At 37.5% G+C, this 143,395-nt stretch overlaps 9 protein-coding genes, 1 long non-coding RNA gene, 1 other non-coding gene and 2 pseudogenes across 28 annotated transcripts; 7 read left to right on the top strand and 6 right to left on the bottom strand.

Moving 5' to 3' along the window:
• Positions 1-474: 474 nt before the first annotated feature.
• On the top strand, positions 475-29,975 carry LOC111796722 (protein GIGANTEA). Of its 5 annotated transcripts, none has more exons than XM_087124885.1 (15): positions 475-636; positions 936-1,360; positions 9,009-9,080; positions 9,296-9,350; positions 9,438-9,580; positions 13,207-13,478; positions 22,635-22,690; positions 24,542-24,782; positions 24,869-25,019; positions 25,583-25,792; positions 25,934-27,469; positions 27,910-27,978; positions 28,099-28,317; positions 28,408-28,500; positions 29,482-29,975. In XM_087124885.1, the coding sequence occupies exons 2-15, from the start codon at positions 1,274-1,276 to the stop codon at positions 29,776-29,778; spliced, it is 3,501 nt and encodes a 1,166-aa protein (XP_086981011.1). In that variant the 5' UTR covers positions 475-636; positions 936-1,273; the 3' UTR covers positions 29,779-29,975. The 5 variants fall into 5 exon arrangements, with proteins under 5 accessions (XP_086981011.1, XP_086981010.1, XP_086981009.1 ...); XM_087124884.1 differs by having other exon boundaries at positions 9,281-9,350; XM_087124883.1 differs by having other exon boundaries at positions 27,910-28,317.
• On the bottom strand, positions 2,033-5,340 carry LOC147792205 (ubiquitin carboxyl-terminal hydrolase 2-like; annotated as a pseudogene).
• A 1,414-nt stretch (positions 29,976-31,389) lies between the features above and the next one.
• Positions 31,390-33,933, bottom strand: LOC111797631 (small ribosomal subunit protein uS13z/uS13y/uS13x). Its single transcript, XM_023680690.2, has 4 exons — positions 33,806-33,933; positions 33,492-33,652; positions 32,140-32,328; positions 31,390-31,763 (listed from the first exon to the last, which is right to left on the bottom strand). Exons 1-4 carry the CDS (start codon positions 33,806-33,808, stop codon positions 31,658-31,660), a joined length of 459 nt encoding a protein of 152 aa, XP_023536458.1. The 5' UTR covers positions 33,809-33,933; the 3' UTR covers positions 31,390-31,657.
• Positions 33,934-42,878: 8,945 nt separating this feature from the next.
• Positions 42,879-51,808, top strand: LOC111797455 (nuclear receptor family 2 group C protein). Its single transcript, XM_023680450.2, has 3 exons — positions 42,879-43,202; positions 47,787-47,867; positions 51,089-51,808. The coding sequence occupies exons 1-3, from the start codon at positions 43,044-43,046 to the stop codon at positions 51,503-51,505; spliced, it is 657 nt and encodes a 218-aa protein (XP_023536218.1). The 5' UTR covers positions 42,879-43,043; the 3' UTR covers positions 51,506-51,808.
• A 21,215-nt stretch (positions 51,809-73,023) lies between these two features.
• Positions 73,024-79,329, top strand: LOC111797467 (protein BYPASS1-LIKE). Of its 4 annotated transcripts, none has more exons than XR_015421459.1 (3): positions 73,024-74,420; positions 74,840-75,748; positions 79,050-79,329. It is a non-coding gene; the product is annotated as a protein BYPASS1-LIKE (transcript). The 4 variants fall into 4 exon arrangements; XR_015421458.1 differs by having other exon boundaries at positions 79,029-79,329; XR_015421457.1 differs by having other exon boundaries at positions 77,939-79,329.
• A 2,799-nt stretch (positions 79,330-82,128) lies between these two features.
• On the bottom strand, positions 82,129-85,439 carry LOC111796511 (putative F-box protein At2g02030). The gene is made up of 2 exons (XM_023679164.2): positions 85,252-85,439; positions 82,129-83,593 (listed from the first exon to the last, which is right to left on the bottom strand). The coding sequence occupies exon 2, from the start codon at positions 83,561-83,563 to the stop codon at positions 82,343-82,345; it is 1,221 nt and encodes a 406-aa protein (XP_023534932.1). The 5' UTR covers positions 83,564-83,593; positions 85,252-85,439; the 3' UTR covers positions 82,129-82,342.
• Positions 85,440-86,993: 1,554 nt separating this feature from the next.
• Positions 86,994-90,491, bottom strand: LOC111797034 (putative U6 snRNA-associated Sm-like protein LSm4). Of its 3 annotated transcripts, none has more exons than XM_023679900.2 (8): positions 90,387-90,491; positions 90,156-90,197; positions 89,278-89,376; positions 89,102-89,179; positions 88,434-88,473; positions 88,085-88,249; positions 87,670-87,736; positions 86,994-87,570 (listed from the first exon to the last, which is right to left on the bottom strand). In XM_023679900.2, exons 1-7 carry the CDS (start codon positions 90,474-90,476, stop codon positions 87,714-87,716), a joined length of 537 nt encoding a protein of 178 aa, XP_023535668.2. In that variant the 5' UTR covers positions 90,477-90,491; the 3' UTR covers positions 86,994-87,570; positions 87,670-87,713. The 3 variants fall into 3 exon arrangements, with proteins under 3 accessions (XP_023535668.2, XP_023535669.2, XP_023535667.2); XM_023679901.2 differs by having other exon boundaries at positions 86,994-87,192; XM_023679899.2 differs by having other exon boundaries at positions 86,994-87,736.
• Positions 90,492-91,097: 606 nt separating this feature from the next.
• On the bottom strand, positions 91,098-96,756 carry LOC111797033 (stromal 70 kDa heat shock-related protein, chloroplastic). Of its 8 annotated transcripts, none has more exons than XR_015421434.1 (8): positions 96,073-96,756; positions 94,079-94,331; positions 93,920-93,999; positions 93,692-93,834; positions 93,510-93,608; positions 92,410-93,417; positions 91,873-92,035; positions 91,098-91,754 (listed from the first exon to the last, which is right to left on the bottom strand). XR_015421434.1 is itself a non-coding variant. In XM_023679897.2 (7 exons), the coding sequence occupies exons 1-6, from the start codon at positions 96,547-96,549 to the stop codon at positions 92,436-92,438; spliced, it is 2,034 nt and encodes a 677-aa protein (XP_023535665.1). In that variant the 5' UTR covers positions 96,550-96,756; the 3' UTR covers positions 91,098-91,754; positions 92,410-92,435. The 8 variants fall into 8 exon arrangements, 5 of the variants coding, with proteins under 5 accessions (XP_023535665.1, XP_023535666.1, XP_086980892.1 ...); XR_015421435.1 differs by having other exon boundaries at positions 91,098-91,740; XR_015421436.1 differs by having other exon boundaries at positions 92,414-93,417.
• Positions 96,757-99,352: 2,596 nt separating this feature from the next.
• Positions 99,353-103,374, top strand: LOC111796973 (Acyl-CoA N-acyltransferases (NAT) superfamily protein). The gene is made up of 4 exons (XM_023679807.2): positions 99,353-99,757; positions 100,755-100,807; positions 102,396-102,566; positions 103,125-103,374. The coding sequence occupies exons 1-4, from the start codon at positions 99,383-99,385 to the stop codon at positions 103,336-103,338; spliced, it is 813 nt and encodes a 270-aa protein (XP_023535575.1). The 5' UTR covers positions 99,353-99,382; the 3' UTR covers positions 103,339-103,374.
• A 1,206-nt stretch (positions 103,375-104,580) lies between these two features.
• On the top strand, positions 104,581-113,353 carry LOC147792204 (uncharacterized; annotated as a pseudogene).
• A 2,036-nt stretch (positions 113,354-115,389) lies between these two features.
• Positions 115,390-118,242, top strand: LOC111796971 (uncharacterized). The gene is made up of 3 exons (XR_015421508.1): positions 115,390-115,575; positions 115,658-115,765; positions 117,992-118,242. It is a non-coding gene; the product is annotated as an uncharacterized LOC111796971 (long non-coding RNA).
• An 11,420-nt stretch (positions 118,243-129,662) lies between these two features.
• LOC111796970 (putative alkaline/neutral invertase D) lies at positions 129,663-139,047 on the top strand. Of its 2 annotated transcripts, XM_023679803.2 has the most exons (6): positions 129,663-130,083; positions 130,980-131,369; positions 131,793-132,224; positions 133,651-134,209; positions 137,291-137,611; positions 138,563-139,047. In XM_023679803.2, the coding sequence occupies exons 2-5, from the start codon at positions 130,992-130,994 to the stop codon at positions 137,584-137,586; spliced, it is 1,665 nt and encodes a 554-aa protein (XP_023535571.1). In that variant the 5' UTR covers positions 129,663-130,083; positions 130,980-130,991; the 3' UTR covers positions 137,587-137,611; positions 138,563-139,047. The 2 variants fall into 2 exon arrangements, with proteins under 2 accessions (XP_023535571.1, XP_023535570.1); XM_023679802.2 differs by lacking the exon at positions 138,563-139,047 and having other exon boundaries at positions 129,664-130,083; positions 137,291-137,941.
• An 835-nt stretch (positions 139,048-139,882) lies between these two features.
• LOC147792203 (uncharacterized) lies at positions 139,883-140,722 on the bottom strand. Its single transcript, XM_087124789.1, has one exon. It carries the CDS (start codon positions 140,720-140,722, stop codon positions 139,883-139,885), a length of 840 nt encoding a protein of 279 aa, XP_086980915.1.
• Positions 140,723-143,395: the final 2,673 nt, after the last annotated feature.

Here is a 143,395-nt window from a genome sequence, read left to right as displayed (position 1 = left end):
AATTATTCAATTGATTTAAGCGTATATCATAAATAAATTTAAAAAAAAAATTATTAAAAAAAAAGAGAAAAAAGTAGACACATTCAACCCACTAAACTTTGGAAGATTATTTAATTAGAAAAACACATTTTGCATTATATATATTCCAACCAATCAAAATTGGAGAGAGAACCAGCAGCACACGAAAACAAAATTCTCATCCATCGGATCATTCCAATACGAAAATCAACGGCCAAGAAGCGAGATGAACAGTACAGCCGCGTTGCACCATAGCATAGCTCCAAGGAAAATATCTCATCATGGTCGGTTTGTCTTTGCCTTCGAACTATAATTATTTTTTACGCACTCAGCTTTGTTTTTATAATTATAATATTCGCACCAGCCGAGGGTATTTTGGTACTTTCACATACATGCCACGTATGCAGTAATGTTGAGCTCTCACAGCGCTTCTAAAGATCTCGTATCTTTCTCTCTCTAAACTGACGGCCCTTGAAAAGATTCCCCTCTCTCTCTATCTCTCTCTCTACACTGAAAATTACTTGGCATAAAAACAAAGGAATATACCTTCTAGAGAGAGAGAAAGGGAGAGAATTACAGTTTGTGGAATTTCTTGGCTGAAGCGGAATCGATTTTCAGGTACTTCGTTTTCTTTTACCGTTTATTTTGATGTGAATCGGTGACATTTGGAAAAGAAGTTGCGAAATCTGAATTGAAGCTTGGATCATCTGGTTGTTATTTATTTATTTTTTTTTTAAATTTGATTTGTTGTATTCGTTTTGAAAGCTGTTGTTTACCTTGTTGTTTCTGATTTGAGTTTTGTTGTTTGTGATTTTGTATGATTTGTTCGTTTTTGGTTTAATTTTGACTTCATTTTGTTGTTTATGGTTTATTGATTTACGTTATTTTATTTTTTTTCTTTGTATTTTATCTTGCAGTGGATTGGTTTTATTGTTGTTATGGAAATTGTAAGTATGGAGTTGTGAACTTGGGAGCTTCTCAGGAACTGGAACTTGAAAAATCTATAGCGGTACAAGGGGTTGGGTTTTGGTGAATTTCTTAAGGGGACGTGAAGCTAGATTTTGGATATTGAATACATTTCTTCAAGCCTTTTTTTAGAATTCGTGGCTAATCGAAATTGGTTGTGGTTTTGGGATGCTGAATTACGACATTTGGATTCTTGATTGGTAGCAAATGAAGATGGAGTTTGCGCAATTGCCTAGTTGATTTGTTGGCCATTGAAGAGGTAGCTTTAAGGGAAATTTATTGAAAATATATGGCAACGTCGAGTGAGAGATGGATCGATAGACTTCAATTGTCCTCCTTGTTTTGGCCTCCCCCAGATGATGATCAGCAAAGAAAGGTACAGAGGCATTCATGTTTTATATATGATTGATTTTTAGGATGGTACTTTCTCTCAGTATATGACATTGTTTTTTAATATAGTCCATGTTGATTAGTCTGTTTTAATAGCTCGTCAGTAAACTCGAAGTTGTATTTATCATTCTTCATAAAGTTGCTGGGTCCTTGTTCTTGAATAATATTCCATTGTTTTCCTTGATCTTTTCCTTGTTATGGTTTTCTTCTAGGCACGATAATGTTTTATGATGTGTTTTCATTTTTTTTTAATTCTTTATCATGTGGACATTTACTCGAATAGCTCTTAGAATTAGAATATGGTTCAAAGTTGTCAAATGGGCGTGGAACAGTGAACTGACACTCTATCTGCTTTTCTAATTGTAGCGGATTTTCCATTAGCTCATAGATAGACTTTAATTAATGAAATGTTATAGGTTATTTCCTTTGGGGGGGGGGGGGGGGGTGGAGAAAAGGAAAATGAAAGAAGAAGAGTAGTAAGCAATCCATCTGCTTTTAGTTAGCTACTGTCAAAACTATGACTTGATTCATGGCTTCCTCGGCTGACGCCATCAGCTGTACATGGGGGCTTTGCCTTTACTTGAAAAAATGTTAAACATGGTTTGAGTATTTAAAAGTACTCAATAAATGACCTCATTGTTGGGGTCAGAAAATGCAATCACATGCAAACATGGTTTGTGCTTGCTTCTCTCGTGCTCACTTCTCTGGGAGCACTTCCACGAGCATTGCTCGTCTCTCTTGTGCTCACTCCTCTTGGAGCTCTTTCACGGGTGTTGCTCACCACTCTTGTGCTCACTCCTAGGAAGTGGCGTTCCTCGCCTCCCTTGTATGCAACATAATGGCCTCCTCTCATAGATACAAATTGCTCCATGACTCTGACAAACTGATAATTACACTTGTTCCTATCTGCACACCTAGTATCATATATGGTTTAAGATCAAGTGTTTCCTTGAATCTGATGTGGCCATCCAATTTACTATAATGACCCGAACATTAGGACTGAACCTCTTTATATGAATTGTCAAGATAGGAGGGGCCCTGTGAATGAGAAACCTCTTTGTTGCATCACTTTTCACATTCACAATTGTTGAATCAGAATTCATCTCACAATCCTCACCTCTCTGATTGGTTCTCGGCAGATATTTGTGAACTCTAGGGCTCAATATTAGTTTTTGCAAGTCCACTTCCTTCAGGATCATCGTTGGAAAGATAACACCTGGATTTATCTTTATTGCTGGTGTTATTACAACCTGAAGAATATGCTAGGCCAGGATTCATTATTTTTAGAATCCTGAGTAGTGGAAATATCACCATTTTTGGCTGTCAGTTCTGGTCCAAGGAACGTCAAATTAACTGAAGCACATTTTCCTCCCTTCTCAATCAAAACTTCTTTTTCAGGCTCTTTAACATACGAGGCATTCAGAGAACTTAAAGTCTTCATAATGGTAGTTGTGCTACTGGTGATGGCCTCTGATGCAAGGGAAAACTCATTATTAGATGATGGAAGAGGCAAATTGAACTGGTACAACATCTGATGTCTTGTCAGTTTTAGGAATCGTCTTTCCACTACTCTTAGGTGGCACTTTTATCTTCTTTGCCTGAGAGACTCGTTGGACCTTTTTGGCCAGAGGTTTCTTCATTCGAACGGGAAGAGAAAGATCAAGAAATGGTTCATAAACCATCGTTGTGTGGTCACATTCTTTGTAACATACAGCACTTGATATTTCCCCCCAAACATCTCATCAACAAATGGAGTGGATTTCCAGACATTCTCTCTTCCTTAGACTTCGTCATCTTCCTTGAAGTCAGCTCTTCAATAGACAATTCATCAAGCAGGGCATGAAGCAATTCATGACTGTCATGTTGCTCATATCTTTTGAACTGACGAGCTTTGGAAGAGATGCAGCCAAAAACTGATCTTGGATTTATTGAGCCTTTCATTCTGCCTTCCGTTCTTGCTTCTCTAAAGATTTTCTTTATGGCTATAGTTAGAGGTCCAACACATTCTTCCAATTTCATAAAATGATCACTCAACATATCAGTGTCCAAGAGATTTTGATGGATTGAATGGAAAACCTAGATTAATCAATCCTTTTACAACATAATGATTTCTTCCGTCCAGGTATTGGAGTCCAGCTTTGGAGATCTTAGTTTTGTCGCCTCATTTTCTTCCTTCGACACCCTTGACTCCCTCCATTATTGGATACTTCAATTTTGAATCTCGGACTTTGATGACTTGTGATGATGATTGAAACAAGAGTTAGTCTGAAACACGAGTTATCCAAGTCACCTACGCAAACATCCTTTTCTGCTCGAAAGCGGCGGGCTTGTGGAATGGCGATGGTTGAAGGGATGGAAAAGGGCTTAGGATGGAACAGTGACCATGGGCTTTTGAAGAGTTTAAGTTTAATATTGGGCTTAGGATTTGAAAAATAATGGGTTTGGAAACTGAAGCGAAAAGCCACAGTGGGTTAGGATTTCAAGACAACAGGATTTGAAAGAACAGAGGTGAGTGGCTTAGGATTTGAAAGCAGAAGTGAGTGACTTAGGATTTGAAAGCAGAGGTGAGTGACTTAGGATTTCAAAATAGAGGATTTTAAAGCAGAGGTGGCTATTGGATATTGCGGCTGGGCTATTGATGAAGTGGAAAAAAGAACACATGTAAATGCTTGCGGAACTATTGCAGTGATGGAAGGCTAAATATTATTGCGATGATGGCTTTGTATATGCTGGTAGATATGAGGTAGTTTGTAGTCAGAATATACAAATCTGAGGCTGCTCCTCTTTTATTTTTATTTTTCACAATCCAAATGAAAATTGGTCACGGTGAATGGAGGCTCCGATTGAACTTGACGACAGTTAGGAAGGCTCCGAACTGAACTTGAGATGACCGGCAGCCGATTGAGTTAAGATTTTGGTTCTAATCAGATTCTCCAAATATCTCCTAACTTAAGGCTAATCCTTTGACAATAGATTTAACCTAAGTTAGTACCCAATAGGAATCAATTGTTTGTTGATGGTTATTTGTGAGGGCTTCTATCGGGCAAACATCCTCTACTGATACCACTCCTTGCTCATTCTATAAATTAGAGTTCGATGTACATAAAGCCTAAACTAGGAATAGTAAATTACAATAAAAGACAAAAACTAATAAACTCGTATATTCACATATGTACACTATAACACTCCATCTCAGGCTAGAGCATATATGCTAATCATGCTTAAATTTTTTTACAAAGGTAATCTTTTTGAACTCCACTTAAAGCATTCGTGAAAATGTCTCTTAATTGCTCTCTGATCTTGACATATCCACTAGACACCAAACCTTGTATTTTCTCATGAACAAAATGAGAATCAATTTCAATATGTTTAGTTCACTTATGAAATATTGAGTTGAATGCAATAGAAAGGGCATCTTGGTTGTCACAACAACTTGGTTGAGACTGTAATATTAAGGCCTAACTCATTCAAAAGTTGATATACCCACATTATACTGATTGTACTATAGCTCTATTCTTTGATTTAGCACTTGATCATGATACTACAGCCCAATGATTCACTATGGGTGAAGTCATAAATTGACTACCAATGCTTACTAAGCTAGATATGTCTAGTCATGTAATTATAAGATAATTCAACTTTCCAACTAATCTTCTATATCTTTCAGGATCTTTTAATGGTACTCTATCTTTTGTAAGTTCTAGACCAGGCATCAACAGAGTATTGCATGGCTTGGCTCCAAATTTTCCTGTCTCATATTACAAATCAAGCACATATTTTCTCTGTTACATAAAGATACCCTTCTTGCTTCTCAGTACTTCAATTCCCAAGAAGTACTTCAACATTCCCAAGTCTTTAATATAAAACTGACTTTGGAGGAAGATTTGGGATATAATATACCTTCGTATCACTTCCAATAATGATACTATCGTCAACATATACAACAAGTAGAATAACACCATTCATAGATCGTCAGTAGAAGGCAGAGTGATTCAATTTGCTTTTTTCCATTCAAAACTTCTCAAGTGTTTGATTGGATTTTTCAAACCATGCTCGTGGACTCTATTTCAACCCATACAAAAATTTGCAAAGGCAACAAACTAAATCACTCTCATCCTAAGCAACAAACCTAGGTGGTTGCTTCATATATACTTTCTCTCTAAAGATCACCATGAAGAAATGCATTTTTAATGTCAATTGATGGAAAGGCCAACCTTTAGAAGTTGCAATAGAAATGAATAACCTGACAGAAGTTGGCTTTGCTACATGAGAAAATGTTTCAAAATAATAAATCCCATACGTATGAACATAGCCTTGCAAAGAGAAATAGGAAGTTCATCACTTGGTCTTGGATCTAATGTCATAGAATATTTTGGGACAGAACATTCACATGTAGGTTGTTGCTGTCTAGAATAGGCTTGGGTAATAGGTGGATGGGTAGGGTCATATTTCTAAAGGGATAGATCTAAGGAGGGTGTGGGAGACACAAGTGTATAAATAAAAAGGATCATCATCTTCCTCTTAACTTGTATTAGACAAAGATGGATGAGTGGTTTGTTCTCAAAGAAAGTAACATCATGAGATATGAGATATGAGATACCAGTTCAAACTAGGGAAATTAAATTTGTATTCTTTTTGTACATGACAATTGCCTTAGAAAATACACTTCAAAGATTTGGGGTTTAATTTTTTCAGATCATGACAAACATCAATAACAAAACAAGTACAACCAAAGATTTTTTTGTTCAATAGCTGGCGAAGGGTTTGTTGGTAAGAGAACATGATAGTGAATCTTACCTTGAAGAACAGATTTTTTTGTTGAATAGCTGGAAAAGGGTCTGGTATTCTTGGAATTTATCAACCTCTAAGGAATTAGCAAATGGCTTCTTAGATGAACCATGGATGGATGGAGTCCTCAATTAAACCATATTAGATATTATTGTGACCTTCTGTTCAACTATAGATCAATGACGAATATAGAAGCACAATGTAATCAAAATAACGAATTTAGACGGCCGCACGTAATCAAGGTGGATTCTTATTTGCCTACTTTTGGGAGGTGTGTTATGAAGTCCAGTGGCACTTTCCCAATGTCTTGTCGGCACTGGTACGGGTTTAAGGAGTTTCGAGACCTTGGCCTTCTCGACTTTATCCTAGCACGTCTTTGTATACTGTATTATGTCATCACGCATGTTTGACCAAAAGTACCATTTCTTGATCAAGGCATAAGCTCGTTGCCACCGTAGGTGTCCGACCCATAAAGTATCATGACATTCCTGGATGAGCTTCTTCCTTAGTTCTCCCTTTCTTGGGACGTATAATATATTTCCTTTGTCAGTAGAAGGTCTTCCTCGACCCAAAACTGTCTAGTCTTCTCGGCTTTGGCTAGATTAACAACAGTTTTGGCCGAAGGGTCTTTATACAAGTGTTCCTTTATGATGTCGCGCATCGACCTATTGATCTTACTTGAATGAATATGGGGCTAATATGCATAGGGCCGCATGTTCCCCCTTCCGACTCAGCGCGTCGACTGCTTGATTACTCTTTCCTGTTTTATGTTCGAACCTAAAGTCAAACTCAGCTAATGATTCTTGCCACCGAGCTTGTTTTGCCGTCAACTTCGATTGGTAAAAAAAGTGACAATGACACTATTATTTGTCTTTACCATGAAGTGAGATCCCAAAAGATATTTTCTTTAGACTCTAAGGCAATGGACGACAACGTTTATTTCCTTTTCGGAGACAATGTATCTTCTTTCTGCATCATTGAGCTTCCGACTTTCATAGGCAATAAGGTGGCCTTCCTGAATAAGGACTCCCCCAAGAGCAAAGTCAGATGCATCTCTCTATTTCAAAAGGTTTAGAGACGTCTACCAAGCCGAGGGCAGGGCCCCTCGTCATGGTTGCCTTTAGATCTTCGAAGGCCTCTTGACATTCATTTGACCACGACCAAGGTGGTCTTTCTTCAGAAGTTTTGTTAATGGGGCGGCTCGTCGTGAAAACCCTTCGACGAACTGCCTATAGTAGTTTGCTAGTCTTACAGAGGATTGTACATCGGACACCGAAGTGGGGATTTTCCAATCCTTGATAGCTTTTATCTTATCGCTATCCATGTTGATTTGTCCACACCTGATGGTGTGCCTGAGGAAGGTGATGCATGTTTGTGCGGAGGAGATGTATCTTGTTATCACCTTCTAGTTGCGTTAAATAACTTGTCCAGAATATCCTGTTATCTCCTGTCCACGCACTCTACTAGTTACGCTTCCTCAAACTGTCTCCATGTATGTTTTTGTGACCAATTATCCGCATCTGCCTTTTCTACTGACCCAAACAAAAATTAATTGTGTAATGAGATTGATAAGATAAGGAATCAATACAAGGGGAATAAGATTCGGATTACCTTGTTGATCGAATATCTCAAGGCAAGAACATTGTTTGAGATTCGAATCACTCCACAAGCAAGATCGATCATGTCTAGCTTGAATGATTCTTGTTGATCAAATATCTCAAGACAAGAACACTTGCTTGAGATTCGAATCACTCCACAAGCAAGATTGATCATGTCGAGCTTGAATGATTCTACATGCAATCTAAACTACATAGAATTGCAAAGAAACTTAGCCATCGGCTAAAGAAAAGCACAAATGCTTCTTTACTATATTTTCCAAGTCTACCGTACAAATACAACATACATGGCTTTATATAGCCTCAAAATGAAACTATTAAAGGCATTCCAAAAGTGGTAACATTCATACTTTGGCCATAATTAGCCATTATGTAAATGTAACCTAAAGTAAATAAAATGTCTTAAAATACAATAACTCTAAATTACTCTAAATTGTAACCCACCCAAAATTTATAACCATCAAACTTCATTCCTCTTCAATGTGACATGAATTGCAACCTCTTTTGATAATTTTGACAACATTTTCTTCACATCTTCATTGAAGTATATTGTATGAATGATGTCTCTTGGTTCATATCAGAGATTATCATATTTTTAGCAGCAACTACCTCAGAATGGACTTGCGTACATGTTAAATTACAACCATAGCCTAATTTATTGCAAATGCAAGTTTAAAACAAGAGAATGAAGAACATACAACATTTGCTTCAATAAACCTATTGAAGTATTGATTCAATTAAATTTATCATAACCCATCAACTTAAGTTCTTGGGTTGATTGGTGATTTAACAATACCTTTTCTTTTATTAACCTGAAACAAAACTTCAATTGATTAACGAAAAGAAAGAGCTGTTGATCTAGTATGTTTGTTGGGTGCTTTCTTGTATTTCTTGGGAGGTTTCTTGGTGCATTGTATTTTTTTCTTGGCTGTTCTTTGATAATTACTTTTGGCTTGGTTAAATGTTGCTATGGCAAGGTGAAGTCTAAATTTTAGGATTTACCCTATTGGCTTGTTATTTTGGCTGATTTGTTGGTCTGGCTTTGTAAAGTGCTGCTGTCCAGCCAATAAATAATTGTTAACACAAGCTGTTTTGGCTAATCGCAAATTCAATTGAGAAGTTTCTTTGAGGTCTTACTTGAGCTATTTTTTAATATTGTTTGAAATTGTCGATGCTTGAGATACGATACATTTGTTTGTTTCTTAGTGCACTTGCTCTTTCTATTTACAGGCTCAGTGTTCTGCATATGTTGAGTACTTGGGTCAGTTTACATCAGAACGATTCTCAGAGGACATTGCTGAGGTATGCAATGTGTTATTGAGCAGAAATTCTATTGTTCCCAAATTAGAAAGAGATATTATTCAAATTATTTCGATCATTTGATTCATTAGGGAAATTGTTTTATTTGTATGCTAGCAAAAAGAAGATATTTGAGAGCCTTGAAACTTTTTTTCTTATTTTTTTTAGTACAAGGCTTTAGTAGTTGATATATGCATACTCAGTTATTCAATGAACAGCTGATTCGGAGCCGTTTCCAATCAAAGGAAAAGCGCCTCTTCGATGATGTTTTAGGTATGAACTCTTCAGTTCATGACACTTCAATCTTTAATGATGTTATCATCTCTTGATGAGTAATCTATCTCATATGTCTATTTCCAGCTGTGTTTGTCTTTCATCATCCCGAGCATGGGCATGCTATTATTCTTCCAATCATTTCTTGTATAATTGATGGCACCCTGGAATATAACAGAAATGACCCTCCATTTGCCTCTTTCATATCCTTATTCTGCCCGGGAACAGAGGTACGATTTCTGATTGAATGTATTTTGCACTTCAATTTTTTTTGAGAAACCAAATTTCTTTTAATAAATGAGATGAATTCATGATGCAATCAGCTTGCTAGAAAAATTCTTTATTGTGGAAAAACTACTTTTTCTTTTCTTTCTTTTCTTTTTTTTTTTTTTTTTTTTTTTTTCATTAAGAAAACAACAAAAACCTAAAAACTAATAGAAGAAAGGATTAGGTGATGTCTGATGATTTGGATAATTTTTTTAATTTTTTTTTTCTAAGAACACAATAATCAAGGTTGCCATAAAAAACTTTCCATTCCTCTATTTTTCCTCTCACCGGAATGTCCCCACAAAAATTTTCCTGTTTTCCTAAAGAGAGGATTAAGAAGGAATTCCTCTATCATCTCTTAGTAGCCATGTCTAGCCAGATCAAAACCAAAAATCAAATAAGCAAGTTCACTTGGTATAATCAAAATCACAACTCCAAAGCGTATGATCAAGGTTCTTTGTTGCTCTCTTGCAAATAATACAGCACCATGACCCCATCAAATTAGCAATCTTCCCCCAACGCCCTATCCTAAGTATTAACCTTTCCGTGAAGAATTTGCCTAACAAAAAACTTGACTTTCTTGGAGATTTTTGTCCTCCACATCGAGGCGAACACCAAGTCACACAAGGGAGAGCAATTGACCAGACAAAGAAAGATGGATTTACACGAAAAACCCTTCGAAGGGTTGGGACACTGATATGATCCAAGTCATCTCAATCATGCAATATGAACTTCAAGGAAGATGTGAAAAATGTTGTTCAAATCACCACAAGATAAACTTAAGTTTCAATTAATGTCACATTAAAGAAAATCAAGTTTCATTTATTCTTAGATGTTCACAGATCTTAGGTGAATGATAATTTAGAGTTATTGTGTTTTATTAATGTACTTTAAGATTACATTTACATAGTGACTAATTAGGGTCATAAACAATGAAGGTTACCACTCTTGAAATGCCTCATGAATGGTCAAAGGTTTTATTTTGAGGCTATATAAACCCATGTACATTGTCTTTGTAAAATGGACTTGGAAAATGTAGTAAAAAGAGTATTTGTACTTTCTTATAGCCAAGGGCTAAGTTTCTTTGCAACTCTATGTAGTTTAGGTTGCATGCTTAGAATCATTCATAAGCTTAACATGATCAATCTTACTTTTGGAGTGATTCCAATCTCAAAGAAGTTTTCTTGCATTGAGATATTTGATCAACAAGGTAATATGGATGTTACTTTCCCTTGAGGTAGTTCCTTATCATTTTGAGGTTGGATATCTTAGTTCTAAAGGTCATATTCTTCAATAAGATTTTTGAGGTTGGATATTTTAGTTCTAAAGATCATATTCTTCAATAAGATTGTTAGATCGAATTCTTAAGAGTTCCAATCATTTGGAATGAAATCAACTTGCCTTGGGAGTTTACGAGGGTTATTAGATCCAATTGGCTAGAGTTTTCATATCAGGCACCATAAGCAAAAGTTCTTATCCTAGAAGAATACATAAACTTTTCCAACAAAGAAAAAAGAGCAACAATATCCCATGTTTTCCTTTCAGACAACGAACGATGGAACCCCAGTGTGGGGAGCTAGACGTTAGCCACTAGGACATTCTTCATCGAAGATAAATGGTTTAAATGAGGAAAATAAGAGCATAGGTGACTATCTCCCATCACCAGTCTTCATCCAAGCAATGAACAAGCTCTGTCTCCAACCAAGCAATGAACAAGCTCCATCTCCAACCAAGCAATGAACAAGCTGCGACATGAAAAGAAGCTCTCCTAGAATGCCTCTCCAAGGAGACCTGGAAGTGCCACTAACCAATCATTCAAGCTTGACATGATCAATTTTACTTGTGGAGGGATTCAAATCTCAAAGAAGATTTCTTGTCTTGAGAAATATGTTACTTTCCCTTGGGATGATTCCTTATCATTTTGTAGTTCTTGGATATTTTAGATCTAAATGTCATATCCTTCAATAATGTTGTTAGATCGAATTCATAAGAGTTCCAATCATTTGGAATGAACTTAACTTGTTTGAGAGTTTTAGCATATGTGATCTAGGGGTTTCATATCGGGGGGGGGGGGGGGGGGGGGGGGGGGGCGGGTGGGGTGGGGTATGAGGGTTCTTATATTCAACTGGCTAGGGTTTTCATATTCGGCACAATAAGCAAAAGTCCCTATCCCAGAAAGAGCTGATAAACTTCCCCAACAAAGAAAAGAGAGAAACAATACCCATGTATTTCTTTCAGACAAAAAAACAACGGAACCACAATGTGGGGGTTGGCTGAGCTAGAACGTCAGCCACTGAGAAATTTTCATCGAAGATAATGGTATAAATGAGGAAAACAAAGGTAGAGGTGACTATCTCCTATCACCAGTCTTCCCAGAAAAAATGTATCCCTCCCATCCCAACCAAGCAATAAACAAAACTGTGACGTGAAAAGAAGCTCTCCTACAATGCCTCTTCAAGGAGACCTAGAAGTGCCACTGACCCCATTTAGGGTTCATTTAAAAGGGGACAGACCATATTTACTCACAATAACCTTATGTCACAAAGTATTGGGTTCATGGTGAAAATATCGTAGCCATTTAGCTAAATCTACCTTGTTGTAGGTGATTGTAAATGTTCCCTGATCTTTTATTGGCAGTAAGCTCACCCCCCATAATGTTAAGCTTTTGATTTTGATAATCTTTAGGCTTCATAATGGAAGAGCTTTGTGAATTCACTTCAGTTGAGGTTCTTTGTGTTTCACCACCAATCAAAATTTAAGAGCTACCTCTCTCCCACGTGATTCTTTTGTTGCCAAGATTAGCATTCTTGAATTTTTTTTTTTTTTTCCTTTTCCGCATCTCCACTATGTAGGATAAAGATATGGCATTGATCAAGTAATACATGGGTTGCAATCAATAAATGTTTCAAGGTCAAGCTTTCCATTAAACGCGGTTAAGTCTGTTTCATCTTGTAATCATTTTTTCCACTGGTATTTTGTTAATTGTGCGGGCCGCTTCAATTTTTGTTTGATCTGATAGGTTGGGTTTAGAGATTTCTTGTCTTCTTTGATGTTGTTAAAATTTATAAATGCCGTGCGATGAAGTTCATAAGCTGGTGGATATCATGTATATTCCATTTCATTTATTCCATGGAGTCATCGCACGGTTGGTCAATGTTCGTGGGATGGGACAGGGGTTGCTCCACCACCATTAGGTCCTTTCTTAGAAAGTAGTCTGATACCAAAACTAATGCAATCACCTTGCTGGAAAATTTCTTTATCAAGAAAAAACTGCTTTTTGTAACAAACAAGGCTCCGATTTAGAGGGTAGCCACACTGACCAAATAACAAACTAAGCAAACAGCCAAATAATAATAAAATAAAAACCAAGAAAACAATCGATGATAGCTAACCAAATTAACAGCTTAAAGAAGTTTATTTATTATTATTTTTTTTAAAAAGGCACAACCTGCAAACTACACCACTACAACGGTTTCACCAATTCACTGTATATCTTGTGTTTTATTTTGAGGTAGCTTTATTTTCTGATATATATTCTATAGTTATTAATAATGTCAAGATGCATTATAAATACTTCTTACCCCATCAGAACCATTATTCTGAACAATGGGCCCTTGCATGTGGGGAGATACTCCGGATCTTGACTCATTACAATCGTCCAATATACAAGATGGAACAAAAGAATGGTGAAACAGAAAGAAGCAATAGTGGCTGCGTTGCTACGACGCGTGACACCAATGATGGGGAATTTGTTCAAGTGCCTCTGCAACACGAGAGGAAACCTATAAGACCTTTGTCCCCATGGATTACTGACATATTGCTTGCTGCACCATTGGGCATCAGAAGCGACTATTTCCGCTGGTAAGTCATTGTTATGTCTAGCCTTAGGTGCTGTTTGGAATGATATATATGTGTATATTTCTTTTTGAAACAGAAACAGTTCCTTGTTGCATGAAAAAGACATACTGAAATAAAAAAGTTCAGAAGCTACTTCCATAGGAGAATAATAGAGAAAAACCTCAATCCTTCCAAATTATACAATTATTTGCAATTACATCCCAACCCATACAAGAAAGTCTCCCAATTTGAATGAATTACAATCGAACAATAATTTAAAAAATTGTTAAATCACCAATCAACCCAAAAGTAGCCAATGGGTTACGATATATTTAATATATTAATACTTTAACCATCTCCCTCACTTGTGGACTTAAAAATTTGTAGAAAACTCAACAAATGGAAATCAATATTAATGAGAGGAAATGAATGACATTACAAGAGATTTGTACATCAGACCTCCTACTTTGATACCATGTTAAATAACCACTCAATCCAAAAATTTTAGTTGATGGGTTACGATAAATTTAATTATATCAATACTTTTTAACAAAAAAGTGCTTGGACAGAAGACATCAAAAGGATACGGTGGCCTTTGCTAAATTTTTGTTGTCAAAGTAATGGCATTAGAGAGAGAACATATGAGTTGAAGATCCAATTTGTCTTGCAAGTTGCATATCCTTCCGATAGCCATCAACAAATCTTGGAATTTTGTTGTTCTCATTTTCTTCTAGATTGATATGAGTACTTAAACAATGGAATTTCTCCACATAATTTGTTAAATCACCGGTGAACCCAGAAGTATAAGGAGATAGTTTATGGTAAATTGAATACTGGAAATAATTGGACTTTCTGCATTGATACTAGGTTGATTGGTGATTTAACATGACTAGCAACATAACCGTTTACTTGGCAACATTGCTTGGCATCATTATTGGTTTGTGTAATAGTTGTTCAGAGTTGGTAGATTTTTGCTGATCATTCATTAATCGAAGTATTCTTGGAATTTTCTATTAGTCTCTTTCCCGCTTTTCTTCAATTAACTTGAAGCTACTTGCACCAAGATGAAGCCCCCCTCTAAACTTTAGTGCAACTAGTTTAACTTTCTTGCCGCCCAACTTTAGTGCTACTAGTTTAGCTTTCTTGTTCTCATGTGTATTCATGTGATCAAAAGTATTTTTGACATTCTTGATCCAATTAAAAAAAATGCCTCTAAATTCATTTTTCCATGAAATGAGGGAAGGTCAATGTTCATCTTAAACTCAGTGGCTGCTCCCTTGTTCCTGGATTAGATGTTTTCCATTTATTTGTTCTCCCTACAACAGTGGACAAAGTCTTCCTTTCCGTTCTTGAACTGCGTATGCTACTTTCAGCAGGTTACCCAAATGTCTGTGATTCTATACAAGATAACTAGGGGATTGTGGGACTGTGATAAACATATTTTTAAGCTAAGTATGCAAGCAATTTAGGTTACATTCCATCGAGTTAAAAAGAAAATTTTATACTAGGAGGATCTTAGATCCCTAGAATCAACAATTATAGTAGTTAGCCTAACTCTAAAAAATTAAAGTGAAATTCTTGCTACACAAGGGGAAAATGAAAACTTTAATTTATAGCGTGATTTTCTACCCTCCCCTCACGAAGGTTTTTTCGATGCAATGCCTTTGTCAATATGTTTGTAGCTTGCTGTTGGGCAGGAACATCCTTAATTTGGTTATATGTATTTTTTTTTTTTTTTTTCCGAGAGCTTTAGCAGACTGATTATCACTCATTTAACTCTATGCCACAAAAAGAAAAGAGGGTGGTTATGAAAGCTTGACATTGCAAAGGCCTTTGATTGTGTTGATTGGATTTTTTTGGATGAGGTGCTTCGATCCAAAACATTTGACAGTAAATGGATTAAGTTGCTTGAGGGTTGTGTTTGAAACCCCAAATTCTCAGTATTCATAAATGTTCGCCCTCGTGGAAGAATTTAGTCGCCCGTGTATTAAGACAAGGAGACCCATTTTCCCCTTTCTTATTTCTGCTGGTTAGTGTTTTGTGTTTCAAGAGTAATTATCTTGCTTGTTTTTATATTAATTTTAGAGAGAGAGATTTGCATTTTATAATAAATCTAACTAAATTATAAGATACTAGGCAACAATACAAATAATACAAATAATACAAATAAATTAGGGAGGTTGACTACTAACCTTATTTAATGAGATTACACAAATATCTCCTCATTTAGGACATACAAATATTCCTTAAATCAAGATTAATTTTTCAACCTCCCCTCTCAAGATGAGGAATAGATATCAACTTGGATACTAACTCATGATGAGGAATAGATATCAGCTTGGATACTAACTCACGAAACATTGAATTGTGAAGCCATTTTGTTAGTATATCTGCTAATTAAGGCTGTGAAGGCACAAAGCCTAATGCATACTATTTCCTTCTCTAATAAAATTTTGATCAATTTCAATGTGATTTGTCCTATCATGTTGGATAGGACTATGTGCAATATTGATAGCTGGTTTGTTATCGCAATACAACTTTATTGAATCCTCTGCCTTGATTTGTAAGTCATCAAGGATTATCTTCAACCATAAGAGTTCACATAATCCTCATGCAATAGCTTAGAATTCTGATTCGTAGATGATCTAGCCACCACATTTTTCTTTTTGCTTCTCCATGTTACCAAATTACCTCCAAGAAAAGTACAATACCCCTTAGTAAATCTTCTGTCTAATATTGATCCAGCATAGTTTGCGTTAGTGTAAGCTTCCAATGCAAGGGAATTGTTCTGTTCAAACAAAATTCCTTTTTTTGAAGTCCCTTTCAGGTAACGTAATACTCTATATGCTACCTGAAGGTGAGGCTCCTGCCGATCATGCATGAATTGGCGAACTACACTCTCTGAGTACGCTATATCTTGTCAAGTGTGAGCTAGATTCTCCCTACCAGCCTTTGGTACATTTATCTATTCATTGTAGGTTCTTTTGACTCTCCCAATTTCTGATGTGGATCTATTGGCGCTGTTGTAGGCTTTCATTTACTTTTTCTTGTTTCCATCCATAAATCCATCTCATATTTCTATTGTGATATGAAAATACCCCTGAGTTGAGTACACTACTTAGATATCGAGGAAGTACTATAGCCTTCCAAGTTCTTTGATCTCAAATTTCTTCATCAATTCTCTTCTTCATTATCTCCGGTGACTATGATGCCTCTACATACACTAGAAGCTCTATAACTCTCCTTGAGTCTGAATGCTTAATAAATAGAGTATGATCTCCTTGACTTTGCTTATATCCACAGTTTTTAGTATCTTTGTGAATCTTCCAAACCATACCTGTGATGATTGTTTTAGTCCTACACGGCCTTTCTCAATTTGCATACTTTACCTCTTGAGCTTTCGAATCCTAGAGGAATGCTCATCTGGATTGTTGTGAAGAAATGCCTTCTTTGCATCATGCCGTGAAAGCTGTCAATTTAGTATGGTGTATCATACCGTGAAAGCTGTCAATTTAATATGGTGTTCATCTTCGCAACAGAGGAAAATGTCTCTTGGTAATCTATCCCATAAGTTTGAGTGTATCCGCCATTAGCCTTGCCCTATGCCTCTCCAATGTTCCATCAACCTTGTATCTTACAATGAAAAACACCTACACCCAACTATATATTTTTTTTTTGGCCTATCCACAACTTCCCACATATTATTTGCTAAAGCATGCATTTCTTTTCTCATAACATCCTGGCATTCTCTCTTGCATAAAGTTTCAGAAACTGTGTTATGTAACAATTGAATGTTGACTCACAACGAAACTCTGTGGTGGGGATAGTCATTCAAGAGAGATATAGTTTTATAGGGGGATAAGGGTCGTTTTGTGCATTCTCTAGTGGATTTCCAGAGAGCTATGGGTCTATCATCTATTGATGTTTGTGTTACATCCTCAATTTGAGTAGAGTCTGATGTTTGGACTTATAATAGCTCTGAGATAACTTTCCTTCTAGCCTATACCTGAGAGAACAACGAATCCGACATTGGAGGTGGAACGTGTTAGGAATCACCGATCTCCACAATGGTATGATATTGTTCACTTTGAGCATAAGCTCTCATGGGTTTGCTTTGGGCTTCCCCAAAAGGCCTCATACCAATGGAGATAGTATTCCTTGATTATATACCCATGATCATTCCCTAAATTAGCCGATGTGGGACTTCCAACACCTCCCCTCAAACAAAGTACATCTCCCCTTAATCGAGGCTCGACTCATTTTTCTTTTGGAGTCTTAGTCATTTTTTACTATGCCTTCGAGGCTCACGATACTTTTGTTCGACATTTGAGGATTCTATTGACATGGCTAAGTTTAGGGCATGACTCTGATACCAAGTTAGAAATCACCGATCTCCACAATGGTATGATATTGTCCACTTTGAGCATAAGCTCTCATGGTTTTGCTTTGGGCTTCCCCAAAAAGCCTCATACCAATGGAGATAGTATTCCTGGATTATAAACCCATGATCATTCCCTAAATTAGCCGATGTGGGACTTCCACTCTATGTTCTCCCTCTGAAGAGAAGAATGGTTTATTCTCGGTAAATGTCACATCAATTGAAGTGTAGACTTCCTAGATGTAGGGTTGTAATGTTTGTACCCCTTGTGGTTGAAGAGTATCCTAAAAAGACACATTTTATTGCTCTCGGATCAAATTTACCTCTCTAAATGTTGTGAACATGAATAAAGGCAATGCACCCAAATATGCGGGGTGTGAGATCATTTGATGTTCGAAAGCGAGGATGAAATTAGTTGAGAACTTCTATTGGGCTTAGATTATTTAGGACATGAGATAGAGATGATTAATCATGTGAGTTGCAATAAGAAATGTCTCTCTCAATAAGTTTTTGGCATGTTTCTATGAAAAGAAATACTCGAGTTGTGTTTAAAAGGTGTCCATTTTCCCTTTCGGCCATTCCATTTTGTTGTGGTGTAATCACAGACAAAGAATTATGTATAGTGACTTGAGACCAAAAATAAATATGAGAGTGAGGTTTGATTAAAATATTCTCTAGCATTGTGAGTTCAAAATGTTTTGATTGACTCTAAATTGTGTCTAAATCCTTGAGTGGAAGACATTAATAATATTACTAACATCTTATTTTTGTTTGGGAAGGAATAGTCACGTAATCCGAGTACAATTATCAATCAATGTGAGAAAGCACGAGCACAAGAAATACTGAGAATAGATGAGGGTTCTCATATATCACTATGAATCAAATGAAAAGGGGTAGAGTTTTTATTTTGACTAATGAGAAAAGATACACGAGTATGTTAGGTTGATGGATGAATGGATTGATAGTTGGCTTGCTGTTGCACTTGTAGTGAATGAAGCTGGGAATGCTAATGCTAATGTTGTAGCCTTCCTGCTGTGAATACTCTTTTCATGTGATCATCGATGATTGGATGCTAATAGAATTCTAAAACATTATTTCAAAGGTGGATGGTAGCTATGAAGGCTCCGAATGAAATTTGTACAAGGTGGAAGATCAATAGCTATGAAGGATTCGAATAAATTTGGTCTAGGTGGAAGATCGATAGTTATGAAGGCTCTAAATAAATTTAGTCAAGGTAGAATATTGGTAACTATGAAGACTACGCTAATTAATCAAACCTCCTAAAAGAGAATGGTTGTGATGCCATGTTGTAAGTGTAAATTATCTTGCTTGGTTTTCATATTAATTTTTAGAGAGGTATATGTGTCTTTTATACTACAGAAAGGTCATTTGATAAGGATCGCGGTGTTTCAAATGTTTCAACTAGACCTATTACACGATCTAAGGCCAAGAAGATTCAACAAGCATTCAATTATACAATCTAAGGCCAAGAAGATTCAACAAGCATTCATTCTTCACTTATAAAATTAGATAGGCTCGATTTAACTATTATTTCATGTGTTACAAGCTAATTCGATTGAGGAAGGACCATTTGGAGCTTCGGAAGTGAATATTTACATAATTGAAGTAGCGGATGAAGTTGCTATAAATTGCACTTGATTGATAAGTTGTTAGAAAACTTTATTTATTATTTTAAATTTCATAATTTCTTGTAGTGGGAAAAGGGTGGGAAGTTACTTGTCAAAGTGACTTCTTTTTCTGTGGAGATTTAAAGGGAGTGGGAGTAAATTATGACCACTAACTTATTTAGTGGGCATTTGAATAGTTGAAAGTTTCTTTTGTGGAGAGACTATAAATACCCTCAAATTACTTTGTAAAAGACAGACCTTTTGGATGAATGAAATTTAGCTCTCAAATTGAGACTTTCACCCTTAGAAATTTGAGCATCATTTTTGGCATTTCTAAGTTTCATGCCATTCTGGTGGTAGATTGCATTTGAGTCATTCAATCAAGTCTTGATCAAGTTCAATTGTGGATTGCATCTGAGTCATTCAATCAAGTTCGATTGTGGAGTGACTCAATTTAGAACAAGGTTTCTAATCTTGATTCTAGATCTTTGATCTTAAGAAGTAATCTAATTCTAGCCTTATCTCTTGGTTGATCCAAATCTTTGATCAAGTTCGTTTTTCATTCCTTGTATTAAAGAACTCTTGAATCAAAGAAATTAACACGATCAAAGCTTTTGTTGAAGCAAGAACCCTTGAATTAATGAAATTAACACCTCCTTGTACAAAATTCGGACCAACCAAGAGACAAGGCTAGAATTAGATTATTTCTTAAGATCAAAGATCTAGAATTAAGATTTGGAACTTTGTTCTAAATTGAGTCACTCCACAATCGAACTTGATCAAGGTTTGATTGAATGACTTGGATGCAATCTACTACAAGAATAGCATGAAACTTAGAAATGACAAAAATGGTGCTCAAATTTCTAAGGGTGAAAGTCTCAATTTGAGAGCTAAATTTCATTCATCCAAAAATCTAGAAACTTTCAACTATTCAAATGCTCACTAAATAAGTTGGTGGCCATAATTTACTCCCACCCCCCTTTAAATCTCCACAAGAAAGAAGTCACTTTGTCGAGTAACTTCCCACCCTTTTCCCACTGCAAGAAATTATGTAATTAAAAATAATAAATAAAGTTTTCTAACAACTTATGAATCAAGTACAATTTATAGCAACTTCATCCGCTACTTCAACTATGCAAATATTCACTTCCGAAACTCCAAATGGTCCTTCCTCAATCGAATCAGCTTGTGATACATGAAATAATGGTTAAACCAAGCTTATCCAATTTTGTAGATGAAGAATGAATGCTTGTTGAATCTTCTTGGCCTTGGATCGTGTAATAGGTTCAGTTGGAACACCATGATCCTTATCATCATTTCTTCAATCGTCAATGAAGAGGTTTTCAAACCATTAATTGACAATGTTTACTCCAATGGGAGTCATGATGAGTTTCAAGTTGGCCGAGACGATATTAATGTTTTAGTTCTCCAATTTGCAAACGACACTTTTATTTTACAAGGATGACAATGGTGTGTTCAACAATTTAATTCAACTTGTTGAATTTTTTGAATGGTGTTCGGGTTTGGACATAAAATGGGGAAATCGGCTCTATATGGAATCATCAAGACTCAAAGGTATGCCAATTTGCCTCAAGGTTGAATTATGAAATTGAAGTTCTGCCAATTATTTATTTGGGTCTTCCCCTTGGTGGACATCCCAAAAAAGATTCCTTTTGGCAATCGATTAGTGACAAAGTTCAGAAGATTGATAGGTGGAAACGAAACTTATTATCTAGAGGTGGGGGCTTAACTCTTTGTTCTTCAATATTATCAAGCATTCCATTATATAATTTGTCATTATTTCTAATGCCTTCATCGATCACTGTGAAAATAAAGCACCTGATTAGATGGAGACTTGTTACAATGGCTCAGTTGGATGGTGGATATGGAATTGGAGCTTTGAAAAACAGAAACACTGCTTTTTTAGCAAAATGGGGTTGGCGGTTTATGAATGAACCCCATTCTTTTTGGAGAAAGATCATTATTAGTATTTATACCTCTTCTACTTTTGGTTGGAATTTGTGAATCCGAAAAGATCCTAGTCTTAGAAGCTCATGGATGAATATTCTGTGGCAGCAGTTCAATTCCTTCATGGTAGAAGGATACTTTCTGGGTAAGATGTATGTCTGAACAATTCCCCATTAAAATGTTTTCCTCGACGGTTTGCTATTTCTTCACCAAAAGGATCGGTTTCAGACCATTGGGATGCTCGAATAGGTGCGTGAAATGTTTCTTTTTGAAGGTCTCTTAGGGATGAGGAAGTTTCAGACCGTTGATGAGTTTCAGACACTTCATTTACTATTTCTGCTGCGAACATTGGCTCAAATGAAGATTCTTGTATATGGTCTCTTGATTCTTATGGTATTTTTTCAGTGAAATCATTATCTCAGCATTTCGGATCTTCATCGCCAATGCAGAAAGAACTTTTTCATATGGAAGTCCTAGAATTCAAAGAGAATAAACATTCGTTTATGGATTATGATTAATGGAAGCCTTAATACATCAAAAGTTTTGCTGAAGAAATCTCCATCCAAGTAATGCAGTCGATTTGCTCTCTTATGATTTTTCCCAATTTGTGTAAGTGTACACTTCCCAACTCGGTTTGCCGTGAAGATTTGCCCTTAAGTTTTGAAAAGATTAGCTCCAAGTTTTGTATTTACATCGATAGGTGCTCAAATGCCTTAGAACCATTCATTCTAGTTTCTCAATTCTCTTAAGAGATTTAACCTGTATTTTCCTTAGGTTGGGAGATAATAAACATGACTCTATTGGTGTGTTTCAGCTCTAGGTGAGGAGAAATTATTTGAGGCAGATAGGATAATAATGTGGTTGGTGGTTCTATATTGTTCGATGTAGGACAGAACGTTAAAAGTATGGTTTAACCATACATTCAAGGATTTAAGAAGATGACAACCACAATATGACGATCACATCGAACAATTTAGTTCAATGTTCCTAGGGTTGTCTTTTTTGCAATAAAGACAAAAACTCCATGCTTTATGGCTTTCTTGGTGTAACTTGTCTCTCTTTCAAGCAATTTTGGTATTGATTCTCTTATGAAGTTGGAAGAGCTTTTCGAAATCCCCTTTCGGTTAGGTGCTTGACTTTTCCGTTTGTAATTTATGTTATCTATGAAATTGTTTCTTATTGAAAAACATTTTTGCACATAAACAGGTGCAGTGGTGTTATGGGTAAATATGCTGCTGGAGAGCTCAGGCCACCCACATCAGGTTTGTGAACATCTTACTTAAATGTCGAACTATGAAGTGGTATTTCACTTTATGCAACGGATTTGCAACATATCTATGTTTTGAAAATAAATCGTAAAAGGTATACATAGTAAGTAGTAGGCAGGAAAGGAAGCACCATAAGCTACACGCTTACGAAATGTGTCTTAATTTAGAGGGAATAAAATATTTGTGCTCTGATCCTGATCCTAATGTAAGTAGTACATGTCTACATGGTTCTACATAGTTCCGTTGTATAGGAGAAAGAGAGAAAGAGCTACAACAAAAGGGGAAGAAGAATAAAAACAATGTGAATAATAAATCATTATGGTTAAAAAAGGTATCTGCAGCTAATATTTACAAAAAATAAAACAACTCTTCAACATGGTCTAAAAATATCTTCGTTTGCTAGCTTGTCAAAAGTATGTTTGTTAGATCACCCATCAACCCAAAAGCTTAAAGTTTAATTATATCAATATTTTAACACTTTCCCTCGCTTGTGGGCTTGAAAATTTGTCGAAGATCCAACAAATGAAAATCAATATTGATTAGGGAGGAAATGAGTTGTGAAGTTTTTTTTTTTTTTTTTTTTTGTTAGTATATCTACTAGTTGAAGCTGTGAGGGCACATAGCTAATGCATACTATCCCTTTCTCCAATTTTTCCTTGATAAAATGTCGATCAATTTTAATATGCCTTGTCGTATCATGTTGTATAAGATCATATACAATATTATAGTTGATTTGTTGTTGTAATACAATTTTATCGGACCTTCTCTCTTAATCTGTAAGTCATAAGGATTATCTTCAACCATAAGAGTTCACATAACCCTTATGTAATAGCTCGAAATTCTGATTTGGAAGATGATCTAGCCTCCATATTTTCCTTTCTACTCCTCCCTGTTAACAAATTACCTCTATGAAAAGTACTATACGCCATAGTAGATCTTCTATCCACTATTAGTCTAGTGTGGTCAGCATCGGTGTAAGCTTCCGATGTAATAAAATTGTTCCGTTTGAATAAAATTCCTTTTATGAAGTTTCTTTCCGATAATGCAGCATGCTGTATGTTGCTTGAAGGTGGGTCTCCCACGGATCATGCATGAATTAGCTAATTACACTCGCTGAGTATGCTATGTCTAGTCTAGTGTGAGCTAGATACATGAGTGTCCCCAGTAGTTTCTAGTACATTTTTCTGGTCACGGCAGGTTCTTCTTTTGTCTTTCCCATGTTCTGATGTAGATCCATTGGTGTTGGTGCAAGTTTACATCTGTTTTTCCTTGTTTCCATCAATAAATCCATTATATATTATGAAAATGCACTACGCTACTTCAATGCTGAAAAAGTACTTTAGCCTTTCAAGTTCTTTGATCTCACAGTCTTTCTTCAATTTTCTTCTATGTTCAATTTTTTCTTCTTCATTTTCTCCGGTGACTATCATGTCATCCACATACATTAGAAGTATTATAACTTTTCTTGATTGTGAGTGCTTGATAAAAAAGTGTGATCTCCTCATATGATGAGGTTTTCCAGCTGCTTTCGTGGCTCAATTCATTTTTTCAAGTGGTTTCCGAAGCTTTCGCTCTTATCTCCAGTTTTGCTGGTTGGATTTTCGGAAAGTTTAATTTTTTGGAAAGTATCTCGCCGCTTGTTTAACTGTTTCTTTTTTTATCCCTTTGTAATCTTTAATTGCAAGATAATGAGAAAATATTGTTCTCTCCAACAGTTACTTTTCTGATTTCTTTCTTGGTTTATTGTATAAGCCTTTTAACTGTGTTAATATTTTTTACTAGAAGATGTGTTTCATTTTCATCCTTAAAGCAAGGATATTACCGAGCAGGCTTTCTTGTTTATAGCTTCTTCTCGTGGATCTGGAAAACACCCTCAGCTTATACCATCAACTCCAAGATGGGCGGTTGCAAATGGTGCTGGAGTCATATTGAGTGTTTGTGATGAAGAAGTTGCTCGGTATGAGACTGCAACTCTAACAGCAGCTGCTGTTCCTGCACTTCTTCTTCCTCCCCCTACAACAGCTTTAGATGAACATTTAGTTGCTGGGCTACCAGCTCTTGAGCCATATGCACGCTTATTTCATAGGTTAGCTTGTCTAAACCTTCAAAGAGAAACAAATTTCAAATCCTTTATGCTGGTTCTTCTTATTCAAATTTTCCTCCCCAGCACAGATATTATGCCATTGCTACTCCCAGTGCTACCCAAAGGCTTCTTCTTGGACTCTTAGAAGCACCTCCATCTTGGGCTCCAGATGCACTTGATGCAGCTGTACAGCTTGTAGAGCTTCTTCGAGCTGCTGAAGAGTATGCAACTGGCATTAGGGTAAGTTTAGTTTGACTATATTTTTCTAATATTAGTTCATATCAGTAGAATGATCAGAAAAATGCTCCTTTGGTGCCTAACTAACAATTAAATAGCTATAATATATGATGTAATTGCATTGACTCATCAGCATACTGTTTAAGGCAAACAGTTATTTCTCATAGTCAATCTATTCCTCACTGATATGATACAACCCCATGCTTTCGTTGTCAGTTATTGCTTATATTCAATCTATACCTCACTATTGCACCTTTCCTGATGCACGGGTTTGACGCCTCTGCATTGTTCGTGGTTGTCATGGGTTTGAAATATTTTTGCTCGAATGTTTGTGGTTGTCATGTCCCCTTTCAAATTTAGTTTGGTTTTGTTTGGTTTGGTTTAGAGCTGGTTTGGTTTGGTTAAAGATGGGCTGATTTGGTTTGAGGTTTGGTTTGGTTTGGTTTAGTTCATTTAAAAGTTTCACCATTTGGTATTTCTTCTTCTATTCTAGGAATGGGACTATACTGTATCTCCCTACATTCTGTTCTTGGAAAGAATCAATTATTATTTTCCCATTAATGCAGCTTCCTAGAAACTGGATGCATTTACATTTCTTGCGTGCCATTGGCACTGCAATGTCCATGAGAGCTGGTATTGCTGCTGATGCTGCAGCAGCCTTGCTTTTCCGCGTACTGTCCCAACCCGCGTTGCTTTTTCCGCCACTACGACAAGTTGAGGGAAGTGATGTTCAATATGAATCTTTGGGTGGCTATGAATCATCATACAGGGAACAGGTAATGGACTTTATAGCACATAATACTCTCTGTATAAGCTATGCTTCTAGCTTCTTGAAAGAACTAATGAATTACGGTCTTCGAATGTCGTCTTGTTTTCGACTCTAACAACTCCAAATATCATCTGTATACTTGTATCAGATCGAAGTGCCTGCAGCGGAAGCTACAACTGAAGCTACTGCTCAAGGAATTGCATCGATGCTTTGTGCACATGGCCCTGAAGTTGAATGGAGAATTTGTACCATCTGGGAAGCTGCTTATGGCTTGATTCCGTTAAGTTCCGATGTAGTTGACCTCCCTGAAATCATAGTTGCAACGCCATTGCAACCTCCCATATTATCATGGAATTTATACATTCCTCTCCTTAAGGTTCTTGAATATCTTCCACGAGGTAGCCCATCCGAAGCATGTCTGATGAAGATATTTGTTGCTACTGTTGAATCAGTTCTTCAAAGAACATTTCCGTCCGAGTCTCCCAAAGAACAAACTAGAAAAACAAGATACTTTTCCAGCTTTGGTTCTGCTTCTAAAAATCTAGCTGTCACAGAGCTTCGAACCATGGTCCACTCGCTCTTCTTAGAATCATGTGCTTCTGTGGAGCTCGCTTCACGCCTACTTTTTGTCGTATTGACTGTTTGTGTTAGTCATGAAGCTCAATCCAATGGAAGCAAGAAATTCAGACGTGAACAAAGTATTGATGAAAGGATTGAGGACTTGCAAGCGGTACCCGAGAACCATACAGGAATAAGAAGGAGAAAGACTAAAAAGCAAGGTCCTGTTTCTGCATTCGATTCTTACGTCCTGGCTGCTGTTTGTGCTCTTGCTTGTGAGCTCCAGTTATTTCCCTTTGCTGCTAGGGGAAGTGATCATTTAAACACTACAAATTTACAGGATGTAATAAAACTGGTCAAAGTAAACGGCACTTCAACCGAGCTTCAGAATAGCGTTAGCTCAGCAGTATGCCACACACATCGAATTTTGGCCATCTTAGAAGCACTTTTTTCTTTAAAGCCATCTTCTGTGGGAACTTCATGGAGTTATAGTTCAAACGAGATAGTTGCTGCAGCCATGGTTGCAGCTCATGTTTCAGAACTCTTTAGACGATCAAAGGCTTGCATGCACGCTCTCTCTATCCTGATGCGATGCAAGTGGGACGACGAGATTTACACCAGGGCATCATCATTGTACAATCTGATAGATATACACAGCAAAGCAGTTGCTTCCATTGTTAACAAAGCTGAACCTTTAGAAGCAAATTTAATACAAGTACCGAAATGGAAGAAATCTCTCGTTGGTTTAAACGGAAAAAAACAAATTCAATGTGAAGACAGTACCTGCTTTCATCCTGGACAATCTGTTCAAAAGTGTGATAATTCGACCCGTTCGGAAACTAAACTTGTGTTCGAGAGAACATCAAATTCAAATGAAGAGTTGGGAAATACTTTAGGGAAAGGTTTAGCAAGCTTCTCGATTGATGCTTCTGATTTAGCTAACTTACTCACTATGGAGAGGCAGATAGGATTCAACTGTTGTGCACAAGTTCTCTTAAGATCAGTGCTTGCTGAGAAACAAGAATTATGTTTCTCTGTTATTTCTCTACTGTGGCACAAGTTGATTACAGCTCCTGAAACTCAACCGAGCGTGGAGAGCACTTCAGCCCAGCAAGGATGGAGACAGGTAAGTTCGTACAACGCTCTTCTCCTTTGGTTTTATCTTCTATATCCGAAGAATACAACTCCTATGTTAGGAACCACAACTCTCCACAATGGTACGATATTGTCCACTTTGAGCATAAGCTCTCATGGTTTTGTTTGGGCTTCCCCAAAAGGCCTCGTACCTATGGAGATGCATTCCTTACTTATAAACCCATGATCATTCCCTAAATTAGCCAACGTGGGACTCCCTCCCAACAATCCTCTCCTTGAACAAAGTATACTATAGAGCCTCCCCTGAGGCCTACGGTGGAGCCCTGGAACAGCCTCCCCTTAATCGAGGCTCAACTCCTTTGAAGGCTCAACAAGGAATACCAAATGGGGCTTAGCTGTTGAATGTTCAATATTTATTGGAGAAATACATTACTTTAATATTTATTGAATTGCACTGTTTCTATTAAATAGGTAGTTGATGCATTATGCAACGTGGTATCAGCTTCCCCAGCTAAAGCAGCTACAGCAATTGTCCTTCAGGTCTACATTTCTTTACCAGTTTTTTTTATTCCTGACCTCATTTGCTATCTTCTAGTGTTTTTGTTCATGATCATATACTTCATGTGTTTAGTCATTTTCATGGCCTTCTGTGCTTGTCAGGCGGAGAGGCAGTTGCAACCTTGGATTGCAAAAGATGATGATCAAGGTCAGAAGATGTGGAGAATCAACCAGCGGATCATCAAACTCATAGTTGAGCTAATGAGAAATCACGATACTCCAGAATCGCTGGTCGTATTGGCGAGTGCGTTAGATCTACTGTTGCGTGCCACAGATGGCATGCTTGTAGATGGTGAAGCCTGTACTTTGCCACAACTAGAGGTAACAATGCAGTTAAGTTTATATGAATGTTGTTTGTTTTCAAGCTTACTAATTATAAGCCAATGTTCTCTACTTCTTACGGAAGCACAGCTATTGGAAGCGACTGCTAGAGCAGTTAAGCCTGTACTGGAGTGGGGAGAATCTGGACTGTCAATTGCTGATGGCCTTTCCAATCTCTTAAAGGTAATAGACATGGTCCGAAGTAATCGAGTTATGCAATTTGTTTATGTACACTCTTATAAAGTTGGGTGTTTCGTTCTCCTCCATAATCGATGTGGGGTCTCACAATCCACGACCCTTCAGAGCCCAACATCCTCGTTGGCCCTTTCTCCAATCGATGTGGGACCCTCCACCAAATTCACCCCCTTTGGGGCCCAACGCCCTTGCTGGCACATTGCCTCATGTCCTTCCCCCTTCCGGACTCAGTCTCCTTGATGACATATCGCCTGGTGTCTAGCTTTGATACCATTTGTAATAGCCCAAGCCCACTGTTAGCAAATATTGTCCTCTTTGAGCTTCCCCTTTCAAGTTTTTCCTCAATGTTTTTAAAACGCGTCTATTAGGGAGAGGTTTCCACACTCTTATAAAGGGTGTTTTATTCTCCTCCCCAATCGATGTGCTCACAATCCATCTCCCCTTCAGGGCCTAGCGTCCTTGCTGGCACTCGTCCCTTTCTCCGATCAATGTGGGACCCCTTACCAAATCCACCCTCCTTTGGGGCCCAGCGTCCTTGCTGGCATTCCGCCTCATGTCCACCCCCTTCGGGGCTCCGCTTCCTCATTGGCACATCGCCCGGTGTCCGGCTCTAATACTATTTATAACAGCTCAAGCCCACTGCTAGCAGATATTGTCCTCTTTAGACTTTTCCTTTTGGGCTTTCCCTCAAAGTTTTTAAAACGCATCGGCTAGGGAGAGGTTTCCACACCCTTATAAAGGGTGTTTCGTTCTCCTCTCCAACCGATGTGGGATCTCACCTGAGTTTCTTTAGTAATCAAAATTAGTAAGGCTGGGCAAAGCTACTCTCTGAGATTAGTGTACAAGCTACTCCGGCCTCTGCTGAATATTAAAAAAAATTGTGATGCTCTGAAAAGAAGCAAACATGATCTTATTTTTCCCAATATCCGTGAAGTACCTTTTGCCAATGTATGTTGTTTGTGTTCGTAGTGTCGTCTACCAGCTACTGTTCGATGCCTTTCTCATCCAAGTGCACATGTCCGAGCCTTAAGCACATCGGTTCTTCGTGATATCCTGCACACCAGCTCGATAAATTCTAGTTCAAAATCGGGAAACATAAATGGCATTTATCCCTCTTATCAGTATTTCAGTTCAGGTTTCATTGACTGGAAAACAGATATTGAGAAGTGCTTGGGATGGGAAGTTCATAATCAACTTGCAACTGGACTATCAACTCAGTCGCTTCAAGCTGCTGCCGAGGAATTAGGCTGCTCTATTCCCCTATGACGTCGGTATAAGCTTAGGTTGTTCGTTATTGTAACAACGTTGAAGTATACGAGTTTGCAGAGACGATTTACGCTATGTTTCTTATCGGATACCATAGATTATTTTTATCTGGTCCTGTTTACATATCCTCTCACCAAGATGGTTGTGCATAGTGAGACAGTTAGACATCTTATAAGGCCTTATTGTGTGTTCAATTATTTTTAGGTGTTTGCTAGTTCTCATATTCTTCCCACAGCATCAACTCAATAAATTACATTACAGAAACTTTTCTATGGCCTTTGCCAGATTAGTAGCCTCCTGGACCTAGAAAAGTTCCTCTAATGTAATTTATTTTACCTCCCTGTTGTTTTGTTTCATTCCAAGTATTATTTATGGGTACATTCAGGTTTGGGTTTTTTCTTTTGGGCTTTTCCTTGAAGTTTTTAAAACACATCTACTAGGGAGAGGCTGTCACATCCTTGTAAAAAATGTTTTGTTCTCTTCTCCAACCAATATGGGATCTCACAATCTACCTCTTTAGGGTCCAACATCTTCGCTAACACTCGTTCTCTTCTCCAATCGATGTGGGAACTCCCAATTAAACCCCCTTCGGGCCCAAACGTCCTGGCTAGCACACCACCTCATGTCCCCACCCCTTTAGGGGCTCAATCTCCTTACTGGCACATCGTTTGGTGTCTAGCTCTGATATCATTTGTAACAGCCCAAGCCCACTGGTAACAAATACTATCTTCTTTAAGCTCTCTCTTTTGGACTTCATGGACTTCAGGGAGAAGTTTCCACACTATTATAAATAAGGTTTCATTCTCCCCTCCAACCGACGTGGGATAAAGAGAAAACTCAGAGAGGACAGTGGGCTTGACTAAATTGTCATCTAAATTAAATTTTTTATGTGCACGAGATTGTTTGCTATCTAAATTGCCGCTTGACTATCATACAAAAATCTTAAATGAATTTTTTTATGTTAGGAACCATGTGTGAAGGAGGCTAGCAAAGAGATGCCAACTAGCATTAACATATATGCTTGGTAAAACATTTTTACCTTAGCATTAACCATTCACACCTTGGTAAAACATTTTAACCTTAGCATTTTGGTAAAACATTTTAATTTAACCTTAGCATTAACCATTTACACCGTTGTATGCTTTGCTTTGTTCAAACTATCGTGAGATCTCACAATTCACTCCTCTTCAAGACCCAACGTCCTCAACGTGAGATCTCACAATTCACTCCTCTTCAAGACCCAACGTCCTCGCTAGCATCTGTTCCCCTATCTTTCGAAGATCAACGTCCTCGCTAGCATCTGTTTCCCTATCTTTCGAAGATCAACGTCCTCGCTAGCATCTGTTCCCCTATCTTTCGATCGACGTAAAATTATCAAGTGAATTCTGAATTCAAATAGTGCAATTTAACATCAAGTGCAGCCACATTAACTCAATGACCATTGAGAATCGTGCCAGGTGTCACGTGTCAAGTTATATGCACTGACACGTTGAAATTGTTAGAAAAAATTAGATTTGATTAAAACTTTAAAACTAACCATAGTAAATGATACCAAAAATTTAATGCACAATAATCCTGTATATTTTTTTAAAGAAAAAAAAAACTCTCATGCCAACTAAAATGCACACTGATTTCAAGCAAAATTTGATGGTAACAAACAAGAATTCTATAAATAAAAAAGTTTCGCCATTTGCCACTATTAACCTTCATTGTCTAGCCTAAAAGACAGAAGAAAAAGGGGGTAAAATTGAACAAAAATACCATATCCCAAATAAAAATTCCAAAAAGTACAACAGCTCAAATGTTCAACTAAAAGGCCAAAGAACTTGATTTGCCCAATAACCACATACTTAACTCAATCATAAAAACATGGATACGCTTAACGCTTCTTGGAGACACCAACAGTTTTCCCTCGGCGACCAGTGGTCTTAGTGTGCTGACCACGGACTCGGAGGCCCCAGTAGTGCCTTAGACCTCGGTGGTTTCTGCATTCGACGTACAAAAGATTAATCGTGAACTACAAATGTACATGATGCAAGGAGTAGGGCTTGATATCCCAGGATGAAACACTAACAAGAATATTGTTAAGAATCAACACAATGCATGGAGTGAGTATAGGGCTTCATGAGGACTACAAATTTCCGAAACAGATCTTTATCAGAATTTTATTGTACTTCAGGGGATTATTGGGGCATTTCTTTAACATTGTACCTAATAGCTGCTTAGTAGATCAAAACTTTATAATCGTTTTGAATCGAGTTCTGATAATAGTTTGCAGAGATATGTTCTGCCCTCATTTATCTTATTTATGTTAAATTAAAGAACTGTGCATGTTGATATGACAACAAAAACAGATGTTACCTGATCTTCTTCAACCGCTCCAAATCATCTCTCAACTTCATATCCAATGCATTTGAAACTACTTGAGAGTATTTCCCATCCTTGTAGTCCTTCTGCCGATTCAAAAACCAGTCAGGAATTTTAAATTGACGTGGATTGGCAACCACCACCATGAGATTGTCCAATTCAGCAGCAGTTAGTTCACCAGCCCTGTTAGCAAAAATAACAAACGACAACAAAGATGTATATTAGACAAGCCACTCGAGTTTTTCCCCAAACTCTAAATTGTAACACCCTCTATGGCATATAACAAACTTTGTATTCTCTCAATAATATTACAGTCGATGTCAAAGAGGAAGAACCGTGTTTGGCTTCAGTCATGAGTTCCTGATTATTGGCAATTTCCTTGAAATCGTCACTAAAATTTTGACCCCATTTTATTCAGTGAACTAAAGGCACTCAAGCTATAAGGCCATGCTGTATTTAGGTGCTTAGTCCCTATGGTCATTCACCGTGGGGTTGGTGAGATTGTATTCGTGTTGCTGCCAGTTTTATTATTAGAAGATATAGTTTTACTCTGATGAAAGCTACACATCAAAAGAGAATAGCAGCCATCTGTGCATGCATTGCTCTCTTATCAGACCCAGGTAAGCATGGTAAATATATGGTGTTAAATTATATCAAAGGAAGGAAGAAGCTGCAGCAGATAATTCCAGCAACTGAAAATCTAGTTGTAGCACATATTTCTTTTCTTTTTTCATCCTTTTATAAGTCAATTCAGAATGGAAATCCTTTTATCCGTCAACTAGGCTGCCAAAAAAGTACACTAGTATTTTGACATCCTAATTCTAGCAGAAGTTTTTTTCTGTAGAAGACTCAAGGATTCAAGGTCCTGTACTCCACCTTCTGTTTTCATTGTATTTTTTCTTGTTCTTCCAACAATAACTAAAGTACTACTTTCAGATTCCAGCTGCAGACATGAATGAACTACTAAAATACTACTTTTAGAATAATACTGCAGAAACATGTCATGTAGTGATTGACCTGATCATAAAGAAAAATACCATACAAGTTCACTGCAGAATTATTCTTTTGACAACTATAAGCTCCTTTAAATATTCCAATTCATTCAACGATTTAACCATAAACATTGCCCATGTTGAACTCCTGCTTTTTTCCCGAATATCTCACACCTTGAGTTTTTTTTTTAATGTAAAACTTAAAGCTTAAATTTCTTAAATTCATAGCAGGCAGAATTTAAAAACTAAGAACGAAACCCTTGTAATATTCCAAATTGTCGAATTCTTCCATCAAACTAGATAGACGACAAGCGGCAAAGAAGGGAAAATAAGGAGAGGTAAAGCATCGAATACCTCTTGTTCATGTCAACATCAGCCTTCTTGCAAACCATGTTAGCAAGACGCCTTCCAATACCTTTAATCGAAGTGAGAGCAAACATAATCTTCTGCTTCCCATCCACGTTAGTGTTCAGCACACGCAGAATGTGCTGAAAATCCTCGTTTGCAACCAGCGACTAGATACAAAAGCAACAAAATAAAAAAGGCCAAATCAATACAATCAATTATTCGGATAAGAACATAAAACCCTAACGAATAATCAAGGGAATTCAAGAACCGTAAACAGAAGAACAAGAGGGAAATTAGAGCAGAGAAGAAACTGGAATTACCATGGCGAATGTAGATAGAAGCAAGGAGTTCGTAGAATTCCCGGCGGCAGAAAAGGCACGAAAAAACCAGCGGAGAGGGGCTTTATATACTGTCTATCAGCAATCTAGGGCTCCCGACTAAACTGAATTGACCAATATACCCTCTTCAAACTTTATTTTTATTTTTGGGTTGAATTAATAAATTAAATTAATAAAAATAACTTTAAATTTTTGCATTTGTATAAAAATATTATCTGGTTTTTATATTATCTTAAATTTTTTTAAAATATTTTATTTTTAAAATAATTTTAAATTTTTAAAAGTTTTAATAATACTCTTATATTTTTTTTTTAAACTTTAAAAATATTTTTACCATTAAAAAATAATATTAAAAAATTTGAAGATAATGATGTGTTGATACGTGGATTTCGTTCATATATTGATTTAAAACTTTTTATTATTATTATTATAGAAATTTAAGAGTGTTAGTGTACTTTTAGAATTTCATTGGTATTTTTTAACATACAGTACTGACGGTAACGATATTTTTAAACTTGTTAAAGAATTTGAATCGACGTAAAAAAAAGGGTCGACGAGATTTTTTTTTTTTTTTTTTTTCGGTCTAGGTTTTCAACCCAAATATGAAATAAAAAAGAAGGGTCGGGAGAGGTCAGAAGAGGAGGTGAACTTTTTCGTTGAAGAGTGGAAGAAAGTGACGGTAAGTGGCGGATGGCGGGTGGGGATGGGTTTTTTGTTCGAAGAAGATGAAGAAAAAAAGTGGGTTTTTATTGGAATTTATATCTTAAAGTCTCGTAATTAATATTTTATTTTTAATATTAATTATAATTTATATTATTTTGTTTGCCATATGATCTACTGTAAAACAGATTAAGGTTATTAGTGTAATCTTGAACACATGTGTCTGATACATATTTAAATGATAATCTAAAGAGTTCAGAGTATATGGAAATATTTGAGTGAGGTATCCTATTGTAACGGTTACAAAAATAAATAATTGGTCACCGGAAAGGGCGTGAAAATTTCGGCAAGCCAGAATTTTCATACCCTCAACCTACCACGCACTCCCCCGATGCCCTCGATCTTCCAGACCACTAGACCCTCCTATCCTTTGAAAAATAAATAAAAGAGTACACGGCCTAGCTTCGCAACATGCGACCCACACTCCTATAATAGCCGATCCGATAACCCACGTCTCGATTCGAAACACTACCCGCTACGTTTTGTGTCTGAAACCAGTGACTCATTCGATTTAGTTGGCTTGACTTGGCTCCACGAGGCTTTTCGATTCAAAACTAAGCTATTTGGCTCGATATAAGGAAATTTTACCCATTTCCACCTTTTCGACCGTCTCGAATCTAAATTTGACTTTACCGAAGGTGATTAAGGTCAGAAGAATTCTAAATTTCTCAATTCAAGTTGAATTAGATTAGAAAATTATAGTTATTAACAGAATTTAGTAAATGTTCTATGGAATATTATTGGAAGGATGGGCTCAAGCAATTATTTTAGGGAGAACCTCAGCCAAGGTTAACCAAAAGTGGTCTTACTATTGGCTTAGTTAGAAGTTGTATTATGTAGGATGACACGTGCCCAGTGACTTCGCACGTGTCATATGTTTGTTATACATGATGTGATTATAATATGATATGTCTATGATATGATATATCTATGATATGATAAGTTTATGATATCATACGTGCGTGATATGATATGGTATGTTGGGAGACATGATATGTTTTCTGATGTGACACACGTATGATATGACACGATGTATGATATGAATAACATGCGATAAGATATTTTGACATGATGTACAACCCCGAGATATGCATTGAAAGCTATGATATGAAGGAAACACGAAATGAGTTGTTTTACATGTTTAATGAACGAAAATGTTGGGAACTCATGCATCATTGTGTGTTACATGCATCGGAAAATTTCTCCTTTTACTATGGTATGGACATGTACGTTATCAGGCAGAAAAACGATCATTATGTTTATCATAATGTTGCAGTGGTCACTATTCCTATTGGGTGCCTGACAACAGCACCAAAAAATGCTAGTCCGACCAGGAAAGGGGCCTAGGAGGTGTGCGAACCGACTAGTGGGTCATGTGTAGAATAGTAAATACAAATCCAATTACCCGCTTAGGATAGTCGTCTAAGAGAATACGGATTTAAAGTATAGGTTCCACTCATGATTGTATGGGTTTGCATCTAACCCCAATAGTAGGTTACTTACTGAATATTTCTTAAAATATTCAAGTCATGTGTTATTGTTATTTTTCAGATAAAGGCAAGGCTCTCGTATACGGCTGACAGTGGCATCGCAACTTAGAAGACCATGACACATGCACATGAGTCTATGACACTGTTTTATGATAATGTTTTAAACGATTATTTCCGCATAAAATCGCAGTAGTGACTTTAGGTTAAGAAGAAATCTAGGGTCGTTACACCTATTATGTAAATTTGTATAAGATTGATCTTAAGTTTTCAGTAAGTTATGAACTACTACTCCTAAAAGTTTGTCCGGTGAAAACGACTTTTGTAGTCTATTGAATATGTTTACCATTTTTGAAACATTGCTGAATAGAGAGCTAAAAACATAATCTTATGAGATAAATTCACTCCTTCTCATATAAGGTAAACATATGAATAGTTCCAATGAGTCTTGATTTCGAAACTTTAACGATGAAACTTCATTCTCTCTGAGAATGTTTGCTTAATCCACCGCACCTAAATGGTATGGAAAAGTTCTCTATTTATAATCAAATAAATTACAAGATATGGAAATAGTAATAAATGGAAAGAACAATATATGGAAAGATACCTACGGTAATAAGACAAATATCTACATATTTGTCTTTAATAAAATATCAAATATGATATATAGGGTAAACTATAATTTAGTATTAAATATCCTTAACACACCCCCGCAAGCTAAGCGTCGGATTTGAACGAACGTGAAGTTTGGATCTGAAAAATTCAAAGAGAGGTCGAGAAACACTTTTCGTGAAGATGTCAACAACCTGATTCGGAGGAGGTGTAGAGAAACACTTTCTTGCCCATCGAAAATTGTAGAGGGATCGACGCTTAGCGGCGATGCTGCCTTGGCTTCGGCGAGAATATGTCTATAACCCATGAAGAGGGATCGATGCTGAGCGACGATTCTGCCTTGGCTCTAGTGAGAATATGTCTAACCCATGAAGAGGGATCGTCGCTCAGCGACGATGTTGCCTTGGCTCCGGTGATAATATTTCTAACCCAAGAAGTAGGAGGAAACCTAGAGTAAGGGATAAAGACAATGTTGAAGCCGGAATAGTCGCCACAGTGTGCGAAGAAGCCAATTTTGGCGAGAAGAGAGGTGGTGACTTGGTTGGTAAAGAGGCCAGTGCGGCACTCAGATTTCGAAGGTAAATCTTTATAGAAGATCGATAGCCTTCTCGAGATTCTGTATATTTTCGATGAGAATGCTAATGAGGATCATGAGGTTAGGGTTTTTGTGAACGTTGAAGGGAAGATTGGGAAGAAAATGAAAGGGGCTATATTGTTCAAGGGAAAACCGATTGGGTTGGAAAATGTGAGGTTGTATGTACAGAGTATGGCGACAGGTGATTTAGAGGTCAATAGAGTGGAGTCGAAGAGCAATCAATCTGCTTCGCCTGCGGCAGCCATGGTGACTGCCCCTACGGCATCAAAGCCAACAGTGGCGGTGAAAAAGAATAGTAGAGGATTCAGAAGCCATTGAAAAGAAAGGATCAGGGTTGCTAAACCGAAGGGTTCTGATACAATGAGAATGTTTGTTTAATCCAGTACACCTAAATAGTGTGTGAAAATTCTCCATTTATAATCAAATAAATTACAAGAATATGGAGATAGTAATAAATGGAAAGAACAATATATGGAAAGATACATACGGTAATAAGGCAAATATCTAGATATTTATTTTTAATAAAATATCAAATATGATAGATATGGTAAACTATAATTTAGTATTAAATGTTCTAACACTCTCACTTGCTCGAGAAAAACTTAGTTTATGGTTGGATCATAAACAAATGGTTCATTAAAAGATTAGTGGTGTTTAAGGTAAAAGACCTAAGTACATAGGTAAAACGAACTTTTGACCCAACTATAATTACGAATAACTCACGAAGGATCAACTTGTATGTAGTAATTATATCCATGAATACAACTTATTCTACAATACATAAAAGTACAACTCTAAGCCTATAATGGAGTGTAACACCCGAGCCTTGACGAGAAATTAAATGCCTAATCTTTGCTTTTAAAGTTGAACTCGGTAGCATGAATTAAATGCCACTCGGTAGGCCAAGGAAAGAACACGTGTCGAAAGAGCAGTGGGATGCGTGTTAGATGTCACAATAGCACTCCTTAGGATGTTCACAAGCGATTGTGCGACACTTACTTTCAGCACTGAGTAGTCAACCAACTTGAATTCATGTCGCCTACGGTCAAACGACATATGCTCAAACCTCTGGTTCTACTTTGAGGAGGAGGTTTTAGAAAACAGGGCAAAGAGATTTTTGAAAGAGAGTTTGAAAGCAAGATTGAAAGAAAGGTTAAAAGCAATGTTATATGCTACTAAGCAAGAAAGACAATAATATAACTTATGAGTGTTAAGAATTGACGACTAGTCGCATCTCCTATAGTACATTTTGAGGCATTTTCAGTGTACTAGTGGTAGACACAATTTTACCAAATATCATATTCCTGTGAAATACAATAAGAAAGTTATACATCATGAAAACAATAAAGGAAAGCGATAAAGTAGTATAACATAAGGGGTTTGGCATGCAACAAGCATGCGACCTCAGGCAACACGCCTTGGATAAGCATGAACATGACACCCTCTCCCACTTAATTGATTGACGTCTTGTCAATCTTTATCTAATTCCCTCAAATTCAACGATTTGGCGTGCACTCACGTCCGATCATTAGCGCGTTCCCAACTGATTTCTTCATCCGGAAGCCCTTACCACTTGATTAGAAGTTCTTGAACGTTCTGTTGTGGGTTGCCGATGCGATGTGTTTGCTTGGCCAAAATCTCTTTTACTTATTTCCCACTTGTATCTTTCATAGTGACTGAGGGGCGTGTCACTTCATTGTGCCTATTGTCGTTGTTATTAGGATAATATGACAAGTTGCTGACAAGGGTGAGAGGGTGAATCTTCATCCATGCGAGTAGTTGAAGTCTATATATGATATCTTCCCTCCTTTCTCAATGACTTCGACTGGCCCTTCGTATTTGACACCAATCTTTGGTCCTTATTCCTCAAAATCGGAATTGTTTTTACCTCAGTTTGATAAGAACTTGGTTCTCAGCTTGGAATTCTAGTGGCCTTCACTTTAGGTCCGCTCACTTCTTCATCTCTCGGGAAGATTTCTCTAAAAGTTTGCTTCCATTCTTTGGCGAAGTTGTATACTTGTGGAATTTTCCCGATATAGGGGTAATAAATGACATGAGGCATATTGAACCCCGAGCTTAGTAGTTCGTCAAGTTATTTCCGCAATTTTGCAAGTTTAGGAGGTGTAATTTGGTATGCATTCTTGGTTGGTGGCTTGGCCCCTGGTAGTAGCTCGAGCTCATGATCTATACCTTTATGCGGAAGTAGTGTCTTCGGTAAGCTCTCTGGCTTGACGTTGTGGTACCTTTCTAGTATCTCTTGTATCTCAGTGGGTACTGGTTTCGATGAATTCTCCCCCCCTCCCCCCCCCCTCCCACTACGGGGTGGCTAGGAAGGTGGGCTCATTGTTGTATGTCGTGGAACCTAGGTTTGTCATTCTTGTATGTCGTGGAGGTCTACTAGATTCTTATGGGCGTCTAGACGGCTTAAAACTCATCTCTTGTTTCTAAGACGTCTAAGACCACTCCTCAAGCTAATCTACTCTCTAGGTACACATAGGTCTATACCTCTGATCGTTACTCACGATCCTGGGGTGCAGTGTCTATTAGAAATGTACTAGTCTGGGTCAACGTATAAACCACTCTAGTTGTAGCGCCCTAAACTTACCTTAATTCTCTAATGCATGCTTTACTAGGAAGGTTATTCTATCAATTATCTATGGTACGCATATTCTAAAAGTCATCTTGGTCATATACAAGAGCTGAGGAGGTTCATTGGGTTCCTAGGGCAGCTAGGTGACTTAACGTTGACTTCTGACTCCAAGGTACTTTGTACCAACTCCTTGAGTCTTTCTTAGTCTGGGAGCACTATGGTTTAGACCCTTTCACCGTCCCTCATGATCCTAAAGTGCTCAGTCTGCTAGAGGCATTCTGGTCTAAGTCACCGGCTAACCAACCTAACTCTAATGCCTTAGTTCTAGCTTTATGCAGATGAATTCATTGTACAGGAAAACACAAAATCAATAGCTTGAAGCTAAACATACTATATCATGCAAGCATACAAGGAAACAAGCTCAATAGAGAGATAACATCCATTAATCGCTTGAAGCATAAATCATAATAAATCATCTTTCTAACACAGTGAAAAACATATAAAAAAACTTTCATCTCAACTCTTATCGTAGGGCCATCTGGTAATTTCTTACGTCTTACGTAGTTTACTCATCCATATTGCCGAACTCATATTCTCTTCCTAATTTTGCATAGAACATAAAATACCATGCTTCTAAGAATTTTTAATCTAGGGGCATAACAGTAATTTTTCATAGCATACATATAGTACATACTTATCATAAAACATCCTTATGAAGTCTTTACCATGCATTTTATAACCACTTAAGGTAAGGAATGCTCGCATGCTAGCACGTTCTAGCGATCCCTCTAAGTTACATAAAGTTCATGTGGTTACTTACTTGGATAACGTGTGCCTTCCCAAGCTACCTTTTTTGTGTGTTAGGAGTACCAAAGTTTCAGAAATTTCTTTGGCAGATCCTAATTCAAGTAAAATTAGGGTTAGAATCAAAATCGAGATGAAAAACTAGCAAACAAAGGTCGAACGGGGTAAAAGGAGGTCACTCACGTGTGCAAGGAAGCTCCCCACGCACCTGAGGAGGGAGATGCGCAGCTTTGGCTTGACATGTATGACCCGCTTCTTACACACAGTAGTCACTCCTCAAAATGATACAGTTCATGCTGCTAGTGGCTTCATAAGTTCTCTTAAATTTTCTTCGGTGTTGTGGAGGTTTACTAGATTCTTAGAGGCGTCTAGGCAGTTTAAATCTCATCTAGCATTTTTAGGACACTCAGGGTTAGCTCCTCGAGGCTAATCCAATCTCTAGGTGCACTCAGGTCTAGACCTTTAACTGTCGCTCACGATCTTAGAATGTTGATCGCTTGTGGATGTATATAATAAGATGATGTAAAATTCACAAAAATAAGTGCAAGTATACACTATCACAACAAGTAGCAAGTAATAAGTAAATTATTGATTCCACAGAGAACCTATCTTTTTGGTTGCTGTAAATTAAATGAGTTTTTGGGTATCATTCGAATGAGTATTAGTGATTTTAAACTAATTAAACAAAATTATGAAATATACTTAAACTACAGACTACCATTAACAACAACTCTTTAATAAACTAAAATCATACCGTCAATGTACTTAAACTACATAAAACTCTCTTGCCTACCCTATAAAGTTTATCTGTCCATACAAATTGAATTAAACAGAGGAACCATCATCTTAATCATGTAAACTTAATCGTGCGCCTCCGAAATCAACCACATGCCCCCATTCCGAAAGCATCAACCAGTGCGCAACACGTGGCATGCCAAAGGCGCACTTATCCTTCCTCTGTGCATGAGCTACTTGCACAGGGTTTGCGCACGTGGGGAACCTCTTTTGCGTGTGAGAGTGAGTTTTTCGACCCATTCAACCATTTTTCATTTTGATTTCGATATTGACTTTAATTTTACTTAAAATAGGACCTACAAGTGAACTTTTAGGAAAATTGGAGTTTCCAACACGCAGAAAAGCATGCTTGGAAAGGGCACGTTTCACTCAAGTAAGTAGGCACTCAGTCTTTTTCAAGTAATACTTGTAAGGGTTGTTAGGACGTGCTAACATGTGAGTATATCTTGCCTTAGCTAGTTAGAATATGCATGTTTAGGACTCGATTAGGCAATTTAGATGAGAATGTTATGTATGTTTTGAAAAATTACTAAAATGCCCCTATGATGAGAATTTAAGTCATACCTATTTTTAATACCTTCCCCTCCTTAAGAATGGTGAACAAGATGTTCTGATTTGTGTTCACGGTGATTGACAGGAATATCTCCTTAATAAACATGTATGAATGAATAGATCATGTTTTCCGTGCTTTAGGTGATCAATAGGAATATCTCCTTAACAAACTTGTCTGGACGAATAGATTATGTTTTCCATTCTTGTGATTGATAAGAATATCTCCCTAACAAAGCATAAGTGAGTAAACCAAGCTAAACTTAGGGCGCTAGAGCTAGAGCAGTTTATATGGTTACACAGGTTAGTACGTTTCCAATAGGCCAAGTACCCTAGGAGCGTGAGTGGTGATTAGAGGTCTAGACCTGAGTGCACCTAGAGATTGGATTAGCCCCGAGTAGCTAATCTCGAGCGTCCTGAAAATGAGAAATGAGGACTAAACTACTTAGATGTCCCTAAGGATCTAGAAAACCTCCCGACATCTCAGTATGATTAAGGAAGCTTAACAAAACATCAATGCCACTTCAGTTACTACTGAATGTAGGATCGAGTCGAGGCTAAGGTCACGATTCTATAACCCGTCTTGAGGAGAGACTTGAGACTACACTAGTAGTTAGCTCTAGACGAGAACAACTCCTATTGAGTGTAAAAACGAGTCAAGGCAATGATTGCGATGCTGTAAACCGGTCTTGGACAAAACTGTATCCATATATTATAGACTCTTTAGACTATCCTTGAATATGATTTTCCCATCCGTTGATTATATACATTCAGTCGAAGATTATATTAATAATTTTAAATTTTAATATATCAACTTGAATATAGTTTAATGAATATAAAATCATATTTTCGACCTCCAGTTGAATTCCAATCATGGCAAGTTGAATTTTAAATAACGCATTAAAAAAACAAGGAATACAAGCGTCCTGAGTCCCTCACCAGTCGCCCTTCGGCCCTCCCCAAATCCCAATCCTCTCAAAATCTTCATCTTCACTGTGAGAAGGAATCCGCCATATCCGCCGGAATCAGAGCCTTCACTCACCGGAGAAGAAGATTAATCCCTCCGTTATGGCTAAGAAGAGGAAATCTATTGCTACCAGCCTCGACGAGGTAGATCGGACCATGTACACCTCTTTTTGCAGCGGGGCCAACTCTCTCTCGCAGCTTTACACCCAGGCTATGAACCACCAGAAGCTTTCTTTTCAAGCCGGAGAACGTCATGCGATGGTGTGGAATTTCATGTTTTCCTCTCCCCCTTTTTGGACTTTATCATGTTTTTCTGTTTCTCTTTTGTGTGCATGAAATTGATTTTGTTAGACGCGGTTTTTGGTTATTGTTTGTATCTTCTCTATTTGATATGAGTTCTTATTTTGAACGATTCCGGGTAGTTTAATGTATTCTGAGGATTAAGGTAGTATGAATCATGCTTATTTCTGCTTAAAAGTCTGAGCATTCGATTGTGAAATACGATGAAAGTATAATATTTTCCATCGTTATTTGTTCTGCCTTGAACCATTTGATTCTTGATTGGAAATTTATACCGTTCTTGCATTGTGATGAGGGGGTCTATTTATGGTTAACTTTTTCTAAGGCGATGACTGGAATTGAATGTTCTATGTTGTCCTTTTGCTTCAAATTTGAAGGTTTCGTATTTATCCTTCGTTCTTTAAGGATGTTTGATGGGTAGGCTAACATAATAGATGCTATTGTATTCACTATAAATGATGCAAGACATAGTTGAATGGATATATAATGTGAAATTAAACCAAGCCTTAATTTCATGGAAAGAAAAATCAAAGGTCTGTTTAGGAAACTTCTTGGGGTTAATCTCTACTACTGGTACATGTGTCGATTTCTCATGATCAACAAACATTTTTTAGTTTTTTTAAAGCCATATTCTCAACGTTCTCAGAAATCCTGCCAAAACTTGAACGAAGCATTTTGGTTCTTTTTTGCCTTTCTGAATTACACTGAATCAAGTACTTTAGGAAGATAAGTCAAACAACCAAAGACAATGGGGATTGGATATTAGAGGAATACCAAAAAAAATCAACATAGTTTATGATTTTGGTTATGAGGGGATCAAATTAAGAGAAGATAAATAGATTTTCTATGACATATTCGATTCCAGAAAAAATTAAGGAGATCAAATTATGATATTAGAGGAATACCAGAAAAAAAACAACATATTCGATTCCAAGTTTCTTCAGAACAATATTTTGAAGACTTTGGCTAATGGATAAAGAAGACATTGAATGAGAAGGAACAAGAGTAGAACAACAATATTCGAGTTGACTAAGCTTTATTACCCTTTTTGGTGTTCCCTTCCGATTCACTTTGCAATTATGCTCCTTTCATTAATATGAAGAAAAAAAAGGGTAATCTTCAATTATTCGTGAATGTAGAATGCAAAGAAACATCCTCTTTTGTTTCTCTCTCTTATTTTCATGATATTTGGAGTTTAGTCCATAGAATTTTGCAGCTCTAGATAGGCAGTAAGTTATTTTCAATTAGTTCATTTTTTGATTCTTACATCTCTGGATTTAAATTGGAGAAGAAGAGTAAGTTTCATTCTTTTGATAACAGCTTGCAATGGCTAATATTTTCTCTTGTTGAGCTTCTTCAAGTTCCTTTGTATATCAAATATGTTTAAGGCTGGTTTTGAAAAAGGTGTGTTGTTGTTAGAAGAACTTGTTAATCATTTCTAGAATGAATCTTTTTGATAACTGAATTGCAATGGTTGATGCTTCAAGGGATGAAATTGATGAGAATCGTACGCATAACCCATTCCATGTGGACAAATTCTGTTTTAGATGTAGACCAAAAATAATTATTTAGTTGTCGACCACATATCTTCATTTAGACGTAAAAATCAGAAGGAAGTTGATGGATTTTAAAATATGATGAAAGTCTTGAATGTTCATAGACATTTGTCTAAGTGGCTATATCTATAATGTTTTCCACCCTTATGGTTCTGCGTTATACCATTTGATTCCAAATCGAGAATATACATTGGTTTTACATTGTGATGAGGAACTTTTTCATCTTTAAGAACGTTAAAAAGTGATTCCTTGAAAACATTGTTTAAGGAATCACATAGTCAAATGTACTGCATTTCCCTTTTGTTTCTAATTTGAGTGATTCATGCATATGCTTTGTTCTGATGGGATGTCTTGGGATGTTTAGTGATTAGGCTAGCAGTACAGGAACTATATTATATTCACTATAAATGGATACAAGACATCGTTGAATGGATATGTAAGATAACATAATTTAAGCCATTATTTTTAAAAAAATAAAAATCAAGGTTGGTTTAAGAAACTTCTTAGGGCTTCATCTTAAAAAGCAATACTGAAACCTAAAACTTAGCAGATCAATTTCTTGGAAGTAAAAAATCAACGATTCTATAAATGCTCGGCTGCAATAAGCCAGTTATTCCTGTGGGAGCTTTTTCAATGCCCCTTGCTTCAAATTCTAAAGGTCTAAAGAATTGATAAGGTACACTTCCTAATTCATATTTGATTTGTAATCAGAATAAGACCAGACTTGGGAAATTAAGTACGGAAGCGGATTTGGGAAATTAAAAGGAGATGATGACTTGAAGGTTCTTGATTAACTTTGGAAATTTCTTAAGAGTGTCAAACATTTTATGCTTCTTTGAAGGAAGTTGGGAATGTTCTCAATTCAATTTAGCTTGATTAACTAAAATTGAACCACATTTTAAAAAGGAAATGAATGTTAAACTGAGCCAAATTCGAGATATCTTATAATCAAATCAAATTCAACTGTAAACCAATAGTTTGATTGGTTTGATTTGGTAGGACAATGGGGAAATGGGCTGGGGCAATTTGCAAAACCCTGAGTGATTTGGATGATGAAGGAGGTTCTTCAAATTGAAAAGTGTGTTTGTCTCATGAATGATTTTGCTGATGCAGCTCAATTATCGTTGGCTGAGGTGAAAGAAGCTAAGTTGATACAGGCTGAGAAGCCCTTGTAAAAGCCACTGTAAAATTATATTATCGAAGTTTCCTGTTTTCTCTCAGTTTATTACTTGTTCTATTGGTGAAGGCCCGAAGTTTTTACTTTTGGGAGGACTGCAGGGTGGAAGAGGAACCTCTTTGTGCTTTGTTTTTTGTTCTTATGTTGCCTTTTGAACAAAAGGCTACATCTTATGGCCTTCTGTTGCCTTCTTCAGATCCTTATTCCTTGATATCTTTGGGTTTCTGAAGGCCTTTGATTGATAGAGAGGTGGTAGATGTGGTGGGTCTTCTTCTTTTTTTTTCTTTTTTTTCAGATAAATTAATGGTCCCTGGGAGAAAAGGGATGTTAGGTTTTTGGTCACTTGATCCTTCTCTCGTTGGAAGGCTAAAATTCCAAAGAAGGTTAAGGTATTAATTGGAGGACAATGTCTTTGCCTCATCCAGTTGGCTTGGAGGTCTTGGGCCTTGGTGTTGCAAATATTGATACGAAGTACTGCTCCCTTCTAACTAAACAAATATGGAGATTCTCAAGCATAGATGATTCCCCTCAACACAATGCAGTTTCTAGAAAAATGGGGGTGTGAAGAGTTAGGTTGGTTCATTAGCTTCATAGCTAGATGCTGTTTAAGATGCCCTTGGGCTGCTTTTATTTAGTTAGATAGAGATTGAGAAGTTCCTTCCTGTAAAGTGGGGTGGATGGTAGAATGAGGTCTTGGGAAGTTCTAGTTTAATAGGTGCTCAAAGTCTGCACTGTTGACTGGGATACAAACCCCTTCGTCTTTTACTCCCCCATCTTTGTCATCTGTATATGATTGTGCATTCTTACCTTTGTTTTGCTGCCCTTAGCCAGTTCCTCTACATTTCTTTAGCGCTCTTTCATCCTGTAACAGATAAGGAGGTGTTGAAGGTCCCAGTCTTATATTTGTTGCATAAGGATGTTCCTATGAGCCACAGGAGAAGGTACATTTGGGTTTGGATCCAAGCCTATCGAAGGGTTTTCCTTGTAACTCTCTTTTCGATCATTTGAGTGTTACTTCTCTTCACCCTTATGCCCATTGTCCCCTTTGTTCTCACTTTGGAAGGTTAAAGTTACAAAGAAAATCATTTTTTTGTCCGACAACTTTTGCATGGAAATTTCAAAAACCTTAAGGTCACGTTTTAAGGTGGTCTACTTCTATTCGGGCCTCAATGGTTTGTTCTCTCAATGCATTAAGAGGATCTTGATCATTTTTTTTTTGGAAATGTTAGTTCATGTCATCTATTTGGTCTCTATCTGGAGTCCTTTCTTTGGCTTGGAACAAAAGATTGGATTGAGGAGGATGTGTTGTTCCCTCCCTTACAAGCTAAGGGAAAGTTATTTGGCATGCTTGTTATTGGTGGGCTGGTTTGTTGTTTTGTTAGTAGGGATTGCCTCTCGTCAAAGTTATTGCTTTGAGGCTCTTGGGGTTGATGATTTGGCAGTTGGGTTTGCGTAGGGAGGTGTTCCATTGGAGCTCTTTCTGTTGGTGGCTTTTCTTTTTTTGTTCTTATGCGTTTGTGGATACTGTTTTTTAGTTTTGTTTTATTTTATTTTGGGCCATGTCTTCTGGATTTATCAGGGATTTTTTATCTCCCTTATTTTGTTTGCTTTATTATTCTCTCTTCCTCTGGGAGGTTGTATCCATGAACATTTTGTTGTTGTTTTTTTTAATCTACGATGAAAAGGTTGTTTCTTGTTTAAAGAACAGCCAATTTTGGAATGTCTTCTTTAGTTCTAGTTTTGCTAGTGTGATACAATATGTTTACAAATTATGTCATTAAAATGTGTTACCTTATCTGATGCTGTTTTCAGGAAAAGCTTTATCAATGGATGTTTAGACAACAAGAAGGTGGATCTAGAGTGACAACAGCTGATGTACTTAATTACATACGGGTCAGTTTACATTTTTCTTTCATTTTCATCTTTGTTTGAAAATTTGAATTAGTTTGTCTTCCCTAGGCTGTTCCCGCTTTTGTGTTAATGCGTACTGGTTTCTCACAAAAAAAATTCACGTTTTCCCTTTTGAAGAAGCACAATAGAACCTGAATAGATAACTACTGAAAGGCACCTCAACTAGAATTGATAATGTAAATCGAACACAATCTAGCTTCTTAGAGAATGTAGACCCTGATTAGGAAATTAAGGCACCTCAACTAGTATTGACAACATAAGTCGAACGTAATCTAGCTTCTTTAGAGAATGTAGACCAACAGGTCACAAAATATTTGATGATCCGCTTTCCTCCCATGTTAGATGTTCTTTACTCAAATGAATTCTTCACAGCTTCAAAATGATGTCCACTTTGTAATTTGTGTATTCATCATTCTCCAAAATAATATTTGTATGGCTCAGGTTGCTTTTGTTTCCCTTCATTAGAGAGCTAGGTTTTCCTTTTATTTACTTTGCTTTATTTCACTCCTGTTTGGGATTTATTTGAACATTTGTGTTATTTTTTATTATATCAGTGAGAAGTTTGTATTTTCTAAATATATTTTTTCAAGGAAACTATAGAATATATCAACGAGGATAAATAAAAACAAAAACGAGGAGATGAGATATCCCCCTCAAGCTAAAGGGTTATAAAGAGGACTCCTAATTTGTCTAATATGAACAAGATCGTAGTTACATGTGGGTTAAGAAAGATAACACCTGATGCATTCAAGGTGGATTGCAACTATTTAGATGCTTCCTTTCGTGAAACAGGTTTTGGTTTGGCTTGGAAAATGGATGAAGGGGTTGTATTTCTAAATTAAATATGTCCTCGTCAACAACAAGTCTGGGGTTAAGATCCTTTCTCTGGGTACACTCGTATTTTTTAAATAAGAAACCAAACTTTTGTAGAAATATGAAGAATAAGAGCACTGCAAAAATGGCTCACACAAAAGGAGCCCAAGCCAACAAAAAGGCTACAATAAAAGGCTATGATATCACTGGAAGATCGTTTTGGTGGAATTTAGGTAAAAGGCTATAATATTCATTTATTGAATTCTTTTATATTGGACAAAATTATGCCCCTTTAATGCATCTTTGATGTTTTACACTTTGTTATTAGCAGCTTCCTTGTATATAGACAAAGTTTTGAATCTGCTTGGTTTGATTTGAACTTTTCGAAAAAGCATATGCAATAACAACTAGCTTCACTAAATGAGGCTTTAGGGGGTAACATTCATCAACATGTTTTGTTGGGCCTAGCTAGCTGTAAACTGGGAGCTTGGCTTGCTATATGGTACTTATGTTTGAGGGATTCCTGAGTAGTTTTGTATAATAATAAGACCTTTTGTTGAGAAGCTTATCCTATGTCTGGATTTGTACCTCATCCTTGGAGGTGATTAACTCTCGTCTCTTCCCCTTCTCGTCCCTCAACCTCAACCTAGTCGTCTCTGATGTAGCCACTGCTGTCCGTTCGCTGCCGCTTGTTCGCATCCTCCGTTTGTCCTCTCTCTCTTTCTGTCTTGCATCCTAATCCTTTGGCCTTTCAAGTCCCCAAACCCCAATCAACTTGAAACCTGACCTAACCTTCAGCCGTTAGCCATATTAATTGCCGTCATTGCCGTGTGTACTCTTAGCCACCATCGTCATCATCGTCACAATAGTCATTGCTGCCGTCAACACACGTTGCTTTGAGTCTCTGGTTCATCGCTTAAGTTTGGAACCTCGGATTTGTTCCTTGTCCATTTGGTCCCTTTGGCGTCCTTCATGGCATTGTGCCCTCAGTTCTCTTTTTAGCTTCCTGGGCTTCATTTACTGTCCACTCACGTTTGTGTTTTGGTTTTCATCACCTATTGGTTTTATGGTTATTGTAAAGCCCTTTGAAGTATGGCATTAAGTAGTTGTTCTGTGGGGAACAAGTTTTTTCCTACTTTTTGATTGGCAAGGAGCTTTTTTAGGTTGAAGAAAAGGCTGGTTCTTGCTTTTGCTCCATTTCTTTCCATTTCTGTCCGTTATATGCAAACTTCTTCGGTGGGAAGAAGTTTTAATTGACCTTATGCAGTACCCTTTGCAAGATTACTTTTTAGACAAGCTAATAGAGAACTTGGGATTTGTAAATTAGTGAAGAAGTGTTATTTGGTTGGTGTTTTTAATGTATTACCAGTAGTTCTTTGGGTGAGACAAACTTTTCAATGGTTCTAATTTGTACAAATAAGCGAGGATGGATTATATGTGTGATTTGTGATGCTTTGAATGTCCAGTTGAAGGGATTTATCATAAAATTATTATGGATTAGATTTTTACATTGATGTGGCAAAATAAAGGAAATAAAGGTGGTTCCTGGTATAAAAATGATATATATTTTTTAAAATGTATATTTTAATATGTGTCCCTACCGTGTTTGTGTCCTAGGTTTTTAAAAATGACGTGTCTCTCTGTCTGTGTCGTGTCGTATCCATATCTTGTATTTGTATCCGTGCTTCTTAGGTTAGCAATTTACTGTTCTTATGAACTTTAGAAGCCATTGATTCACCATTTTAAGAGGGAAAGATCTCTTAACTCAAGGTTTGTGTGTAAGTAGCTGGAAATGGTTCTCATGTGAGATTTTAGAATGATACGTGGTATCAGGTATGACAAGATACCTAGTAGAAGTTTCAGTCTTGTGGTTGCCTAAAATCCCCTTTAGTATGAAGGGACAGGGAGATCGGTAATAAAAAATGTGGAATTAAGCAGTGATTAACTCGGAAACAACCGTTATAATCTTTACCTGCTAAAGTTTCTGTAACGACCCAAGTCCACCGCTAGCAGATATTGTCCTCTTTGGGCTTTCCCTCAAGGTTTTTAAAACACATTGGTTAGGGAGAGGTTTCCACACCCTTATAAAGAATACTTCGTTCTCCTTCCCAACCAACGTGGCATCTCACAGTCTCACAATTTCAGTCAGGGTAACCTGATCCTTAAACACCCAATGAGGAAACGAATGACACATTCTTTTCTCTCCGGTAAGAAATTGTTGAATAAGATGTTAAAGTTGCATTTTTAAATTAGAGTTCAATGCACAGAGAAGGATAAAAAAGTATTAACAACTGTAACTTGCATTCGTGCTAGGGTTTAACGAGTTTAGCGTAGGTTTCGCTTGATTTCCTGTTTAGCTGTATGAGTTTTCTGAATTTCATACTCCGCAGAACGAGTTGGATTATTGTGGGGAGGAACCGTCAATGTCCCCTAGAGCAGCAGCAGTCCATCAACATCAACATGCTCAACCAACAATGCAGTTCACAAACTCAAGCTTTCCAGCTTCAGGTCTTTCTGCACAAGCAACCACCGGACAAGGGAGTCGAACCGAGCACTCTGATAACCATTCCAAAAGTTCAGTCTTCTCAAATGCTCTATCAAGCCCCATTCGCCGGAGTTTGCAGCAGTATCACATCGCTCAGGAAGCTCACTACCCAAACAGTGGGACGTCGGGAGGAAACGGAGCCACTCGAAACAATGAACCCAACTTCCTTCAGCATCAGAATGCTGACCCTAATTCAGTCAGCTCTAACGACTCATCGATGGACATGCATGCCGATAGTCCCGCACATGATTCACATTACTGATCTCGGGGATCGCCAATTGGTGCTAAAGCTTTATTAGCCAGGTGAGAACAAGCATAAGTTCCTGGCTACCAATGGCATTTACTTTCTTTGTTGGAAATTTCTTTAGGTCTTTTATCTTGTAAAGGGTTTCTTTTATAACAGAACCTGAAAGGAAAAAAAAAAAAAAAAAAAAAAAGAACTGGAAGTTGCTAATACCTTTGTTTTTGTCATTTATTATGCTGTTTAAAACAGTGATGCTTTGTTTCCCCCCTTTATTATTTAGAACTCAATACTATCTTAATGTAGATTGGGTAAGTTTGTGGATCTGGTGAATGAGAAATTATAGGATATGGCTTTCTAAGTTGGGTTCGTTCGGTTCATTAGTTAGATAACGGTGAACATTCGGGTCGACGCCCATCTGAAAAGCTCCTCTTTAGTTTAAACATAATTTTTCGTTGTTAAATTACAAGTTTAGTTTAGGAACTTTTTACGTGAGATGTCTAAAAGTCTTAACTTTTAGTTTTCTCACTTGTTTGTTAGCCTTGTTTTTATATATCTATAAACTTTTAATTTTGTGTTAACGTTTCTTTTAATTTTGTGTTAACGTTTCTTTTAATTTTGTGTTAACGTTTCTTTGACGAGTCTCTTTAAATTGTTTAATAATTGGTCCCTAATATATGGCACTTGATTTCATTGCCCATTGTTGACTTATTCCATTTGAATGAGTCAACTTTCAAGTTCTTGACGGGTACTAGGAGGAAAAACTACATCTAGTGTTAAAGGATAGCTGACCGTTCACTATAAGGCAAATATCTAGATATTTGCCTTACATTACGGGTTACCAGATATTTGCCTTACATTACGGGTTACCATATTTGCCCTCTTATTAAAGGCAAATATATTGCATTCATTTATTATTCTTTCCTTTTATTACTATTTCCATATTATTTGTAATTTACCATATTTCTGTATCCTGAAAATGATTATAAATAAGAGAACTCTCACCCCTATTTAAGGTGTGGTGATTCAGCAAACATTCACATAGTATCAGAGCCCTTTCGGTTTAACAACCCTGATCCTTTCTTCTCTATGGCTTCCGAATCTTCTTATCATCTTCTTCCTTTCAATACTCTAATCCATATGATCACCATCAAACTTTCTTCCTCCAATTATCTTCTTTGGAAAAGCCAACTTCTCCCTCTCCTTGAGAGTCAAGACATGCTGGGCTATGTTGATGGAACAAACCTCTTCAACACTCAACCCCAAATATTTGGCATGGAGAGCAGCCGATCAACGACTTCTCTGTCTCCTGCTCTCCTCTCTCACTGAGGAAGCCATGGCTGTTGTCGTTGGTCTCTCTACTGCACGTGATGTTTGGCTTGCGTTGGAAACTACGTTCAACCATCAGTCGAAACCTTGTGAACTGAGACTCAAGGATGACTTGCAGTTGATGAAACGTGGCACCAAACCTGTTGCTGAGAATGCCCGTGCCTTCAAAAAAATTTGTGACCAACTTCATGCCATTGGCAGACCGGTCGAGGACATTGATAAAGTGCACTGGTTCCTTCGTGGACTCGGCACCGAATTTTCAGCTTTTTCTACTGCTCAGATAGCTCTCACCTCTATCCCCTGTTTTGCAGATTTAGTCTCTAAAGCTGAAAGTTTTGAGTTGTTTCAGCTCTCCCTTGAGTCCTCTAACTCCACTCCTACAGCATTCACAGTCACTAATCGTGGTCGCACCCATGGAAGCCACCCTGCTTCCTTTACCAACCAGCGAGGTCGTTCTTATTCTCACAAAAACAACTCTTCTAATCGAGGACGAACCCACTCAAGTCAAGGTCGTCGACCACCTCACTGCCAAATATACCGCAAAGAGGGCCATTATGCTGACCGCTGCAACCAACGGTATGTTCGACCTGATTCTTCTCATGCTCACCTTGCTGAAGCCTTTAACACGTCATGTTCTATTGCTGGACCCGATACTGCTGATTGGTTTCTGGACACTGGAGCTTCGGCCCATATGACTGCCGACCCATCTATTTTGGATCAGTCTAATAATTACACGGGTAAGGACTCTGTGATTGTAGGAAACGGTGCATCCCTACCCATTACCCACACCGGTACTCTTTCTCCTGTTCCAAATATTCACTTGTTAGATGTCTTGGTTGTCCCTCACCTCACTAAAAATCTTCTTTCCATAAGTAAATTAACGTCTGATTTTCCTCTCTCCGTTACATTTACTAATAATCTTATTACTATCCAGAATCGTCAAACAGGAAGGGTGGTGGCAACCGGTAAAAGAGATGGAGGACTATATGTGCTGGAGCGCGGCAACTCTGCTTTTATTTCAGCCCTTAGAAACAAATCTTTACGTGTTTCATATGATTTATGGCATGCTCGTCTAGGTCATGTGAATCATTCTGTTATTTCTATTTTAAATAGAAAAGGTCATCTTTCTCTTACGTCTTTATTGCCTTCTCCATCATTATGTAATACTTGTCAGCTTGCGAAAAGTCATCGATTGCCTTATTCCCGCAATGAACGTAGGTCGTCTCATGTGTTAGATCTTATTCATTGTGATCTTTGGGGTCCTTCTCCCGTCAAATCAAATTCGGGTTTCCTTTATTATGTTATTTTTATTGATGATTATTCTCGATTCACTTGGTTTTACCCTTTAAAATTTAAATATGATTTTTTTGATATTTTTCTTCAATTTCAAAATTTTGTGGAAAATCAATATTCTTCTCGTATCAAGGTATTTCAAAGCGATGGTGGTACCGAATTTACTAGTACTTGTTTCAAAACTCATTTACGTAATTCTGGCATCCACCATCAACTCTCTTGTCCATATACACCTGCTCAAAATGGTCGTGCTGAGAGAAAACATCGTCATGTGACTGAGACTGGCTTGACCCTTCTCTTTCACTCTCATCTTTCTTCTCGTTTTTGGGTTGACGCCTTCAGCACTGCAGCTTATATTATCAACCGGTTGCCTACTCCACTTCTTGGAGGTAAGTCACCCTTTGAACTCCTTTATGGCTACACTCCACATTATGACAATTTTCATCTCTTTGGTTGTCGTGTTTATCCTTATTTGCGTGATTATATGCCTAACAAGCTTTCTCCCCACAGCATTCCTTGTATTTTTTTGGGTTATAGTCCTGCTCATAAAGGGTTCCGCTGTCTTGATCCGGCCACCACTAAGCTATATATCACCTGTCATGCTCAATTTGATGAAACCCACTTTCCTGCTATCCCTAGCTCCTAGACCCAACCTCTTTCCTCTATTCCTATTTCAAATTTCTTAGAACCACATTTTCATCATATTGATTCATCCCCCCCTACCACTTCATCACCGCAAACTCCTCGATCCAGTTCATCCCCGTGTGATATTTGTTCTGACCTTGTAGATGAGTCTGTGCAGGTTGATACTTCTCTTGCAGGTTCCACTTTGCCACCCTCGACTTCTAATTCGACCTCTATTGAACCTCCTGTTGATTTCTCTTCTTTGGGCACTCATCCTATGATCACACGAGCCAAAGCTGGTATATTCAAGACTCGTCATCCAGCAAATCTTGGTATTTTGGGCTCATCTGGACTTCTTTCTGCTCTTCTTGCATCCACTGAGCCAAAATGATTCAAATCTGCGGCTAAGAATCCTGCTTGGGCGGCTGCCATGGATGAAGAAATTCGAGCATTACAACAAAATGATACTTGGACTTTGGTTCCTCGCCCTGCCAACACCAACATCGTGGGCTCTAAATGGGTGTTTCGTATTAAATATTTGCCTGATGGATCTGTCGAGCGTTTCAAGGCTCGTCTTGTTGCCAAAGGTTATACTCAGGTTCCTGGTCTTGACTACACTGACACTTTCAGTCCGGTTGTCAAAGCTACCACTGTCCGTGTTGTGCTTTCTATTGCAGTCACAAATAAATGGCCTCTTCGACAACTTGATGTCAAGAATGCTTTTCTCAATGGAACTCTTATTGAACGTGTTCATATGGAACAACCTCCTGGGTATATTGATCCTCGATTTTCCACTCATGTTTGTCTATTAAAGAAAGCCCTCTATGGTTTAAAGCAAGCTCCTCGTGCTTGGTTTCAGCGTTTTAGCTCATTTCTTCTCACACTTGGGTTTTCTTGCAGTCGTGCTGACACGTCCCTTTTTGTCTTTCATCAGCAATCTAACATTATCTATTTGCTTCTTTATGTTGATGACATTATTGTTACCGGCAACAACTCATCTCTTATTGACAGCTTTACTCGCAAGCTTCATTCTGAGTTTGCTACCAAAGATTTGGGTTCTCTTAGTTACTTTCTTGGTCTTGAAGCTTCACCCACTCCTGATGGTCTCTTTATTAGTCAGTTAAAATATACTCGAGATATTCTTACTCGTGCTCAGTTGCTCGATAGCAAACCAGTTCACACTCCCATGGTTGTTTCTCAACACCTGACTGCTGATGGTTCTCCTCTCTCTGATCCTACTCTCTACAGATCTCTTGTTGGCGCCCTTCAGTACTTGACTATTACGCGTCCAGATATTGCCTATGCTGTCAATTCTGTCAGTCAATTCTTGCATGCCCCTACTGCAGATCACTTTCTTGCTGTCAAACGTAATCTTCGCTATGTCAAAGGAACACTCCACTTTGGTCTTACCTTTCGTTCATTCACTGTTCCTAGTACGCTAGTCGCTTATTCGGATGCTGACTGGGCTGGTTGTCCCGATACTCGTCGTTCTACATCCGGCTATTCTATTTATCTTGGTAACAATCTGGTTTCTTGGAGTGCCAAAAAGCAACCTACTGTCTCACGCTCCAGTTGTGAATCTGAGTATCGTGCTCTTGCCACAACCGCTGCTGAATTTCTTTGGGTTACACATCTTTTGCATGACCTCAAGGTCCCTATTTCACAGCAGCCCTTACTCTTATGTGACAACAAAAGTGCTATTTTTTTGAGCTCTAATCCCGTTTCTCACAAGCGGGCCAAACATGTTGAACTAGATTATCATTTCCTTCGAGAACTTGTTATCGCTGGCAACCTTCGCACACAATATGTACCCTCTCATTTCCAAGTTGCTGACATCTTCACAAAGAGTATTTCTCGACCTCTCTTTGAATTTTTCAGATCCAAGCTTTACGTTCGTTCAAATCCGACGCTCAGCTTGCGGGGGGGTGTTAAGGATAGTTGACCGTTCACTATAAGGCAAATATCTAGATATTTGCCTTACATTACGGGTTACCATATTTGCCCTCTTATTAAAGGCAAATATATTGCATTCATTATTTATTCTTTCCTTTTATTACTATTTCCATATTATTTGTAATTTACCATATTTCTGTATCCTGAAAATGATTATAAATAAGAGAACTTTCACCCCCATTTAAGGTGTGGTGATTCAGCAAACATTCACATCTAGTATCAAACCTTTAGCTATGATTAGGTATTTTGCCCGGAGGAAAAGCTACATCTAGTATCAGACCTTTAGCAGCTACATCTAGTATTAGACCTTTAGCAATGATTAGGTATTTTGCCCGGAGGAAAAGCTACATCTAGTATGAGAATACGTCCCAAGTTGTTTTTTTTCAAGTGTAGAAACTTCAGGACCAAAAGTAGTAGGATTTGTCGAACTTTTTTTGTTTCGAAAATTATTGAAATCCAAAATAAATGTTCGAGGAAAAAGCAAGTTGATCAATTAAATTTTATGACAAATAGAACGTTGTCTTAATTTTAGAAGAGATAAGATAATAAGATGTAAATTAAAGGTTTCCTTTTTAAATTATTTAAAATTTAAAATTATTTTTTATTTGAAAAATGTAAATAATTATTTGATGTATTTATCAAATTTTTAAATATAACAAAAAAAAAAGTTAAGGTGTTAAAAGGTATAATATCAATAATAAAATCAAAGATTTCGTATTTCCATCCATACATTTACAATAAATAAATAAATAAATAAAACATTTTAGATTTACAAGAATGCCACTTTCTAATTAATTGTCAAACCAATAAATTACATATTTCATTCATTTAAATTAGATTGAATCATCTTTCATTAAATTAACACAATAGAATTAAAAATATTGTTTCTTGTTTGTTAAATTTATTTATGATATTTTATTATTTATTATTTTTAATATAGAATTATAGTATTTTTAAGTTAAACAAACAGAAACAGGGTAAGCATGACCATGACATCCTCCTCCACTCAATTGGTAGACGTCTATGTCAATCGACTCAATTGAAAACTACTTCTTGGTTCGTTGGCTCTTAGCGTCTCCCCCGTCAAAGTTTCTTCTACATCATTTGCTTGAGGATTCTTCTTCTTTGTGTGAGATCATGTCACCTCTCTGTGATTGACGTCTTTTACGTCGAAAGAGTAGCGTTTCATGTTACTGACGTGGACAACAAAGCTAGTCTACATCCATGGGAGCAAATGGATCCTATATGATGGCTTTCCGATCTTGTGGATAACTTCGACTGTTCCATAGTATTTTCGCACCAATCTTTAACTCTTATTGCCTTGATCTCGGAGTTGATCTGACCTCATCTTGATCAGAACTCTGTCTCCTTGAAACTGTCGTGGTCGACGCTTTCAACCGACTCTTCTCTTTCTCTGTTTTAATGGTACTTCTACGTGACCATATGTTGTTTTCGAGGTTTGACTCTATCACCACGAAAGATTCATACCTCTAATTTCTTATTTTGAAAGTAAACTTAAATCAATCAACTCTAATAGATCAGAGCTAAACTTACTGTTTGGAGTCATGGAAAAATTCATAATCATTAATAGGAAGAATTAATAGGAAGAATTTTAGTGTTACCAAAAGTTTTCCTGAGGTTTGGTTTACTTTACATTCCCCAACTATTTTTAAGTCATCTCCTAAATTTCACTATTTCAATCGAAATTAAGTAATTAGCGTAAGATCGATCATTAAATAAATTTTTGAAAATTACTCATCAAGTTCAACAACATTTAGATCTAATGGTAACGACCCTATTTTTTTTCTTTTGAAATAATATCGTTACTCGAGGCATGTTATAACTGATTCAAGCGAAAAATATCTAAAAAATTATTTTAACTTTAAAATTGTCATGAAATTCATAATTCATAAATAATGCAAACATGACGAGTAAAAAAAAAGTATAGCACTCCCCGAGAGAACTCCAAAAGTGGAAACATAACCATTGTCCCATCAACGAAAAATTTACTAAAAATGTAGAAAACTATATATCAACGGCTCAGGTCTACCGCTAGCAGATATTGTTTTCTTTGAGCTTTCCCTTTCAAGCTTCCCCTCAAGACTTTAAAACGCGTCTGCTAGGGAAAGGTTTCCACATCCTTATAAATGGTGTTTTTTTCTCCTGCCCAACCAATGTGAGACATCACAATCTACCCCCCTTCAGGGCCCAACGTTCTCGCTGACACTCTTTCTTTCCTCCAATCGATGTGGGACCGACCCAAATCCACCTCTCTTCGGGGCCCAGCGTCCTTACTGGCATACTGTCTTGTGTCTATCCCCCTTCGGGGAACAACGAGAAAGCTGGCACATCGTCCGGTGTCTAGCTCTGATACTATTGGATTGTGATGTCCCACATTGGTTGGGGAGGAGAACAAAACACCATTTACAAGGGTGTGGAAATCTTCCCCTAGCAAAAGCGTTTTAAACCCTTGAGAGAAAGCCCGAAAGGGAAAGCCCAAAGAGGACAATATCTGCTAGCGGTGGATCTGGGCCGTTACATGTAACGCCCCTAATTTTTCTGGCCTAAATGAGTGATGTCACCGCATGCATTGTAACGAGTCTAGTTTATGCTAACTTAAAGTCGTTACCATCATCAACGTATTCTCTTATGTAGAAATAAACATTTAAAACTTTATCGTAAACATTGTCATGGACTTACATGTTTCAAAAAGATCTTTAAAGGAATATAACGAATATTAAATAGAATAAATAAAATACAAAAAGTAAAAAAACACCCTATGCTAACCTAAAATTAAGAAATGAAATACGACTGTCCTATGCATGTGTTATGGTCTTGACTTACAATGTCGTCGTTAGCCACCTTGTCTTAACCTAAAGTTAAGAAATGAAATACCATTGTCCTATGCATGTGTTATGGTCTTGACTTGCAATGTCGTCGTCAGCCACCTTGTCTTTACTTGAAATAAAAGTAACACATGACTTGAGTATTTTAAAAAATACCGAGTAAGTGACCCCACTATTGGGGTCAGGGAATGCAAACACATGCAACTCGTATACGTACCCCCTGGGCCTGGCTTGGTCGGGCACAATGCATTACATGTCGCCGGATGCCACAGAAAAGGAAAGACTCGCATGATATCATGGCAAACATAAATATTAAAGGTACGCGTCCGTACTAACATAACATAATGAGGAAGTATCTCGATGCACACGACATACATGCATGCATGAGGTCCCATGATTTACATTCATAGCATAGCATTAACATCATTCCCTTTCTCCTTTCATCCATGACATATTATATGTATGCATTATGTATACATGACAATCATCATATGATCCATCACATGATTTTACAAGGCAATACATAATGTGACGTACATAGTATTTCATTTTATTTACAACATGGCCTAATGGATATCGCATGCATACATATCATAGCATCATATATCACTACATAGAACACATACACATAACATAAATAATATGGTGTCTGCAGGGGCCACGAGGCATGCACCATCATGCATCATTCAATTAACTAACTCCAAGAGTAAGGTCATTTACATGATTAGCTTAACTTGGTGTCACTAATTTATCCTTAATCAAAGTTCGATTCTGTTCTTTAAAATCCAAGTAAAGCTATGTGAGCCCTGAAGAGAATGAACTCTTCATTCATATAGCGGAAGCATTGAGAACCGTTTTGATTTTATTAAGAATGAGGGCCAATGAGGTCGACGATTAATTTTTCGACTTAGGGCATCTGCGACCATATTTGTCTTTTCAGGTTGGTACTAGATGTCTATGTCGTAATCTTTCACTAGCTCTAACCACCTTCGTTACCTCATGTTAAGTTCTCTATGGGTGAAAAAATATTTTAGACTCTTGTGGTCAATATAAATTTGTCTTCTTTCCAGTAGTGTGTCCAAATTTTTAATGCGAACACTAGCCAACTCTAGGTCATGTGTAGGGTAGTTCTTCTCATACTTCTTCAACTTACGAGAGGCATACACAATAACCTTACCATGTTGCATCAATACACATTCTAGTCCCTTCTTGGGGGCATCACTGTATATCACGTACCCCTTTGAATTTTCTGGTACTGTGAGCACTAGAGCTAACACTAACCTCTATTTTAGATCCTAGAAGCTCGCCTAACACACATCATTCAATACAAATGGTACGCCCTTCCTCGTCAACTATATAAGTGTTGAGGCTATCCTAGCGAAGTCTTATACAAATCTTCGGTAGTATCCTGCTAACCCCAGAAAACTCTGCACCTCTATAACTGTAGTTGGGCGTTCACACTTAGTGACCACTTCAATCTTGGTGGGGTCTAATGAAATTCCATCCTTTGACTCCACGGTCCCAAAATAAGACTTGTCGTAGTCAAAATTCGCATTTGGAGAATTTAGCATACAACTTGTTCTCTCTCAAGATGGTTAGGACTTTTCGAAGGTGTTCTTGGAGTTCCTGATATGTTTTGAGTATACTAGGATGTCGTCTATGAACACAAGAACAAACGTATTGAGACACTCCTTGAATACCCGATTCATTAACTCGTAGTGACTGTACCTTGTCCTGAATGTTGTCTTCAGCACATCCACTACTTTTATCTTAATTTAGTGATATCCTGAAGGTCTATCGTGGAAAATACTGTCGCTTCCCAGAGTTGGTCAAACAGATCTTCAATACGAGGGAGTGGGTACTTATTCTTTATCGTTCTCTTGTTCAATTCTCTATAATTGACGCAAAGATACATCGAGTCATCTTTCTTTTTGACAAATAACACTGGCGCACCCCAAGGAGATACGTTAGGATGTGTGAAGCCTTTATTCAATAGGTCTTATAATTGCGCATTGAGTTCTTTCAACTCTGCTGGCGCCATGCGGTGGGGGCTTTAGAAATATGCCCAGTTTTCGGCTCGAGTTCTACTGCAAAATCTACAGCTTGGGAAGGGGAGTGGTAGGCCTTCCGAAAAGACATGAAAATTCATTTACTATGGGCACCGTGTCTAAAGTCTTTTCTTTTCTTCTTACATCCACGACACTTGTCAATATGGCACAACCCCCCTTGTTGGACCAATCTTTTGGCTTTCATCATCGAGACTACCTTCGGGGAAACTTTAGTGCATGTACCCTTGAACTTAAAACTGGATCCGGACGACGATGAGAATTGATAGTGAATACTAGCATGGTTTTCAGCTAACTAATTCATCCCTAGTATTACATTGAAGTCTGTCATGCTAAGAACTATCAGGTCTACGCTTAAGGTTCGCTCAACTACATTTACTTAACCATCTTTTACTCTATCCTTAGAAACTAAGTCTATTATAGATAATACATGCAATAAAGGTTCTAGTTCGAACCCTACTTGTCTAACAAATGAAAAATATATGAAAGAATGCGTAGAGCCTGAATCAAATAGAGTGAAAGCATAATGTCCCATAACTGATAGGATATGTCACTACTGTGTCAAACCTTTTGGCATCCCTGCAGGTAGACGTGTATGCCCTAGCTTGAGAACGAGTTTGCATAGGTCTGTTAGTCACTTCCATTGCTCTTGGTGGGTTAAGTGGATTCTCAGTTTTCTTAGTTGTGAAGTTTTTAGTAATGGACCCTCCTAGCCACACCTAAAACAACCTCTAGTCCCGGCCATACATCTTCCCCCGTGTGGATTTCCACATATATTACACCCTGCCTCTCCTCTTCCTCTGGCCCCATCTTGGTTTATGGAGTGTTTTTCAATACATCGAGGAGGATACCTGTTAGCATGTCGAGGGGGATGTCTATCAGCATATCAAGGTCTATGCACTGATGGTCGTCGGTCTAAATTCCTCGGTTCATATGACCACTTTCGCTCGACAGTAACCATTGACTCTCGATGCACTTCATCTCTAGGCTTCTCTAGAACCTTGGCTGTCCTTAATGCATCCTCATAGGTGGTAGGGTCTATGGCTTCCACCATGCGCGAATCTATGGATCCAAGCCCACAATAAATTTCTCAGCCATTTTTAAATCATTGTCCACTAATGAAGGTGTGAAACTTTTCAACCTCATGAATTTCTAGGCATAATTCTCTATAGAACATCCACCCTGTATTAGGTGGGTGAACTCCTGTTGTTTCTTGAGTTGGGCTACATTTAAATAAAATTGCTTTAAGAAAGCCTCCTTGAATCGTGTCATGTCTATAGCACTCCCATCAGGACCAAGAAATTCCCTGTCATCCAACCAGCATAACTTTACGCCTTTCTTCAGCATGAATGACGCACAAGACACCTTCTAATCATCCGAAAAATCCATGAACAGAAATATCGTCTCCAATGTTGAAATCCACATTTGAGCTTCTTTTTGGTCTCCCGCGATTCCACTGAAAGTGTGCGGGTCATACCGCTTGAAGTCCCATAAATATCTTGCTCCTCTGGTAGATTGCGAGTTGTAGGCTTGTTGAGTGGCCACCATTGTATGCATCATGGCCTGAAACGATTCCCACGCCAGGCTTGTAGTGAGATCTATTCCAGTCGCTGGTGCTGTTAGAGGCCACATACATGTGTCCGTTTTAGTTACTGAACCCTCGCGAGGTGGGCTTTCTTTAACCTCTACCACTTTCTCTAATAGGGGGTCGTCCCCTTCCTCATCGTCCTCTAGGCAGTATGGTTTTAAAAACCAACATATAACTTTAATTAAGTCTATGGTTCGCTAATGTAAATTGCATCATATTGCATATCATCATTAGCATACAATTTGGCAAGCATAACGTTGCATAAATAGTAGACTAGGTCAAACATCATGCTACCATCAATATTATAATCATGACTTATCAAATTCGATGCTAAGTTACATTCAATAATAGAAAACAATCATAGTACATGCAATCAAGGACCTTTCTTTTTCTTATCTTATGCATGACATACCTAATGGTGATGGAATATCGACGGTGAGACCATAGAACATGTCAAGTCTATCTTGCAGGCTAGTCTACAAAATCTATAACCTAGAGCTCTGATACCAACTGTAACGACCCTAGATTTCTACTAACCTAAAGTAGCTACCGTCATCATAACATACTCCCTTATACAAAAATAAACATTTAAACTTCATCGTAAAACATTTCCATAGACTTACATGTTCGAAAACGTATGTAAAGTAAAATAACGAAATATTAAATAAAATAAATAAAATATTAAAAAGTAAAAATACCCTATACTAACCTAAAGTCTAAGAAAAGAAATATCACTCTCTTATGCACGTGTCATGGTCTTTACTTGTGATGTCATCGTCAGCCGTACATGAGTGCCTTGCTTTTATCTGAGATAGATGTAGCATATGATTGAGTATTTTTAAAAAAATACTTAGTAAGTGACCCCATTACTGTGGTCAAGGAATGCAAACACATGCAACTCATGACTAGGGACCTATCATTAAAAACATACAACTCATGTAGTACTTTCCTATGCATGACCCACGCGTGCGAGCGTCAATCTCCAGGAGGTTTTCAACCCTCCTAGACCTATCATAATCGGGTTAGTTGTCCGTAGTCGAACGTTCGGAGGTCAACAAACCCCCGAGTGTCATGCGAGGCTATGATGATGATCATCATCATCATAGCGTACGTGTCCATACGCATCATCATATGGAAGTAATTTGATATATATATTTATATATATATAAACACACAAAATGCATGAGGTCCCTACAGTTTCATGTTTAAATCATTCTTGTGACACAACCCTATACATTATTCACAAATCATACTAGGTAACATGTATGCGTTGGCTTTTATATGTTCCTTGTCATTAGCGTCAATTAGGGTTGTCTTAGAAGACTCATCGTCATAATGTACCATGGAATTTAAAACATACACATCATCTCAATATGGAATAACATCATATTAAGTCATCTCATCATCATGCATCTTACATCGTCATGTTATCATGCATCATCATCATCATGTCATCATCATTTAACGTTATCGTATAACATAATATAACATCATATAACATAGTTACATCATCATATAATATAAAACATAAATGACATGTATAAGGTGTTAATATTTAGTTCTCAATTATAATTTACTATATATATTATATTTGACATTTTATTACAGGCAAATATCTTGTATGCTTGAGAATATTTAACATTCCATTACGGCTTACCATAGGTACCATATTTGATCCGAAAATATCAGCTATTTTTCTTCCGGCTTAGCATAGGTATCATATTTGCCCTTTTATTACACTCAAATATCTTGTATCCATTTATTGCTCTTTCCATTTATTGATCTTTTCATACCATTTGTTATTTATTTGATTCTCAACTTTCACCACCATTTACTTGTGCTTGTTTTAGCAAATATTCTCATCAGGGTCATTGGACACATGTTTTCATACACAACGCAAGTCTTCCGATCGAGCCGATAGTAAGACCACTTACTTGGTTGGCCTTAGCCAGCGTTCTTCCTAAACTTGAGTGCATTTGAATTTCGTCCATCGAAGCTGCTCCAAGTATTGTTGGGAATTTTTTCCTATTAGAACGTCAATCTCGTTTCGTTAACAATTCACGTTTCTATCTTAATTGGTTGGGCTACTAGAATGGGTTGGTGCGGATGGGTTACTTGGATTTGGACCCTTTTTCTTCATCCACAGAAATCCAAATCTCGTTTCTCTCTCTTCCCGAGTGTTCCGATGGTTCTCCTCCATAGCTTCTCCGCCCCAAATCTCGTCGTCTGACTCTCGGTGTACTTCTCCTTCACCCCCACTGCGTCGTAGTACGCTGTAACTTTCATGGTCATCAATACCATAATGACCTAATTGTAACTCATAATTTATAAACACAATTCTCTAAAGCTTTTAAAATACAATAAAACCTTCTTAAATCTAAATCATTCTCCCTTCTTTCGTATCAATAAAATCTAAATCATACAATAAAATCTTATTTCGTATCATTCTCCCCTTCTTCAAGAGGATTCGTCCTCGAATCCAATTGATCCCCTTGTAATGCAAACTTAAAATCATTTGCATTTCGTGGTCTTAGTTTTCTCGAGTTCTTCACTTGTGATGTCCCACATTTGTTGGGGAGGAGAAGAAATCACCATTTATAAGGGTGTGGAAACCTTCCCCTAGCAGACGCGTTTTAAAGTCTTGAGGGGAAGCCCGAAAGGGAAAGCCCAAAGAGGAAAATATCTGCTAGCAATAGATCTGGATTGTTACATCACTTTTATCTTTAGGTTATGCATGGATATAAAAGTGAAATGGGAGCGTTGCTTCGTGTGTAGCCCATTGATCTTGTTTTTCCCATGAGTTCGATGTTGGCTGAGGTTGGAATCAATCATTGAATCTTGCTTTTCATGAAGTATTTGAATTTCCAATTCAATAGAAAAAGGAGGTACACTTAGTTTAAGTGCTCCCGCTGGAATGAAAGTCATTTCGCTTTCATGTCTGTGTATCTGTATTCTCGTATATAAAACATTGTTCTTCTCGCAAATTTTCGTAGCAAAACTCTCAAATTTTCGTAACAAAACTCTCTTTCTGTTTAATCTCTATACACTGTGCCAAATATTTCTTCCTCACATTCTTTCTCCTTTTCACTTTCTTAACGTTTTGTCCCTAATGGTTTTAGAAAAAGTTTTAGAAGAATACCGTTGAGATCTTCGTTAGATTTGCCTCTCGATCTTAATTACAATGTGCAATAACTCCTCGATATTAGAATAAGGCTATAGATCAACCTTGTATACAATCTCTGTGTTTAACCCATTAAGAAACCGCGCCATGACAGCCTCCATGTCCTCATCAAGATCAAGTCGATCCATCAATGTATCCATCTCCTTGTAATAATCCTTCACAGACTTGCGTCCTTGTTTCAATGCTTGAAGCTTGTGCGTCATGTCCCATTGAAAATATTGTGGAACAAAACACTTCATCATAGCCTCTTTGAACTCCTACCAGGAATCAATGGGTGCTTCTAGATTTCTTCTCCTACCAGGAATCAATGGGTGCTTCTAGATTTCTTCTCCTACTTGACATCAATTTATCCCACGAAATTTGAGCATATTGTTTGAATTGAGCAATGCATAACATTACCTTCTACTCATCACTAAAACTATATGACAGTTGAACACTGACTCCACCATTTTCTCCCATTCAAGGTACTCCTCTAGATCGGTTTTGTCATAAAACTTGGGAGGTTTTAATGTAACGCTCCCCACGTTACGATCAATTCTATCTCCATAAGAAACTCAGTTGTTGAAAATTATGATGTCTTCTTCCATGGCCTCTCCCTCGCACCAACCGCATGTTGATCAGAACTGTCTCTCTCATATTGATCGGCATGTTGTGCAGGTCGTGGAATCCTCTCTCGAACTTATGTATCGCCATGTAAATAACCTCACAAGCACTCTCTCACGTGTTTAGCACTCAACACTTGGATCAATGTATCACTCCCTTACAAACTCATTGTCACAATTGAGCACACACAAATCACACTCCAAAACAAATCGGGATGTTACAGAGCTAAGTGCAATTCAAATAGAATAGACAGCATATTCAACATACAAACAAGGGTATTAATGGAGCAATCCGAATAACAACAAAGAAACGAGTTAAAGAAAGAAGATGAATAAGGACGTTTAATTTAGTGGTAATTACACATGAGAGTTACATATAATAACAAGGAAAAAAAAAAGACATTTAATAACAATAAACTCGTGATTCAAATCACTCCATAATATGTTTGATTAATACCACTCGAAGTTTTTAGCTTTCAACAAAACTAAAATAGTGCATAACTTTCAATTCCAAAATGCAATAATAAAACAAGAACATATGAATGACTATTTTATAGCCTTGAAAATAAATTTTCTGATAACAGTATGATTAATAGAAAGATTTAACTTTCAATGGTCACTAACTAATATAACTTATAACTTCAATTATCTAAAATTTTAATAATACAATAAAACGTTCTTAAAAATAAATCATCTATGATATGACAATGACACTTTATCTCGTATCAGAATGGTTTCCTCCTAAGACGTACTTCGTTCTCGATTAGATGTTGGTCGTGGTTTCGATTCTCGCCGGCGATGTACACAGAGGGTTTTGCAAGCTCTTCGTCTCCCCTTCTCTCTCCATCTCTCACACTCTCAGATGGTACGGGACCTTGTGATTCATCTCTCGTCCTATCTACACACGACCCATGAATCTCGAGATTCGAGCGTGGGGCTTGAAGACCCTACCGCAAATGGCAGAGAAGTTTCCATATTTATACCTTTTCTTGCTCGAGGGGCGACCGCCCCTTGAACTACCAAAGAAAAAAGGGTAGTGACAGGTGGAAGGTCCTCGCTCAACGGATAAAAGTCATTAACGAAATTTCTATGTTTGGTGTTCAGTGGGTGTAGACGGTCAGCGTGGAGTGGGAGTAGAGCGTGGTTTTGTGAGTGGTTTGAAGATGCGAGAATTTCAATGCCTCGCCAAAAATCTCGTGTCTTTTTCGACGAAAATCATTTATTCAAATTTTTCTTTTTAATAAAAGTAACAATATAGTTTTTAAAATATCTATTTATTAATTAAATAATAACTTGACCCCAACGTGCGTCTTAGCACATGTGCATAATTAATATTAAAAAAACAAAATCATACAGCTGTCAGAGTTTTATCGTACGGAAGAAGATGGCTGGAGGAGTTTAATTAATATATATATATAAATTAATAATTATTTCAATTATTATTGTACTGTGGGGTCCACAGTTCGGTCTTTTTCATGGAGTGGGTCCCACCTCATTCCTCCGTACCGTAATAATATCAATAGGAAAAAGTCCTTATTATTTCATTTGATTTGACGCTGACTGACGTGGAGAACTCCAAAAATTACAATATTATTTAATTAAATTATCATAAATGATTTGACGCTTTCGTTGTTCTTCGTCCCTACATGGGGGCAAATTGGTAAATTCCACTGTAGAAAGCTCAAGACCCCGTCGCTCAACACCTGCTGCATTACTTGCCACGTGTCCCAATTCTCACAATTTTTAATTTATTATTACACAAGTTGGAGTGGGCCCCTTGTAAAAACTTTTTCGAAAATTTTGAGGTAGTTGAGTAGATGACTCAACTATGAATAGAGTTGACAGTTCAACCATATATGTTCCAGTTGGATTTAAGGTTTTGTTCTTGGATTGTTTTTTTTTTTTTAATTATTTAAAAAAATTATACTTATCTGTAATAGATGTTATATCAAATATCAAATATTATGTCACAATATGTTAATAATATTGATTACAAACGTTAAATATTCTTGATCTTTTTAAAAGTATGGTTGGGTTGTAATTATACTTTCAGGTTTGTCGGCTTAACCCGTTAAAAAAATGATTGTTGGATGATGAAAGTCCCACCTCGGTTAATTTAGGGAATGATCATGAGTTTATAATCAAAGAATACTATCTCCATCCGTATGAGACCTTTTGAGAAATCCCAAAGCAAAGCCATGAGAACTTATTCTCAAAGTGAACAATATCATATCATTATGGAGAGTCATGTTCATTTAATATAGTATCAAAGCTATGCCCTAAACTTATCCTCAAATGTCAGACAAACTTCAAAAGAAAAGGAGTCGAATCTCGATTTTCGTGGATGAAAGTCCCACATCGGCTAATTTAGGGAATGATCATGGGTTATTTAATGGGTTGCAATATTTAACTTTATTTTAATAATGTTTAAAATAAAAAATAATTCCTCACTTAGAAGCTAAAATTCAATGCAATAATCAATATAAAATAGTTATTATTTTTACCTCTTTATTTTCTTCTTTACTTAATTTTTTTTATTTTTCTATTTATATGTTGTATTATATTTAAATATAATTATTAAAATATAATTTAATTGCAATTTTTAATATTATGTTTAGATTAATCCAGCAATCAAATGATGGAAATAAAAATAATAATTACTAAATAATTAATACTCAATTAAAAGAACTAGAATAAAAAAATATATATATATTTGGTGAAATTAAGTGGGCAATTAAATGAATCAAATCAAAATCAAAATCAAAATATATTGATTTAAATTAATGTTTGAAACTAGACTTTTATAAATAATTTTAAAAAATTATTATTATTATTTACTTTTTTTTTTTATTTAAATTTCTACCTTACAAAATATTTGAATTTTTAGTCAAATTTTAAAAATTACCTTTTAAATTTTGACTTTATTTTTTAAATATAAATATAATTTTTTTTTTTTTTTGTAATTTTTTTTATCTAACAACCTAGGTAAATTTAATATTTTAATACATGTTCATATATATATATATATATATTGTCCATTAAATAATGATAATTGAAAATTAGACTAATAAAATAAAATCAAACCAAGTAGAGAATTCAAAACCTATATTTTAAAATAATTTAATAAAAATACACATGTTGTATATTATATATAAGTAATTGTTGACAAATTGAAATGTGGAAATTTAATATTTATTTTTCATTAAAAAAAAGGGTTGAATTTTAAATATAAAAATTAGACAATAATATCCAATTCAATTTATTTATTGTAAATTGCACAAGTTGTTAAATATTTATAATTCAAATGGTTAAATGCATAAATAATCTCCCATAGAATATCATAATTTTTAATGAATAACCATTTTATTATTTTTTTTATTATTATTATTTTTTTAAAGATACTTGGAGAGCTTATGCTCAAAGTGGACAATATCATACCATTGTGGAGAGTCGTGTTCGTTTTAACATGGTATCAGAGTCATGTCCTAAACTTAGCAATACCAATAGAATTATCAAATATCGAACAAAAGTATTGTGAGCCTCGAAGGCATAGTAAAAAATGACTAAGACTACGAAAAGAAAAGGAGTTGAGCCTCGATTAAGGGGAGGCATACTTTGTTCGAGGAGAGGTGTTGGATGAAAGTCTCACATCAACTAATTTAGGGAATGATCGCCCCAGTAAAACTACGAGAGTTTAGAACAAAACTTTTATTGTATAGTAAATATTCATACGTTTATTAATTTCATAATTATTATTTTTTATTATTTATTCTCGAGTAACTCTAATTTCAAATTAATTATTATTTTTATCATTTATTCTTTAGTAACTCTTAAAATAAATTTTAATCTTTTTGAAAATTAATTTCTCTCAAAATATAGAATTGGGTTATAAATCTCATTTAAACGTCTGAAAATAAATAAACAGATGTTTTTATTAATTAAAATTAATTAGACTCATTATTTAATATAAATTGTTGAACCGAAAATAATTATAATTCAACCCAACTTTACCCTAACTTTTTAGAGTTAATAGTGAAATTATAATAATTTAAAAATTAGAAGAAAAAAAAAACTCGTATAAACTAAATTATATTTAAATTGATAATTTGTAAATTTTAAGAATATTTTAAATTAATTATTTTGGGAAAAAATAATAAATTGAAGGTGGGGTCCACAGAGTTGAGGAGAGTTGGTTCGATAATGATTGAAGTAACGTTAAAAAGTCTTTGGAGAATGATTGCAGCGTAAAAATCGTGAAGATTAATCGACGGCTGAGGACGAGAAACGTGGAAGTCTGTTTCAAATATGAGCCGTTGGATGTCCGTGTGGGTTCAGCGTGTGTTCGGTCCGCGTTTTCAGCGCGTAAAAGTTCACAAACGACGCCGTTTGTTTCAACTTTTTTTTATTAACTTTCTAAAATAAATTATAATTCAAATCTTAAAATTTAAATTGGATTATTTATTTATTTTTATTTAGGTTTATTTAAACTTTTAAAAAATTGAAAATTTAGTCGGTTTGCGAATAAACATATTTTGTTGGACTAACTCGACGGACTCGAAAATAAGTCTACAACCCAATTTTGTTTAAAATTAAGAATATTTAATGTTTGTAACGGACTATGTTGTGACTTGTAAATGTTTGATATTTGAATTTTATGAAATTTTAATTATTAATATAACATATATTATAGATAAGCGAAGATTTTTTAAAATAAATAATAAAAAAACCCGAAAATCCAACTCAACCCAAGATTGTAAACTTTATTTGGGTTGCTCGGGTTACACCTCAACAAAAAAAAAAAAATTTATTATTATTATTATTTTACTAATTTTATATAATCAAAATTTATTTTTATTACTCTATTATTAAACAAACACTTCAAGTAAATAATGAAAAAAAAGTATATATAAAATAATAAAATAATTATTAAAATAAAATAAACACACAAAAAATTCTAAATTAAAATATGATTTAAACCAACAAAAAATTTATATTTGAAATTAAATTATAATTTCTTGACTTTTTTTTATTTTAAAAAAACATACAATTAAATGATAGAATGGTCAACATGAATTTATTTTTCTTTTATTTTAAATATTTGACAATTCAACCTTTTCTATCTATTTTTTTTAAGACCCAAAAATATTTGAGCAAAAAAACAAAAATAATAATAATAATAATCCTACATTAGGAATCTTTTTTATAAATTAATTAAACCCAATTGGCTGCTTTTATTTTTTATTTTTTTTTATTAATCATATGAAAAAATAGTCAATATGATCGTGTATTCATTAGATGTATGCACGAACAAATCTTAAAACTTCACGACTCGATCAATTTAGTTTCGATTAAATTATTAATTTTATTATTTAATTTTAAACTCAGTATCTAGTAGACACCAAATTTATAATATGATATCCAAACGAGTTATCTGATACATGCACTTCATTTTGAACTGTGAGCCGTTATGATCGTGACACGCTCATGACAAGTCTTAAGGGAAACTTAAGCCTCGTTTTTATTTTTTGCCCAGCTATGTGGATTTGTCTACCCTTGGACGAGGTGTTGAGGATTGTTGAGAGTGAGTCCCACATGGGTTAATTTAGGGAATGATCATGAGTTTATAAGTAAAGAAATATCTCTACTAGTACCGAGACCTTTTGGGGAAGCCCAAAGCAAAGCCATGAGAGCTTATGCTCGAGGTGGACAATATCATACTATTGTAGAGATCCGTGATTCCTAACATGATGTTTGACCCTACATACTGTCCTTGTCTCTGCTCTACTCTAAATCAAGGTTTTTTTGAAGGTAATATAAGTTTAAAATATAAAAATGTGTATTAAATAATTTTAAAATTAAATAAACACACAACTTGTAATTTAATATTAATATAAAATATAGAAAATTAATAAATATACGTTTTTTTTTTTTTTTTTTAATTTTAAATTTGGGCGTTTTATTTTTTGGACCTTTTGGACATTTCCACCGTCGAAATTCCAACAACCGTACATACGCGGTCCGTTGTTTCTCCCAATAAATACCTCTGCCTGCGTTAGGGTTCATCATTCAACTCCCATTTTCTCTCTCTCATTCCATGCTCTCAAATTCAAAATTCTCACAATCTGATTCAGTTTCTCTGTTTAGATTCAATTTTGAGCTCTTCTTGTTCATGTAAGGATGCCTGCTACTGATTTTCAGAGTTCTTCGTTGCCGTTTACTAACATTGGCCGTTCGATCTTCACTCTCCGCCGTGATCAAGTTCATTCCATGGAGAGCAGCGCCCATGATGGCGTCTCCTTCGTTTCCGATCTCGATTTCTTCCAGAAGCAGGTCACTCAACGGTTTCAGGATTTGTCGTCGGTTTCTTCTGAGGAGATTTTGTCGCTCTCGTGGATTAGGAAGGTTTTGGATGCTTTTATTTGTTGTCAGGAGGAATTTAAGATTATTTTGTTTGCGCGGAAGGCGGAAATGTGTAGAGCGCCGATGGATAGGATGGTTTCGGATTACTTGGAGCGGAGCGTGAAGGCGCTTGATGTTTGTAATGTGATTAGAGAGGGGATTGAGCAGCTGAGGCAGTGGCAGAAGTTGTTGGAGATTGTGCTTAGTGCTTTGGATGATTCTAGTCACAAGAAGACTCTTGGTGAAGGCCAATTTCGCCGCGCGAAGAAGGCTTTGATAGACTTGGCGATTGCAATGCTCGATGAAAATGATGCCAATTCCCCGGCTATTGCACAGAGAAACCGTTCTTTTGGATGCAGTAATGGTACCAGAGACAATAGATTGCATTTCCGTTCGCTTTCATGGAGCGTTTCGCGTTCGTGGTCGGCCGCTAGGCAGCTTCAGGCCATTGGGAGCAATTTGACTGCACCGAGGGCGAATGAGACTATGGCTACCAATGGCCTGGCAGTCCCTGTTTTTACAATGAACATGGTATTGCTGTTTGTAACGTGGACTCTGGTAGCGGCGATTCCTTGCCAGGACCGTGGCTTAAATGTTCATTTTTCGTTGCCCAGGCAGTTCGCATGGGCGGCGCCAATGCTTTCACTTCACGATCGGATTTTGGAAGAATCGAGAAGGCGGGAAAGAAGAAATGCTTGTGGGTTGTTAAAGGAAATTCATCAGATCGATAAATTTGCACATATTATGAATGAATTGGCTGATACAGCACAGTTCCCCTTGACGAATGATAGGGAAGAAGAGGTGAGGCAAAGAATGCAGGAGCTATCTCAGATTTGTGAAACTTTGAAGATTGGTTTGGATCCTCTGGAACGACAGATCAGAGAGGTGTTCCATCGAATTGTACGCTCAAGAACAGAAGGGCTTGATTTTTTAGGACGAGGAAATAACCATGAATAGAAAATATCAGATTGTTGCACAGATTACAGAACATCTTCATAGTTGGCTTCCAGAGTTGTGAGAAGTTTGAACAATGGACGAGTGAAATAAACGAAAGGGTAAGAGAAATTTCTTTGTAGAATCAGTGTGTAGTCCACAATGAAATTAGATACGGAATGGACTCTCACATTCCTCAAGCTTGTACCACTAATTTTCTGTCTGTGTGTTACATCTTCGTTGATGTAGCTGTTCTCTGTGATATTTATAGCATGGTAAATACAAACAATTTGTGTTGGGGTAGGAATATCTTTTGATCAAATTCTGCGTTATTCTCTTCGGATCTTGATGCTATTAATACAGATTTGACGTCCTCTGCAATGATTGTTTGATTGATTAAGAAAAACCAGATGGGTCGTCCAATGATAGGATATGATTTCTGAATGCTCTGCATATATAATGAGTTCCTTTTGCTGCGCATTTCGTTTGAATTATGGATTACATTTTATGTAAAACTCTTTCCCATTCTTCCATTTTGCAGGGAATCCGTTCAAAATTGTACGCTGAATTTCCCTGCTTCTGCGAACTGACAATTGGGAGGCTACACACACAGTGTCTCTGTCTCCCCCGTCGCAGTACATTTCTTTCAAAAAGTACCATTGTCTTACTTTTAGTTCTTTAATTCTTGGAGGAAGGATAAAAGTATAGGAATTACATTTCTGGGGCCATGTATGTAGGGAATTGGTGAGTTAATAACAAGAAATTTGTATGAGATCCCACATCGGTTGTTGGAAAGGAGAATGAAACATAACCTCTCCCTAGCAGACAGGAAAGCCGAGGACAATATCTGCTAGCAGTGAGTTTGGGCTGTTACAAATGGTATCAAAGCCAGACACCAGGCGATGTGCCAATGAGGAGGCTGAGCCTCGAATGGGAGTGGACATAAGACGGTGTGCGAGCAAGGACGCTGGGTCCCGAAGGGGGGTGGATTGAGGGTCCCACATCGATTGGAGAATGAAACGAGTACCAGCGAAGACACTAGGCCCTGAAGGGGGTGGATTGTGAGATCTCACATGGGTTGTGGAAGAAAACGAAACATTCTTTATGAGGGTGTGAAAACCTCTCCTCCCCCTAGCAGACACGTTTTAAAAACTTGGAGGGGAATTCCGAAAGGGAAAGTCCAAAGAAGACAATATCTGCTAGCGGTGGGCTGGGGCCGTTACAATTTGAATCTGGGTTCAATTTGAATCTGGGTTCGAGGAAGTGGGTGGCACTGACATGTGGTTGTGAGGAAGGATAAGGGTAAGTTTGTACCTAAAACAATGTTTGTGTAAGCAGAAGAAGAGAGCGCCCTGTGCTTTGAGTCGATTTCGGTGCCTTGCTGCTGGAAAATTGAAGCTCTTCAGTTCTATTCCCCATCTTTACAACCATTGAAAGGAATTTTCTGACGGTAAATTTTCTATGAATTTTGTCCCTCACCCTTTTTTCTGCTAAAATATTACTTGCTTGATCAATAGGCATGCCATGAGTTCGTCCTTCTGTTTATTTTATCATTTGTTCTGCCATTTTGACTATGGACTAGCTTCTTAAAAAGTCCACGCTGTTCATGCATTCTGACCATTGCAAGGTCATCCAGAACGGTTTGAATTCTTTTTTGCAACTTGGAACTGGCAAAGGCAGCATATAATTTACCCAATATTTTATTTTTTTGGTCAAGCTCCTTTTTGTTGACTTAGAAAAATGTGCCTTTGACCACATTTTGACATTTATTTAGGAATAGGGGGCTGTACTTGTGTCAGACTAATAGCAGGGATGGTTTGTTGATTTTTCTTTCTCCAATAAATGCTTTGACATTACCGTAGCTTCCCACGACACTTAATCTCTCCCGGTCTTTATTTTAATGTTGAATTTTCTGTTATCTTCTAGTGTTTCAACATCAGGTTAACTTGTGCGGATTGTTTACGTTTGTCTCATTTTATATTTCCTTGACCAATGGTACTTTGTTATTCAAGGTCTTTGAACGTGTGAGATCCCACGTCGGTTGGGAAGGAGAACGAAACATTCTTTCTAAAGGTGTGAAAACCTCTCTCTAGTAGACGCATTTTAAAAATTTTGAGGGAAAACCCAAAAGAGAAAATCCAAAGAGGACAATATCTTCTAGTAGTAGGCTTGAGCCGTTACAAATGGTATTAGAGCCAGACACCGAGCGATGTGTCAGCGAGAAGGCTGAGCCCTAAAGGGGGTGGACACGAGGCGGTGTGCTAACAAGGACGCTGGGCCCGAAGGGGGTGGATTGGAGGGTTCCACATCAATTGAAGAAGGGAACAAATGCCGGCTAAGGCACTGGGCCCCGAAGGGGGGAGGGATGAATTGTGAGATCCCACATCGGTTGGAGAGGAGAATGAAACATTGTTTATAAGGGTGTGGAAACCTTTCCCTAGTAGATGCGGTTTAAAAACCTTGAAGGAAGCCCGACAGGGGAAGCCCAAAAAGGACAATATCTGCTAGTGGTGGGTTTGAGTCGTTACAAATGGTATCAGAGCCAGACACTGAGCGATGTACCAGCGAGGAGGCTAAGCCCAAGGGGGCGAACACGAGGCGGTGTGCCAGCAAGAACGCTAGGCCTCGAAGGGGGTGGATTAGAGGATCCTACATCGATTGGAGAAGGGAACTAGTGCCAGCGAGGACGCTGGGCCCTGAAGGGGGCAGTTGGGGAGGACAACGAAACATTTTTTATAAGGGTGTGGAACCTCTCCCTAGCAGACATGTTTTGAAAACCTTGAGGGGAAGTACAAAAAGGAAAGCCCAAAGAGAACAATATCTACTAGCAGTAGCTCACTTAAGCATAGAACATGACCTTTATTACCTTAAGCATAGAACATGACTTTACATTTTGGCATCTCAGGCAATTCTTTTGAAGTATTGAATTATCATTTCTTATAAGAAATGAACGCTGCCTGCACATTCAACATTTCTTCATGCATTATTCAACATTTCTTCATGCATTCTTCAACATTTCTTCATGCATTCTTCAACATATATTGTTAATAACTCTATTTCAGAACCTCTATGATTCATGGCCTGTTTGCCTCTTGAGAGTAGAGATTAGTAATTCTATTTCAGAACCTTTATTATGATTCATGGCCAATTTGAGAGACTTGGTCATAACTTTACTGCCTTAATTACTTCGATTGGACGATCAAATTACTTCGATTGGACTGCATCTGACTGATCTAGTCTTCATTCATTCAACTGAATGACATAGCTGGTTGTACGATCAATATCAATAATTCATATTTTGCATAGCCATGGGGTACCATGAAAGTTGGAGAACCTTAAATAGCTGTGTCGTCCCTCTCATTATAATTGTTTAGCTGTCGTTAGTTGCAGGCTTTTAATGTCAAAAGTTCTTGATTGTCTTTTCTTTGCCAACTCACTTCTCTGTTTTTAAATCTGTATTTAATGCAGTTTGACGATAGGCTGTAGAGCGTACTAACCATTTGAAGATTCCACCAATTGGTGATGTTAACAGCAAACTAACTGCCCATTTACATTATTATGATAGCGTTTTCATTTTGATCTAGGAATTGTCTGCTGCTTCAGCATTTTAAAACTCCTTTTTCTTCATGCTGATGTGCAGGACCGTCCATTGGACTTACTTTATGTGAGATCCCACGACGGTTGGAGATGGGAACGAACTATTCTTTGTAAGGGTGTGGAACCCTCTTCCTAGTAGACACATTTTAAAATCTTAAGGGGAAGCCCGAGAGGGAACCCAAATATCTGTTAGTGGTGGGTTTGGGCCGTTATAAATGGTATCAGAGCCCGACATCGGGCGACGTGCTAGCAAGGAGGCTATGTGTGTGACAGCTATGGTAGTGTTAAAGAGTTTAGACCCTAGTACGTTCAATCTGGACTCGGGGAATGAGGAGCAGTCTGTAGAAGGAACTGCTCCAGTAGAGGCGGTTACGAAGCCTGCTGCTCCATCGGCATCGAGAGACCAGCCGACTGTTGTGATTATTTTGGAGGCATTGTAATCATTGATTGAGAGTAGAGTGGATCAAGCGGTACAGAGCCGTGTGGATCAGGTGGTACAGATAGCTCTTGCTGGTTGTCGGAGCCAAGCCCCAAAGGGGGTGGACACGACGTAGTGTGCTAGCAAGGACGCTAGGCCCCGAAAGGGGGTGGATAGGAGGGTCCCACATCGATCGGAGAAAGGAATGAGTGCTAGCGAGGACGTTGGGCCGGGGGATGGATTTTGAGATCTCACATCGGTTGGAGAGGGAAACAAAACATTGTTTATAAGGATGTGGAAACCTCTTTTTAATTTAAAATCTTAAGGGGAATCGTGAAAGAGAAAGCCCAAAGAGGACAATATCTACTAGTAGTGGGCTTGGGCTATTACATTTTATCTCTAGGGTCTTTATCGATTTCGAGCACGTTCAATTCCTGAATCTTTTTATATGTTTCCTGCTTCTCGGGTTAGGGTTGAGTCGTTTGATTTGGGTGTGAAAGTTCTCCATCTAATAGTGCCCCTAGATCAATAGAAGCTTGTGATTGTGTTTTGTCATTTCTTTTGTGATGTTCCTTCAGCCACTTCTATCCCTTCCATACTTCTAAACTTGGGGACCTTCATTTCTCCATTAACATTTTCTCCCATCCCCAGTTGTTTTTCTTGCTATTTTTTTAACAGACTGTTCACTTCATATTTCCATCTCACAGCCCTTCAGCTTCTGGGTCTGTTCTGGCAGGTGTTTGTGCTACATATTCTATCCATAGGAGATGCTCTCGGCTCGACATGTTCTTCTTCAGCTTCTCCATTATCGGCATCGTCTTCCTCTCCCGATTATCGTCAACCAAAATGGTCTTTCTGCCATTTACTAGTCTCAAGCTTGTCTTTATAATCCCGAGATTCAAATGTAGCTTGGCCAGCTTCCTATTCCCTTACATCTCCCTCTCGTTACATTTGATATTTTTCTTTCCTATGACTTTCCTCAACTAATTGATTATCCCGAACTATCTTTGAATGAACGTTTCATTCACGTAGTAGTAGAAGAATTGGAATTGACTTTGATTTATTTAGAATTAAACAAAATGCACATATAGAATTGAATGACGTCCCATCCATCTATTTTTATGGACACCCACGACTCTAGCATCTGCATGACATTAGTCACAATGACATAGCTTGAACATTTGGATTTCATTAATTTGGTTTTTTTTTTTTTTTTTTTTTTTTTTAATTGTTTTCGATGCAAATAAGCTATGAACGACGATTTTTACGTGATTGAGCAGCCATCCAAGTATCAAGTTGTCTCTTAACGGTGCACTTCTTGGTTGTTTGACGAAATTTGAGGATTACCCACAACTTGAAGTGTAACCAACCTAGCTTTTTCTTTCAAGGTAAGACATTTTTTTTATGCGCATGTTATGCCTCGGTAGATGCTACGAACTTAACTAGATTGAGCCTTGGTATGGAAACCTACTGAGTGATAACTTTCAAATTCAGAGAAACATTGGAATTAAAAATGGGTAATCCATTTTCATTTTCAAGTAGTGTTCGCTCAATTATGTATTAATCAATATTCAATTGATTGGTTTGAGGTTATCGATAAAAAAGATCGTCTAAGACACTACTATGTGCAAAAAAACTATTTAAAACATTTCATCTTAAAAATTGTAATGGGCTTAAATGTTCATGAACTTGCAAACGTGGTAAAAATATAACTGAAATAATAATGAAAAATATCCCCTTTCAAAGTTCAAAGATGATAATGCGGACTATATGATGCAAATACGGGTAGACACAAGACTTTATTCCATGGTCTCCTAGATAGTGTCGTCGTTTGTACATGGAGCCCTTTCTTATATCTAGAAAAAAAAGATAGACATAGCAAGAGTATGTAAAAATAGTCGACTCTAATGTTGGAAGTTGAAAATGTAAACACATGTAACACAATTGTTAGGCTCTACTTTTTCTTCAGGTAAGGTTAGATGCATAGTACTTCTATATATACGGTGCATGAACTCACTAGGCAGACCTGTATACATATTCCTTGGGCCTAACTATGACTAGCATAAACTCACGCTGTCGAAAACCAATATAAAAGAAAGGACCGTGCATAATATCATGGTGTACGCATTCATGCTACGAAACATACTGAAGAAGTAATTGTTGTTTTAGTCCTTTTGTTTCCTCACATATGGGCTCGTCAAGCCAACTTAGCTTTTTGGTAGTTGAAACTGCCATTGAAGCAAACACTTTGAAATGACAACATCGAAGATATATAGATATAGAACATCGAAGATATATAGATATAGATATATATATATATATATATATATACACAGTTAAACTTACTAAAAGACTTAAGCCAGCGTGAAAGAAATGGCTCAAGTTGTTCGAGTCATTTATTCATTTTTTTTTAATGAAAGAAGTTAGCTTAAATCATTTGTTTATTTATTTTCAAATATTTAGTTAAGATTTGCAACTCTAATATCTATTTTGAAAAATTATATTTCAAATAGTTTAAAATTATATTTAAGAGTTAGAAAGTAAATAATGAAATATATATATATATATATATATATATATATATAATTGTATCATAAACAAAAATGTAAATTTAGGTTAGTTCGGTCTAACTCGGTCTAGTTTTAGGAGAACCTAAAATCAACCCAATTCATAAAATTCCATTTATTTGAACTCAACCTATCTATAAGTTCATAACCCAACCCAAATCGTACGGGTTGGAGCTAAAGAAATGCTCGAATTGTAACTTTGCAAGATATTGTAGCAGTATGGGTTAGACAGAAGTTAAAGTGTAAATGGCATCGTCTCGAATGTGATTGCTCTCGCAAGGTTTGACAAAAGATAGACACAAATTTGTTGCCCCATCCATCCATAAGGTTGAGTATCAAACTCAAATTACAAAGGGAAAAGCAAACAACTATAAACTGATGGAGGCACTAATAGATCATACCTATGTCGGATATTCTAGTCATGGTTGTTTATGACGTGTTGTCCATGACTGCATGTCCGTTCCAAACCCATTTTACTTGTTTTCATGATAGATAGGCATTTTGTGGAGTTGTTTACCATGTAGGTTAATCATGAATAATATGACAAGTGTCAAGTATGTATGTCTCATATGAACTCATGTCAAGAAGGGAGGTATGACTAAATTTATGAATATATGCTGGGACCTCATGTATTTTGTATGACACGTGCATCGGAATACCTCTCCGTTATATTTAAGTACGAACACATACCTTACGGTATCTATGTTCGTCATGATATTATGTAGGCCCTTTCCCTCCACGACGTCTAACAACGTGAGCCTGTGCTAGCCCAACGAGCTAAATCCAGGAGTATGTATAGGAGCCAGTCTGATGGGTCCATGACGTACACCACATCCAACCATGCCCAAACTAGAAAGTAGAACCCGAGGCCATGTCATGATCTTTTTTTAAAAAAATAAGTCACACCATGGTTGCTTGTGTTTGTATTCCCGACCATAACAATAGAGCTACTTACTAAGTAATAAAATACTACTACTTCTTTTCAAGTAAAGGTAAGACACCATATATGAATGCCGACGTTGCTATAAAGATCATGGAATCGAAGTTAGGGTAGTTGCATTTATATTTAAATTGTAGCTCATAGGTTAGATCAAGATATTTATGTTACTTTGAACTTATTGTTATTTCGTTTCCGTTATTTCACTGATGTTTACTTTTAATTGAAATAGATTTTATGAACATTTAAGTCATTAAATAAATTTTTTCACATATAATAAATATGTCATGCATGCAATACAAGGTAAAATATATATATAGAGTCGTTACATATATTATATAGTAACCGGTTAACCGGAGATTAGAAAAAATAGTTTTAAACTCAGCTCATACACAGAACCTACAATGTTGAGGTAGTACATATATACACAAATAACCATAAAGTAGCATATATGCTTAATCAGATTATATAATAAGTGACTATATTTCCTAAGATGCATCTTCAATACAAAGTGACCTGAGATTTCTAATTGCTACTCCAAGAGACCATGCTGTTGACATGGGGAAAAAGGCAACCCGACGACACACCGAGTCGGTTTTGATTCTTAACTTTAGTAATCGATCGCAATTCAAAGTCGTAGATGTAAAACAGACCATCTTTCGATCTGAAAACGAGGTCTCCTCTTATTCTAAAACTTAAAAGAGGAATCATATCCATTCTGCAACCTATATTGATGCTATGTTGCTTTATCCATACTTCCCCAGACAAGCTCTTCAAGATCCAAATGTCTGTGTGGGTCTCCTGATGAGTGACAAAGCTTAGAGAACAGCCAATTTCAACAATTCCATCATACATATTGCAACTATTTGGAAGCGGTATTGTTTGAAACTTTTCGGTCTCGATTTCCAACGATACAATACAATCGCTGTGATTAACTTGTGGGATCCAATGTAGAGCTCCTATGGCTTCAACAGGTCTAAACCCAAGCCAACCAAAGAGACCAAAAGAAGGTCCATCAACAGCTCTCCACTTTTTAGTCCCAATTATAAAGATCTCACAACTAATATACATCAATTCATCCCGAAACAAGTGAACGACTTTGTATTGGCCTAAAACATCGTCGTATGCAAATCCATACGATTCATCATGTGGTGAATTCAAAGTTCCAGGAGGAATAGAAGTCAGCTTCCTAGTCACTGGATTAGTAATTATTAGTCCCCCTTTCTTCAACTTGTTATCGAGCAATATCAAACCGCAGCACGTAGCTCGAATCCTTCCAAAGCAACTTAAGCTATACTCTCCTACATTGCTAAGTCCATCTTTAAATTCCAAAAAGTGAATGAAAGTCTTTGAGGTCGGATCCAAGTTATGGAACAGAGAGAGAGATTCATCAGACTGCATAAACTTTGATTCAATTGACAGGGTGTTTGATTTTCCAGAATGTGGGAAAACTTCGTTGTAACGAGTCTGTGTCGTGAAGATCAAAACCGACTCAGAACGACGGAGATGGGTTTCAACGAATATGGGGCTGCATATGACATTAAACCAGTGCTTACAAACAAACATTGATCTATGAAGTGAGTCAAGTGGGAGTCTGATGAGGATGTTTGAGACACAATCTTCATGAACATAAGGAATAAGAGACTCTTGTTGCTTCCTTTTTTCTTCCACAGTTCTAAACAATTCACTTTCTTTAGCTGATCTTGACATACTTGCAATTCTTTTACAACTTGGCTCCTCTATCATACCTAATACTGCTCACCGGACAAATGTGGCCTGAGAACAATGGAAAGATGAACTGATTTTTGAGTTCTCTGGTTCTTGTCAACAAGAATATAAACTCGAAACTGGCAATTTGGATTTCATTATCTTAAGACTCTGATCTTCAAAAAAAAACTTCTTTATCTGTGTAATTTATCTGTGTAATTTATACACCATGTTTCTAAAAGAACACGGAATTTGAAACATGTAATCGACTCTATAGCTTCTTCAATAAATGCTAGTTCTTGCACGGTTACGAAAGATTAAATATACCATATCCTACTGGTATAAGCTTTTGAGTTCAACAACGGTGTCAAAGTAGGATCCTAGGTCTGAAACACTTTAATATCATTTTTTTGCTCATGAATTAGAAACATGTAATCTTCTAAAAGAACAAGGAATTTGAAACATGTAATCGACTCTATAGCTTCTTCAATAAACACTAGTTCTTGCACGGTTACAAAAGACTAAATATACCATAACCTATCAGTATAAGTTTTTGAGTTCAACAACGGTATCAAAGTAGGGTCCTAGGTCCAAACCACTTTAATATTATTGTTTTGCTCATTAATTAGAGACATGTAATCGACTCTATAGTTTCTTCAATAAACGCTAGTTCTTACATGTTTACAAAAGATTAAATATACCATAACCTACTGGTATAAGCTTTTGAGTTCAACAATGGTATCAAAGTAGGGTCCTAGGCCCAAACCACTTTAATATCATTGTTTTGCTGATTAATTAGAAACATGTAATTGACTCTATAGCTTGTTCAATAAACGTTAGTTCTTGCATGGTTACAAAAGACTAAATATACCATAACCTATTGGTATAAGCTTTTGAGTTCAACAACAGTATCAAAGTAGAGTCCTAGGTCCGAACCACTTTAATATCATTTTCTTGCTCATTAATTAGAAACATGTAATCGACTCTATAGCTTCTTCAATAAACGTTAGTTCTTGCACGATTACAAAAGACTAAATATACCATAACCTATCGGCATAAGCTTTTGAGTTCAATAACAGTATCTAAGTAGGGTCCAAGGTCCGAACCACTTTAATATCATTTTTTTTGCTAATTAATTAGAAACATGTAGTCGACTCTATAGCTTCTTCAATAAACGCTAGTTCTTGCACATAACCTATCGGTATAAGCTTTTGAGTTCAATAACAGTATCTAACTAGGATCCTAGGCCCAAACCACTTGAATATCATTTTTTTGCTCATAAATTAGTATCAATAGTCACGAGTTGAATCTTATGCTAAAAATAAGTACAAAAACCAAAAGCACCATAATCTGTCCATTTGAGTATGGTGCTAATTTAACTATCAGTGAACAGGAAAGTCACACATTGAGCCTTGACTTACTCATCTCCAGTCCACTTAGTTCTAAACAGCAAAGAGAGAATCAAAACTTCTACAAATTACAGTAAATTTCGGAGCCATCACAAGACATTTTCTCAAGAACAACACAAGAACAGGGAATTGAAACACAAAAGAAACAATTAATCTCAGAATCCACCTCCGATCACACACAACAAAGAAGGCACGAAAAAGAAAATGCAAAAAGTAGAACAAATTCCACAGTCGGACGAAAAGAATTCAAAGATCAACAAAAAGGAAAAACAAGAAGAAGAAGAAGAACAAGAACAAAAGAAACGAGAGTATATTGACCTGAAACTTGAAAAGAAGAACAGAGGCGTCGGGGAGAGGCTCGGATGGCGACGATCGAGTGAGAAGAATGAGGTTGGATTCGTGGAAGATGTGATCAGGCGATAGAATATTGTAATGTTTAGGAATTGACTTGCAGTGACCCGAGTTATTTCGCGTGCTTCCCATTTCCAAAATATCTACAAATTAATGGGTTTAGGTTTCGAATTTAAATGAATCCTTAAATTTTCACAGAGAAAAATTGGGAGAAATCTCACGTTCTATTCAAGAATGAAATTGGCTATTATAGGATTAATATGGTATCAGAGTCATGCCCTAAACTTAGCCGCGTCACTCAAATATCGAACAAAAAATTGTGAGTTTCGAAGGTGTAGTCAAAAGTGACTAAAGTGTCGAACAAAGGGTGTGCTTTGTTTGAGGGCACCAGAGAAAGGAGTCGAACCTCAATTAAGGGGAGGACCTCAATTAAGGGGAGGCTATTCGAGAGCTCGAACCTCAATTAAGGGGAGGACCTCAATTAAGGGGAGGACCTCAATTAAGGGGAGGCTATTCGAGAGCTCCATAAGCTTCGGGGGAGGCTTATAGTGTACTTTGTTCGAGGAGAGGATTGTTGAGGATTATTGGGAGTGAGTCCCGCATTGGTTAATTTAGTGGAAGATCATCATGAGTTTATAAGTAAGGAATACTATTTCCATTGGAACAAGGCTTTTTGGGAAACTAAAAACAAAGTCATGAGAAATTATAAAGATATATTTGCTCTTTTGAAAGTTCCTAAGAAACCGTAAATATATTGTAAAGACTAAAGAGTATTTTTATTAATTTAGTTTAATAAGTTTTTTAAAAATTCTCTTCGTAAACTAAGGTTAAGAGTATTAATGAAACATTTAAAAGTTTAATAATATTTTTTTGAAGAGTATTATTAAAAAGTTTTCGAAGTTCGTATATACTTTTTGAATAATATATAAAATTCAAGAGTTTTATTTTAAGTTTAGCCTTATGCACGATTATTAGTGAGCCAACGTCTTTTAAATAATAATATGCCTATCTTTGGGAGTCAGCGTCTTTGTTGGCACACCGCCGAATATGTAAGATCTCACAATCCACCCCCTTAGGGGCCAATGCCATTGCTGTCATATCGCCCGATACCTAGCTCTGATACTATTTGCAACCGTCCAAGTCTTTTTGTTCTCTTTATATTTTCCCTTTCGAGTTTTCCCTCAAAATTTAAAATAGTGTCTACTAGGAAGACGTTTCCATACTTTTATAAGAAATGCTTCGTTCCTTTCTTCAACCCATGTAGAATCTCACAAAGAAACTTCAAAAAAGCGTCAAACATACTCGTTTGCCGCAACACAAGCATAAGAAAGAAATTAAAAACCAGCTTACAAATACTTAATTGTACTACCACCGTCGATCGTCGTAGAAGTAGAGATTCAAAAACTGAATCGACTTCTTCGAGTGCGGCCAAACATGAGTAAGTCAGAAGAGCAAAACCCCACCATGTTCATTACTGTACTCAACCATTTGGCCCTGAAACAGGAAATCTCGAGTTTTGCCAAAGATATTATCATTACTCTACCAAGAGGGAAAACTCGAAAGGGAAAACTCAAAGGAGACAATATCTACTGGCGGTGAACTTGGGCCGTTACAACTACCATTCCTGGTGAACTTGGGCCGTTACAACTACCATTCCTAAAGTCATTCAATAAATACATTCACTCAATTTAACCAAATCAGCCAATCAGTTCAAACGAATGTAACCAGTGATTGATTCATACTATTCTCAGAAAATCCATACATATTGTATCATGAACAAAGGCACAGTAGAGTTTGTGGGTTCTAGGAGCGTACCAATGGAGGCATCGTAGACTAGTTAGTCACGAGTCGATACGTTTGCCATAGTCGCCCACCGATACGTTTGCCATAGCCACCGGCATCATCACCCTTGAGTATGGCACATTTGGCACTGTTAGAAGTGTCTTAACAATGACATACATATCAGATAGATTTCATAGAGTCGAGGCATCTCAGATGAACAGAACCTCTATATCATAGATTATCTGATGATGATACTCCCAGAACTGATCAATCCTAGATTTTGAGCATTCATGATATCAACCATAAACACCTACTTAACAGGTGTTTAGAATTTGATCATAATACCTTTTCAAATATTCTGTGTACCTAAATTGATCACATATAGCCTCCCAACCCCTCTAAAACATCTCGAAAACACGAGACTACCTATATACCTATTCCCAAGACTACGAACCAATAAACCGAACTGTTCGTGTCGTGTACAACTTTGGCAGAGGGCTGGCGCTAAAATCACATAAATATTCACTTCAGAATGCAGACGAAGAGAAAATGCATAAAAAGGAAAACACATAGCCACTGACAAGAAAACTAAGCAGGGCTTACATAATGTAGTTAGTCCATCTCATCTGTTACCCGTGTCACTCCGATCATCCTCGGCCCCTGCCTCCAACTAAATTAAAATAAACGAACATGGCGTTATTTAGTGAATACGATGGCGCCGACATCGATAAGAGAGAATAAAAAGTCCATTTGATAACATAGTTTTTTTTGTCACAGTCAACTCGAAACCATAGCCAAATGTTAGAAAATCAAAAAACGTTAACGGTTTTAAGAACTCGTGTATTTTGTTTTAAAAAATTGGCCCAAGTGTTTCTAAAGGTGAAAAACTAAATGAAGAATACATGAACAGATAATGGATATAATTTTTACAGGTAACAAAAGAACCAAAACTGTTATCCAATGGGGACTGAAACAACAAATTTATGTTCGATAAATAATAAAAATTCAGTTTATTTACCTCTGTTGGCACCGAGTTTTCCACCGGAGCCACCCTTTCCACGGCCCCCAGAAGCAGCTTTAGCACCATCATCGAAGCCTCGCCCCATTCCTTTAGATGGTCTTCCACCGGGACCATCCTCACGCCCTCTTCCTCTTCCACGCCCTACACCTGGAGGTTTCCTATCTGAAAAGACAATGTCCAAGCATCGGTTTCCTTGATACTAACGCTCGAATTAGGCAAAACCAATGGCAAAAGAGAAATCGATCTTAGTCTTTACTGGCGTCGTTTATTCGACTCATTTGTTGTGTATGGAAAATCAAGAGTTCACTACATGAAAACATTATCAAATGTAAGCATAACAGCATACCTGTACGGCTTTTGGTTTCTTCCTGAACTTTATCAATAACCTGAGAAGCAATACAAAATTAGTGAAACAGAGAGCAAGAAACATTGCAACAGTTTGTATGAAAACTTAGTACGCATTTACTAAGCTGGTTAGGACAAGTAAAAGAAGGGAATGATAACTTTGCTTTAAAACGCGTCTGCTAGGGAGAGGTCTCCACACCCTTATAAAGAATGTTTCGTTCCTCTCTCAAACCGATGTGGGATCTCACTAATCCACCTCCCTTCGAGGCCCAGCGTCCTCATTGGTACTCGTTCCTCTCTTAAATCAACATGGGATCTCACAACCCACCTCCCTTTGGAGCCCAACGTCCTCGCTGGCACACCGCCCGGTGTCTAGTTTTGATACCATTTGTAACAGCCCAAGCCCACCGCTAGCAGATATTATCCTCTTTGGGCTTTCACTTCCGGGCTTCCCCTCAAGGTTTTAAAATGCGTTTACTGGGGAGAGGTTTCCACATCCTTATAAAGAATGTTTCGTTTGCCTCTCCAACCAAGGTGGGATCTCACAAGGAAGAACTAAATTTGAAGACATATGAGTGTTTTCGGTTATGCAAGCATATATATAAGGTCCACTGATGTATCAAAAGTTACAAGTAGACACTCGAGAAGAGAAACAGCTTGCATGAATACCTCATCTGGAACTCGCAAATACTTGATTGTATTACCACGAATATAACATTCAGGCATTCGCCAAAACCGGTCACCATCCTAACATTTGATAATTGAAAAACCAAGTTATTATCAATTCAAACTCCTAGAAAAAGAAATATAAACAAACGAAAATGTTAAAAGTTCATCGTGCATACTTTAGATGTACAGATGACTTCCCGAAGATGAATGTTCATCCACGTATCGCAGTTAACCAAATGGCCATTGTAAGTCTCACCATTTTTCAATTCCACCAACTGTTGCAATGCAGAAATTATATATCCTTAAATCAAGTTCATAACAAAAAGTCCTAAAATATAAGTTCAATAGCTCAGACCAAGCCCTTAACAATCATCCTGCATTGGCGTAGTAACATTTAACCATTAGATTCCTTATGACAAACTATCTGGATATCAAATGTTGAAAGCTTCTTGACAATCGTATGCGAGTCTATCTATTGACTTTAGTCTAGCTGCCTGTAATTGTTTGAGGCCTGGAGAAGCCCAAAGCAAAGCCATGAGAGTTCATGCTCAAAGTAGACAATATCATACCATTGTGGAGAGTCTTGATTCATAACATAGTATCAGAGGCATGCCCTTAACTTAGCCATGTCAATAAAATCCTCAAATGTCGAACAAATAAGTTGTGAGTTTCGAAGGTGTAATTAAAAGTGACTCAAGTGTCGAACAAAGGGTGTAATTTGTTCAAGGACACCAGAGAAGGAGTCGAGCCTCGATTAAGGGGAGACTATTCGAGGGGCTCCATAGGCCTGAGGGGAGGCTCTATAGTATACTTTGTTCGAGGGGAGGATTGTTGAGGATTGTTGGGAGGGAGTCCCACGTTGGCTAATTTAGAGAATGATCAAGTAATACATCTCCATTGGTACGAGGTCTTTTGGGGAAGCCGAAAGCAAAGCCATGAGAGCTTATGCTGAAAGTGGACAATATCATACCATTGTGGAGATCCGTGATTCCTAACAGTAAGCTCACCCGTATATTTACAATACAAAAACGAAGAGTTTGAAAGAAGCCCTTACCATGGGATGCCCTTGAGCAGTCTTTAGGAGAGAAAGGGGAAGCTGAAGTAAAAACAAAAATCGATTAGAGCGAACCCAAGAAGAGAAAAGAGCAAAGAAACAAGTAACGACGACGAATTTGAAGCAAATAGTTCAATTTATCCAAGGCATTGGATGAATCAACGCACCCTTAGGTTACACTACCAGCAAAATTTAACAACAGGACCAAATAAGAACACGAGGGGAACATACCATCTTTAAGGACACGAAGCAGAATCTAGAAGCGAAAACCAATCTGTCGGGAAAAAAAACCAAAAGAATTTCAAGTTTCCAGAGGATCATACATTTGGATGAACAGATTCATGAAAAGAAACATTGATTCGCAGACTAATGAAAAAATCAAGAGAGAAAAGGGAGTCACTAACCTTCGAAGCTCTCGATCCGAAAGAGAATCAAGTTCTTGTGTAAAGTAGGAATTTCTTTTCGAATGAATTCAAAAGCGGTCGCAATGAGTGTCCTGATGCCACCAACAATATTTACCGTCTCACAAGAACACACCCGAACCAGTTCGATATCGAAAAAAATTCGAGTTTCGACCAATTCGATCGGCAAATCCTAGGGTTTCGTTTCATTTTTTCTTTTTCTTTAATCCCATTTTAAAATTTTCAATTTTTTTAAAGATCAAGGTTTTGGGGGAGAAATTTAAAATTTTAGAGATATCCAATTATCCCGGAAGAATCTCCGTTCATAATAGGTATATAGATGAAAGTAGACAGAGATTTCTCTCCGTTAGATAAACAGATACGAGACGCGATTCTATTCCCTGTTTCCGCTCCATTCCTGTCATCACTCCGTTCCTGCTTCTTATATATATTACACTTCCATCATTTTCAGCCTAATGAGTTATCATTTGATTTCCGCTCATTATAGCTTATTGTCATTTACCTATTACAACATTGAAGGGAGAGAACCGTGCATCGTTCAACACACTATATAAAGATAGACAGGTGTCATGATGTTGTTCAACACACCATCGTTCAACACATCACATCGTTCAACACACCATATTGTCACTTACCTATTACAACATGAGTTATCAAGATAGACAAGTGTCATGATGCAACGGGAGAGAACAGTGCATCGTTCAACACACCATATAAAGTATGCGTTAATGCCAAGATGAAGAATAAACAAGATGGAGAAAAGATAGGCTTGATAAAGGGTCCATTGGAATTCTAGAAGGAGTTTGGGCATGTGGCTCTGGAGTTAAGTGTGTCCATATGAAATATGAATGCTCACCAAATTTGGTATTGATCGGACACTGGACCAACACTCCATGAGTCTGTATGTTCGTTTGCCAAAATCATGTTTACTCATACCATACCAAAATGCCTCAAAATGCACCTTCGAGAGGCATGGTGTTAGCTCTCCACCACCCATTGCCCATGTGGTCTAAGCAAGCTACTCTATGACAAATGTTTTAAAATGTGGGCGAGTACCGCAAGACGAGCATATCAAACATCTTTCTTTGAAATGGGTCAGCGTCATATGGCATGGTGCGTTAACATTGCGCCCCAGCCCATGTGTCGTCGGTTGGTATATGCACCTGCAGTATAAAGTCTATAAATAACTTAGCATAGACACGGGAGAATTCATGCTTCAATGAGAACCTAGATGAATGGATGTGCAAGAGATCTCTAATGAGATGAGCAACAAATGGATCAATTTCAATAGATACATTCAAGCAAACCAAGATGGTTGAGCTGTCCCAAGACATGGATAACATCACGAGGCATGAGTCTTATTGTTGGAAACCAAGATGTTGACTAAAATGCGCGTAGAGGCAATATTGAGCTGACTTATTTGGTCTAGTATAGAGACAAAGTCGGCTAGAGTTAAACCTGCAATGTTCAATGAGTGAAAAACCCCATCTAAAGTTAAATTCGAGTTTCCCTAAAATTAATCATGAGCGTATCAAGATCATAACACCGCACAAGACATATCCACATTTCGTCCTTTCATAATCTAATTGAAAGTCTTGATTGTTCAGTATCATATAATATCGAAGCTCGTGATTAAATAACTATACTCGAACTAGTATGTTAGTTGTAATGATTTGTACAATTTAACTTCTTGGGCATCTTTGTTTCCATTTCCACAAGCAAAGGCATAGAAATTAAGATTTATACATCATATAAACTCTAAACTATAATATGCACACAATATATTCTAAACCAAGCAATTCAAAATCGATATAAAGCTGTTGTACTCATACCTACATCTTCTATCTACTGCACGAAGTCACTCGCTATCCACGAAATCTGCGTCGATGACATCGCCATCAGCTTCTCCAGCTGATCTCGATGAAGCAGACTGAGTTCCCGACGCAGTCCTGTCGCTGGAGGCTGCTCCTTGGCTGTAGAGGGACTGCCCCATCTGCATTACTTCTTGATTCAATGCAGCCATGGAGTTCTTGATTGTTTCGGTTGACCCATTGGCGATGGCGTCCTTAAGAACGTTGAGCTTAGCCTCAACGGTCTCTCGAACGGATTGGGGAATCTTGTCTCCGAGTTCCTTTAGCTGTTTTTCAGTTTGGTACACAGCAGAATCTGCTTGGTTCTTTGTGTCTATGGCATCCCTTTTCTCTTTATCTTCCTTTGCGAACTTCTCTGCTTCTTTAACCATTCTATCCACCTCGTCACTTGGTAGAGTACTAGCGCCAGTGATTGTGATGTCCTGCTTCTTCCCAGTTCCCTTGTCAATGGCGGTGACGGAGAGAATACCGTTAGCGTCGATGTCGAATTTCACTTCGATCTGAGGAACGCCACGGGGTGCGGGTGGGATACCGTCGAGGAGTATTCGTCCGAGAGACTTATTGTCCCGAACAAACTCTCGTTCGCCTTGACATACATTAATCTCAACACTTGTTTGTCCATCTGCTGCTGTTGAAAACACCTCGGATTTGGATGTCGGTAACGTCGTGTTCCTTGGAATGATTTTGGTCATTACTCCGCCCAAAGTTTCCAAACCGAGAGAGAGCGGCGTGACGTCTAAGAGAACAATGTTACTGACATCTCCAGCTAAAACACCAGCCTGAACTGCAGCCCCGAGCGCAACCACTTCATCGGGATTTACTGTCATGTTTGGTTCTTTCCCTGTCATTTTCTTAACAAGCTCTTGAACTGCTGGGATACGAGTCGAGCCCCCGACGAGGATGACTTCATCTATATCTTTGAACGACAACTTCGCATCCTTCAGAGCCGTTTCAACTGGCGATCGCAGCCTTAATAGACAGCATCCAGAGTAAAAAAATGAATTCAAATTCATGGACATAGAAGCAAAAGAAGGAAATCGGCCTGTCGAAGCAAACCTTACCTATCTAGCAAGTCTGAACACAACTCTTCAAACTTCACCCTAGTAAGTGTAGTATCGATATGTTTCGGACCGTCCCGGGTCGCAGTGATAAATGGCAAACTGAAACACGAGGCTTATTCAGAAAACACGATAAATAAATCGATCAACCGATCAAGAGGTGAAAGGAGACACAGTTGTTGTACCTAATATTGGTCTGTGTTAAAGATGATAGCTCAATCTTCGCCTTCTCGGCCGTTTCTGTTAGACGTTGCAGCGCTTGTTTGTCTTTCAAGAGATCGATTCCTTCGTCGCTCTTAAAGCTCTCGGCAAGCCAATCGACAATCCTCTGAATAGAACAGTAAGCAAATCAAAGATGTTATAGTGTGTAGATAAAAGAACACAAAGAAGATAAAGGAATACGAGCAACCAACCTTGTCAAAATCATCACCACCCAAATGGGTATCACCTGAAGTAGAAAGAACCTCGAACACGCCATCTCCAACCTCAAGAACTAAGGAGAAACAACATTTGTCAATTCAAACAGTCAAGAACATCAAGAAAGACATAACCGACGCAGAGTTGTCGTATACCTGAGACGTCAAACGTTCCACCACCGAGGTCGAAAACAAGAATGGTCTCATTGGTTTTCTTGTCAAAGCCATAAGCAAGGGAAGCAGCAGTTGGTTCGTTGATGATGCGAAGAACTTCGAGACCGGCAATGCGACCAGCGTCTTTCGTCGCTGTCCTTTGCGAGTCATTGAAATATGCTGGGACTGTGACTACAGCTTTTCCTACTTGATCATTCAAGAACTTTGATGCATCATCCACCAGCTTTCTTAAAACCTATACGAACGAACAAAACTATAAGTTTGTAACAGAGTCAGAATTGAAACGATCATATTTGGTTAATGGTATTAGCAGCAGAGATTAAAGCTTATCCTTCAGTTTTTATTTAATCTCCTAAATTTTGATATTTTACAGTTCTATACCAAATTTTTACTGTTGTAAATTTTTTTTATAATTAATTTTAGGTAATTTATTTTTAAAAAATTAATTAATAGACATTTACACAAATATCAAATGGAAGTAATTAGTGAAAAATCAAAGATAAAAGTGTAAATTTTGATAACTAGAGACCAATAGAAAATAAAACTCAAATTTATCGGTAAAAATGTAATATTTTGAAACTTACAAACCAAATGAAAATTAAATTTAAAACCCAAAATATGGAAAAAAAAAAAAAAAAAAAAAAAAAAAAGGTAGATCCTGATATCTAGGGGCCAAATAAAAATAAAACTCAAAATTATGGGTAAAAAGACAATATTTTAAATTTACAGACCAAATGTAAGTTAAACTCAAAACCAAAGGTAAAATGATAAAATGATAAAAGTAAAAGAGAAAATCTTGATACCTCGATATTAAATAGAAATAACATTAAAGATTACGAGTAAAAATAGGGATTAAATAGAAATAACATTAAAAATTACGAGTAAAAATAGGGATTAAATAGAAATAACATTAAAAATTACGAGTAAAAATAGGGATTAAATAGAAATAACATTAAAAATTACGAGTAAAAATAGGGATTAAATAGAAATAACATTAAAAATTACGAGTAAAAATAGAGATTAAATAGAAATAAGATTAAAAATTAGGTGTAAATTAGGGATTAAATAGAAATAACATTAAAAATTATATTATTTTAAAATTAAGCAAAATAAATGATGAAAATGTAAATATTGATATCTAAGAATCAAACAGAAATAAAACTAAAAAATGATGGGTAAAAATATAATATTCTAAAATTAAGAGACCAAATATAAATTAAACTCAAAAAGTGAGATATGAAATAAATAACAAAAGTGTAAATCTTCATCTCGACCTAAATTGAAACAAAATTATGGATAAAATTATAATATTTGAAACCTTTTAAGGACCCGATGTAAATTAAACAAAAAACTCAAGATTCTGTAAACATTCATTGACATATTTGAATCTAGGTTATTAGATTAACACGACTCTTCACAGTTGTATGATATTGTCCACTTTGAACATATTGTCCACTTTGAGCATAATCTTTACTGGTTTTACTTTGGGCTTCCTCAAAAGGTCTCGTACAAATAGAGAGAGTATTCCTTATTATAAAACCTCCCCTTGAACAAAGTACGCCTCTCCTTAATCGAGCTCAACTTCTTTGGAGTCTTAGTCATTTTTTACCGTACCTCGAAACTTGACTCTTTTTCTTTTGGAGTTCGACATTTGAGAATTTCCTAATCTATTGGCACGACTAAGTTTAGAACATGACTCTTATACCATGTTAAATGAACACACGACTCTCTAAATTGTATGATATTATCCACCTTGAGTATAAATTCTAATAACTTTGCTTTGAGCTTCCCAGAAGGCCTTATACCAATAGAGATAGTATTCTTTGATTATAAACTCAGTATCATTATGATCCTTCCCTCCCTCAATTAGCCGAGGTTAAACTTTCATCCTCTAAAGTAGATCACATCACAGGTAGAGTATTGTATCAATTATCCGGCAGATTCCAAACAGCTTTAAGGAGAGAAATGGAGAATACCTGAGCGGAAATCTCCTCAGCGGCAAATTGCTTGCCGACGGCAGGGCAATCGAGCTTCACATTCCCATTCTCATCGGCGATAACCTTGTAAGAGACTTGCTTAGCCTCCTCATCCACCTCCGCCATCTTCCTTCCAATGAATCTCTTCACAGAGAAGAAAGTATTCTCCGGATTAACCACCGCCTGTCGCTTCGCCAACTGACCGACAAGCCGATCGCCAGTCTTCGTGTACGCCACAACCGACGGCGTCGTCCTCTGTCCCTCCGCGTTCGTCACGATCGTCGGTTGCCCTCCCTCCATCGCCGCGACCGCCGAGTTCGTCGTTCCTAGGTCGATTCCAACGACCTTCTCGCACCGGATTACAGCGGGCGCTATACGTCGCCGTCTCCGATTCCAGGATTTGTTGGAATCCGGAAACCGGAGATTGGAGGTTCGGAAAATGTGGAGCTGCGATGCTACTGCGGAACTGAAAGCCATTGGCGAGTGATTTGTGAGGAAGAAGAAGAAGTTGTGGAGAATGAATCTGCGAGAAAATGGTGAGAAGGTGGAAATTATAGAGGGAAATGGCGGAGAATGTGAGAGATTGATGGGGAAGAACTTGGGGTGTTCGAGAAGAATCGAAGGGTTTCGAAGAAGAATTTGGAAGGGCCATTTGGGGATTTTTCTGTTGGGTTCCAGAGAGTTTCGGATTTGGAACGGGAAGAATCATTTCAAAAATACTTATTTTTATATTATTTCAAAAAAAATTCAAAAAATTATTACTATATTAATATAAATTTGAACATGACTATCTGCAATGATATGATATTTCTATGAACATTCCCTAAATTTTCCTAAATTAGCGGATGTGAGACTTTCATCATCGAACACCTCCCCTTAATCGAGTCTCGACTCTTTTGGAGTCTTAGTCATTTTTTACGCCAACCCTTAATCGAGTCTCGACTCTTTTGGAGTCTTAGTCATTTTTTACGCCAACCCTTAATCGAGTCTCGACTCTTTTGGAGTCTTAGTCATTTTTTACGCCTCCCCTTAATCGAGTCTCGACTCTTTTGGAGTTTTAGTCATTTTTTACGCCTCCCCTTAATCGGGTCTCGACTCTTTTGGAGTTTTAGTCATTTTTTACGCCTCTCCTTAATCGGGTCTCGACTTTTTTGGAGTTTTAGTCATTTTTTACTATGCCTTCGAAAAGAGCCTCCCTTTAATCGAGGCTTGACTCCTTTGGAATCTTAGTCATTTTTTACTATGCCTTCGAGAAGTGCCTCCCCTTAATCGAGCCTCGACTCCTTTGGAGTCTTAGTCATTTTTTACTATGCCTTCGAGAAGGGTTGACTTCTTTTTTCTTTCGAAGTCCTTTGTTCGACATTTGAGGATTTACCAATCTATTGGCACGACTAAGTTTAGGGCATGACTCTGATACCATGTTAGTTGAACACGACTCTCCATAATGGTATGATATATTTTTTTTTTTAATAATTGAAATTTGGAATGAATAGAATATTTAGAGTCGAAGAAAATGAAAAGAAAATTATAAATTTTTAATGTAAAAAATAGAAAGAACGATTTTATTGTAAATGTAGAAAAAAAAAACATGAATTTGAATGCATGCATTAAATTTATTTAGAGTTATTAGAGCGGGATCTAATTTTTGGAGAATATGGGTTGATATGATTTTGGGAGAATGTAACGACTCCTATGTCTTCCCTTTGAAGCGGACAAATCTATTAACAAAAACATGCAAGAGAGACCTCAAAAGAGACAATCCCACGAGAAGGATGCGACAAAAGACATAATATGCCCTCGGGGGTCGACATAACATCCTTCAGACGAGGATGACTAGTTAAACCCTACATTTGGCGGATTTCACCCCGAGGGAAAGTAAAACCCGGATTACCTTGTTGATCAAATATTTCAAGAAGCAAGATGGATCATGTTAAACGTGAATGATTCTAAATATGCAACCTGAACTACATAGAATTACAAAAAAAAACTTAGTCATTGACGAAAGAAAGCACGAGTACTCTTTTTACTACATTCACCCTCCACAAGAAGGCTCGTTGATCACTTTTCAATGGGTGAAAGCCAAAAATGAGGAAGAATCCTCCTTCACCCTAGCACCCCTGTCAAACCGAGCTAGCTACACTGTAACATCTAGGTCATGTGCGTCATGTGTGTAGCTCATAGGCTACTAAAGACAACATCTAGGTCAATTAGCTCACTCGAGCTTATTAAGGGTTGTAAGGTACATCAAATCTTAGGGTCGTCATAGCCTACCCTTATCTAGCTCGTCCCAACTCATCATTCGAGACGTCAATTCACAACTTTAAATACTAAATTCAAGTAATTTATATCTCAATACGTGATTAGAGTTTATTCAACTCAAGTCCTAGTCGAATCCGGTAAGTGATTCTTAAGAAAAAGTTTGAATGGTTACTTACAAGGTTTGAAAAGTTTGTAAGCTCGATTTTCTCCTTTTTCTCTACCTCAAATTGCACAAAATTTCTCAATCGATCCTAAATTAAGTTAAAAAGTAGCTCAAAACACTACAGAAATCTCATGAATCCGAAGTTGAAGGCTCTGCAGAAGAGTAGGTCGGTTTCGATAGACATGTCCAAGCAAGCCAAAACGGTCGAGCTGTCTCAAGACACGAGACAACATAACAATGCATGGATCAGTCAATAGGAACTAAGATAATGATAAGATACGACATGGCATTATGAGAGATCTTAACCTAGCATAGAGGCAAGTCAACTAGAGTTACAGATGATTGAAGATGCATGCACAGACAAGTTTGGATTTTGCAGGAGTTGTGTTCAGTTGACAAACGAGAATCTCGCTTAAGGTTCGACGAAACCACGAAAACAGCCTGAATGAGGCATAAATTCCCCTTAAGGCTTGTCATGAACGTTTTCAACCATCACACAGTTGAAAATGCACAACCGTAACATCGAATACCCTACGACAACCAAGTCACATAAATTTAAAAGTATTTTTTATATTTTTAAAAGTTGAAAAGTATTAATAAAACTAAATTCAAAAATAAAAATTAAAAATTTATAAACGAAAAGAAATAATAAACATTGTAATTTCCACGTGGATGGTTGAGTGTACGGCTACCAACAACCAACAAATCTCAGCCACTGAAAAATCCAAAACCTTATCTCCATTTTCCCAATGCATCACCTCAAAATAAATAAATAAATAAATTTAAAAATAATAAAATAAATAAATAAAAATTAAAATAAAAGCTCCCAAAATCCGCGGCTATTGACGGCGGTTTCAACGACGACGACGCCCTAGCCCCCTTCCAACAATGGTCCATTTGCTCCCAAATCCGCTCCGAGTTTCATCGCACCTCCGCCAAGATCCGCCGCGCACGGCGGTCCGGACAAGAGCGAAGTCCAGCACCGGCCGCTACGAGATCTTGAGGAATGGAGGAATTAAGGTGAGATTGGCGGTGGTTGTGCGGTGTAGCAGTGATTATTCGAGTCCGATCACGGCGGCGATCGGAACATCGGAAGAAATTGAAATTAGCGACGAGAATGCGTATTTGGCGACGGAATTTGGATGGAAGGTGAGGAAATTGATCGAAGAAGAAGATGATTTGAGAACGGTTGCGAGGATTCAAGCCGAAGCGTTCCATGAACCTGTTCTTCTTTTCAACCATTTTTTCTTCCAGTTCTTCCAGGTTTTTCCCCCTTTCTCTCTATTTATTTATTAAAATTTCTGTTAATTTTTTTTAATCAATTACCTACAAAAATTAAAATTAAAATTCGATAATAAGAATATATATTTTAATTTTAATTTTAATTAATTTTTTTTTATTTTTTATTTTTTATTTTTTATATTTTAGGGTCGTTGCATTAAAAGTTCTTAATTAATTAAGTCTATGCGTTGAAAATGTTGTTAATATTCGATAATAAGAAAAATGGGCTTTGATATAATAAATATTTAGCAAAATAATAATTTAATTATCTTTTTTTTGTTATATTTTATTTTATTTTTTAATATTTCTGAAAAAAATAATTTGGATAGAGGTGCTTGCGGGCTAGATTGGGTTTAGTCTGACTAAACCTAATTATTGGGATTAGTCTGACTAAAATAATAATTATTACATAAGAATTGAATCATAATTTTTTTGAGTGGGTGAGTCGTTTATTTAAATTTTTATTTTTAATAAAAATAAAAAATTAGTTTATAAAATATTTACGGCTCAATTTGAATATATAATTTAAAAAATTACTTCTAAAATATAAAAATTATTTTTAAAGGTAGTTGGAGACTAAATAATTTAAAAATAAAGTAAATTTTTTAGACCCAAATAATAATTATTAAATAAGAATTGAATTATATTTTTTTTAGTGGGGAGTGGTTTATTCAAATTTTTTATTTTTAATAAATATAAAATTTTAATTTCCAAAATATTTACATATATAGTTTAAAAAATTACCTCTAAAAAGTAAAAATTATTTTTAAGGGTTATTGGAGACTAAATAATTTTAAAAATAATTATTTATTTTAGTGTAAAAGGGAAAACTGGTTGGTTTTATTTATTTTATTTTTAATTTTAACGTTAAAAGGAAATGTAATTTGTTAATTAAATAATTTTAAAAAATAATTATTTATTTTATTGTCGAATAATTAAAAAAAAAATCACATTGAAAATAAATGCAGTTTTGTTACAGGCAGAAGTGCTTTCCGCGTTGATTTACCGATTGAAAAGTTACCCACGAGACAGGTACGCTTTTTGTTTATAATAATTCAATTACCTAAGTAATTATGTATGATTAATGTTAGACGAACACCCACAATGGTATGATATTGTCTCCTTATAAACCCATGATCATTCCCTAAATTAGCCGATGTGGGACTTCCATCCTCCAACACCTCCCCTCAGTATTCCACTCATCCTCCAACACCTCCCCTCAGTATTCCACTCATCCTCCAACACCTCCCCTCAGTATTCCACTCATCCTCCAACACCTCCCCTCAGTATTCCACTCATCCTCCAACACCTCCCCTCAGTATTCCACTCATCCTCCAACACCTCCCCTCAGTATTCCACTCATCCTCCAACACCTCCCCTCAGTATTCCACTCATCCTCCAACACCTCCCCTCAGTATTCCACTCATCCTCCAACACCTCCCCTCAGTATTCCACTCATCCTCCAACACCTCCCCTCAGTATTCCACTCACTTATAAACCCATGATCATTCCCTAAATTAGCCGATGTGGGACTTCCATCTTCCAACACCTCCCCTCAATCGAGGATCGCCTCCTGGGACTTCCATCTTCCAACACCTCCCCTCAATCGAGGATCGCCTCCTTTGGAGTCTTAGTCATTTTTGACTGCCTTCGAGGAGGCTTGACTCATTTTCTTATACCATGTTAGACGAACACGACTCTCCACAATGGTATAATATTGTCCACTTTGAGCATAAGCTCTCGTGGCTTTGATTTGGGCTTCCCCAAAAAGCCTCATTCCAATGGAGTTAGTATTCCTCACTTATAAACCCACGATCATTCCCTAAATTAGCCGATGTGGGACTTCCATCCTCCAACAATTAATAGACTTATAACACGAATGAATAAAATAAGGTCTCGAGAGTTTTCAGTGAAAATTTTAGGAAATTTTTTAAGGTAAAGTAGGTTTAACTTTGGAGTACCGATGATTGAGCCACCGAAAAGGAAAGTGTAACTTGTTGATATATATATAGTAACTTTTAGTTCTCTTAAGCTTTTCTTAGTCATATCGCTCTCATTCAGATGTGGTTTAGGTTTATTCACATATCTCTCATTTACTTATGTGTCACGTGCCCAGTGTCACAATCATACTCTTGTAGCAGTTGGATAGCGATTGTGCGACACTTGTTCTAACTCGACGAACAAACCGACTGTATAGAAGTTGGACTTTGCGGACAATCTTAACATATGATTGATGTTATAAGCTAAAAACGAACAAGTAATAACTGCAACTCTTATAGCATATAACTTAAGTAGAAACAATTGACAACTAGTCACATTCTCCTATAGTACATTTTGGAGCATTTTAGCTCTAGTATGTATAGACATGATTTTGATGATTGGTCATACACATTGGTATTGATACAACAAGAATAGTAAAGACCTATCTAACATGAAAAGTAGAAGAGGTTTGGAACAAACATGTGGTCATAAACAACACGCCTTGGACGAGTATGATCGTGACACACAACAACTTTCACCTGGGTTTCTCTCGATACTATATCTTATCGAGAGAGGTACCGCTCATTTGTAACGACCATGTCCCGAAATTGACGGAATAAATTTTGGTCGATATGAACAGGTATGCTTGTTTGGTTGCAGAGCCAGAAAGTGAAAGGTGTAAAGATGAGTACAACTTTGTGGGAGTGGTGGACGTGACGGTGGCCGGAGATTTGAAAGTCAGGCGCCTCCTTCCCGCCGGCGTCAAAGAGTATCTCTTTGTAACTGGAATCGCCGTCGACCAAACTGCAAGGTTTGCATATTTCATTTATTTATTTATTTTAATTAATTTTATTTTTAATAGGTCCTTCGACTTTAAAAATTTACGCAACGAGTCCTATTTTTAATTCTATATATATTATTGGTCAAATTTTATTTTCAATAAATCTATTTTTTAATATGAAAAAAATTAATATTATTGAAACTTTAAATAAAATATAAAGTTTAAATTGAAATATTTAAACTATAGGTCTAAATTAAAATTATTTATCTAATATTACAAATTTTAATCCAAAATTATAAATAGTAATTTTTTGGGTTAAATTTAAATGATTATTATAAATTATGGTTTACTAAATTAATAAAAATATTCTTAAACTTTACATTTTTCTTAAAAAAAATACTCTTAAACTTTTTAAAATTCCAATAATACCCTTAATCGATGGATGAAAATCATTTAATATTTTATTTTAAAAATATTCTTTTAACTTTCAAAATGGTTTAAAAAATATGTTTAGTTTTCAAAAATAATTTTTTAAAAATAAATTAATAACGGATTTATTTATTTTATTTTATTTATTTATTATTATAGAAGGCGCAAAGTAGCAACGGCACTATTGAAAGGGTGTGACATGTTAGCAAAGGTTTGGGGATTCAAGTTTTTGGCGTTAAGTGCATACGAAGATGACTATGGGGCTCGTAATTTGTATAGTAAAGCTGGGTATCAGGTTTTGTATGTTGACCCTCTTTGGAAATCTTCTTGGATTGGACGAAAACGTTGTGTTACTATGGTTAAGCAACTTTAGCGATATCAATCTGAGCATAATTTATTAGATACGACACTAACATCTCGAACGTTAATGGTTTGCAGGGGCCCGAAAAATCCGTTCAAACTAATCCTTCTCGTATAGTTCGAGTTGAGTTATGAACTTGGTTAGGTTTTGGGTCAACTAATCAAAAGTGGTCTCGATTTGGTTGGTTTATGAATTCCCCGTTGAAATAAATTAACCTGAATTGTTGTTAATTTTAAAATATATGTTTTTACTTACGATATACCATCCAGATTGTTAGCTCTTGTTCATAGTTTTTGCTACAGATGATACACGAGGTGGTTATTCCTTCTAATGACCGGCCTATCGATGATTCTTTTGTTCGAGATGAAGCAGCAGACATTGGTATGTAGAACCTATAAAAAAGATATGGTTGTGGTGTGAAGTACTCTTGTGCACCTATGGCACCGGATTGAACAAGGTTTACAGAGAAAGTCGAGATGATTAAAAAAATATGTTTCAACTCAACTCAACTCAACCCACGAATAAAAAATTTACAACTCGAACAATAGTGTTAGGTTTAAAAAATATCCCTGCTCAAAACTCAATCCGTGAACATCTGTACTAGTTTAATGTTACATGATGTATAGGAGTAGAAGGAAAAAAAAAAAAAAAAAAAACGGTCTCAACCACTCCTCTCCCTCAACCATATTGTCCTTTGGGGGCCTAGTGTCATAGTCATGCTTGTCCAAGGCATCGCCCATGGCCGCATGCCCATGACACGCCGAAACCTTTGCCTTTTACTACTTTATTGCTTTCTTTTACAGCTTTCATGTTGTATTATTTCTTTCTTATTTTCTTTAAGAGTATGGCGTTTCGGCGATGTCATGGCTACGTCTGGTAGACATGAAATGCCTCAAAATGTACTATAGGGGGATATGACTAGTTGTCAACTTCTCCCTACCTAATAAGTTATATACAGTAAGCCGTTGTTGTTGCCTTTTTGTTTACGTTCCCATATAACACCAATCTCTCTTTATCTTGCTTTCAAAACTCTTTTTCTAAAACCTCTCTCCCTCGCTTTCTAAAATCTTCTCTTGAAATCGGAACCTGAGGTTTATATTCACGTTGCCTGTCCGCAGACAACGTAATTCGAAGTAGGCTTAACCCACTCAATGCTGAGAGTGGGTGCCGCACAATTGCCAAATCCACTGCCTAGAAACTACGATTGTGACAATTGGTATGAGAACCTAGTTGGCTCCAAAGTGACCGGTAGACATGTCTTCGACTAAACAGTTGAACAAGTCCCATGTCGACAGATTAGTCGAAATAGAAGAACAGATGCAATACTTGTGGGAAGTCCCCGACAGTATTCGATTCCTAGATGAGCGAGTGAAAGAACTTGCTGACAAGACCCTCATCGTTGACGCAATAAAGGGTCGGCTGGAAGAGTTACCCATTCAAGAAATAATGTACCGAATGGAAAATCTAGAAATAAAAACCACAAAGAATGGTGGTTTTGAGCGAGGAGACAGCTCGACAGGCTCTACTGGCCTGATTGAGGAGCGAGTCGATGGACTAGACAGCTCCCAGAAAGCGATGTTTCAGATGGTCATTGAACTATCTGAAGATGTGAAAGCAGCCCTCGACGTAGTCAGGGTAGAAATGGCGGACATAAGCGCCAGAGTAAACGTTGCTGTAAGGACGGTGGAGAACTTCTCAGAGGACAACGTGAACCAACAAGGTCAAACTTCCCCAAGCCCTTCTCTAGGGCTCGGGACGCCAAGGCCTTAGAGAACTACATCTTCGACCTTGAGCAGTACTTTAAAGCGACTGACACTGAGACAAAGGAAGAAAAGATCACTGTGGCCACCATGCATCTTGCTGAGGATGCGAAACTTTGGTGGCGGTCAAAGTATGTGGACATCCAAGAGGGCCGATGCACAGTAGACACTTGGGAGAGACTAAAACAGGAGCTTCGGTCTCAATTCTTTCTAAGGAATGTGGAGATCATGGCCAGAAGGAAATTACGCGACCTTAAACATACGAGCAACATTCGAGAATATGTCAAACATTTCTCGTTACTCATGTTAGACATTCGACAGATGTCTGAGTTAGATAAGATCTTCTAGTTCACAGAAGGATTGAAGCCATGGCCAGAGTCTAAACTATATGAATATGACATAGAAGATCTCTCCACGGCCTATGCTATGGCCGAACGACTGTTCGACTTGAACAACGAACAGCCCCAAGAGACAAGGCGAAACCAAGCCTCCTCAAGCGAAGGTGATCGCAACTGTTGGATTTCGATAATCGGCCACGGAAATCCTTTCTTTTCGGTGAGAGGAAATTGTCTACAGGAGGTTGTTGGAAGAAAAATAAAATAAAATGAGTAAAATAACAGAGAGAAGGACGGAAAGTTTGACTGCACTTAAAATCAGGTTGTGAAATCTTCCTATTTAAATATAACCTATCCTAAAAATGGGTGGAGAGTGGCCAACTGAATCTGTGCCACTTCCTAGAAAATTGCCGTCTAAGAATTCGCTAATCCATTCGACGTGTTTGTCAAAATGGTCAAACGGAGAATTAATGTAAACGTGTGAATCTAAATAAGGAAAAACAAAGGTTTTATCTAACAATCTCCTCCTAAAACCTGTGTTATATCTACCTTATTTCGTTTCGAGCCCTATGGCTCGGTGTCCCTGGCGGCATGTCCTCCAGATTCCACGTCTTGTTCGGCCGCCTCTTCTTCGAGTTGGCGCGCCGCCAGTCCAGGTGGTTCACCTCTCCCTAATAGGTCTTCCATCTTCCGGTACCTGGCCGAGAAGTTGACTGGTTGCGCGGATCCTAAGTAGCGCGTTTGATGGAAATGTGGCAGCCGGCCTTATCGAGTTGACCCAGGCTCACAATATTAGCCTTGAGTCTCGGAATGAGTGTTATATCCCTTATTTCGTTTCGAGCCCTATGGCTCGGTGTCCCTGGCGGCATGTCCTCCAGATTCCAAGTTGGCGCGCCGCCAGTCCAGGTGGTTCACCTCTCCCTAATAGGTCTTCCATCTTCCGGTACCTGGCCGAGAAGTTGACTGGTTGCGCGGATCCTAAGTAGCGCGTTTGATGGAAATGTGGCAGCCGGCCTTATCGAGTTGACCCAGGCTCACAATATTAGCCTTGAGTCTCGGGATGAAGTAGACGTCGGTCAGCTTGTGATGATTGCCTCCCTTGCCGACGAATAGGATGGTGCCGTGCCCTTCGATCTCAACGACGGAGCCGTCGCCGAATTTCACCGATTTGAGCGAGCACTCGCTCCTCCTTCAATCGAATTGGCTCCCCAGCCGGTGTATTTGTTATGCACAGTTGGAGCTCTTCATCGGGTTCGACGCTCACCGGAGCAGTTATGCCGTCGCCGATTACCTCTGTGGATTAGGGAGCTCTTTCTCGGGTTCGACGTCAGGTAGGACTGATGCAATCACCATGAAAAGGGCCGGTTCATCCTCCTCGGAATGAGCCACATGGGCCTTTTCGGCCGTCTTCTTGTTCCTGAGCTTGCTCCAGCAATTCTTGCTCAGGTGACCTCTCTTCCCACCCGTCATCAGTCGACTCCTCCTTCTTTTGATCCGCCTCTTTCCCGTGCGCATGCGCCGACGAGATTTCCACGGCTTCTTACCGCAATTTGATGGAAATGTGGCAGCCGGCCTTATCGAGTTGACCCAGGCTCACAATATTAGCCTTGAGTCTCGGGATGAAGTAGACGTCGGTCAGCTTGTGATGATTGCCTCCCTTGCCGACGAATAGGATGGTGCCGTGCCCTTCGATCTCAACGACGGAGCCGTCGCCGAATTTCACCGATTTGAGCGAGCACTCGCTCCTCCTTCAATCGAATTGGCTCCCCAGCCGGTGTATTTGTTATGCACAGTTGGAGCTCTTCATCGGGTTCGACGCTCACCGGAGCAGTTATGCCGTCGCCGATTACCTCTGTGGATTAGGGAGCTCTTTCTCGGGTTCGACGTCAGGTAGGACTGATGCAATCACCATGAAAAGGGCCGGTTCATCCTCCTCGGAATGAGCCACATGGGCCTTTTCGGCCGTCTTCTTGTTCCTGAGCTTGCTCCAGCAATTCTTGCTCAGGTGACCTCTCTTCCCACCCGTCATCAGTCGACTCCTCCTTCTTTTGATCCGCCTCTTTCCCGTGCGCATGCGCCGACGAGATTTCCACGGCTTCTTACCGCAATTTGATGGAAATGTGGCAGCCGGCCTTATCGAGTTGACCCAGGCTCACAATATTAGCCTTGAGTCTCGGGATGAAGTAGACGTCGGTCAGCTTGTGATGATTGCCTCCCTTGCCGACGAATAGGATGGTGCCGTGCCCTTCGATCTCAACGACGGAGCCGTCGCTGAATTTCACCGATTTGAGCGAGCACTCGCTCCTCCTTCAGTCGAATTGGCTCCCCAGCCGGTGTATTTTGTTATGCACAGTTGAAGCTCTTCATCGGGTTCGACGTCAGGTAGGACTGATGCAATCGCCGATTACCTCTGTGGATTAGGGAGCTCTTTCTCGGGTTCGACGTCAGGTAGGACTCTGATGCAATCACCATGAAAAGGGCCGGCTCATCCTCCTCGGAATGAGCCACACATGGGCCTTTTCGGCCGTCTCCTTGTTCCTGAGCTTGCTCCAGCAATTCTTGCTCAGGTGATCTCTCTTCCCACAGAACGAGCACTGGATTGGCCGGTCATCAGTCGACTCCTCCTTCTTTTGATCCGCCTCTTTCCCGTGCGCATGCGCCGGAGAGATTTCCACGACTTCTTACCGCCTTTGCGGCTGGAGGGCCCAGACGACCCTTTTTGTCGAGAGCTGAAAGAGCTGAAATGGTATTTTTCTTGCCATTCCTCCTCAGTGAGGAGTAGACGACCCTCTCTTTGCCATTCCCGCACTCGCTGTACACCGACCCGACGAGATTTAATTCCTTCCCAGGCCAACCGATCCTCCCGATACTCAATCGTTTCTCTTCTTCTTTGTCGAGAGCTGAAAGAGCTGAAATGGTATTTTTCTTGCCATTCCGACCCTCTTTGCCATTCCCGCACTCGCTGTACACCGACCCGACGAGATTTAATTCCTTCCCAGGCCAACCGATCCTCCCGATACTCAATCGTTTCTCCTTCTTCTTTGTCGAGAGCTGAAAGAGCTGAAATGGTATTTTTCTTGCCATTCCTCCTCAGTGAGGAGTAGAGGACCCTCTTTGTCGAGAGCTGAAAGAGCTGCGTTACGCGTTACGCAGTCTTCCCGATCACCTCTTCCACCGTTAGGTCGTTCACGTCAAGCAATGTCTCGATTTCTGTCTCGCTGATGCTCAATGTTGGATACCCGCACTCGCTGTACACCGACCTGACGGGATTTAATTCCTTCCCAGGCCAACCGAGATCCTCCAGATACTCAATCGTTTCTCCTTAACGACGGCAGTCGTTGTCTCCCTGATCACTCGCTCAACGACACCTCGACGCCCGTTATCACGACGTCGGCCTCTTCGTGGTGGTGATGGAGATACCGGCACTTGGCGGCGGCGTGGAGGAGTGAGCGAGCCTACTCGGGATGGACCCCACGTTGTGCTTATTTTCACACTTTGCATTTTCATTTACTCGAAACTGAGACCTGTGTGTTGTTAGGTCGACTCTCTAACCACTTGAGCTATTCAACTTGATTGTTGATAGGATGGCTCCTCCGCAATGATATACACCGATGGCTTCAACTTGGCTCTGATACCACTTGTTGGATTTCGATAATCGGCCAGGGAAATCCTTTCTTTTCGGTGAGAGGAAATTGTCTACAGAGGTTGTTGGAAGAAAAATAAAATAAAATGAGTAAAATATCAGAGAGAAGGACTGAAAGTTTGACTGCGCTTAAAATCAGGTTGTGAAATCTTCCTATTTAAATATAACCTATCCTAAAAATGGGTGGAGAGTGGCCAACTGAATCTGTGCCACTTCCGAGAAAATTGCCGTCTAAGAATTTCCTAATCCATTCGACGTGTTTGTCAAAATGGTCAAACGGAGAATTAATGTAAACGTGTGAATCTAAATAAGGAAAAACAAAGGTTTTATCTAACAGCAACCACACCTCTAATCCCTCCAGAATGGGAGGAGGAGACAAATCGAAGATCGGAGGAGTTGAGACAAGACAACCCCAATGTGGGACTGGCGTCTTAGGCAGAGGGTCTCACAATCAGAACCACTTCAATCGACCACCTCTCTCTTCTATCCTATGTAAAGGGAACCATAGGGTGTATGAATGTCCAAAGAGGGCGCACAACAAGCGATTCAAGCCGCATTAGACGCGGACGCAGATGCAAAATTCGAGGGAGAAGAAATCGAGAAAGTGTTGAACATAGAAACACCCCGGATGGGAGCCCTGAAGTTCTTATCTGCACTTCAAAAGAAGACAAGGGAACAAAGGGAGCCAATCGAAAAAGGTCTCATGTATGTGGAAGCGTGGGTGAATCACAAGTTGGCCAGGAATACGATGGTCAATTCAGGAGCCACCCACAACTCCATGACCAAGACAGAAGCAAATCAGTTGAACATCAAATGACATTGAGACTCGGGGAAGATGAAGGCCATTAACTCTGTGGCCTTACCGATTCTCGGAATAGCGAGGAAGACGGCACTTAAGTTGGGAACATGGAGTAGCTTGGTGCACTTTGTAATCGTCAAAATGGACGACTTTGATGTGGTACTCGGGATGGAATTCCTTTTGGAACATAAGGTGATCCCCATACCCTTGGCCAATTGCCTAGTCATAACAGGGTCAACTCCAACTGTTGTTCAGACAAGTATCAAACAGTCCAACGGAATCAAGATGATTTCGGCGCTCCAACTTAAACGGGGTCTTGCACGTAATGAACCAACGTTCATGGCCATTCCAATGGTGGAAACCGAAAGAACGATTGATATTGTTCCCGTAGAAATACAGTGTGTACTAGACGAGTACTGAGAAGTAATGTTGGAGAGTCTACCAAAAACTTTACCACCTCGTCGAGGTATAGACCACAAGATTGAATTGATACCGAGGTCGAAACCCCCAACAAAGAACACTTATAGAATGGCTCCACCCGAGTTAGCGGAGCTACGAAAGCAGTTGGATGAACTACTTACTACTGGATTCATCAGACCTGCGAAAGCCCCCTACAAAGCCCCAGTATTCTTCAGAAGAAGAAGGATGGGAGTCTTTGCCTATGCATAGACTACCATGCCCTAAACAAGATCACTGTCAGGAATAAATACCCTCTACCCATCATTATCGACTTGTTCGATCGACTACATGGCGCAAAGTATTTCTCGAAACTCGACCTAAGGTTGGGATATTATTAAGTTAGGATTGCTGAGGGAAATGTGCCCAAAACGACTTGCTTCACTATATACGGGGCCTTTGAATTCCTAGTCATGCCTTTTGGGTTGACTAATGTCCCGACCACATTCTACGCCTTGATGAACCAAGTCTTCCACGAGTATCTCGATAAGTTCGTGGTAGTCTATTTGGACGACGTAGTGGTCTACAGCTCCACAATGAAAGAGCATGAACACCACCTGCGGTTAGTTTTCGAAAAGCTAAGAGAACACCAATTATATGTGAAGAGGGAAAAATGCACGTTTGCACAACAACGAATCAACTTCCTTGGACACGTAATAGAATCAGGCAAGGTAGGCATGGAAGAGGAGAAAGTCAAGGCCATAAAGGAGTGGAAGACCCCTCCTCAATGACAGAAGTGCACTCCTTTCTTGGGTTGGCAAATGACTATCGACGATTCGTTGAAGGATTCTCGAAGTGCGCAGAGCCCTTGACCCAACTACTAAAGAAGGGAAACAAGTGGAGTTGGACTTCACAGTGCCAAGAAGCCTTTGACAACCTTAAGAACGCCATGATGGAAGGGCCAGTTTTAGGGATTGCCGATGTGACGAAACCTTTCGAAGTTGAGACGGATGCCTCAGACTTTTCCCTAGGGGCGTTTTACTGCAGAAGGGACACTCCATTGTATACGAGAGTCAGAAGCTAAACGATGTAGAAAGAAGGTACGCAGCGTCCGAGAAAGAAATGCTGGCAGTGGTCCATTGTTTACGATCTTGGAGACAGTATCTCCTCGGAGCCAAGTTTGTAGTCAAGACAGACAACAGCTCCATATGTCACTTCTTTGATCAACCCAAGTTATCGTCGAAGCAAGCGCGTTGGCAGGAATGCGTGGCCGAATTTGACTTTCAGTTCGAACACAGGTCAGGTAAAGAGCGAACATGCGACCTGTGCATGTTGGCCCACCTACAAGAAATAAGTTGAGCGGAACGATATAGGAAAGTATCGAGGAACACCTAGCCAAAGACTCGGCTGCTCAGGCCATCATGCAGCTAGCTAGAGAGGGGAAGACGCTAGTTTTGGGTTGAAGACAATTTACTCTTCACCAAAGGAATCGTCTTTACGTCCCCCGTTCGGGAAACTTGAGGAGACTCCTACTAAAAGAATGCCACGACACACCATGGGCAGGCCACAACGGGTGGCAAATAACCTATGTCCTCCTAAAAAGGGGTACTATTGGCCGAACCTCCGCGACGATGCGATACAATTCACAAAGACCTGCCTTATCTGCCAACAAGACAAGGTTGTGTGAAACAAAATTGCGGGACTACTAGAACCTCTACCGGTCCCGTCTCGACCATGGGAAAGTGTTTCTCTAGATTTCATCACACACCTCCCCAAGGTAGGAGAAATGGAGTCGATCTCGGTCATCATTGACAGATTCTCTAAATATGCCACATTTATCCCAACTCGCAAGTCATGCTCGGCCGACGCGACCGCACAGTTATTTTTTCGACATGTCAAGTTGTGGGGCATTCCCACCAGCATTGTCAACGATCACGATCCGAGATTCACAGGAACCTTCTGGACTGAATTGTTCAAGCTATTGAGGTTGAGCCTAAACGTCTCTTCGAGTTACCACCCCGAAACTGATGGACAAACATAAAGGTTCAACAATATGCTTGAGGAGTTCTTACGTCATTTTATCAATGTGCGACAGAAGAATTGGGTTTAGATGCTCGATGTTGCTCAGTTTAGCTTCAATTGCCAACAAAGATCGTCGATAGGGAAAACCCCTTTTGAAATAGTATGCGGCAGACAACCACTCATGCCCCATGTCATTGACCACCCTTATGTCGGGAGAAGCCCTCAAGCGTACAACTTCACCAAAGAGTGGAAGCATACCTTTGAAATAGCATGAGCGTACTTAGAGAAAGCCTCCAGAAGAATGAAGAAGTGGGCAGACCGCAAACGAAAAGCATTAGAGTTCCAAGCTGATGACCAAGTAATATTCAAGCTGAGATCAGGACAATTTAGATTCCGGGGAATCAGGACCAGCGACTAGTGCGAAAATATGAGGGACCAACTGAGGTCATCGAGAAAGTCGAAAGGACTTCATACCGTCTCCAACTACCTACATGGATGAAAATTCACCCTATCATCCATGTAAGCAACCTCAAACCATACCATCTAGATGACGACGACTAGTAGCGCAACCAAGTGACACGACCATCAATAACGATGAAGGACTCGAGTAAGAAGGAAGTAGAAGAGATCTTGGCCGAGAGAACTCGTTGCATTGGCAAACCTAAGCGTAACTTACAGGAATTTGTAGTCAAGTGGAAAGAACTTCTAGAACAAGAAATCAATTGGGAACGTGCTGACGACCTGAAGACAGCCGCACCGTAGATTGCAGAATTCGAAGAGATGAGACGGTTGACTGGGACGTTAGCTAATTAAGTGGGGGAAAATGTCACGGTCATGCTTGTCCAAGGCATGTCGCCCATGGCTTCATGCCCGTGACATGCCGAAACCTTTGCCTTGTACTGCTTTATTGCTTTCTTTTACCGCTTTCATGTTGTATTATTTCTCTCTTATTTTCTTTAAGAGTATGACGTTTCGGCGATGTCATGGCTACGCCGGGTAGACATGAAATGCCTCAAAATGTACTATAGGGGGATACGACTAGTTGTCAACTTCTCCCTATGCGATAAGTTATATGCAGTAAGCCGTTGTTGTCTTTTTGTTTACATTCCCATAAAACACCGATCTCTCTCTCTCTCTCTCGCTTTCAAACTCTTTTTCTAAAATCTCTCTCCCTCCCTTTCTAAAATCTTCTCTTGGAATCGGGACCCAAGGTTTGTATTCACGTTGTCTGACCATAGGCAACGTAATTCGAAGTAGGCTTAACCCACTCAGTGCTGAGAGTGGGTGCCGCACAATCGCCAAATCCGCTGCCTAGAAACCGCGATTGTGACACCTAGCATACTCTCTGGCAAACCGCCTAGTGCCTGGCTTTGATACATAATTTGTAAAAACCAAAACCCAATAGCTAACCTTCAATAACATATTGTCCGCTAAGGAATGTTTAGATCTTACAATCCACCTCCTTGGCGGCCAGCGTACAATCCATCCCTCTTGGGGGCTAAGCGTCCTGGTTGGCACATCGCTCGGTGTCTAGCTTTGATACCATTTGTAATAGCCCAAACCCACCGCTAGGAGATATTGTCCGCTTTGACCCGTTATATATTGCAACAGCCTCACAATTTTAAAACGCATCTGTTAGGGAGAGGTCTTCACACTCTTCTAAGAAATGCTTTGTTCTCGTCTCCAATATATTTAGAATCTCACATAATTCAAAGTAGCTTGCAAGAAATAATTGAAATAATTGAAATCAGTCAATTTGAATATAGCTCAGCTAACTACAACTTATACTCTTGATGAAAATTTGTAACGTTTGAATCTCTCACCTCACATGTTTTACGGTGTATACATATATCACATTAATTAGGGAGGTAGACAAAGTCCACAATTAATAATTCTTTGGTATGAAGTAAAAGATAGTAAGGTAGATTACTCATTTCCAATTGTGGTAACTTAATCATCACAATTATACCAAACTTTTCAAAAAATGCCAAGTTCTTAATTAGCATAAAAATGTTCAAAATTCGGTCAAATTCCATATTCTTTTCTTTTTCCTTACCAAAACATCAATAAAACCAACAAACGATTCGAGACGGGATCGACCCCGCTTAAGGCGGCTCCATAGAAATCCATTGCTATTCCTTTACGACAAAGTCTTAGCAACCAGGTCCGTCCCATTCGAATTAATGCCATACATGAGATCTCAAAAATCAACCCAAACTGTTTCCGATACTAAAAAGATCTTTTTATTACGCAAAATTAAAGAAAACCCGATTTTTATAATAGTTTTACATTCTAACTTTTTTTATACCTCGAAATTGAAAGAGATTTGTTAGGATTGCAACGCACCCACCCATCGAGATGAACACAAAGAACAAGAGGAGAGAGAAAATGCAAGGAGGAACATTGGCTAAAATTTTTTATTGAACCCACGCTCATAGACACGAACACGGAGACCAGGAGAGAGAAAATTCAACGAGGAATATTGACTAAAGATTTTTTTCATAGACTTGAGTTATGTACAACAACCGAGAATACAAGGAACAGAAAAAAATAGATTTTGAAAGCACTACCTAATCCGGTATATATATGGTTTCCTTTTACTAATATTTAATCTACTCTGTCTATTGTACCAAATATATCTCTACCAAATCTTTAGGGAATATTTACCATATATATCTCTCTGTCAGATATTTACAAAATATCTACCATATATATTTCCTTTTACGAACAGACATTAGGCTCCACGTCCCAACAAGATTATTATCATGGAAGAAACCAGATATTTACGAAATATCTACCAGATCTTTTACTACATCAGGCTCCATATCCCAACGAGATTATCATCATCGAAGAAACCCGTGTGTTTACAAAATATCTACCATATATATTTCTACTGGATCTTTTACTACATCAGGGTCCATATTCCAACAAGATTATCATCATCGAACAAAACGACAAAGAGTGAAAACAGATTTGAATATCTTTAACAAGAAGAATGGATCCAAATTAAAGAGAACAAACTTTAACGTATACATTGTGAATATCATGATTACAAGTGTGTGAAGCTCCATTTTATATGCATTATTTACTTACTTTAAAATTTCAGTTTCAATTCCAATTTTTTTAGTGTGAAAAGAGATGAAGAAAGAACAGAAAAGTGGAGTTTTAGAGATGGAGAAGAGGATAAGGAAGAAGCTGAAGAACACCAATTTTATTCCATGGGAGGAGAAGAAAGAACTGATAGATAAAGAAGAAATTCAACTCCATAAAGACTTGGATCAACTTACAAATTGGGTATCATTTTTCATTCTCTTCTCTATTCCATTTGATTTTGATGTGTGTTTTTCATTGAATACAAAGCTTTGTGATTTTGAAGATAAAAATGGTGGATTCCATGAATGATGAGAAGCTCAAAGATTATCTTCAACATCGACCAAATGAATTCAAGATTCTCAAAATCCCGAGGTGTAACCCTAGGCGAAATGTAAGATTTTACTGTTCGTTTTTGTTTATGAAATTTTGATGGGTAAGTTTTCGATTTTATTGGAGAATTTATGTTTGTTTGTAACGATTTCTGCCTAAGATTTGGATTAGGTTTGAGAATTTGTATAGAACACTTGGTGTTTTCGAGATTTCGTTATATCTTGTGTGACCTAATATATCGTGTGATATGATGGATTGAGTTCTCTTGCATCTTTTATGTCACAATATGTCGTGTAATATCATGAGTTTGAGAATTCTGGTTGTGTGATCTTATGAGCTGAATTTCTCTGTATCTTTTGTGAGCTAATATGTCGTGGGATATCTTGATTCGAGTTTCTCTGTATCGTTTGTGACTTAATACGTTGTGGGATATCTTGATTCAAGTTTTTCTGTGTCTTTTGTGACCTAATATGTCGTGTGATATCATGAATCAAGTTTTTATGTATCTTTTGTGACCTATTATGTTGTGTGATATCATGATTCGAATTTCTCTGTTTCTTTTGTGACCTATGAGTTGAGTTTCAATATATCTTTTGTGAGCTAATATGTTGTTTGATATCATGATTCAAGTTTCTCTGTATCTTTATGACCTAATATACCGTGTGATATTATGATTTGAGTTTCTCTAGATCTTTTCTGACCTAATATGTCGTATGATATCATGATTTGAGTTTTTCTGTATCTTTTGCGACCTATGTTGTATGATATTATGATTCGAGTTTCTCTACATATTTTGTGACCTAATATGTCGTGTGATATCATGATTTGAGCTTCTATGTATCTTTTGTGACCTAATATCTCGTTTGATATCATGATTCGAGTTTCTCTATATCTTTTATGACCTAATATGTTGTGTGTATCATGATTCGAGTTTCTCTGTATCTTTTGTGACCTATGTTGTGTAATACCATGATTCAAGTTTCTCTAGATCTTTTGTGACCTAATATATCTTGTGATATCATGATTCAAGTTTCTCTGTATCTTTTGTGACCTAATATCTCGTGTGATATCATGATTCGAGTTTCTTTGTATCATTTGTGACCTAATATCTTGTGTGGTATCATGATTCGAGTTTCTCTAGATCTTTTGTGACCTAATATGTTGTGTGTATCATGATTCGAGTTTCTTTGTATCTTTTGTGACCTATGTTGTGTAATACCATGATTTTGTGACCTAATATGTCGTGTAATATCATGATTTGAGTTTCTCTGTATCTTTTGTGACTTAATATCTTGTGCGGTATCATGATTCGAGTTTCTCTATATCTTTTGTGACCTAATATGTCATGTGATATATTGATTCAAGTTTCTCTAGATCTTTTTTACATAATATGTCGTGTGATATCATGATTTGAGTTTCTCTGTATCTTTTGTGACCTATGCTGTGTGATATCATGATTCGAGTTTCTCTACATCTTTTGTGACCTAATATGTCGTGTTATATCATGATTCGAGCTTCTATGTATCTTTTGTGACCTAATATCTCGTTTGATATCTTGATTCGAGTTTCTCTATATCTTTTGTGACATAATATGTTGTGTGATATCATGATTCGAGTTTCTCTAGATCTTTTGTGACCTAATATGACGTGTGATATTATGATTCGAGTTTCTTTGTATCTTTTATGACCTAATATGTCGTGTGATATCCTAATTCGAGTTTCTCTGTATCTTTTACGACCTAATATGTCATGTGACATCCTAATTCAAGTTTCTCTGTATCTTTTGTGACCTAATATGTCGTATGATACCATGAGTTCTCTCTCTTTTTTTCTTTTATATGGAAGATTATTCCTATAAATCAGTTAGTCCTTTCAACATAAACTGTCCTTAGTCGTACGTTCTTCACCAATGATAAGACTTCCATAGGTCATTAGAATAGAATGGGGGTGTATTGAAAAGACTTCAACCAAGAATGCTTAAAGAACTTTGTATTGGTTCTCAAGAACAATCTCCAATCTATTGCTAAACTTTTATTTCCAGGTTCAGTATAACTTATGGAGTGATTTGAACGGAAAATCTTTCAAATATATGATCCATTTATAATTCATGGAATCGGTTTTGAATATAGTACCACCCAAATAATTTATCATCGAAGCGATATTCCAAAAAGACTTTAGATCTAAACGTAGGATAGAGATGAAAAAGAATGGCTTGTTGTGTTCATTTTCATCGGGTTTTGTTTACGCTTGTCGAAGAATTAAAATTTTAGGGTTTGTTTGATGGCAGGAACAAAGAAGTGAGGATCCTAAGTATTGGACTTCATATGGGATAATGGCTTCAGTTTGGAAGTTCCACAAGCAAGACAATGAGCAGCACCAACTTTCTTAGTTGCCTTAAATTTTGTTCAAAGTCAATGTAAAATGTTATGCAAATTCCAAATATCATAAAATAAGGTACTTTATTTACTTCCAAAGTTACTAAAAATGTGGTTTGTTTTGAAGAAATTAATGAAATAAGTTGTAATTTATGAGCTCTAACATTTGTTCCATATGGAATGTGAGAAATTTATACCCCTTGACGTGTAAGATTCATTCTATGACCGAAATTAAATATGTAACGGTCTAAGCCCACTGTTATCGGTCTATCTCTAACAGATATTGTGAGATCCTACGTCGAACTTACCTCAAGGTTTTTAAAATGTGTCTGCTAGGGAGAGGTTTTCACTGCTATCAGCCCACCGCTAGCAGATATTGTGAGATCCCACATCGGGCTTACCTCAAGGTTTTTAAAATGTGTTTGCTAGGGAGAGGTTTCCACTACTATCAGCCCACCGCTAGAGATATTGTGAGATCCCACATCGGGCTTACCTCAAAGTTTTTAAAATGCGTCTGCTAGGGAGAGGTTTCCACTGCTATCAGCCCACCGCTAGCAGATATTGTGAGATCCCACATCGGGCTTACCTCAAGGTTTTTAAAATGTGTTTGCTAGGGAAAGGTTTCTACTGCTATCAGCCCACCGCTAGCAGATATTGTGAGATCCCACATCGAGCTTACCTCAAAGTTTTTAAAATGCATCTACTAGGGAGAGGTTTCCACTGCTATTAGTCCACCGCTAGCAAATATTGTGAGATCCCACATCGGGCTTACCTCAAAGTTTTTAAAACGCGTTTGCTAGGGAGAGGTTTCCACTACTATCAACCCACTGCTAGTAGATATTGTGAGATCCCACATCGGGCTTACCTCAAGGTTTTTAAAACGCGTCTGCTAGGGAGAGGTTTCCACTGCTATTAGCCCACCGCTAGCAGATATTGTGAAATCCCACATCGGGCTTACCTCAAGGTTTTTAAAACGCGTTTGCTAGGAAGAGATTTCCACTACTATCAGCCCACCGCTAGTAGATATTTTGAGATCCCACATTGGGCTTACCTCTTGAGATCCCACATTGGGCTTACCTCAAGGTTCTTAAAACGCATTTGCTAGGGAGAGGTTTCCACTGCTAGCAGATATTGTGAGATCCCACATCGGGCTTACCTCAAGGTTTTTAAAACGCATCTGCTAGGGAGAGGTTTCCACACTCTTATAAAGGGTGTTTCGTTCTCCACCTCAACCGATGTGGGATCTCACAGTCGGTGCCCCTTCAGGGCCGAGCGTCCTCGCTGGCACACCGCCTCGTGTCTACCCCCTTCAAGGAACAACCTCCTCGCTAGCACACCACCTCGTGTTTACCCCCTTCGGGGAACAACCTCCTCGCTAGCACATCGCCCGGTATCTGGCTCTATTACCATTTGTAACGGCCCAGACCCACCGCTAGCAGATATTGTCCTCTTTGAACCTTTCCTTTCAGATTTACCCTCAAGGTTTTTAAAACGCGTCCATTAGGGAGAGATTTTCACACTCTTATAAAGGGTGTTTCGTTCTCCTCTCCAACTACTGTGGAATCTCACAAGATAATCCATTTTTAAGTTCAAAGTTTTAAAATTTTATTGAGATCCTGATGATGTTGTAAAAGGGAAAAATGTTTAAAAAGTCCCCGTAACTCAAAAAAAAAAAAAAAAATATATATATATATATATATATATAGGAAAGAAAACCGTAAAAAATTGGAAAAAGTGGTCAAAATCAATAATAAAGTATTCTGGTGATTTATGCCTACCTTCCTAATTAGAATCATGAAAGTGGTCCAATCAGAGGGTTCATGAAAAAAAAAAAAAAAAAACTCGGGTTTTAAAAGAGCGGGAGAAAAAAAATGTAACCATTGGACTTGCTTCGATCGGGTTGCGAGGAGACATTTTTCAGCCAAACTTCCATCAAGAAAGTTACTCAGAAGATTGAGGACATTCAATCTCGATATTTGGATCGTCTAAATCGGTCAAGAAACAAGAATGATCGAGAGGTAAGAGTTTCGAGTTTTTAGTTTCTGTTTTCTCTAAGATTCAAGAGATTTTCCCATAATCATGTTCTGAAAGAGTTTTGAGCATTTTCATGAATAGGTGTCTAATCGAATTGGAATAGAAAGTTGAGTTTCAACCATTCTCGAGAATTTTAGATGTGCATATTTCTATCCATAGTTAACGAAATGGAATGAAATTAATTTGGTAGGAAAGGTAGATTAAAAATCTACAACTTTGATGAACGAATCAAGTTGATTAAGTTACTTAGAAAAATATACTTAAAAAAACTGAAGGAAACTCGAATTGGTAGGTACAAGGTAGAGGACGACGTGCGTTGGGTAATGATTGGGCCACGTGTCAAGCAAAGGGTGGAGTTGCACGACTGACCGATAGGAGAATATGAGTAGCAAAGCTAGAAGGGCTATGCATTCGACGCCTAGCGGAGACAGTTGTTGCCATGCATCTAATTAGAGTATTCGACCTATTTCTACTGATTCGGACAGTGATCTACGATTGCCCGAGTACGCCACGTGTCGTAATGACAAAATTCAAAGAGATCCTTATGCCCATTAGAAATCAAACCTGAGATGTAGGAGTTGAACGTGCAAATCGCTGATTGCCACGTGTCAAGCCGAGGATGTTGTATCCTCTCGTAGGTGTGTGCCTTACTCGTGCATGAGAGAATCTCCAACCGCGCATGAGTCCCTTTATTTGTCTAGTTTGATCTCAATTTATCAATTTTTCTTTCTTAGTTTCTATGTTGTCCTTATTATGACTTGAATTAGAACGTACTAAAGAAATTTCATAAATTTTGAAGCTCGTAACACGTAGAAAAGCTGGTTCGAGAAGGCACACGTCCATGTAAACAACGATTCAAAACTTCCTCAAGTTATACTTCTAAGGATCGCTAGGACGTACTAGCATGCGAACATATCTTGCCTTAGGTGGTTAAAATTTGTATGATTCGGATTCTAAAGGGACAATTCCGATGAGAATGTTATGTATGTTATGGACAATTACCGAAATTTTCATACGATAAGAATTTAAGTTGCGTGCCTATTTTAATGTTTTCCGCTATGTTAGAAAAAAGGATGAGATGTTGTGATCTGTGCTCCGGGTGATGATGCAAGTTATCTCCCTATTGAGTTTGCATGAATAAACTAAGTTAAGATAACACACTAAAGCTAGGGAGGTTTTCACGTTAACCTAGATCAGCATATTTCTAGTAGACGGTAATCAAAGGACCTGAGTGTACCCAGAGATAGGATTAGCCTCAAGGAGCTAACCCCGAGCATTAAACATGAGATGAAGACTAAACCGCCTAGATGCCCTTAAGAATCTAGTAAACCTCCACGACATCTTTGAATGATTAAGAAAGCTTGACAAGCTTAATAGCAATGCATATGGTATCATTAGAACCCTGAAGCCACTTGAATTACTATTTAGTAGGGTTGAGTCAAGGTTGAGGTCGCAATTCTATAAACCCGTCTTAAAGAGGGACTTGGGACTACACGAATAGTTAGCTTGAGACGAGGACTTCTATTGAGTGTAGAAGAGGGTCAAGCCAGAGGTTGCAATTCCAAGAATAGGTCTTGGAAAAGACTTGAGATTACACGGGCAGATGAGTTATGGTGATTGCTTCTATTGAGTGTTGGAACGGGACAGAGGGCTGAGGCCACAATTCCATAAATCGATCCCGAGAAGGGACTTAAGACTAATTAAGTTGGCTGATGATGAGTACCGCTAGTGAGTGGAAAAAGTTTGGACCTTCTAAATAGGGTCATATCGTTGTAAGTACGTCTTGAGAATGGGAATAAAATCATCCGGCTAGACCTAGTAGTTGACCAGCATACGAGAGTTGCTCCCCAGATTCAAAGTCTGTATGTCTTGTAGAAGAGTTGGCAGCTAACCTTCCATAGATGATATTCCAACCATCTAAATGTATTATCCTAACATATTTGACGAGGTAGCACCTCAACTCAGGATACCGATCATTCACTGTTGAGGCTACGTAAATGTATTAGGCATGAGAACATGAAGTTTGTTCACTCTGATCTACGGCGCTAGAACCCGGTGAATAGTTTCAGACCTTGATAAAGTCAACAGGTAAAAGAATTGCTCGAAACTTTGAGACCTTCCTGGAAGCTCAGATAGTTGGAGATAAGGACGCGATGAGAGTTCACAAATAGGTTGTTTATTGAGTATTTTTGTACTCAACTTCTTTTTTTCAAGCGTTTGCAGGCTACCAGTCGATGCGGTAGAGTGTTCGAGAGCTGTGTGGCCACATAAGGAGTCGTCTCGGTGCGTAAGATCGTTATTGTATTTTGGGTCTTTTATATTTCACCGTTCTTCATTTTAACTTCAATTTTTACTTAAATCGTGATTGCACTAAATACGCATTTATTAATACTAGTACATCTAATAAATAATTGTCGTCTAAATTTCAAACATAAATAATAATTGAGTAGTTGTAAATAAACACAAAAAAACAAAAATGTGCTCATTTTTTTGAAGTTCGGGTTAGATGAAAGATTCAAACTTGATAATCCGATCGTACGGTGGAAGAAACATAATTTATATCGGTCGAGTTAATTCACTTTTGAACATTGTGTGCTCGTTTGAAGATTACTCAAAGTACCATCGTGATGGTAAAAATATTTTTAAAACTTTTAAAAAAATTTAAAGATATTTGTGAAGTTTTTAAAAAAAGTTAAACAATATTTTGATAACCTATGTGTATTTTTGAATGAAGGTAAGATTCAGATTAACTTGTTGATGAAATATATTAAGACAAGAACACGTGTATCAGATTCGAACCACTCCACAAACACCTACTCATTCGAATCATCAGTTAAAATTCAAGATTTTCAGACCAGTTAAATAATCTTCATAAAACAACCTCATTGACGTGCATGTTTAAGAAAACGTCTTTAAAACAATACAAAAGAAAATTAAATAAACCATAGTCATATACCCTAAGCATGTGTCATGGTCTTTACTTGCGATGTCGTCGTCAATCGTGCAGGGGTGCCTTGCCTTTTCCTGAAATATAGAAGTAGCACGTGCCTTGAGTATTTTAATAAATGACCCCACTATTAGGATCCGGAAATTCAAAGAAATGTAACATGAATGAGACCTATCATTTTAAAGCGGGTCATTGGATGTGTATTTACTATTCTGCACAAAGGTCTATACGTACGAATATGAACTCACCAGTCATCTTGCACACCTCTTGGGCCCTTTTCTGGTCGGGCTAGCATTCTCTGATGCTGTTTCTGGACACTCGGAAGGAGTAGCAACCGTCGTAGTGTCATGTTAAACATGACGAAATCCGTACTCATCATTTTCCTTCATATCATTTTATAACATAACCTTTAAAACATATCTCGGGGTTGTGTATCATGTCAAAACATTTTGTTGTGTATCATTCATGTCATACATAGTGTTATATCATGTCATGCACATACCATATCATCCCACGTATCGTATCACAAAACATTTCATGTCGTAACATGTATCATATCATCAAACATATCATCTCATAGTCATATCATATCATAAACACGTCACACATATCAAACATATAACACGTACAAAGCCACTGGGTATGTTTCATCATACATAATACAAACTTCTAACCATGCCGATAGTAAGGTCACTTACTTGGATGACTTTAGTCGACGTTCTCTTTCTAACTTAGCTTATTTTCGTCCTTCTTATGTCGAGGCTTCACCTATTTGAATATTTGCTCAATAACCGTAGTAAAAGTCAAGTTTTCAACTAAATTTAATTTGAAACTAAGGAAAATAACTCTTACCAATCTTAATTATCTTAAATATGGTCAAAATCAGCTCTAAGAGGGTCCGAAACACAGGAAACAATATTCAATTTTGAGTCTTGAGCCGAATAGCCAAATTTTTAGCCGTAGAGATGAATGAGACGGCAGTTGAGATTAAGACATGTGTTGGTGGTAGAAGCTGACACGCGCGCGGGTCGCAATTCGGGTCGAGGTCTAGGTTTCAGGTTAGTCTCACTGACGTGGGTTGCGATGCTGGGCTATGTACGGTTGTCGGGTCGCGGGGCGATTAGATTTTGGATGAAGGTTGACTGTTCAATTATTTCAATTTTTTTTAATCTATTACACTTGTAATCACCAATAGTTCGACCCCTAGTTAAGCAAGAAGAACCAAGATGATCGATTTACTCCATTGGGGTTGACTTCGGCCGATTTTTTTTATTTATATTTTTACTAATTTGAGATCTTCCAATATTTCTAACTATTTTTAAATGCATATATGTAAGACGTCTCACTGATGCTCTCGCATCAACTTATATATTTATATATTCATCAATGTGTTGGATGAAAGTCCCATATCCGCTAATTTAGGGAATGATCATAGATTTATAATCAAAGAATACTGTCTCCATTGGCACTGATGCCTTTTGGGGAAGCCCAAAGCAAAGCCACTAGAGCTTATTCTCAAAGTGGACAATATCATACCATGGTGGAGAATCGGTGTTCATCTAACATGTATCAGAGCCAAGGTTTATTCATTATAAGTGTCATTCAACCTAACATTGGTATCAGAGTCATGCCCCTAAACTTAGTCATGCCAATAAGTGTCATTCCACCTTGCAAGGTGGTTCTTGCTGATTCACACGGGATTTCATGTGCCCTATGCTACTTGGGTTAGAGCGTAAGCTAGTGATGCTTTCGGCTACTGGACTCTCACCATCTAGGGTGCAGCACTCCACCGCTTCGCCTGGCAGCACAACGCTTATATAGCTTTCCCACAACCCCTTTTTCATGGTTTAGGCTGCTCCCATTTCGCTCACCACTACTACGGAATCACTTTTGCTTTCTTTCTCTCTAGCTACTAAGATATTTCAATTCGCAGCCTTTCGAGAAAGCCCAAAGCAAAATCATGAGAGTTTATACTTAAAGTGGCGAGAATCAGTGTTCATCTAACACAATCTGAAATATTTCACGTTAGAAATAGACATAAATTTTAAATTAATATATAAATTATGCGAGGATAAGAATATGGTTGGAATAATATATTATTTATAAATACGCTCATAAATGTTTTCAAAGCATTAAAAGATTTAGACTATAGATTTCAGAAATCAAACGGCCCCATAAACACGATTACCACGTGACATTTTAAAAAATCGAAAATAAATTTTGGATTTTTTTTATAAAAAAAAAAAATTAAAATTATTTTGTTGGTGAAATAGGGGAGGAAATTATCGAGAGGATTGCCGTTTTAATAATTTATCCCAGTCAGCTTTTCTCAATGCTGACGTGGACGAAACTTCCTCTTGAAGCTTACGTGGACCCCATATGCACCCTCGGCATTATCCACGTGATTTGGTGGTCGGTAGGTGTGGAAAATATCTTCCAATTTTCATTATTACAGGGAGATTAATATAAATATTTTTATTTATATAATTAAATGTTGGGAATATTTTAAGGCAATTCCAAAAATAATAATAATAATACTAATAAAGATAATTAATTAAATTAAAAAATTTATCAAATATTCGACTCTCGACGATAGTATGATATTGTCTTACTTTAAGTCAAAGTACGCCTCCCCTTAATCGAGGTTTGACTCATTTTCTTTTGGAGTTCTTTGTTCGACATTTGAGGATTCTATTGGCATGCCTAAGTTTAGGGTACGCCTCCCATTAATCGAGGCTCGACTCCTTTTCTTTTGGAGTCTCCCATTAATCGAGGCTCGACTCCTTTTCTCTTGGAGTCCTTTGTTCGACATTTGAGAATTCTATTGGCATGACTAAGTTTAGGGTACGCTTGCCCTTAATCGAAGCTCGACTCATTTTCTTTTGGAGTTCTTTGTTCGACATTTGAGGATTCTATTGGCATGACTAAGTCTAGGGTACGCCTCCCCTTAATCGAGGCTCGACTCATTTTCTTTTGGAGTCCTTTGTTCGACATTTGAGGATTCTATTGGCATGACTAAGTTTAGGGCATGCCTCGATACTATGTTAGATGAACGAACTCTCCACAATAATATGATATTGTCCACTTTGAGTATAAACTCTCATGGTTTTGATTTGGGTTTTCCCCAAAACGTCTCAGACCAATGAAAACAGTATTACTTGATTATAAACCCATGATCATTCTCTAAATTAGCCGACATGGAATGTTCATCCACCAACACAATCTTTTTTTCTCAATTTTATACTAATATTTATTAAAAAGTTCGGTTGCATGTCGGGTCGAGAATTTAGACCTAGAATCTCTTGACCGAACATATATTAACATTTTACCATTCAATTTTATATTTATGTGTAATGGAATTTCTAAAAAAATAGTTTTTTTTTTTTTTTTTTTGAGCAAATTTTTGAATATATTAAATCAATTTTGATAATCTCACCCCGAAGAGGGTTATGTCGAGACTCAAAACATAAAATAAAGCAAAAAGGAAAAAAAAAACATAAGCGACAAGGAACCGACAAGTGAATTCGTAAATAGACAAAAGAAAGAGTTGTCTAAAAAAACAATAAACTAAGTGAACAAATTCTCCGACATAGAGAACGAGAAACTTAAGAGAAACTTTCAAACAAAAAACTCCCACTAGTTAGGAAAAAAAACAGCTAACGCTTGCACGACCGGAACCATTTATGTGCTCGAGTCTAAGTACTTAAATGTTAATCGATTTTCTAGTTGCAATAACTGAAGCTCAATTCGAGTATACACACGGTAGATAAGACACTGATTATCATCTCACACGATGACATAACTCATGTGCTCGGGTTAAAGTAATTGATTATCATTCAGTTTTCTAATCCTAAGTAATATACCCAATAATATAGTCAAATGTCGGTATAGACAATAGCTAAAGCTCAATTCGAGCCTAGCAAAGGACTAACGTAATTTTAAAAATTAGTTAGTGTGATGCTCGAGTAAAGAACGAATATAGAACCGATACCGCATCCTAATAGGAGTGATCCTATGACACTCGAATAAAAGAGAGATACATGGATGAACCGAGACCACATCTGAATGAGAGTTATCCTGAAAGTAGGACGACTAAGAAATATTTAAAAGAATTGAAAGTCACTACCTATAGAAATAAAGTAAATTCAAATCCGTGTTGGTTCGTGGAGATAGTCTTCACTCTTAAAAAACGAGTAATGTAGATAACGTAACCATGTCACAAAGGAATGTCGGGGTCATTAGATACCGAATCCTCGACACGAGTCGTTACGAATAAGAAGAATAGATGGTTAACAAGAGCGTTACCGTCACAAAAATTATTAAAATAATATATTGGATAAGATTTGTCAGATTTATTTACTTAATTAAACATTTTATTATTGCAAGTTGCTAGGATCCGTGTATAATTATTATAAAAAAAAACTTTATAATATAATTGTCACTCAATAATTTTGAAAATTATTTTTGGAATTATTGTCGGTTTTTATTTATTTATTTATTAACCACGTTATTACAAATTACTTACTTAAATATTAAGTATTCTATAAATGCCAGTTGTTTAAAAGTTAATATAATAAGTATAAAACATTTTAAAATTAGATAAAATTCTAAATTTAATATTAATTTTTTATAAAATAAAAATGTTTTATACTTACTGTATTTTTAATACATTAACTTTTTAATTATAGTTTTAAATCACATGTCCATTTTTTAATCAATTTTTAATGTGTGAATTTCATTGACATTTTAAAAATTTATTAAAATTAGAAAAAAAAAATAATAATTATATATTATATGTGCATTTCACATGTTAAGTTTAAAATTTTATTATATATTTTCCGTTTTTTAATATAAAATTTCGAATAAAAATTTTAAAGCTTCGTTTAAAATGATTTTATATTTATTTTAACGATATTTAAATTTTACTTTTAAAATTTTCAATTTGGTCCTTGTGTCGTGTTTTTGTAGCTTGTTCCTAAAGTGAATATTTTAAAAATATAAGGACGAAATTGAAAACTATTTTATTTTATTTTTTACAATTTGAATATAATTTAATAATAATAAATAAATAAATAATTTCAAAAAATATATAAAAACAAACAAAAATCATTACCCTAATATGAACACATCAAGATTTCCACCAACTTTTTCCCCCATAAAATCACAACTTTCCAACGGTAATAAAGGTAGTAAAACATAATTTTATTTTTAGGTAGGTAATAAACTTTCAATATTTTAATTTATTTTTTTTAAAGTAAAATTTAATTTTTATATTTTTAAATTTATGATAAATTAGTCTCACTAAACGTTTACAGACAGAGATGTCCATTAATCTACAGGACTACAGTCTTTGCAGAAAGAAAATGAGAGAGATTTCCTATCGTTAACAAAATGGGGTCGGAGATGTGAATTATACTTCCTATCCCTGTTCTCGCCTCCTACTACTACGCCTAAATTTCTGCCCACCCCATTTTTTATTATGTAAAATTCTCGGGAGATGAAAATTGAAATAGGAGGTAGAGACATGCAAGTCTCGTGGACATCTCTGCATACAGATGTTAATATACGGAGAATAAAAATTAATAGAAAATCAAAAGGATTTAAATAATAAATCATCACAAAATAAAATGTTTGAGGATGGTTGGGACTAATTTAGGGAATGAGTATGGGTTTATAGGTAAGGAATACATCTCCATTGGTATGAGACATTTTGGGAAGCCTAAAGCAAAGTCATGAGAGCTTATGTTCAAAGTGGACAATATCATACCATCGTGGAGAGGTGATTTCTAACATGGTATCAGAGCCATGCCCTAAACTTAGTCATGACAATAGAATCCTCAAATATCGAACAATGATTGTGAGCCTCGAAGGTGTAGTAAAAAAGTGACTAAAGTATCGAACAAAGAGTGTACATTGTTCGAGGGCTCTAGAGAAAGGAGTCGAGGCTCGATTATGGGGAACATGGTATCAGAGCCCTGCCCTAAACTTAGCCATGACAATGGAATCTTCAAATATCAAACAATGATTGTGAGTCTCGAAGGTGTAGTAAAAAAGTGACTAAAGTGTCGAACAAAGGGTATAAATTGTTCGAGGGCTCTAAAGAAAGGAGTCAAGCCTCGATTAAGGGGAACATGGTATCAGAGCCATGCCCTAAACTTAGCCATGACAATGGAATCCTCAAATATCGAACAAAGATTGTGAGGCTCGAAGGTGTAGTAAAAAAGTGACTTAAGTGTCGAACAAAGAGTGTGCTTTGTTCGAGGGCTCTAGAGAAAGGAGTCGAGCCTCGATTAAAAGGAGGCTATTTGAGAGCTCCATAAGCCTCAGGGGAGGCTTATAGCGTACTTTGTTCGAGGGGAGGATTGTTGAGGATTGTTGGGAGTGGTCCTACGTCGACTGGGTTTATAATGCTCAAAGTGGACAATAACATTTTTATCGAGGTTGACATAATGACGAAAATACCCTTTGAAAAAAGGGAAAAATTGCCCTCACTTAACCGCAACCTTTTTGATTTGGTCAAAAATCACGCTCTTGATTTCCCCTATAAATGAGCTTTCCCTTCCTCCATTTCATTTCTGTATCCAATAAAAAATCTAAAAAAGAAAAGAAAAAAGAAAAAAGAAAAGGGAATTAATTTTGGCCGCGTTTTATTAATTATTTATTCTGCAACGGCAGAGTTGTCAGAGGGGCGCCAGGAAACTGCGTCGTTTTGTCCACGTCGGACACAGGTCACCGGCAGTTCCCGGTGGCGGCAAACTCTCTCTCCTTACATTTGGAACTCCGATGTGTTAGTTTGGAATTGGATTAGAGAGAGAAATACGGACTAGGACCGGTCCCCTTCCCGCTTCCTCAGCTATAAATACCAGCTGTTGACAAACTGTTCTTTTTTTTTTTCCCCTTTTTCCTCTTGTTTTCCACCCCCGTTCACTCTCCCTAACTTTCTTCCTTCTCCGGCGACCATTTCCCGGCCGAATCGCCGCCGCTCATTCTGATTTCTCCTCTTCCTCATTTCTGCTCTCTCAGGTACTCTCTCTCTCTCTGCCTCTCGTTATCTCTTTTGTTGATGTTTGTTGTGTCTGATCGTTTGTGGAGCTTCAGATCTGGTGATTTTGACGCTGTAGAATGGATGCCTACCTCTCTTGTTTGTTCTACCTCTGGAATTTTACTCTCTTGTTGTTACGTTTTTCTTTTAATTATTTCTTGAAATTGTTTTTTTTCTTGCTCTCTTCTTTCTGGTTTCGAGTCTGTGTTTTTCCTGATCGTGTTCTTGATCTGCTATCTGCTTTTGTGTTTTTGTTCTGCTCTCTACAGGATCTTTTCTTCGACGTGTTTCGTTTTTTCTTCGCTTTTATTTTTAAGGTTGTTTTGCTCTGTGATTTATTTGTGATTTCTTATTTTGCTAGTTGGTTAGTTATTAATATCTGTGGTGATGGAGTGTATGCGTGTATGTACGTTTAAAATGCCTTTTTTTTGGGTTACTTTTACTCTTTCTATTGCTGAAGAAAGGATTTGATATGCTGAGTTTCCTGTAATATGATGGAGAATTTAAGTTTTAGCAAATCAACTTGCTGGTAATTAATGAGCATTTCTATATCTGTCCCACATTCCTTCAATGCTTGCGGACGTAATATGTTTGACTTTTCCTTTCCTTTTCTGAGTCATGGGTGGGTTCATTTCATTTTCTTTTTTTTTTTTTAAATGTTAAAATCTTCGTGTATTTTTGCCTGTACAGCATAGAACGCCGGTTTTCCAATCAACTTTACGTTTCCGTTTTAAATTGAAAAACTGAGGGATTGTCGTTTGATTCTTTTAAATATTATTGTGCTCTGCAAACGCTTGTGTTTTAATGAATGACTAACTGTTTCTCTCTATGTAACTCTCTGTTCATAACACTCATATTTCTTGATTGAATCATTTAGAGGAAAAAGGAAATGGATGGGATTGGACTTCGATATGTGGGCTCTCATTGCTCAATGTCTGAGATGGATGAGCATGATTTTTCTCGATTTCACGATAAGCCTAAGCTCAATATTGAGAGGCAAAGATCATTTGATGAGAGGTCCCTCAGCGAGCTGTCCATCATCCTTGCTAAGGGAGGCTTGGACAACTTTGAGAGCTCCTATTCACCTGGTGGAAGGTCAGGATTTGATACCCCAGCTTCATCTACCAGAAACTCATTTGAGCCCCACCCAATGATTGCTGAAGCATGGGACTCTTTGCGGAGATCCTTGGTGCATTTTCGGGGCCAACCAGTTGGAACTCTTGCAGCTATTGATCATGCCTCAGAGGAAGTTTTGAATTATGATCAGGTTAATATCTTTGCATAATGATTTTGACATACTATTTGATACATGCTAGAGTCCCCAATCATGTGAATCTGGAGACATGCAGTGTTGTAGATTAACTATTAACAACTAATATATTCGATGTAAATATTTTTATCTTCTGTCGAGAAAGTTTAAATTAAAAGTAAGTGAACTTGTCAAGTAAGTAGTGGGCACCAAAAGATGCATTGAAAACTTAAGACTCAAAAGTTTGATTTTCTTTGATGCTTACAATTTATGCACAGAACGGTTATAGACAACCTGATGTAAGTTAGTCAAATCATAAAACTGCCTCTTGCACCATCTCTTACCGCAATTTGTTATGCATTTGATAAGAAATAGTTGTATACTAGTAACGGCTTTAACAAAAGTCTGACTTATGTATTGAGTGTATCGCTTTTCTCTCAGGTTTTTGTTCGGGATTTTGTACCAAGTGCTTTGGCTTTCCTGATGAATGGGGAACCTGAAATTGTGAAGAACTTCCTGTTAAAGACTCTGCAGCTTCAGGGATGGGAAAAAAGAATAGACAGATTCAAGCTTGGGGAAGGTGCAATGCCAGCTAGCTTTAAGGTTCTTCATGATCCTGTTAGAAAAACCGATACCATTGTTGCTGATTTTGGAGAGAGTGCGATAGGAAGAGTTGCTCCTGTTGACTCTGGATTCTGGTGGATCATTCTGCTCCGTGCTTATACAAAGTCAACTGGGGATCTAACTCTGGCTGAAACACCAGAGTGTCAGAAGGGAATGAGACTTATTTTAACTTTATGTCTGTCGGAGGGGTTTGATACATTCCCAACTCTACTTTGTGCTGATGGTTGCTCCATGATTGACCGAAGGATGGTAAAATATCTTTATATCTTTTGCTTGTTATGAAGTTACTTATGGCTGTTTTCCATTTCATATTACGTGATTGTCTTTTGGTAATACTTTCAATTAAAATTTATTATGTGATCTTTCTATATAACTACTGAAAGTTTCTAAAAAGAATGAAGTTCTTATAAGTCAATGGTATCAGTTGATATTTAATACTTACAGAATGAGGAGCCAGTTCGAACCATGTCCTTCAAATTTTATTCTAGAGCTTGTGATCTTTCTATGGCGTCTTTTATTGATCTAACTGTTGCCTTCTTGGACTTGGTTTTGATTTACATTAAATTATTTGTGTGTCGCAGACAAACAATTTTATTGTGTTGTGTTAGTGTTGTAGGATCGGGTTTGGTAGCTCTTATTGCATGGCTTCTGACATCGTAAAGTATTAACATTTTTAATTCCTAATGAACATAAGTGGTCCTGCAAAAGTATTTTTCAGAACACTAGGTCTTTCTACTACTGAAGTTATACATTTGAAGAGCTAACTTCTTCCAGTGTCATCTTCCCTTCAGTGGACTCTAATTTGATGATGCCTATCATTATCATGAAGTGTTTAAACTGTGATTCCATCCTTTTTCCTTCAACTTTACTCCTTTTCTAACATAGAAGGTAGAAAAGAGATACTGAACAGTCTATTTAAAATTGTGTTGTTTGTATTTAAAACCGGGGGATTAGTTTATTCAGCTTTACGGAGTTTAGTATTTCAAAACATTATTTCTAGTCCAGCAAAAGCTGTACTATAATCAACGTCTTTAATACTAAAGTCATGTAGACGTAAAATTTTCTACCATGAAGTGCTACTTTGCAGCCTTCCTTAGTTTCTAAGGAGCAGATTTTGTACTTGATTATTGCAGTTTGATATAATTCTTAATCTTAAGTAACTCTAAATGCATTGGTATGTTTTTTTTTTTTGAAAAAAATATTCAATCGCAATATGGATCTTTTTGTGTTTTGGATTAGAAACAATATTGTCCTTATTTGGTGCATAGTTACAAAAGTAGTTACCTTTTTTGTAACTGATCCATAAATGATATTTTTGACTAATTGGGGGCTTTCTTCTTGTGACTCCTTTTGCCCTGGAGTTGACCTTTCTCCCCTTCTTTTGTAAAGATATTATCGTGTTGCTGATGATGTTCTGATAAATAAAACAAAGAAGGGAAGAATAAAACATCCTCCTCAACAACCAATGAAAGTTTGGTTCACAACAGTTAGCTAGAGTATCAATCTTTTTGCAACCTTCTCGTATTTTATTTTCAGATGTTAAAAGCAACAGATTAACTTTTCATAACTGCCTATTTGGACGCAGCTATGATGTTCAAATTTAAAGAACTTCTCATTATCTTTCTGAGAAATATTTACCTTATCTATATGTTTTAACTTGATAATTTTTCTCCAGGGTATATATGGTTATCCTATAGAAATTCAAGCCCTTTTCTTTATGGCCTTGAGATGTGCTCTGGCTATGCTAAAACATGATGCTGAAGGAAAAGAGTGCATAGAGCGTATTGTGAAGCGTCTGCATGCTTTAAGTTATCACATGAGGAGTTATTTCTGGCTTGATTTCCAGCAACTAAATGACATCTACCGTTATAAAACAGAAGAATATTCACATACAGCTGTAAATAAGTTTAATGTCATCCCTGATTCTATCCCAGATTGGGTGTTTGATTTTATGCCGACACGTGGTGGGTATTTTGTTGGTAACGTTAGTCCTGCAAGAATGGATTTCAGATGGTTTACTTTAGGTAATTGTGTTGCAATTCTATCATCTCTTGCCACCCCTGAGCAATCAATGGCTATTATGGATCTTATTGAAGCACGCTGGGAGGAGCTGGTTGGAGAAATGCCTTTGAAAATATCATATCCTGCTATAGAAAGCCATGAGTGGCGAATTACTACTGGTTGTGATCCCAAGAATACCAGGTGGAGCTACCATAATGGTGGATCTTGGCCAGGTCTGTCTGTTCATTCATTCATTTATCTCTTCATGTTATAATAAAGTTTAGATTGTTATTTATCATTAATTTAGAAGAGTCTTCTAATAATAGCTTTAGGTATTCTTATCCTAAAGATGATAGCTTTTGGTATAAAAAGTAACCTGCTGCAGGCACCGTTTACTTAAATTAGAACGGGCATCAGTGCCTTTCATGCACTTTGATTTGCTAGCCATCAACTTTATTGATGATTTTGGCATTCTAAACCTCAAGAAGGCAGTATAAGGAACTGTCTTTTTCTTCCCTTCGAGGATTCAAACCTTAAGCTTATACACTATTAGATTTTAGCTTTTAGCTAGTATCCATCAGCTTGTAGTATGGGTGGAATCTTAGTTGATAAAACAAAAAAAAAGTATCAGACAACTACTTTTTGAAAATTTAAACAATGGCAGGTTGGTAAGTAATCAAAATCACTTTTGTAATTATACAAGGTTGGTAAGTAATCAAAAGCACTTTTTGTAATTATACAAGGTTGGTAAGTAATCAAAATCACTTTTTGTAATTATATAAAGCATACTTTCTATTCTTTAAAATCAATTTTGCTCATATGAAAATCACGTTTAGAAGTATAAAACCGAACACGTTTCGGAGTGATTTGAATCCTGAAGAAAGTGATTTTAATCATATAAAATCACTCATAAACATGTTGAAAGTCCAGTTTTAAGAAATATGCAGCTAGCTGCCTCCCCATGAGAGAACCTTGCTCAGACAAGCACTTAGGTATGTTCTTGTAAAGTTTTTAGGCATGAAGCATGTGCTCACGATGATACTTATCTTCTAAAATCGTAGGGCTAACAGAAAAAAGAAAATAAAGAGAATGAGCTCACTTGCTTTATCTTTTTTCCTTAATCTTTTGGACTGTCTGAAGTAGCTCTCTATCAGTTTGGATCTTTTTTTGATTGACTTTAAGAAAAAAAGATTTTTAAGTGTCATTCCCAGCAGACTCTTTCTCTGTCTACCTATCAAATCTTCTCTCACTTAGTGACTCTCTCTCTCTGCCTCCCCAAATCAACTCTCCTGTTCTGTACTCTCAGAATTTCGTTTCTCCCCTTTCTATCTCTCTCAGAACAAAATCTGTGTTTTCATGAACTGCAATAGTAACTATGAGATCTAGCTAGTGAAGAGTTTCATCATGAACATTTTTATCTTATATTTTGTATTCTTTTTATACGAATGTCAAATTTTTTTAGACCTGCTTGACGTATTGATGCCAGCCACAGTCATTGTCTATTAACTAACAAAGAACCGAAGTTTCTTTCTTTCCAGTTTCCATAAAACACTAATAAGCTTTATTGGAAGAATTCTAGTATTATGAATAAAGGTAGGCTTACCATTAATAAGATTTATTGGAAGAACTTAGTGTTATGAATACAGATTAGCATTCTCCAATCTTCATGCTTATCATGCTGATAATAATGAATGTAGCCCTCAAAACTATTACATTAGACCACACAAGTTAACATGAGGATTCCTTGTGAAGTTAAGGTACCAACTGTGATCCCAAATTTCCAGCATTATTTTCTTTTCTTTAGTTATTGTCTGTTATTGCGTTTTTCTTGAGGTGTAAAATATAATGAGCCGCCCCAATCCCCATCTTTCTTGTGGATGATGAAAGACTATCTCTGTTCTTTTAGTTATTTTTGGGGCTACAATACCCATATTATATAGTTAACCGAGAACTTTAATAGTAGTGTAGTCTACCATCCAAAGGTTACCTTTATCTTACATGCCTTTTGATAATCTTACACCTTTAGGGCACCAGGATCAAAACCATATTTTGATGTCAGGACATTATTTCGTTATCTTGAGTAGTTGCCTAGGCCAAGATTATCATCGATTAGAGATAAAGAAGTGCCATTTCAGTTGATAAAGAGACATTCATATTTTCTCATTAGTTTATTTTCCTTTTCTAATTATTTATTGCCGAACTTTCATTTATGAAAGAAAAGTTGAACCTGATTAATGGATACCTATAACGAAAAGTTAAACCTAACCAACTCCCATATCTTATCACCAAATCTCTCAACCATCCTGTTGTCATCTCCAGCCAAACAACCGACGCCCATAACGAAATAGAGGGTTAGAAGCGCACCCCTTCGATCATAGAACAACGATATTACAAGCCAGCAGAACACTAAAAATCTGAGAAATTTTCTCTCATTAGTCATCAATGCATTTCTTTATTCCTTTTTGAGTCTAGAAACACTTCTCATCCGTAAATTGAAAAGTTACATTCCCAACTCTAGTACTCCTGCTAGGAGTCTACAAGAAAGCAATTTAATTAGTGTTAATCACATTAAGGTGTATCAAGTATGATCTCGAAAAGAGCTAGGATATTGTCGGAATGTCCTGGAGATGGATAACATTTTCCAAACTTCAGAATCTTTATTAGATTGTCTTGTAGGGAAATATCCTTGATCTTTGATGCATCTTCGAACTGTAAGATTGGAGGGCCACAAGTATCTCTAAATTTTTTTTGGACACTTGAGTAATTCTCCCTACCTGAAAGTTATATGCTACTTAAGCTGTTGTGTTGCCTTTTCTTGTATGCCATAACATTGCTTTCAAAATCTCTCAATCTTGCTTTCAAACCCCCTTTCAAAATCTCTCTGCCCCGTTTTCTAAAACCTTCTTCTCAAATCGGGGTTAGAGGCTTGAGCATACGTTACCTTGCCGTAGGTGACGCGAATACAAATTGGCTTAACTCACTTGCTGCTGAGAAGTGAGTGCCGCACAATTGCAAAGTCTGCTGCCAAGAAAAGTGCGATCGTAACAAGCGGTATCAAGTAGAAATTTGAAAGAATAGTAATGATTAGAATTTTCATAGCATCTGCAGATGGCTTAGCTTCTCATTCTAGATCTAGCACAAAATTATACAGATGGATATTTTCGTCACTCAATGTAGTCGAGTCGATTCATGAGACATGGTAGGTTAGGATTATCATTTACCATTACTGCATTGTGTAATGCAGTAAAAGATCACGGAGTTCAGTTGTTAATCTCATTTTTATACTGATATGTTTCTCCTTGCTCTGAATGCAGTGCTACTATGGCTGCTAACAGCCGCTTGCATTAAAACCGGACGACCGCAGATTGCTAGAAGAGCCATCGAGCTTGCCGAGAGTCGTTTGCTGAAGGATAGTTGGCCTGAATACTATGATGGAAAGTTAGGAAGATACATAGGAAAACAAGCAAGGAAATACCAGACATGGTCGATAGCAGGATACTTAGTTGCAAAGATGATGTTGGAAGATCCATCACATTTGGGGATGATTTCACTTGAAGAGGACAGGCAAATGAAACCACTGATCAAGAGATCATCATCATGGACCTGCTGAAAACAGAGAGGCCAAAGGAAAAGAGGTAACAAAGTCGAAACTCGGCTTTTTGTTTTCCATTGTAACTCTATTCTTTTCACATTTTGGCTGTGTACAATAGAATCCCATCATCATCAATCTGCAGAGACTTTGGTCTTTTTTTGGGTCTTGAAAAAAAAAAAGGTAGTGTCTCGAGTTTTTGGCACAAAAATTCTGCAAATTTTCTTTGTTGAGATTTCCTCAGCCGATGAATGAAATGATTGATGGCTGCTTGGCTATGGGCGAGACACTTTTCATTTTTAATCTATGGACTTCTTGGAATTTTGCTGCCCATTGTCAAACTTCATTAATAAATGGCCATTCTATCTTGTCAACATATCCTCTTTCTTACATTTCTTTTTCTTGTTTTTAAGGTTTTTTTTTTTTTTTCGTTCGGGTGAGAATTCAAACCTGCAACCCTTAGAAAAGGTTACTAATACTTTGACGGGTTGAGTTGGGTTGAGTTGCATTGCATAAATGTTTGTTCTATGGATGACTTCTTTGATGTTGGTTGTGGCTTATTTGTTTGTGTTCCATGCTTAAACATTGTGTTTATTTACCATTTTCTTTAATTTAGGTATTTCATGTCATTATTTAAGAATGTTTGCATGTGTTTTTTTTATTAAGAAAATGAAGAACTAATTTAGCTATTCTAGTGTGATAAGTTGAATCATTGAATTGAAATCATCTTACGGCATTTGTGATTTCGGGGTTTGCATATTCATAAAAGTTCTTCGATCCAATTGTCTATGATTTTCATATCAACTAGAGGTCGTTTGTGAACGTAAAACATTAGACGAAAATTGTAAATGAAAGCAACTAAGAAAAGGAGTAAATGAAAATAAGAGTAAAAGTCTATTGACAAAGGCTTACTAGGAATGATTCTCAATATTGCTTCCATGAACACCTTGTTTTGAACAATATTCAAGTCGTCAATTCAATCTCTCTTTTATCGCAGATTGAATCTCAAAGTTTGAGTGATACCTTTTTGAAGAGTTAGCAAGATCTCGAGCACTTGTATTTTTGGCGTACAAATAACTTCGGGTCCAAGAGCTTCAAAATCTTTCCTTTTTTTTATTTTTTTTTATTTCTTGATAGTTTGTGATTGAATTCACCAACAAGTCGTTACCTATATCAACAAGGTATAACTTCTTTTTCGGTGACTCAATCATAAGAATTCCATGATGAGCATGTTTTGCTTTGAGCAATTCTATGTTGGGTGTATTGAGAGTTTTCTTAGGTTTCGGTGACTCAATCATAAGAATTCCATGATAAACATGTTTTGCTTGGAGCAATTCTATGTTGGGTGAACTGAGAGTTCTCTTAGAATGTACGTGAGTGAGGACAAAACATGTTGGTGTTGAAAGGTTACTTGTAGATACATGTATAGGTACATGTATACATGTATGAGTATATACATGCCCGTGGAGGTTCATTAATTCATATTTAATTAGGTGCATGTTTTTTATTTATACATAAATCATATTTAATTAGGTACATGATTTTTTGATTTATACATGAATCATATTTAATTAGGTGTATGATTTTTTTTTTTTATCAGGAATGGTATTGGGGATGTCCCAAATTATCCATATATACATTTGCTGGCATTGGTGGAAAATGTAGAAAAACAATTTGGCATCCTTTTCTAGTAATATAAAGTTCTATTTTCTCAAAAGTTCTATCAAATTTTTCTACTCTCACTAACAACTGGTATCACAGTGATAGCGATCTTGCAGCAGCAAAAATGACAACAGAGAGACAAGTTGATAACTTTGTTTAACTCGCTATCTCGAGATTTGATGGTCACTATGATCATTGGGCAATGTTGATGGAAAATTTCCTTAGATCAAAGGAGTTCTTCAATATGGTGGAGACGGGTTATGAGGACCTAAAGTTGAAGGACTTGAAGGTCAAGAACTACTTATTCCAGTACGTTGATTGGATTATCTTGGAAACGATGCTTCAGAAGAAGACGTCCGAAGAGATTTGAGATTCAATGAAGAGGAAGTACCAAGGCTCAACGAGAGTAAAACGTGCTCAACTTCAAGCAATTAGAAGATAATTTGAAATTCTCCAAATGCAAAGGGGAGAACCAGTGAATGATTAGATTGACAAGGTTATCAGTCTTGCAAATAAAATGAGGATGCATGGTGATTTAATCACTGATGTTGCAGTTGTAGAAAAGATTTTGCGATCTCTAACTTCAAAGTTTCATTATATTGTATGTTATATTGAAGAAGCAAACAATGTCTGAAGAGATGCAAATTGATGAACTCTAAAGCTCCATGCTAGTGCATGAGCAGAAACTTAATCGCACGAGTGCAATAGAGGAGATGACAACCTTAAAGATATCCATACCAGGTGAAGCTTCAAGCTCCAGAGGTATAAAGCGAGGAAGAAGCAAAGGTCGTGGAAGAGGTGATCGAGAAAGAAGTAGAGATGTTGGTAGGTCATTAGATCTAGTTAGAGGCAATGATATCATCTCTTCTATTGCACTCGTGCGATTAAGCTTCTGCTCATGCATTGGCAAGAAGCTTTGAAGTTCATCAATTTGCATCTTCTCGACATTGTTTACATCTTCAATAGATACCATATAATCAAACTTTGGAGTTAGAGATCTCAAATCTTTTCTCCAAGCAACATCAATGATTGAATCATCATGCATCCTTATTTTATTTGCAAGACTTATAACCTTGCCAATATGATCATTGACTGCTTCTCCTTTTTGCATTTGGAGAATTTCAAAGTCTCTTCTAATTAGTTGAAGTTGAGCACGCTTTACTCTCGTTGCGTCTTGGTACTTCCTCTTCATTGAGTTGCAAATCTCCTTGGACGTCTTCTTTTGAAGCATCGTTTCCAAGATAGTTCGATCAATGGACTGGAATGAGTAATTCTTGACCTTTAGGTCCTTTAGCTTCGATGCTGCCAACCATTGTTGTTGAACAGCTAAGAGTATCTCGTCTTCACTTGGCTCTTCATAACCCGTCTCCACCATATCAAAGAACTCCTTTGATCTGAGAAAAGTTTTCATCACCATCGCCCAATGATCATAGTGACCATTAAACCTTGGGATAGCGGGTTGAAAAAAGTTATCAACTTGTTTCTCTGTTGCCATTCTTGCTGTTGCAAGATCGCTTTGATACCGGTTGTTGGTGACATTAGAGAAATTTGTTAGAACTTTCGGTGGAGAGAACTTTATATTGCTAGAAAAGGGTGCTAAATTGATTTTCTACCATTTTCACTAATGCCAACATATGTATATATAAGTAATTTGGGACACTCCCAAATTCCATTCATGATCCAAAGACCATGCACCTAATTAAATATGATTCATTCATGTATAAACTAAAACCATGCCCCTAATTAAATATGAACTAATGAACCTTTATCTACATGTATATACTCATACATTTATTTATACATGTATCTACAAGTAACCCTTTAACAGTTGGATTCTTGTTGGTCTATGAGGATAATCTTTCACTCTTAAAAGTAAAAAATAAGTAACGTGACGATGTCACAGAGGATATAGGAATTTACGAACTTTAGGCATAGGTTGCCACACTTTGTCTAAAAAAAATACCCTTAAACTTTCAAAAATTAAAAAAAAATGCCTTTACTCGTAGTTTTAGATGAAAATCGTTACTTTATTGAAAAAAACACTCTTAAAGTTTCAATAATGTTTTAAAAATCCCAAGTATTTTTTTAAAACACCTTTAAACTTAAAAGTTTTATTAATATCCTTCAACTTTTTTTGAAAATTTAAAAAATATCCTTACTATTGTACTATATTTAAAACATACATAAAATTTAAAAGACGTATTTAGTAGACTTAGCACCTAAGGTTCGTGACTGACGGTCGAGGAGAAAGACTCGAAGAGTCAGAATAGAGCAGCCTGAAGCCAGAAGTCCACGTTAAACCATCTAGCCGCCTTAGGAATCTAATAGATCTCTTAATCTCCCAAATATGAGTAAGGTGAAGTTTAAATTATGGATTACGTGCTTAGGTGATCGATAGGAATATCTCCCTAGTAAAGCATGCATGAGAGAATTCAGTTAAGATTAGAGTATTATAGCTAGTGCGGTTTAATTGTTGACCCATGTCAGTATGTTTCTAGTAGACCATGAACCCCAGGATCGTGAGCGATTAGAGGTTTAGACTTGTGTGCACCTATATATTAGTTTAGCCTGAGGAGCTAACCCCAAAAGTCCTAAAAACGAGAGATGAGAGTTAATCTGCATAGATGTCAGAAAACGTAGTAGACCTTCACAACATCCAAGAATTGCAAAGGTAGCCTCTTGGGTCGATAACAACTAGTATAGTATTTGAGGAGCTTTCACTTCCCTATCCACTTTGATACCGTACCATCGAGCTAGTAGTAATAGTGATTAGGGTCGTGTTACTCAATTGTTCGATCAACTACTCTACATGGTGGATCCGTCCTGTGGTTGGACGTTAATCACACAGGTAGTTGGTGGTTACCCTACTTGGACATTTTGTTATATGAGAGGGTGTTGATCATATGGTTAACCAGTCATACTATGAAGAGAATAGGTTGTGATCTTTACGTTGCGACAAGCAAAGAGACGACCCTCAAGTGGCACCCATCCAATAATGCGAGGGTCAAGACAGACGAGTGCCATGATGTGACCAAAGAGAACGGTGCATCATCCAATGCACCATATAATGTGTGCATTGAAGGAAAGACGAGACATAAGCAAGATAGAGGCAACGAGTAGAAAAGAATGTCAAAGATAGACTTATTGAAGGATCAGGGCCTCAAACCTTAACCTCAAAAGTTGAGATTCTCAAAAGGAGTTTGAACATGCGACTTTGGAATTAAGTCCATCCATATGAGAGATGAAAGCTCACCAATTCGGTGCCAATTGGACACCAGGTAGATGCTCCTCGACACCGTATGCCCGTTCACCAAAATTATGTCTACACTCGCCAGATTGGAAATGCCTCAAAATGTACTATAGGGGGGGACATGATGTTAGCTCTCCATCACCTTGCGTCCTGTGGCCTAAGCGAGCTACTTTGTGACACATATGTGTAACATAGTGAGAGCAAGCGTTGCGAGGCGAGTGTCTTAGGCGACTTCCTTTGAAATAGATTTTTTAAGAAAAATATCGAGCGACACGGGTGTGTTGGTTTTCACAACTCGCTGAGAAAAAGTAGGTTGTGACCCCCACACGTCAATACAGACAAGGGGCGACCCTCAAGTGGCGCCCATTCGACCATGTTTGTTCTAAAATTGAGAAGATCATGATGCGACCGTGGAGGACATGCATCATCCAACACACCAAGAGTGTGCATTAAAGCCAGGGAGAACGAGGCATACGAGTGTCTAAGACGAGCTCGAAAAAGGCCAGGTAGGCCTCGAGCCATAACCTTAGAAGTCAGGGTTTCAATATGACTCTCGACATGAGGCTCAAGAATTAAGTCAGTCTATATGAAAGATGAAAGCTCACCAAATTCGGTGTCAATCAGATACCCGAAGAACTATGCATGAGGTCGTATGTTCGCTCACCAAAAAGATGTGTACTCGAGAAGGATCGGAAATGCCTCAAAATGTACTTAGGGGGAGGCATGGTGTTGACTCTCCATCACCCTGGGCCCTCTTGCCTAAGCGAGCTACCCTGTGGCATATGCTTGTGTCACAATGTAGGCAAGCATCAAGGTAAGAGCGGTCTAGGCATCTTCCTTTGAAAAGAGTCTTTCAAGGACAGTACCAGAAGACATGAGTGTGCCGATATTGCACCCGAGCCCATGTGTCGGAGGTTA

This window comes from Cucurbita pepo, chromosome 6, assembly GCF_057944985.1.
Source record: "Cucurbita pepo subsp. pepo isolate OVF chromosome 6, ASM5794498v1, whole genome shotgun sequence".
Lineage (NCBI taxonomy): Eukaryota > Viridiplantae > Streptophyta > Magnoliopsida > Cucurbitales > Cucurbitaceae > Cucurbita > Cucurbita pepo.
The sequence above is the reverse complement of the archived record's forward strand: the minus strand, read 5'-3'. Positions and strand labels throughout refer to the sequence as shown.

Coding starts and splice junctions, on each gene's coding strand:
- LOC111796722 (XM_087124883.1), top strand. CDS start 1,274: ATGGCAACGTCGAGTGAGAGATGGATCGATAGACTTCAATTGTCCTCC. Junction 9,351..9,437: donor CCTCTTCGATGATGTTTTAG/GTATGAACTCTT, acceptor GTCTATTTCCAG/CTGTGTTTGTCTTTCATCAT. Junction 13,479..22,634: donor AGAAGCGACTATTTCCGCTG/GTAAGTCATTGT, acceptor GCACATAAACAG/GTGCAGTGGTGTTATGGGTA.
- LOC111797631 (XM_023680690.2), bottom strand. Junction 32,329..33,491: donor GATGTTGACATGAACAAGAG/GTATTCGATGCT, acceptor TTTTGCTAACAG/GGCTGGTGAACTAACTGCTG. Junction 31,764..32,139: donor GAGCGGTTGAAGAAGATCAG/GTAACATCTGTT, acceptor CGTCGAATGCAG/AAACCACCGAGGTCTAAGGC.
- LOC111797455 (XM_023680450.2), top strand. CDS start 43,044: ATGGCTAAGAAGAGGAAATCTATTGCTACCAGCCTCGACGAGGTAGAT. Junction 43,203..47,786: donor CCGGAGAACGTCATGCGATG/GTGTGGAATTTC, acceptor TGCTGTTTTCAG/GAAAAGCTTTATCAATGGAT. Junction 47,868..51,088: donor ATGTACTTAATTACATACGG/GTCAGTTTACAT, acceptor CATACTCCGCAG/AACGAGTTGGATTATTGTGG.
- LOC111796511 (XM_023679164.2), bottom strand. CDS start 83,563: ATGATAGAGGAGCCAAGTTGTAAAAGAATTGCAAGTATGTCAAGATCA.
- LOC111797034 (XM_023679899.2), bottom strand. CDS start 90,476: ATGATCCTCTGGAAACTTGAAATTCTTTTGGTTTTTTTTCCCGACAGA. Junction 89,377..90,155: donor CTGCTCAAGGGCATCCCATG/GTAAGGGCTTCT, acceptor GCATTGCAACAG/TTGGTGGAATTGAAAAATGG. Junction 89,180..89,277: donor AAGTCATCTGTACATCTAAA/GTATGCACGATG, acceptor ATCAAATGTTAG/GATGGTGACCGGTTTTGGCG.
- LOC111797033 (XM_023679897.2), bottom strand. CDS start 96,549: ATGGCTTTCAGTTCCGCAGTAGCATCGCAGCTCCACATTTTCCGAACC. Junction 94,000..94,078: donor TGGAACGTTTGACGTCTCAG/GTATACGACAAC, acceptor GTTTCTCCTTAG/TTCTTGAGGTTGGAGATGGC. Junction 93,835..93,919: donor GTGGTGATGATTTTGACAAG/GTTGGTTGCTCG, acceptor TGTTCTATTCAG/AGGATTGTCGATTGGCTTGC.
- LOC111796973 (XM_023679807.2), top strand. CDS start 99,383: ATGGTCCATTTGCTCCCAAATCCGCTCCGAGTTTCATCGCACCTCCGC. Junction 99,758..100,754: donor TTTTCTTCCAGTTCTTCCAG/GTTTTTCCCCCT, acceptor GTTTTGTTACAG/GCAGAAGTGCTTTCCGCGTT. Junction 100,808..102,395: donor AAAAGTTACCCACGAGACAG/GTACGCTTTTTG, acceptor CGATATGAACAG/GTATGCTTGTTTGGTTGCAG.
- LOC111796970 (XM_023679803.2), top strand. CDS start 130,992: ATGGATGGGATTGGACTTCGATATGTGGGCTCTCATTGCTCAATGTCT. Junction 132,225..133,650: donor CCATGATTGACCGAAGGATG/GTAAAATATCTT, acceptor ATTTTTCTCCAG/GGTATATATGGTTATCCTAT. Junction 134,210..137,290: donor TAATGGTGGATCTTGGCCAG/GTCTGTCTGTTC, acceptor CTCTGAATGCAG/TGCTACTATGGCTGCTAACA.
- LOC147792203 (XM_087124789.1), bottom strand. CDS start 140,722: ATGGCAACAGAGAAACAAGTTGATAACTTTTTTCAACCCGCTATCCCA.